This window comes from Nylanderia fulva, unplaced genomic scaffold, assembly GCF_048542155.1.
Source record: "Nylanderia fulva isolate GAGA-0341 unplaced genomic scaffold, ASM4854215v1 Scaffold13, whole genome shotgun sequence".
In the NCBI taxonomy this organism is placed as follows: Eukaryota; Metazoa; Arthropoda; class Insecta; order Hymenoptera; family Formicidae; genus Nylanderia; species Nylanderia fulva.
The window spans coordinates 5,035,720-5,139,152 of NW_028189518.1; the positions used below are offsets into that span (position 1 = coordinate 5,035,720).

The window sequence follows — 103,433 nt, forward strand, 5'->3', positions numbered from 1 at the left end:
TGTTCTTTGAACACGCGAATAAATGCGTTGAAAACAATTTCAATGTTTTTCTGTGTCAGGATTTATTTATAAAATTTATTCTACTTTAACTTCCCGATTAATTAGTATGTTTTCATCCAATTTCACGTAAACATTTTGGAAAACATAGTCATTTTCGGAAATATAATGAATGTAATATGTGCATAATAATCCTGTTAATCCATAGCGCGTATCGCATATACATATAACTTGACCCTTTACCTCTAGTATTCCCTTTACAATATATTAACACGATTTGCTATATCACATTTCGGCGCCGTGGTGCCTACAATGCGGGCTTCTCGCACACAGATTATCGAGTTCTATGCACATTCGACGTATCTTCGTATGTGTTCGAAATTCATGAGAGACAAGTACTCGCACACTACTATAATATTGTACCCTACAACGAGAAAGGCAATTGGCCTTCCACCCGCACCGTTTTCCCTCACTCACACGTGTTACACACGTCCTCCTCTACGAGACGACAATTCACACCGGTCATCATTGTGGGCTACGCACACCGACATATCGTCTCGAGTGGATCGTCTCTAGTGCTCCGTGCATCGCACCACGCGCGGCTAGTTTGCCTCACGCACTCACAGTGCGTGCGACTGTTTTGTCACGCGTGCGGCCGACACGCGTGTGTGCACGTTATACGTCGTCGTCGTCGTATTCGTCAGCTTACCTAAGTTTATTGTTAGAGAGACCGCGTACCACACTGTAGACGGAGCTTGAGGAGATTTAGTGCGTCTCGCATGCTGCTCTGAGTATCACATGTGCCGGCTCCGATCTATCTCGATCGTTCTTCGGTGTTACGTGGATGAAAGACATCTTAGTGATAATGCGTGGAAATGTGTGTTAATTTAGTACGAGTTTAGCTTAATTTAAATATTTGAGAAAAGTAAACTTATTGATTTTTCTATCATTATTACATTGATGAATCTTTGATAAAATTATGAGTGAATTAGTGAATTAGAATAATATGCAGCTGTAATTTAATTGATGTTTAATAGATATGTATTTCATCTTAAACAAATTTTCAAAGTTATAAAAATATAATGATATAAAATGTTAAAAGTTATTCATAATTATGATTTAATTTTATAATTTAGTAAATATGAAAAAAAGATTTATTTTACAATTTAATTTTTTATTAACAGCATAATCTCCGTTTTAGAAAATTTGACATAAATGTTTTAAAAATTATTTATACATATAAAAAAATTATTATTAATATAAAAATTTAGATTAAATTAATGTAACTAAAATATTCAAACTTAATAATAATTACAGTACAAAATAAAAAAAAAAAAATAATAATGGATGGAAATTCAGAGAAAGGTATTTCTATGACGGTAATTAAATCCAAAATAGAATGACATACGACTCATTCTAAATACACAGAAAAGAGGATGGAGCCGGACCAGAATATACCAAAAGCAAATAAAAGTTGTCACAGTACGCACAGCTCCGACCTGTTTACACAGATTCCACAATTCTCTACCATTTTCCGTACTTTTCGTCACAAACCTGGAAATCAAGCGGAACGCAATAGCGAGATTCCGTGGGCATTGCACTATCGGAGAAACGCTCGCTCTACTACCGAGGTAACGGTGGTGTGGCGGAGCGAGGGAGTGAAAAACGAGAAATTAGGATTTCGAGGACAGCGAAGTGCTTGGAACACGAAAAACCAATTGCACGAGAACTCGAGAGGGGTTGGTGGAAAACGCGATAGCTTGATGAGAGTCCGAGAGTGGTGACAAGAGACACATTGTTTATTTTAGAAATAGTGTTATTATAAAATTATTAGACAGGTATATGTCAAATATGATACTAAAGTATCGCTAAACTATTTTTTGATAAATATCTGAACAAATTTAAAATATGTTAGCAAATGCAGTATTATAAAATAGATTAAATGATTAGTATAAAATAGATTAAAGGGGACCATATTTTAAAAAGAATACTAAAATATATCAGACTTAAAGACAATAAAAATTTAAATTGCATATCTATTAATATAGTTTTTTCAAATTATTTAAGTTTCTTGTTTTCTATCTCGGACTCTTCGATTTATAGACGTATATTGGCTTGTTTTTTGCTAAATATAGAGTATCGTCATATTAAAAAAAAAACTGAGTAGCCTTTTTTATCTTATTTCGCATATTATTTTATTTTACATGTGAGCAGGAATGTCAATGTCAATGTATTCGAATAGAATCGTTAAATTTGCAAAAGCGTGTTACAGTCTACCTAGCTAAATATAAACTCAAAACGCTTCTAGAAAAAAAATGTGCAAACCTAAAGCCTGACATTCGGCGGAAATTTCGATACTATAAAGTGAAATAGGCAAACCAATACTGTCGACAACATCGACCTTTCGAACCACAAAGCCGCGCCATTCCCTGACACCGCGAAGAATAAAAAGGCAAACGGATGTCGAAAAAGTTTCGTCCTTTCGCGGAGACGTCACCTGAACCGTCGTTGCTAAAATTACTCCACTAAAACCGCCCGCAAATTGCCGGACCCTTTTTCGTCATCACATTCGCCAGCAGAGACGACCCACGACGCGTTTTAATGTGCGTCGCTTTAAGCTTCATTCTTCTGGAACTAATACATTCTTAAATATGTCGACAATCCCATCTCTCTCTACGATTACGGCATCGTTGCCTCTTTCGTTTTCTCTCTTATCTCTAAAATTTTAATTAACTTTGGTAATTACGTATGTGGAACCGCGACGAAGAAAGAGAAAAGAGAGGAACGTTGTTGGTGTCGTGTATAAGTGTTCTTGGGAACGAATTCGGTATAAAAATAACATATGTAGATGTAAAGGTCACGAAATCGCGCAGTTTCAGTCGTTGTTGAATGATCTTATGAAACTTAGAAGCTCGAAAGAAGATTTATTTGCTTTTAAGATAAGATTAAATAAATTGTTGAACACAAGTAATATTTTTTATTTGGAAAAAAAATTGTAAAATATTTAACGTAATCCAAGTTTGAAAAGATACGGGAGATATTATTGATTTTTCAGTTTTCGTATAATTAAACCTTTTTTGCGACTTGAAAACTAAATCTCGCGCGAGAGACTTTGAGAAAGATTTATTTTCCACTTTCGATTTATTTTTACATGATATATCGTTCCATTTCTACTACGACGGTTCTACTACGTTCTACTACACGCGTCACATTTTATATATCTTTATTTTCTTCTAACTCAAAATTCATTCCTAGTTCTTGAGAAAACTTATTTTTGTTTATTTACGTTACATTTTCAGGAAAATTACTCAATGTTATTTTTCCTCTTTTTTTTTATTTACGTGAGACTTCTCTCGCTTGATGATGTCATATAAGTATTTGAATTTTAATTTGTCTCGTCCTGAAAATTTCGTTATTCCCAGCGTGTTCGTACGCTGCATGTCGTACATTCACGCCATGTTATTGTGTGCGCATACGTAGATACGTACCCTGCACACAGACGTTTTACGTGTTCTCAGTTTTATGTCCCACCCTCTGCACCTGTGCAACACACTCGCTCGCTATCTCCAACCCGCATCTCGCTCCTTCGCTCATTCCCCATCAAGCTCCGTAGCTTAACAAGGGCATTAATTAATAATACCTCCCAGGGATAATTTGCGCCCGCTGTCTTGCATCAGCATTGCCATTGTCCGCGAAGTCGGCATCTATCCTTTGTGTCTGCATCGCGGTGCATCTTAAAATTGACCCGGCGCCATCTCTATATCCAACACACACACACATACACACACACACACACACACACACACACTAAGGACAAACATCGGTTTTCTAGACATGATTTTAGGAGTAAAAATAAGCTCTAGGAGATAGCATATAAAAGCTGATTAAAAAAAGTTATTTATTATAGTTCTAGCTGATATTTGATATATACTATTATACATTTGTGAAAAATGTCTCAATTTGAAACATTCTGATGATTTTATAAAACTATAGATATATATGTATATGAAACTTTGTAAATATATGGAATTTATAGATTTTGTTACAGTGCGAGATGCTAGAATAAGATTAGATATTGTAGTTATGCATGTGTTTGCAATGAAACATTATTTTTACGAATAGCTCGATATTGTAACCGTTTCACTAATTTGCGACGTAAATTTACAAGTTATATGCGGATATGTAAAATTTGCAGTAGTTTATGAATTTTATTTGTTATGCTTTTTTTGGACACACAATTTTACTACAAGAGTAAATATATTATTTACAACAATATTTCTAGATAAAATAAGAGATATATATAAATATATATATATAGTACAAACTATAAAAAAAGAATATTCTTTTATCAATTTCTATACATTAATTTTATTTTTAGAACGTATTTATTACATATGCCCTAATATTAGTTTTATAAATTTTTATTAACACACTGAAAAGAAAAGTTGTTAACTAATTGTAAATTATTCAATTAATTACACGGGTAATTCTGTTAATTGAACATATAGAAGTATTTACATTAAGTACAACATATTAAATCTAACATAACGTATTTGACTTAAATATTTAGTTAAGTTAACAACTTTTTTCTCAATGTATATTTTTTGAGAGCCAAAAATGAAATGTTCACAATGTCAAGTTCAATTTTTAGTTTATATCTATACTTAATTGTTAGATAAACAATTGCAAATAAATTAATAGTTAAAATTATGGATAAAGCTTTATTAAATTACTCAATAGTAAGATTAATTAAAGAAATTAATGTGACATTCGATAATTTTAATACTTGTTTAAATATTGAGCATTGTTCGCGATATGTATATTATGTTTTTTTATTTAAATTCTTTGGAGATTTAGGTGATATGGTTAAAAAACCCTCAGGCGTTCGGATACATCGAGTTTGTTAAACCCATACTCACTACTGCGAGCCCCTGAGGAATTTTATATTTTATCACGATTGCTAACATATATATTATATATATATATATATATATATATATATATATATATATATATAATATTATATGCGTATTTTATTTATCAAAAATCATCTTATAATTGTGCATTATTTTATAAATTGACTGACGTTATACAAATAAAATTTATTTTAATAATGTGATGAAAAGAATAATACAGTGCATTCGTAATCAGCAACAATAATTCAATTCTACTATGTAGATTTCTCATAAATTGGGTTTGCCATTTTATACGGAGTTCGACACATTTCTCATGAAATTACGTCGTGATATTTTCAAACTGTATGCTTTTTGTGGCCGCGTGTCCCCGAATTTTCGATCGAAACAGTAAAAATTAAATGTTACACTTTAGATATTGCAACTCGCAACTCGCAGAATAACATTCTACATTTTTATTGATAAAAAAGTGACTGTTATTTTATCAAAACCATAAATTTAAATCAAATTTTAGATTTTTTTGTTGAACTGACTATTATATATTTTTTCAATTAAAATTTATATTATTTTATGTCCAAATTTCTTTTCATTTGTTGAATATGTCATTTATGAATAATTTTGAAAGAGTAAAATTTTTCTTTTTCTCTCAATGTTTTGTTATAAAAACCTAAAATAAAAATTTTGTTGAAAAAATTCGTGAATTTCTTATCTAAGTTTGTTCGAATCGGAGATGTGAGAATCACGTTTCATAGTGCAAAGTAAATTCTATCGCAATGCATTTTTCCATTGCTATTCTACATGTTTATTTTAACTTGAATTACAAACAAAATATATTTCTTTCCATGGTGTGGCAAATGATTTTTCGAACCCTTCGATATATAAAGACGTCTCGAAGACGCCTAATGATGATGATAACGACGGCATGCCGTTATAAAACCATTTGACACATTAATTAATAGAAAACTTCGTCATTATATTATATTTAACTGTGGTTTAATTCGAACAGGATCAATTTGCTTTTATATAGCGTAACTGTGTTGCTTTTTGTATGCCAGGGATCAATAAGTCTTTGACCAGAAATGTGTTCATTAGCGGAAAATCGAGACTTTTAGATGGAAATTAACGAGGTTGTTTTGAAGCATAGTTAGAGGTGAAACGCGCTGCTTCCACGATCCATCCGCCCCCAATTAACCTACATGCGGATAAAATTCAGTAACGTTGTTACTGAATACAGAAATAGCTACACATTTTAATTAAAATCGAACAAAATTTAATATATAGCAATTTATTATTATGTTAGGATTACAGATGATTGACAATTGATTCTGTTTTAAATTTGATATTATTATGGAAATATTACGTACATCGCAAAGTTATAATCATTTTATAAAAAATATCTGACAATGAGCATATATTACAATACGTATCTTTGTTTGGTACTCACAAGTGCACAATTTATCTCTGAAGCATAATGCATTAGATATCTTTATTGCATAATTAATTATTTAACCGTCACGTTGAAAGTCCATAATAAAGCAACATTTTTTTAGCAATATAGTTTGCATCAGAAAACACACAAAACATATCAATATCACGCAGTAAAAATGATATGATTTTTACTGGAAACAGATGCAACCGGTATTATTAAGTTGATTCAATTAAATTTAGGTAATTTCTCTCACAAATTGAAAACATGCCTTTCTTATTAAAAATTATGTAAACGTGTGAGGATATTTTTAATGAAACAAAAGTCGGTCTCTCTCCGTTTCAACCAGTTTTATTTATATCATAAATTAATTTAGTTATTTAAAATCGTAGATTTTCTCGTGGCGAATAAAATTCTGTTTTAAATAGTTATTAATGTCACACAATTTCTTTGAAGAATAATTTAACATTTTTTAAAGAATTATATAGCTGGTACAGTCTTTGTTATCTACGTAATTATATAAACGAAATAATTGCAAAATTGTTTTTGCATGCGCCGTGTAAATTACACTGTTATCCATTCGTAATAATGGTATGACATAGAAATTAAGATGGCCATTTCACCGTCATTTAACTCCGTGCTGATCCATTTTATTGTGCGGAACGCGAATAATCACGAAAATTAACTGCCAAAATTTATAACAAACGTAATGCATTCGTATGAGCGAGCAGGGGTATAATACATCGCAAATCCGAATCTTATTGTTAGTATCAAATGCCAGGGGCATGCTGAAATCGCATAAATGTATGCCATTTATCATGCTGCCAGATCTTACTATGTTGGATGAGTGACAGCGCGTTAAATTTAGCATTAATGATGCGGTTCGAGGTACTATCACGAGACGGAAGTTCGTTAATTAGTTATCATGAAAAGTGTACCGCTACTTATGCCACGTTCCACACATCGCGTCACACCGACGATAAATTCCAATTCTCTGCCATGACACAAAAGATGCATTCAGAATTCAATCTCGATTTATATTACATTTTAAATGCGCTACGAACTCTTTTGACCGATTATTGATTTCTACAATTGTAAGATTGTCATAATTAAATCAGTACGTGCATATACATCAGCACGTATCTATGGAAATATTGATATATTTTTTCTGACGCAGATAAAAATAATATTTCTAATTAGAAATTGTAGGTTTAAGTGTTTATTTATAGCTGAAACAAAATATATATAATACTCGAAATACATATAATATTAATTTAAGTTAGATTACTTTTATTTTCTTCTTTTTGTTTCATACAGATATCTTTTATTATAAAAATTTGACGGATCTTAATTGCAAACTTTAAATTGCGTGGAGACCCCTCCCCCCAAAATATCCAATTTAAATTTGAATATCAGACAAATTACATATTTATTTATATTAAATATTTTATCAAAGAATTTTTCATCCTTAGATATCCTGCGACTGCAACATAATGGAAAAATAGAGAAGAATTTATTAAAAATTATATATACAATACATTTTTGTATAATCTAAACATAATTACATATGGAACAAAGTGACTTGCATATGAAATAAATGTCTTCTTTGTCGAGAAAAAATTTTGTTAATATATAACTAGATTTATATTTTTACTAAGTGAGAGAATTAGTTTTTGTGATATAATTTTAATTGTGCCAAAAGAGTTCAGTGGATTCATCTACGAGCATAATTTTTCCGTATAAAACGAAATAAAAGTGCTTCAATAACAAACTCTTATGAGCAAAAAAAAAAGATCACGTTGCGTGCATCGTTCGTAAACTCATCATGTGTACAATGCAACTATTCGCCATGCCTGATACAATCGCATCCTATTAATGAATGCAATTCGCATCTGCGGCACGCGCGTTAAAATTGTTACGAAATCTTGCGTCACGTGTGCGAGAATCGAAAGTCAGGCGGAAGGAAGGAATAAGAAAGGAAGGAAGGAAGGAAGGAAGGAAGGAAGAAAGGAAGGAACAGAGAAAGCACGCGTGTTAAGCATTATTAAACTTCTCGCGCTCTAATCCAAGTGTAACCCGCGCGGTTTACGTGGTCGGAACGAAAACTATGCGGCACGATGAAGAGGCCAAGAAGAATCGGTGGTGGCCTACCGAGCGGGAAAAAGCTGGACTACTGCCAGAAGGTGTGTCAAGCTCGAGGAATATTGCTGGTGTACTTGACTATCTGTGCTGCGCTGCCCGGCACTATTTTCACCGGTTAGTATCGATGAATCTTTTTATGACTGCGCGATATTTTATCGTCTTTCGTTTTCGATATTTCAGCGATATGATTAACGCAAACTCTCCTTGTCATATCAATTGCATATTCATGCAGTGATTGATTATTAAAAAAAAAAAATATATAGTTTTCCAAATATTATACATGTATTCCTAAGATTATTAGGAATTCGGAGTATCCCTAAATTAATTTTTTAATAGGCGTAACAAATGCTAATTTTTTCATCAAATATTTTTATAAATATATTTAATATGTATATATTAAATATATTTATTCGATAGTTTATTTTTGATGTTATGATTCTTATTAGATAAAAAAATTCTAACTTATTTCTGAAACTTATATATTTTGTTATAAATAGAATTATAATATACTAAATAATACGTAACTTTTATTTGCTTCAAGAAGCTTATGGTAGAATTTTTGATAATAAATTTTAGCAAACGTTATGGATACTATTTTTTGTCGATCTATCAGAAAAAAAATCTGATATTGTTCGTGAGAAAATAACTCACAAACCATACTATCACGTACCATCGTCAACAATATCGAGCATAATGACAATATGATTTCTACGTCGCTGATGCAGACGTAGAAGTGAAACTTTTCTGCAGTCGTTCTTTAATATAAGGTCTCGCGGTCTCACCTGAGAAATGAAGAGCATAAATCACGGTGCTCATCAAGCCTCGCGTGGTCTCAATTTTGCAAAACTTTTCCCACAAATCTTTGCTGCCCGCCTTGGGCGCTGTCATCTCCATCTTTTAAAGATTAGTTTAATGTCGTTCGTGACGCTTGCCGTACTTCAACTTTATAATGAGAAAGTCACTACGACGGAACGAAATAAGCAATAACACTTGATGTTACATAATGAATACAGAGTATCACATTGAATTCACTTTTATGAAAAACACGTACATTATTCTACCTAAAACGTTATCTAATAATGTGTGATGAAGTGGTAATAATATTATATTTTATCCATAGAATACACACGTATACACTTAATTACATACACCTAAAACTGAGATATAATTATTACTAATTTGTTATATATTTGCAATTAATTGCTGAATTAATAATTGCAATGCTTATAATTGTAATTTTTTTTATGCAAATATTTTAGTAATTATATGACTTTTATATAATTTTATTTTATACGAGATTTGTGTTATAATATATTAAAAGCAATTTGACGATAAATTCTACACATACATACCATACATGTATATAAAAGGTTAACCATCGCATAAATACATTTAGAGCTTCTAAGACAATTCGAGAGCTGGTCCCTATTAAAAATAGACTACTAGATCCGACAGAACTACTAATAGAAATGCGCCGCAAATTCGGTCATCGTAAAATCATAATAAAGCCAATATATTGATTTATAATTTACAGTTTTAACTTTTTTCTCTCAAAATATTTTCATTCTTAGATTTATCATTGTGTTAATCCTGCATATTTTTTAACCCAAGCGCGTGATCTTTTATCCTTTTTTTCAATTTTAATATCTTGTAATATTTCCATTTAAGTATTTCATTTTATATGATTGCATTTTTACATCTTTATATATGCGATAATAAATTTCACAATATATATTTATTTTTTTATTTCAAACTTTTTCTTTGATCTCGTTTTAGATTTGTTATAGATTATAAAAATATATAAGTTCACCCGCTCTCTTCCATTTTAACGTCGAAAGGGCGTGACTGGAAATATAAATTGAGAGAAACGACCCTTATAAAACGCGAGGGTAGTATTAGAGGATGTCCTCAGACGCACTCGAACGCGAATGCAGCTCTATGCGTCGAGATATGCAACCCGTAACGCTTCACAAGCAAAATAGGAACTAATTAAGCACACGAGAGTTTAAACGAGGCGCGGCACCGGCCGTAGTGCAAATTGCAAGTCGTATTAACAATTATCTCGTAATTGTCTACAGTACGCTCAGGATATGTAAAGCTAGAATTAAATTCGCAAGTAACGCTGGCTGGCACTTCGTATCTCGGCTCCGTGTGTTCCTTTCTAGGTGCATATTTCCCAGTCTATTTTCACTCAAATCTTTATCATTGTATTTCTCGCTTTGACATTTTACTCGAATGTAAGGAGAAAAGTGAATTCCGCAGTTCTTTTTAAAAATAAAATATAGCAATTTTGCAGAACGCGAAAAAATTCGCATATCATTCAAATATTTTTTGTATTGCAAGTATATTTATTGTGTGCACCTTCAAACATATATTATGCGTATATACACGTGTAAATAAATGTATGTGTATCAAATATTAAATTATAACACAACATAATAGTAGCTATAAAATATATAGTATTAATTCTATATATGTGCAAGAATGCTATATGATTAAAGATTAAACTAAAATTTCATAAAAATTGATTTGGCTGGAAAAAAACTTTTTTAATCTATATAATCTTATAATGACTTGTGATATAAGAAATTTTAATTCTTTGCAACAAATTTGTTTTAAGTGATGCAACGTTAATTTTGCATTAAAAATAACGATGCGCAAAAAAATAAAATATTGGGATTTGCGACGCCAACGCCTTTTTTTTGTAACGTGTTTTTATGGAGCATTGGCTTTATGACGACCATATGTTACTATAAAAGCATGCATGCACATGTGTTCGCACATTCGTGAAATTCCAACATTTCTAAATGTATGCGACTACGTAAAATTGTGTCAAAGGAAACATGGGTGATAGCTTACGCTTTTATATGCCGCGCTCAGCTTGATCCTCTTGAATATCAAATATTGTCCGTATATTAAAGCTTGAATAAATTAGTTTTCAGGTAATATAATACGTTATAAATTAAATACTTTATAATATTATAAATGAAATATTATATGTTATAAATGAAATTCTTTGATATATATATTGTTTATTATGTAACACAATTTTACACGCGTGTCAAAATAAAAATTTAATTTTGCCTGTGAGAAATCATTCACGCGCGGGAGCACTTTTTTCTATTCTACTACAATATATTTTTCATTCTCGTATTATAAATCTTATTTAGAATGTTAAAGAAGATTTTTTAAAGCCACATTGAAATCCTCAGATGTGAGGTATTGTGCTGAAACATGGTAGATAGTCTTAGTCTTGGTCAAGTACTTGTGCGAAGTTTACTTACCTCTAGGGGAACACGAGCGGCGCATTAATTGGTTTCTTGAACCGAGTGCCACATTTGAAGTTCCCTGCAAACTAAACATCTGGTTTTAGCGGTCTAAACATTCAGGTCCCGTGTTGATTTTCACGCGGGGGAGGACATCAAACCAAGATAATATTTAACTGATATTTGCTAAACGAAATTAATGCTCTAAACTTGAAACAAATTTATTCGCTTTAAAATGATCTTATTGTTAAATAAAATGTCATTTTTTCGACTTGTTTAATATATTTTATTCAACAAACAACCATATTTTTATGAAAAATTCAAATATATATTAAATTTGCCTTCTTTATCTTTTCGTACCCGTATTAAACACTTATATACTTCTGATATATTTACCGATTCAATTTCTATGAAACTATAGCTTCTATGAAGCTTGAAGTAATTTATAAACGATACAGTCTATTAGATAATCGCGCGAATATAGAGTTGCCAGAAATAATAGAACAGCAGCCTCTTCAAAGGGGAGAAGCTGTTTTACATTTACCGTAACAGTGCGGCGGAAAATTCGATTCACTACTGCTCGATTTTCCCCGAGACAATGCTAGCTATCGTATCGCCGAAAGGGAGAACCGAAAACAAACTATCCTCCACTGTATTCTGGCGGAAACGAACCGCGTGTCTATCAATAGAGCGAGCTGCAACTCGATTTGTCTTGCTCGCAGAGAGAGAGAGCAAATATACAGAAAATTGAATGCAACATTAATTCGAATAAAAGTATTGTTCTTTTTCTTATTTCCTTCTGTGTTTACGTCATCTTGCTCGCTTTCAGAAAATAATAATGCGCTGTGATTGATAATAAACAAGATTAACGAGAGAAATAAAATATATTCGTATTATCAATGATATAATATACGATAAAATTAAAGTAAATATTCTTTTGTAAAAAAATACGAGAAGAATGCGACTTTCTGTATTTTGTTTGAAAATTGTGCAGCTTTGCGAGAGACATATGATCTCAAAAAGGACAGATGACTCGCAAAAGTTTGGTAACTGTTGTTCCCGGCAGGGACTATCGAGCGGTCGGTCTGTCGCAAAACGCAGTCACTCGACGTAGAGACTATCCCGAAAACAAAACTCTCGGGTCTCTCTCTCTGTGCCGGAAACGCATCACGCGGTTAGCCATAAAGAGGATCGCGGTGGAATCGTCGCGCAAAGGGGATGCAAGCGAGGAATAGTCCGGGCGCCGGCAGTTACTTACGTTTAGGACGATTTACCTTAATTAATTAACCGGCGTTGTGACGGGGCGCTAATTTATGCTCATAGAATGATTCACCGCCACTTCTGAGCGGATTGCGGTTTAACCTCCTTCTTACTCGGGCTCGACCGCCGACAACGAGCCAGCTTGAAATTCGGCCGTCGCGCTCTGCCTGACGGATGAGCCGCGCTAATTAGAAGTCACCGTGAAGCGTCTCGAATGGCCGTCGAAAACTCGGACATGTCTAGCCCCGGCGACACGTGTCTCGCAAAAGCGTCTCCGTCGACATCAGAGGAAATCTTTTTGTCATTTTTGTTTGTAGAAAAAGTAGGGTGGGCTCAAAGTAATATTCTATCAAGATTAATACACTTCATCGATTAATTAATCGAACAAGTGTTGATTTATTCAATGTAATTTTCTCTCCACTGACAATGGTGTACAATTAGAAATAAATCTTTTTTAAAGACTACCATGTATTCTGTGCCGGAACGAGATTGATATGTATACCTATTTGTATGAAACTATTATGCATAAATGGTTTATAATAATGTGAAAACATCCGTCCTCTTACAGAAAACGAATTTCGCGCATTACATCATAATACCTTCTGATAACAATGAGATGAATGGCGCGCTGCGCACCACGGTCGCAATATTATTTCAGATTTACACGTTAAATTAAACAAGGTAAAGCAACATTGTTGCACTTCCTCACCTTCTGTTATTTTATCTCAGGCCAATCTCGCGGAGCAAATCTTATGGATACATTCCTGGATACTCAAACAGCTTTAGTCTTTGCGTGTATCCGTTATATGTGGGCGAAAGGCATAAGTTGAAGACTCTCTCTAATGCTACCGACTTTATTAACAAAGCCAGATAGAAATATAATGTATGTACACACGTATGCATAGCGTAGTATGCTGACTATATAGAAAGAGGGAGAGCCATTCGTTGACTTGCACGATATTAAAATCACTTGAACGAAATACCGTCATATTAAATTTTCATTTCTGCGCGGAGCAGTTTTTGCTCGGCTCTTTGATTTCCGCTTGCGACTACTTTTTATACACTTGCGTCAGAACTCGTGCATGTTTCTCGATATGCATCGATGCGCTTGCATTGATTTAAATCGATGATACAGTCCGCGATATGACCTAATGTTGTTTTAACAGAGTGATTTATGTAGTCAATTTTCATTAAATGGAAATCAAAATTTAAATATCAAAATAAATTATCAAAATAAATATATATAATATGTATGTATATTAAAAAGGGAGAGAGAGAGAGAAAGAATAAAGGGCGGAGAGATTTTATTAATAATTAGGTTTATAAAAACAAATGTTCAATAAGCAAAGACAAGCAGGACACTCTATATGAAAAGGACTATGCAGTAAATTTTATTAACAAAAGATAGAAACATAAATATTTGCGTTAACTTAAGAACATTAAAGTATAAATATATATTTTGAACATCAAATTTGTCATCGCTGCTAAAACAGGTTTTAAAAAAATATTAACTCAGATATTAACTCATAATTATTCAAACACACAAATGAAACAGTAATACTAATTTGTGTACCTTATCGTTTACCACTTTTCAGTATTTATAATAATACTTTAGCTATAAAAATGAATATTTTGCTTTGAAATGTATAAAAGAACTTTTCAATATCTCTAGTTACATTTTCCGAAATACTAGATTTCTCTAATCGATAAAAGCAAGCTGATTTGCTTTAAATCTATCTTTTCTTCGAAGACGAGGCATTCAAATAAACTTAAAAGAGAGAGGCTATTCGGAGTCACGGCTGTTAATCGTGCCATGAAATCCTGTCGAAGTGTCGATAAAACTAGAACGAATCGCGCGCACTAGACATCGATACAGCGCAGGAAAAAGTGGCTAAGTGAAAAAGAGTGAAGTCCCGCAGTCGATTCATCGGGAACGCGACTTCACATAAACAGGAAAACATTCGTTTGTCGCAACAGATCCGTATCCACGCGCGACACATTCATGCGAGATGCCTCTAAATCACAGTCGTACAGTCGAGTTAACGGGTTACAATTCGTGTATCGGCCTAGTGCTTGCCAGCTTGGCAAGCCCTTTCCCAGGCTCGTCGACCAAGTTTGCTCGAATCCCCATTCCGCCCTTGTGACACCACCATTCCATGCTATTTATAGATTAATTACGGTACGTTAGATCGATGTCTGTGTGCGTGACTCGAATTCGATTGACATAGATGATGGGACTCGTGAATCCTGTATGCTAGAAAGGACGTGTGATGGACATTTTAAGGACGCTTAGTTAGGGAAAACTTTAGTATTGTGGTCAAATCATAATGTTAACGATAAGGAATAGTCGCGGGATAGATTGAGACAGTCGTTAAATACTAACTTGTTACGATCGGTTAATAAAATGGGGAATAAAATAAAATTTTTTAAATTGTTTTTATTGTTTCAAAAAAAAAGAAAAATCATTTTTTATATTTTAAGGATTTTTTGTATTTTAAAACTGATATTTTAAATTGGATAACGTTTTGAGGAATATTTGTAAAATTTTTTCAAAAATAAATTTTAAAATATGCGAGTATATTTTTATTTTGATACTATTTTTACCCTTAAAGCTTGAAATTAATTGTCCTTTTGTTTTTCTTTTCTGTCAAATGGGCCATTAATAATTGAATATTGAATAAAATTAAATATAGAATAAAATTCATTTTACTATCAGAATTGTATTACTTATATTACTTATCAGAATCGTATTACTTATTAGAGAATACGATATAGCTTTTCGTTACTATTCATACGAATGGGTTGTCGAGCGTATATTATGTAGTCTATGCTGACATCGTGCTATAATTTTCCGAGTATTGTTCATGGAATATGTAGTGTTTCAAGCGCGTGTACCATTGAACTGTGTATCGCTGTTGGAATCGTAGAAATGATTAAACCCCTGATTCAATTATTTATAAAACTACAGAGAGAACGTTGTTTGCATGTAAATAATGCAAACAATATAATAACGAAATAAAAATAAATATCTGTAACATTTAAAAAATTTGAGAAATTGATCATTTAAAGTTGATTCATTTGAAGTTGACATACGGAACAATGCGTAAAATAATAAAAAACTAAATAATATTTATTTGCTGAAACTAGATGTTTATTCAAATAAAAACTATATAAAAAATAACAGCTTGAAAATTATGACTATAATTATTATTCTAAAAAAGAACTTGCAAATGACTGAATTTGGTTAATCGTAGTTCATTATTTGAACATCGTCCTTATTGATAATCGTAATTAACGCTATCTGTTTCAAGTTACCCTATGTTTCTTAAAGAAGGTCCTAAAAAGCCCGCGCGGAGCAATAAATCCCTCGATCGATCTATCTATACCTTCATCCCCCGACATCGCGCGCGAGAGTTCGGTCTTTATTTTCGTTTCTTCGACAATTTCAGTCCCGATACGCGCCCGCTGACGGGCCAATGGGTTTCCGGAAAGCATTTGCCATGGTTTCTTCTTCCATCGGCCTGGAGTCGGACGTGTACGTTGCCACGATACGTTTCTTGTTGTCGTTTTATGCATTCGCGCTGCCGTGGGGTTCGTACGAACGTGAAAAATGACTCGGCAAGCGACATTCCAGGCGCAAGGCCCACAGAGTGTGTTTTTCGACCAAGTATTTGCCGAGATCTCCGCATCATTATTTATGTTTAATGACGCGTAATTATGTATGGACGCATTGGAAAAATGCCCGATGAAAAAGTAGATCTTTGACGAACATTCTTGTATAAAATTCTCTTAAATTTTAATTAACACATGTTAAATTGACGATCCCTTTATGTTTAACCCAGATCGTTAATATTAGAAGAATTTACCAATTGTAAGTTAACCGAGTTATTAAAAGAGGATGATTTTACACAAATAAATTTTTTTAATTTTTAACACGGTTAAAAGTTTTGATTTATGGAGAGCATGCTACTAATATATTCGCGCTTGTCAAAAAGTGCTTGACACGTAAGGCGGAATGAATGCGAAGGTTACTGTTGAATATAACACGGCTTCGCGTATATATACAAAGTCGGATATAATTTATTCTGCATGTGAATTTGTCACAGAGCTTTCGCTAGCATGCTGAACTCGGCGCCATGCAGAGCTCTTTTTTCGTTTTGCGACTTCCGCTTTCTGGACTCACACACTACAAAGACTCACAAATAAACCCCGTCGACGCGTTTCGCTTTACGACTAATTTGACATATTATGGTTATGTTTCTGCATCGTAAGCTGCACGATGCAGCATCCTGCGCTGATGTTACGCGTATATTTTTCCAAGGCGACGATCGACATTTACATTTCTGTCGTGACATCCGTTGGAATATTTATTTATCATTCTATCTTTAAAATGTTATTCTCTCCATATTTTTGAGGGTTTTTATTTATCATTTATATTGAGCTCTGACAATTCCACTTTTAGTATATTCGAATTTTCATTTTCCAATTCATCGATTTTAATAATTGCTGAAATAAATAATTAGTAATTATTGTATTATTTTTTGTACTTACACAATTAGTTACTTATAATAAAACGTATGCACTTTAATAATATAAAAATATGAAAGCATTGATCGTACGCGTTTATCACACCTCAATTTGATCACAGAGCATCATAGCCTTGAAATTCATAGTTCACTTTAAGAGAACAATTGTCGTTAATAGCTCTTTGCGTGATATGCATATGTACAACTGTATATATCAATGAGAGATAGCGGTGGAAGTCTCCCCTATGTTCACCAATTGGATCCGCTTGATATCACATGTATTTTATCATCCACGAAATACACTATTGCAATCAAACGTATTTCATAAAAACATAACAAATTACAACTAGAAAAAATATAGATAAAATGCTATTTTTTCATTAAATAGTATGCAAACGGTATTATTGTTTCTCATATTACATGCAAATAGATATTGCTAAATATACAAACAAATAGTTTATTAATTTATTGGTCACAGTAATTAAGTATTCGAAATATATATGCAGACATTCTATATATGTATGTATAATAATAAAAGCGCATAAAACATAAACACAGATTATAATATACCATTTTGATTATAATTGCAAATATCTATATGCATAAATATATTCTCTGTGTTTAGAATGTAAGTTAGTGTTAGTCCAAAATGTATTGGTTAATTTTAATAACAAGACAAACAACAATTAAATAGAATATTATATTATATAGTTGTCCGTATATAATTACACTTAATAATCATTTAAAAAAAAGAAAAAATTCTTTATAATAAATTTAAAAAAGTATAATAAATATTAAGATTACATATATAATAATTCTATCTAATTAGACGGGATTATTTTAATCCGCATTGTAAAAATATCACGAGCTAAGATTCTATATGTTTTTGCTTAATATTAGAAATGATAGAGACGAGAGCGTCAAGAATTTTCACAAGCGGAACGGAGGTGGGATTCAGCTTTCGATTTGTCGCTTCGGTTAGACGCTGCACTCCGAGCGGATTGTGAACTTTGACGCCGTACTCGCGCTGAGCTTTTTCAATAAACCGCCGAAACCGCGGATGAGAGAAAATTGAGGTCGGAGAGCGACGACTCCGGCGAGATGTAATACTTTCTTCGACCATTATCCGTCGCGTCGCCTCGCGCAATTCGAAATTCCGGCGTGTTTCCGCAGAAGTTCGATTCGCACATAACTTCGAAAATTGATGCGTCAAAAAGCGTCGAAAAGGGGTTTCCAGATTCATTGTCGGGAAACCATTTTGACATTCTGCAATCGTGAGATGCGCGAAAGCTGAACTTTATGGCATTTCAAAGCTAATAACGCATTTCAGATCTTTTTCGTTTGATATTTCGCTATTTTAATCAAATATCGACGAAAATTGTGATTTAAAATCTGCAAGAAATAATTAATAAGAATTTGTCGTCATCTACAATTTTAACGCATGATTAATAAAGAATATAACAAATTATACGTTATAAAAGACTACTTCAAAAATCAATAGCAAAACGTAATTAAAAGTTACAATGACAAATGGAAAAGCTATATAGCATCCCTCTCTCTCTCTCTCTCTTTATCTCTTTGTCTTTCTCTCGGGATTGATAAAGAGTTGTTGAAAATTGTTCAATTAACGCGTGGAAAGCGTAATTATGGCGCAATCAAACGATTTAACTTCGCTACCAATAAAGGAAAAATCCTTTTACCTCGTTTCAACTCGCCGTAGACAGCTATCGAGATATCGCGTTACCCGATCTGATTAATAGAAATTTGGACCGCGACTGTGCGCGCACGACTGATTTCTTCTCTTTTGAAACGGCACGTACTGTCAGGGGTACCAGGCTACTGAAAGCTATCCCTCGCCCTTCGTCGCATTTTTCAAGTTGCTCCGCGCGACCCGCTTCACTTTTCTCATCGCACCCTGACGTTGTCGTCTTTTTTCTCACCTTTATCTCGTTTTCTTCCTCCCTGCCTCTTTTGCCCATATCGTCTGTTCTTTCCTCCTTCATTTTTAATGCTCAGGCAAACGTTATCGTAATTTCCTGGCGACCATGCGCGAAACCTGCTCACGGACACAGGCTCTACGTATAGGGGGTCATACGCTTGATTTTATCGCGCGCGATGTAATTCGGAGATTTACTGCGAAGCATATTTTTGCGGGCGAATTGCGCGCTCGGTAGGACCCGCTGGACAATACGGGAAATGTAAGAAGTCATATAGTTAACCGTAAACATATAAACATATTTTATTGTGTGCTTTTATGCTGAGTGAATCGTCATAACTTATCTACGAAATTACGTTTTAAACATTTTTGTGTAAAAAAAAGAATATAATTTTCAGTCTTTTTTAAAAGCTTCTTAAGCTATTTATTATATTGTTTAAATATATTATACCATAATAATTAAATAATAAAAATTTATTTTATAGATTTTTGGATTTTTTACACGTATCTGTAATCGTGATTATTGATATCTTAACTTCAGATATGAATTTTAGATTTTTGTGTTAAATCGGTGTTAAGAAAAGAATTCAACAACCTTTGTTGAATATGAAAGTAAAATATATTTTATTATTTGTAGTTAATTTATATAAATTAAAGAATATTGTTAAATACGAGTCTTAGAAACGTACTCTTCTGATCTGATAAAAATTGCATGTATGTGTACTTTTTATAAGACATATGTTATGTGCCCATACATACGTGCGTAAATGTCACACAAATCTCGTGAGCCAAAAAAAGAGCAAACCCGCAGTGGAATTTCTTTGAAGGATTCTTTACTCTTTTTCCCCTCGTTTTTCTGCCTCTACTTGGAAGTCCTTGTTCCTTCTTTTACCACTTCCGTTTCTTTCCCTATACGTCGCACCTGAAAAGTTGAGAGATCGGCTGCAGTTTTATTAGCAGGTCGAACGTCTTCTTTGCAGCTCTTTCTTTCTCATACATCTTCCTGGAGTCATCCAGGGTCTCTACTTCATGACTTTAAGGCGACACGTCAATCTTATCCCCTTTCCTACACACTCTCACCCTGTATACTTTTTTTTCTTATCTATCTCGGGTTGGTAAATTTTGGCAGACATGGTAGTGAATACAAGAGCTTTTTCCATCTTTTTAAAGTCCATTTATTTTATCCTTCATGCATCACTTCTTGAAATGCGGTACCTTATGTAAAGTCCCTACTTTTATTAATATATTTACCGATTTATATTTAAATTGAGTAAAAATACGCACGCACACACGCACATGACAGAAGAAAGCATAGCGTATTATATTAAGAAATGAATTTTCGGTTGAAATTTATTTTCTCTGCAAAATTCAAAAGGACATTAAGCAGCTCTCAAGAACACGAAATCATCCATCTTGATGAATCAAATAGGAGAAACATTTCCGAGAAATCGTCTTGCTTAGAGAGGAATACCACGTGTTTGGCATGTGTGTTTGCATGCATATACTCTTGGTACACCCGCACGATATCTCTCATTGCACACTGGCTTGTGTTACGGATTATAAACACCGCGTAATTCAGGCAACCTCTGTGTTCCTGCTTGATGAAATGAAATTTCTCGCGTCCGACGAAATTCGCCAGTTTCGCCACATTACTTCGCGTTTGCACGAGTACAAGATTGTTCTTGGCAGGATAATTTGGGTTTCAGTCCTCCTTCCGGATCGTTTCTCTAGTTGACTGTGGTAAATTCTTAAGAGAATTCTTGAGTTGTTCCTCTTTAATCGATTTATAGCGAATTATATTGTAGCAAATATAATTATTATTAAATTAGTTATATATTTATCTATATTCAATGATTACTTATTGAACTAAAAACTCTTGATGTTGAAACATTTGTGATATTAATATTAAATTATTGATATTAAATTAGATGTATGTATTTTGACAATTTCACAATATAGCCTATCAAGTATTATAATAATTCTTATAAAAATTGATTAATGTGGCTGTGGCATGTGTGGCGAAAATTTTAAGCTACTTTTAAATATTATTTATATATGTGGATTTAGTCTACAAAAATTCAAGAATATCTTTTCTCAACCGCATACGGAAGAGCGAAAAAATTCTGTACATTTTTCACGCGGAGCCAATTCAAGATGATAGCGCTATACGCGGAAAAAAAGTGGATTCACGCATTGTGATCTCGACAAATGGGGTCACGCATATCCTTCTCCACGCGTCCCTCGCGCAGTCACCCATGGTTCTCGGGAATATTTGCCATGAGTTTTTATTAGTATTATATCTCATATAAAACTGACAATGCTAAAGCCATTTAGAGATACCAATACGAGATATATTCTGTTTTATAATATTATTGTGAGATTCGTGATTGTCATTGCTTTATTCGTCATTTTTAATATATTAATATGTGAAATATAAATACATTAAATAAATGTTAAAATTTTTTAAATATATCATAAAATATAAAAATGTCGAAATGGCAGGGAGTTTAAATAATTCCGAATGATGTTGGAAGCTAAAGGTAGAATCATATTTTAAAAAGGGGCAATGTCCGCGTTAAACTGTCACAGATAGCAAGAGAAAAAATAAAATAGAACGCATATGTGGAGCACATGGTACTTATTACAGGCCGGAATTTAGTGAACGCAGACATCATACAATCCTGCCATTCAATTCGCAAAAATTTCATCTTTCTTCTCTCATTGTCAGAAACTCGATGCTCAATAGTGGCGTCTATGAAAACGTAAAGTTTTCTCCAATGTCGACACGTCACTGCTTCAAAAGTATTTCCAATTGGATGGCGTTGTATATCTTTTTACATGACACATTGTATTATATACAAGATTGTCAATATTGTATTAACCTTTAATGATATAATCTTAGATGAATTTTTAGAATCTGAGTTTAGAGATGAATCTAAATTGATATCTCTTTGGCGAAAGCTTATTATTCCTCGTAAATTTGCAATCAACTTATTCTCAAAATACAAAACTTAAACTTCGCATGAAATTAAATAGAAAATAGAATTTGCTATTTATTCGTGGTTTGCTTAAAGTTTTTATAGAATTTTCTTTTGTCACGTAGAGCGCGAAGCAAATTCAGGCAAAGTCGACGGCAACCGGAAGTTACCGTCTGTGCAAAAGAACTCTATCTCTAACTGGGGCGGCTTAAGCTCGTAAACGGTTTTCCGAAGTTGCTGGCGTGCCGGCAAGGCAAGAAAAATTATATTCGCCCGCGACATCAAATTGGAAACAGTCTTGAGCCGTCGACGCCTCCGCAATGGAGGCGGAACAGACTTACAGGCGCGTTGAGTACCCGAAGATTTCGAAAAATCCGACTGAGATTATTGCGAAAGAGTCGCAAAACTTTTATATGAAAATCGTCGTCTTCTTACGTCTTGGACGAAATTAACTTTCCATATGCTACCATCTGGTTGGTTTCACACTTCTGCAGATTATTTTAACCCTTTTGCAGTTACTTATGCGTAAAGAATAAGGAAGAAAAATAAATTGTATTAACTAACGCTAAATTAAATATCGATTTAAGAAATATATAAATCGACTAGTTGATTTTTATTCGTAAAATTTAATTTTATTGTAATTTTGGTTTTTCTAAATAGAATCTCTCTCTTCTATTTGAGAACGATAAATTTAAGGCATATTGTGTCCATTTTTCTAATGAAAAGTCACGCTTTAGTTTATATCACGCCGAACGTCGAGTATACTTCCGCTTTAAGCATCGTTATAGCACTTCTGCCGAAATGGTACCTGATAGCGAGCACTATGCGGAGTGCATCCATTACCTCCACGCCTGTTTGAAGTGTCTAAATACGTGTGTCTGTATATGTATAACGTACACGTGTGCAGTTACGCAAATGCAGTTCATGCAACATCTTTTGAAGTCACTTTGTAATACGTGTCATAAAATTAAGTCATTTTTGAATACGCATATTTTAGCAATTTTTATACATATAATTATTTGCATAAACAATTCCAGTAAAATTATAAGAATTAAATTTTATAAATTTAATTTTTTACATGATCAATTATTTAATACGTTTATTGAATGTTTTCTCTGGCTAATAATATTCCATTTAATAAAAATAATTTTAAAAAATTGTATTAATGAAGACAGTGGTAAATAATAATTTTTACATTTCTAGGATTAGGTATATAAAAATAAAAAAATTTGTTTGTAAAGGAAAAAATAATATACGCAAAAATGTTTTCAATTACAATTGATCTGACCATATAATTATTCTTATATATTTCCTCTATCTAATTATTTGCAATTATTTGAAATCGTGTTTTCTTTTTAATTTAGCGCTAGTTAATAAATAATCTATTATTAGAATGATATATGTATGTTTAAGTAAAGTACTTAAATTAACTCATTTTTCTCCCTCGACCCTGTCATCCCTTAACCTCAGTAAAGTTTTGTTCTTCCCCGGAATTTGTCTTTGTCACGCTACATCATAAATTTCGCCGAAACCGAACACTGTCACCGAATTCTCGCAGAGCGGTCCAGCATCATTTCAGCAACGGGCTGCCCGCGAGAAGCTATGAAATAATCTCGTCGTTAATCTCGCGCGTCGTATATCGGGGAAGGAACGAAGAGGGAAGCGCTGCGCAACCCTTGAACCGGGGTTGCCGCGGCCTTTTCTGGTTTTCCTGCTCGAAACAATGAGGACGAAAGTTTACGGTCGCGCTAGACCACCGCGAGGATCATATATTTTCGCCGCAACGCTCGTAAACTGCGGTCATGCTGCCAGTCGCCACATCGTAGGCGGATCTTCGAGTGGCGATGTTGGTGCATGTGGATGGAAGGGCTTGCGTGGCAGTGCGCCACTGTGTCAACGTGTCACTGGATAATTTCGGAGTTACGCAGTTCTCTTGTTTTCCCGTGTCTTTCTCCCTTTTTTTCCGCCGCGGAGATTTGTTCTCCGCCGAGTGCTCCGTTTGCGTATGTGTTTATCTAAGTACATTTTGGATGAAACATGGGAAGGTCGTCCCGCTTACTGCTCGCACTTGCGTTCATCTGGATGTGCGCATTATGATATGGTTGAAATACTAGTATAGTATACTCGCTGGAATGCCCTAAATGTCCGTAAGACAATAGAGGCGAGATATGCAAGTAACATGATTTAAAGTGAGACAAATGGAATGTATTAGTCACGATTTACAAGAAAATGCCAATTACAATTTTATCAATCCCGTTTATTACATTGAAAAGTTCTTCGTCATTAAATATCTATATTGACGTTAATTTGTTTTTTAATGTTTAGTTTTTTTTATTTTGACCAGTTTCAAATTTTTCGAAATTCGGTCTTTAATTTGAAATTGATTTTATAATATTCAATATATTAAAATTAACTTTTCTAGATGCATACATATATATGTGTATATATGCACAAATTTCGTGAACGCAATTATTTTTTAGCCGAATAAAAATTTATTTTTGTTTTGTGCATGCATAAATTTTAAAATGCTACATGTCAAGCGCGTTAAAAGACGCAAGCAGCCCAGAAAAGCGCGTCGGAAAGAAATATGCTAGGGGAAAACCTAGATAATGCTTCCAAGAAATAAAAATGTCGGTCGCTCGAACACGCGAATTAGGAACTTCGTAAGAAAGGTGGGATCTGGAAGGAAGTAGTCCAAGAAGATTTAGTGCGTAGGCAATTTGTGGGACGTTATGTTACTCTTCTATAGTAATTGTGACTTCCCACACGAAAATTTACGAAAATGTCTCTAGAGACAGCTATTCCCTATCTCACACTTATCCCTTAGATAAATGTAAAAGTAATAAAAAATTATATTGATTTTTTTCTATATATGTATGTGCCCCTAAATATTTATTACCACAGTGATTTAGATTTTAAATCAAATAGACAAGATAAATAATTTTATTATAGATACATTTAACAACAAAAATCTTGAACTTAATACGTTATACTGTAAAAGAATTAACTGTCCATATTAAACATAAAAGCACAGAGTACCTATACTTTAATATACGTTTTCATCTATTAAATTAATAGTGTAAAAAGATTTTTATTTGAAATGACGCAATACGTTTTTGCAAATATCTAACCTTATTTATTGCAAATTTAACTGCTAATCATTAAATTATAATATAGTCGTAATTGGAATAAAATATCAAAACGACACACATAAAAACTGCGAACGCATTTAAAGCATTTAATTATATTATAAGAACGTAATGGCGCTTATTTTATGTGAATGTACAATCATCAGTGTGATACGATTCAAGCATAACTAAACATTAAATTCGTTTTTATCATCAATAAAAAACGAATCTAAGGCTTACATATGGGTAGTATTTTTGTCCTTTTAAAGGATTTGTCTATTGGCGTTTTTAGGAAGAAAAATGTCTCTAGCTATAGAAATGACGATGATGATGGCAGGGAGTAATCTTAGTTTACGGCACATTTACGCGCACAGTTTATAATATTACGAAATCTGGGACGAAAAAAGTCCCTTGGGATAAAAAAGTAGTAAGTGACTATTCGCATAGGGGTTGTAAAGACGCTTGTAGAGGTGGCGCCTGCGAGAATTCGCGACGAGTAGAAACGGATGGCTGTAGTCAGACATGAAGGTATTACTGTATCTAACAGAAATATATTTGTAAGAGAGAGTAGTCGAAATTGTTCCGCAAATTTCTTGGCGTGATTCATACCATGCATTCACTTTTAAATGTGTTGGCACCGGCTCCGGATTTGATTTATTTAATATATGCAAGTTGCATATGTAAAGGAAGAATATAGATTTTCGTAAGAAATTATGTAATTTAAGAATATACTGAAATATTATTATTCATTTCAACGTGCAATATCATGTATAATAGTTTCAAAAATGTCTCGAGACGTTGCCTTATTTATTTTCAAAAATATATATTTGTGCGGTATAAAAGTTAATTTATAATGCTTCTGTCTAATTTATGTAATCGGAAAAACGATTGGAAGTGATAGAGGTAACGATAATGACGATGCAGGGTAACTTTCAGGTAATGTACATCATCCTTATTTGTGACGGTAGCTTTTTGTCAATTAATCTAGAGTTATCAGGAAGGGCTTACCTCGTGTTACCAGAGCGAAGGCGTAAAGGGGTGGACTGTTGGTCATTTGTATAACGCTAGTGGAATGGGTATGTATACGGGCGTTATCGCACCACAAGAGAGATGGTGGGAGATAGTGATGGAACCAAACTAATATTTACTTCCGATTCTCGAGTCAAGTAAACGAAAATGTTCATATAAACTAAGTCAATATTAACTTTCGAATTGTAATCTTATTGATGTGTCCGTAATACTTGATGCGTCATGCGTGTTTTATATTTAAAACGTAATTTACAAACTGTCAGAACATTGTGAAATGCATAAATTATTACAACTCTGTGTGTCCAGTGAATTATAATATGTGTATAAACAATTTAGAATTTAATTTAATTTTAAATAGATTAAAAAGTTTTAAACAAATTTACCATATATATATTTGTCATATATATGTATAGTATAAAATATTTTTTATTGTTACATTTTACAAAATTATTTTATGCAAAAGCTTCAAATATAGGTCATCATATATAACAGATAAAGATTACATGACACAGTGAACGAATCATCGTGTTTTTGTCGAGATTGAAAGAGAATACCGCAGGCTTTTGGAGAGAGCATTGTTTATGCGAAACGGTCAGTCCGACGAGTTACGATGTCAGTGGGTTGTTCTGGGCAGATTCGTTTGATAATTCGATACCCATCCGCGTTTCAAGCCCCCGCAATCCTCGTTGCGTTCACCGTGGATTTACTCTCATGCCGCACGCAGGTTTATTCAATTAAATTTATCAGATTGCACGCGCTCGAGGATCAAAAAGAGAACAATGATTGGCAAGTGTCTTTTTGGTCACAATAGAAGAGATTTTTTTTATTCACATTTATTCGGGCATTGCAACGGTACAAAGTGAACAACGGTGATACAATAGAGCGATGGATTGAAATAAATGTTTAGATGCTTCAAATTGAGCAATTTATTATATTTTAAAGCAAGATTTCTTATTTCACAGCCTATGTACGAAATTGATTTCTTGTTACTTTTTTGCAGCATTTGATAATATAATACTAAGATTACTGTATGAATGTCAAGAAAGTTTTGTATATATTGGTGATGACCAGATAGGTTAAAATATAAATTAGACTGCAAGGAATAAAATAAAACAGAAATTAAGTATCCGTTTTCATCATTTGATTTTCTTCCGTGCATTAGCGAATTCGCGCAGTCAACTCGCACAGCTTCTATTACAAACTTTCCTTTCGGATCAATCCTTGTCAACCACCAATAGGTATCGTCGTTCAGTTTGATGATGATTGATGATGATGGAGAATATATTAAGCGTTTCGAAGGTATACTAAGCAAAGAATAATCCGTACAGCTGTTTGATGTTTATTTCGAAAAGTTTTTGCAACACGTGTTTAAGTAGTAGACAAAAATATCAAAAACCCAGATATACTTGTATAATAAGAATTAACCATATAATTTTTCTAAAAAGATTGGATTTATTTGAAATTTTAACTTTTCTTACTACATGTCTTTGTTTTACGTGATATATATATATTTGAAAAAATTCTATGGGTTGCCAGAGAGAAATGCAAATGCGGGAATCAGACTTAAAGAACACTCATTTTTATGTTATAATTTTACCATTATTTTATAAATTGCATTGCAATTTAATTTCAAAGCTTTAATTTCGATATCAATGTGTATATTTTAAATATAAATTTGTATTGCAAAAAACGAAATATATAGAATACATATAAAAGAAGAGTATGTTATAAAATAACTTTTTTTGTATTTGTGAATATATGTAGTTATATTTTCTCTAATCATAGTTGAAATGTAGTTAGAGGTAATCACACACAAACATCCACACAAAGAAGACTCTGATTATAAAAACATGCAAATACGAGTGGTCATGATAAAAATTTGTAATCTAATTTATCAAAACAAGTTTTTACGAACGCCCAAACAATTTCTTTTATTGCAAAGTTAGATCAATCCCATAGGTGAACCAATAAAAATGTGTTATCAATTAAACATAAAACATTTCTAGTTCTCTTTTTCATTACTCGCAATATCCTTTGTCGAAAATTTTGCAAATAAAATTGTTAGCGAGCATTCTCGATGAAATACAGGTCGTTTGTTACAAATCGTGTGATGTCTTTCACCATCATGAAGACGAGCATACAATTGTCGCCAAAGTACGCTAGACTATTCTTTTATAGTCTATAGTATATGACGAAAGGGACAGCGAAGGAAAAGGAGAGGATGGGGGAGTTAAGGAAAGGGTGAGCAGAGTTCTATAGAGGTACAAATGAGCATGTACAATGAAGCAAAGTGCATAGCTATGTTCCATAAGATATTCTACCGAAACGTCGAAGAGCGTATTACGCTTAAGAAATGAGCTGAGTTTGCTCGCTCGGCGCCAGTTCGCTACTTGCCAGTTATAATGCACTTGGATTCTGGTATCTTGTAAGTAGTACATCCAACAGTCGCTCGCAGCAGACTTGGAGTTGCGCTCTCGCGGGAGACGTCGGCAAGAGCATTGGTTTCCTGTCCAGAATTCGCATACAAGTTTCACGGGGAAGATAGAACATATTCCTCATACCTCTTCTGTTCAACATAACGAAACATGTGTGGTTAAGCCTCAAATATGACAAAAATTATTCTTTATTAAATCTGTATCTCACCAAACTTGCGCAAGATTTTATTATTTTTTAATGATATTTTGCTTAACAGAAGTTTTTTTTTATGTAGTATCAATTTATAAATCGTATTGTTGAAAAACAGAATTAAGCGCCGTAATCGGTCTGGATCATGTTTGTCGGATCAGATGTTCATCATGTTTATTTTTTTTTCAGCGCCAGCATACGTACGCGAAACTACATTAAAAGAAGGTACGCAGTGGCATGTAAACGATGCCAATGATGATTTGCAGTTGGAGCAAGACTTGACCTTCTTCGAGCCGACAGCAGCGAACGTCAGTGCGTTTATAGGACATACCGCATATCTACCATGCCGTGTGCGAAATCTGGGCGACAAAGTAGTAAGTCTTTTCTTATTTTACTTATTTTTTCTATAACGCAACAGCGAAGGCACTCTAACATGAGTTCTTTCTAAATTGTCGATTTAATTAAATTGACATAAAAAGTAAGTACAATAATAATGCGTATCAAAAGGTTGAAAGGTCTCCACTTTAATGGAGATACTTCGTATTTCAATAAAAACCATATGTGTATATAAATTATTATGAATTTCCTTTATTGTGCGTGATAGTCAAAATATAAATCATCCCCGAACAATTGACAAAGATCGCGCGATTATATCATTATTAATTGCAAACAAGCACTGATTGGCCCGGCGGCAATTAATCTGAAAATTTACCGGAGACAGCTTCGATTCAAACAGGTTGCTTCCAACACCCTTATCTACACAAGAGAGCCTATGTAATTAATACAGCGGCATGACAAATTGTCGCTTCCGAAATAGCGAACCGCCAATAAATATCGCGGCCACGATTAGGGAGCTCCCTACGTAAATGTAGATACGGGAATGGTCGTCGTCATGCGTATAGGAAATGGCGTGTCTACGACGATCTGTCATGAGGAATCGTGAGGACACAGATATCGTTGTGTTTCCTTTGAAAGCGAAATCTCTCTCTCTAGTGCGTATATCTCGCGGCGACTAAGCGTGGCATATAGATTTAACGAAGATATATGAGCGCCTTAACGGAAGCTTCTCCCTTTGGAGATGTGTCGCTCTTAGCTCTCATCCTATTTCAAGGGTTTGTCAAAGTATTCAATGCTCTGCGCAAATGTATAACGACTGTTGATTGGAGCTTATCAACGTTGATGAAACTTTATAACAGTATGTAGACATAGAGTGACGTAAATCATAAGGGAGGGTACGTTTTAATTTTTTCTCTTTCTCTCTTAATCGGTTTTTTCTCTTTTAAATAAAAAATATCATGTTAATGTCAGAATGATGTTCTCATATTTTCATACAACTCTTGAACTATAATCAAAGTAAAAGGCAAAAGCGAAAACTTGCAAATTTGCAGCGTAGAAAGAATGTAGAAGGAAAACTGGAAATTCCTAAAATGTTTACATCGAAGTACGAACTCTATAACTTATCTATCTAAATTCTTCGCTCCGAGTAACACGCGCAAATAGAATCTTCCCGAAATTCTTGCGTCCGTAGTAAGAGCTGCAGTTGCCGGAGTGCCGAAAACACGGTTTTCGTGGTAATAAGAGCGCAGGAGGAAGATCGACGGAACGACCGGAGCGTGCGTGCGAATTTGCGGACGATTTCAACTGCGATTCACGTAAACGGTGATCGTAATCATTCCGCGAAGAACGCGATTTTCTCTCGGTCGCGTCGCGCCACCGAATTCGCATTCGCGCATTTTGTGTCAGTCGTGCTTTTTCGCAGACACCCGATAGATTAAAGGGCACTTGGCGCCAACCGGGAATCATTCCTAGGGAAGCGAACGTCGCGCTGTTCGCTATTTCGCATTTTTCCGTACGAACGCAATTTTTCGACACGCCCGTTCAATTTTCGCGACCCACTTTTTCGCTTTTTTGAATTTCCTTTCCCGCTTCAGACAGATTTCCTTCTACTTCGGCAACGGGTTTTATTGTTATCGAACGATCGGCAGTAAAGAGCGTATGCAACTGGTGGATGCGGTTTTTGTAGCGGAGCTTCGTCTAGTTTTTATGTCTGTCTCGTAGAAAAAAAATAATTGGAATGGATATACACATGTATTTATGTATGCGCACTTTTCAAATTATGCTTTGATAACATTGACATGATCCACAGCAATTTTTCTCTTTCAATTTTTTCAAGAATATAAAGAATTCTCAATTTAAGACTTGATATTAGAAATTAATAATCATATTTAATGATATAATTAAAATAGATACATGCATCAAAGCGTGTTACGTATCGAATCAGTTTTAGTTTATTTATTTCTTTAGCAATTAATGTGAGACTTGTTTCTACTCGTACTTTATATCATGCACTTTCTTCGCTTTGTATTTTAATTCTTTTACTAATCAATTTTAAATCAATCTGTCAATCTGTAACATTTTAATAATTTAATATCTTTCATATCGTGCAATATTTTAATAATTACGTCTTTTGGAAGTACTATTGATTAACATTTTAAAGAAATCCTTTCAATCAAACCTTCCTTTTCTTACTTTCTGTTATCAATATAGAAACCGCATCCTTTTGCTAAAAGAGAGTTTCATTTCAATGTTGTTACCCACGTAAAAATTTAAACCGAAGATTGATCGTACGAGCAAACATGATTCAATGTCCAATATTTCAAAAGCGTATTTATATCTAACATAGATTTTATTGGGAATGGACGAATATATATAGATTTCTTTAATAGCTAGGATACAAAATTGCTCGGTGCACGTTTTCTCGAAGAGCACGGCCGGATGCATTTTTAGTTCACGTTCACCAGGTTTTTCCCATCTTTTCCACATTTTTCTTCCTTCCACTTATTTGTTTTCTTTTTTTCCAACGATCCCTCTTTAATTAAATATCGATCTACGCGCGGATGGTCAGTGGCGACGCGTCGATTGCGGCAAGTTTTCTCGAGTTAAGTCGGAAAATCAAATGGAGTTTAAGATGAAAATAATTGCGAGAGATTAATCGCATTTTATTCAAACTTGGATTGCATATTAAACAGAAATAGTATTGGGATGAAATTTGTAACGTCTCCGGATTACAATCCGATTATCAGTTAACATTTTTAAGAAATTATGAATGAAACAATCGATTGCTCGAACAAAGTCATTATTTTCTAAACCTTATTAGTTCCGCAAATGCGAGTAAAAATGAGTGTTGAAAAGAGAATACGAGAGAAAAGAGATAAATCGATTATTATCTAGTAAATAGTATTTTAATTTGTTTCAAATTAAGTCGTGGATTAATTTTTTATACAATCTAAAAGTAATATTAATTATAAATAGATATATTGATTAAAAAAATTATAATTAGATAATTATTATGTATATATATAGATATAATCTGTCATAAATTTTCCCTTATCAATATTACAAAAATATTTCTAGTAATGTATTTATTATTTGAATTAAGAATTTCTATAAAGTTGTGCATAATTTTCCATGATACATAAAAAATGACATCAGATTGAATGTTCACTTTTTGGTTTTTTTTCAACCATCAATATCTTTATCGATATTTAATCTAAAGTGAATCGTTAAAAAAAGATACAGTACTATGAAAGAAAGTTATATGTATAAAGACAGAGAGATTGGTCATCCCCTATATGTACCTTCTTCGTTCTGATTGAGAGTGCAATGAAAATGCATAGCTTGATATTGAATCTTAAAGGGTCAATGCATATCTGTTTCTGTTTCCTTCTCTCAAGGGAGAAGATCGGAACTTGATCCTTACGAAATATCAGTTTACGATTCCTTCGAGCTGGAATATCAAAAGAATCGGACGCGAATGTAAGTTAAGTTAGCAGCGAACGACTGTGGCTGTGTGTCTATTGTATTCCTTTTCTATAAGATTTTCCGAGAATCTTACTTATTCTAGTGAAGATGAGTTATGAAAGCTTTGCGATTCTTCTCTGCGTGAAGGAAATCCAAGGAACGTTGAGATAATGCAACGTAAAGTGCCGCCCAAATGCAATAAACCTTGTCTTTGTGCCATCCCTTGTTAAACATTACTCAATTTAGAGTAAAATCTTTTGTGTATTTTCTATTAAGTATTAAGATAATTATCATCTTTTGAAAGATAAATTAACGTTCTTGTTATTAAAGTTTCGTTTTCCTATAATACGATTTTAAGCGAGAAAAATATTTTTTAAAGTGAGAGAACTATGAGAAACAGATTTCTTGTAAAAGAAAAAAAAATCACTTATATATATACGATAAAAACAAAAGTAATATTAAATATAATCGAGAAAATTTTATATAAAAATCCATATTGCAGAAATTTTATTTCAGATTTACTCTAGAAATTTTAATATTTTTTCACTATCAAATTTTTAAATATGTGTATTTAATTAATTTTTATGTAAACTGAATACGTCAATTAAAAAGCGTATGTTTGAAAAGTATGTTAAATATAAAGCGAATTTGTTTAAATAATTATAATTAAATATAAACGTTTCCTATTATATGTATATATATATATATATATATATTTATTTATTTATTTATTTATTTATATATATTTGATTAAATATTGCAAAAATTACAAATTCTATATCAATTTATTATGTTTTTAAAGTTATAATAGATTTTAATAGTATTAATACTTTTGTATTTTATATGTGCTGTTGTTTAAAAATTTTATCCCGTTTTTAATTTTTTTATTGTTTTTATATTTTATAGCAAACAATAACATGGAAAAATATAAAAATTAAACAAAATTTAAGAAGTAAAATATTTACATATTTCTGCAGTATCTCTATTTAAATAGGTTTATAACTTGACTTGACTTTAAGAGTTTTATGAGCCTTACTTCTCATCAGAAATCGTCTGAATTGATGTTTTCGATGTTAATGCTCAGCAGCCTAAAATCAGGGTGTGTGTGAAGCTGGCATATCATGTCATAGAAGATCGTAAATAATTGAGAATTTTAGCTTTATTTTCAATTATTGAAATAATTGAAATAAAATTATTGTAAATAAAGTCAGAACTTTCAGTAATTATTTATGATCTTCCATGAAATGATATGCTTGCTTCACACACACAAAATCAGGTACGTTCTAGCATAGACTCTTCCAAAAGTGTCTCGTAACTCGTTCATCTCTTCGACCAAAACATCCGCGACATGATGGATGGCCGGAAGGGGATTCCTCGGTATTTATGCTGGTCATTAAATTCGACATTTGCGCGCGTCCGCGTTTCGTTGCTTAATATCCACCAAATTCTCACAACAAAAAGTAATAATGCAGAAAATGATTAAATTTCTTATTTTCTGTGACATATATATACATACGTACATAGATATTATATATATATACACGCATTATCTCTTCTGCTAGAAGTTTTAATAAAGATTTTTTCAATGTACATGTTATAAGTAAAAAAACTCGAGAATATATTAAAATAAAATAGAACATTTTTATAGCGCATTTTTTTTCATTTTATAATCCAGCAATTTGCTGCAAAATGTGATTTATTAACGTTACGCACACGTCAAACATCACGTAGCATGATGGATCGAAGAGAAAGAGGCGGGCTCGTTTTAGCGAGATCGATTTTCTATGTGTAAGACTTGAATCCTCGGTGCAACATTTCCACCGCATAAATTGGACAATCGCAAATTCCGGACGTGCATTATTCATGGATTCCGAGATAAGAGAATGCGACCGATTCGAGAAAAACTAGATGCATCATGTATGTGAATGTAATCAGAAAAAAATAAAGCAGTCAGCATATGGTGGTCATTTCGTTCTATTCAGATTTTTTCAAATTACAATCGAAGTAGATTCTTTCCAACGTTGGAAGAGAGAAGAGGAAGATATAATATAGGGAGGACAAATTTTTTAAAAGATTGACTTCGTGTACTTTTCCTTGATATCTTAATAGCTTTTGAAATATTCATAAGTTGGTTTAATTTTTGTAAAATTGAGAAAATTATTTATAAAATTTTATACAATGCATTTTTAAGATATTTTTGCATCATATCATGTTGCCGATTGCAAATGATTTAACAGACAAATTATTTGCATCGCTATCAATTAACGACAATTATTATAAAGAGGAAATTGCGAAAAGGACAATAATGAAATACATAGTGAATGTTATCAACCGTATAAATTAACGCAAAATACAACGTAACATGAATACCGTTATATAGAAGCGCAATAAATTTACATATTTGTGCAAGGTATCGTTTAATATTTTTCCTCCCTGAAATTATAACGCACATATAAAATTGAAAATGTTTCGACGTTTTCATAAAACATTGTTTGAATAAATATAATAGCTTGTATTTTTTTAGATACTATCGGCAGATAAAAGCTGTTGTGCAAGTTTGTGATGTAAGCTTTATTTACAATCAATATGCTATAAATATGAATACTTTATTACATAATGATATTAGTAACATTCGCGTAAAACACTAAGCTACGATAAGCAAAAATTTGCAATTAATTAAAAATAATGCTGGTATCATAATTTCATAGATGACTATCGATCGTGATTGCAATGCATTATCTTTAATAACGTCGTGCAAAAGTAACATAATAATGATTAATAGTTAAACTATTATCTGATAATATATATTATGTATGTACAGATAGGATAGTTAAAATAGCAATTTTCTTTACTGCTACTAATAAGTTCAACATAAGTATATATAATTTTTAAATATATATATTTCTAAATTGTTGGATATTTAAATAATAATTATATCACGTTTTAACAACAATATTAATAAATCATAGTAATGTTAATTTATTACTTTTCTCACGAATGAACTATGCCGTTTATAAAGAGAGAAAGTCTTAAAATTTTGCACAAGGACATGTTTATTATATCGCATCTGAATGACTAATTCTTAAGTTGTCTTAAGAAATTCAGCGGGGATTTTAATTACAAGCAGTCTTTCAAGCGTTCACAAGAAAGAGAGCTTTTTTCATTAAGATTACAGTCGACTGCCAAGGCGTTTTCTGAACAAATGTTCCTTTTTCCATTGTGTCACCGTAGTAAAGAAAAAAAAGAAGAATAGCACAAGGGGGCGAAAAACGCGGAAAATAAAAAAGTAAAACAACTGTAGGTGGGTGGAATGCTACCATGTATTTCAAAGGTTAGACTATTTCTGTGTTTAGAAAAACTTTTACCTTTCACATTAAATATATATCAAATACAATCGAAGAAGAGAAATGCGAGAATAAATCGAGGAGATACTAAAGTTTGTATACGAATATAGATATAATTATTATTATTTAGAACAAGAGAAAAATAATTTTATTACGATGGTATTTATGGTATTGTAATGTACAAGTATCACCGCGAAATTACGCGATTGAATATTAATAGTCGATTATAGAATTTGGTACTTAAGGTAAAATTACTTGGATCAATGATTTGTCCTTAATGTGAGACAATTGAAATTATCGTACAAAAATAGGTATCGTTTGCACATAACATGACATCGATTCACTATGCCTTATTTTACACCGTGCTTTTTATATTAATTTATTTTGATTAAATAAATGCATAATATTAAATATAATTTTATTTTTAATTAGTTTTTCTGTGTGCCTTTATTATTTAAAACAATATATATTTTTGAAAATATGATTATTTTTATTATATTAAGTTTTATGAAGCAAATCAATATTAATTTTATATATAGAAACAAATTTTCATGCTAAAATATTTTTTATTTTTAATATAATATTTACTTTAATTATCTCAAAGTTATAATAAAAAATTATTTCTCATAATTAAAATGCACATCAGCAAAATTGTAGTGTATACAGCATTAAGTTGCAAAATAACAAATATATTCTAATTGTATAAAGTAGTCTGAAATAATTAATATTTACAAAAATCATAATGACGAATAATTTTTCAATTGTCTTAAACAAATATTTAAGAAAAAGAAATATCTAATCTTCAAAAAGAATTTCTTTAAACAAAATGTTTATTAAATATAATTTATAAAAATCTAGGTCTTACATAAATAATTAAAATAATTTGTCCTCTATGTAAATGTTGAGATATTTTATATATATAAATTTATATGAAAATATTAATTATGATTATATTGTATTAAATATTTTTAATATATTTAAATTTATACTTTATTACACGCACATAAAATATAATATAAGTTCGAATTTTATAAATAACAAATTATAAACTATATAAACTGTATTGTTTGTGCAATTGTTCACCTTGCTCCGCTACTTTTCTGGGTCTCTTCTTTTTTCTTTTTTGTTAATCATTTGCTGCTCTTTCACAGCAGTCACTCATGAAAACACTGTTAATTATGATTGCGCGTCTAATTACCGGAATATAACAACACGCGAGTCATTTTGCATGGCACTCGCGGCGTTAATCATATGCGGCAAGCTTTATTATATTGCGACGAGAAAACGAAGTTACACAAAGCGACATCCGTTTCATATTTAAAAACACATAGATAAATTCACGCATTGCGGAGCAATATTAACTCCATTGTTAACGAATAATATAAACTTTTGTTTTAAGGTAATTACTTTGTATTATAACATAAGTATAAAGTATTAATTAAAATTAAGAGAATTGTAGAATAAAATTAAAAATAGCAAAATACTTAAAAATACGTTTCGCTAAAAGAGATTTTAATCTGAAAAATTATATATGTATGTATAAATTATATATATTAATACACGTTTTTATAAAATAACAGATGAATAAATGCCAAATTAATGATACGCAATTGGTAAATATTAGTAAAGTTACCAATTACTACTATACTTATTAAAATATATCGCAATGCCATTCATGTATGATTAACATAAAAAATGCCGCGCAAAGTGTCGTGTAATCGCCCTATTATTAAACGAGCGATTGTAATTAAAAGTGTTTTCGCGAGTGAGTGCTTTGAAAAAACAGAAAAGGAGAAAAAGGTTTAAAACAGCATTTGATGTGGAACAATCATGTGGTGAAAATGATTTATAATTATTGACTTATTTACTTTGTTATTTGTAAATTTAATTATTTATTCATCTCTACAATATATAAACTTGCATTGTTTTTTTTAACATACTATGTATAAGAAATTTAAAATTCTAAAACTTTATTTTAAAGCATTCAGAGCATTTAATAAAATATTTATAGTATTAAATATTTTTATATAAATTTTTATAAAATAAAACATATTTTATATTATTTTATAAAAATGTATTTCTCTAAAGAAACTTTTTTCGAGAGAGTAATTATGTAATTCTTTTTATTAAATATATGTTTAAAGAATGACGGCAGGTAAATTAAATTACGTTTTGAAAAATAAAATTATTTTTGCTATTATTATTTTTTAAAAATATTAATTACATTTAATTGTTTTATATAATTTGCATGTACTTATTTTTTGCAGATCTGTTTTGTATGTTACAATTCCACAATATTGTGCATTATATTGCGGTGTGTTAAAATTTTTTTCATTTATTTCTTTTACTTTTCTTTTTTTCTTGTGTCTAATAGATTAAGTGTGTAGCACTAAAACTTTGCAAAATTATACGCGTAATTTATTATTCCCATATCTTTACTTAAATATAAAGTGAAACATTGCTCCGAAGGATACACAATAGCAAGTTGTTCCTCTTGTTGCGAATGATAGAGAAAGCATTGCAAACTAACGGTTGTAACAACTCCCTAGTATACTAAAGTCGACACCGAAACTGGTGGAAATGCAACGCCGTGAAAATGTGGAGTTCCTTTCCGTTTGCCGACGTCAGACGGCTACGTCGTCGTCGTTTACGAAACTTTTATCACGAATGTGAAACTGTCCGGTTACTGGTGCTTCTGAAAAGAGGTTCTCACCTTCTAGAAACGATCCATGTCAACCTCACTGTGGCCGCGTAAGCACCAAATAAATCTCAAAGACGAGATGATAATTTGTGTGAACGGGCGAGAGTATGCCGATGACAAATAAATAAAATTAATTACATCAAGATTGTAAGGTTGTAAATTAAGTAAATCAAGGTTATAATATTTCACCTGAAAATTAAATTTAAAAATAAAAATAATTTTTGACAGTTTAGCATGGTAAACCATAACTGACAGTTTTATTTGTGATGTTTGTAGCATATCAATTATGATCGTAAATATTAATACATTTTCATAATCATAATGCTTATATTGATTTAATTTCAAAAAATAATATTTTAATCACAAAAATATGCTTCAATATTAGAAAATTTTAATGAAGAATATTATTAATTGAGACTATATTATCATTAAGCAAAGTACGAAATACAAACGAAAAAAGAATTAATCTAAAATTATTTACAATAGGAAAAAGACAGATAAATGTATAAATTGAATTTTATGCGTGTGTTTATTAGAAAATATTATATTAATTTTATAGTGTTCACTACAAACATGAAAAAAGAGGATATTAAAAAATTACAAATTCCTGGCAAATCATTAAATTGCTAGTAAAAGAAATATATATTCCAAGTCAATATATTTCATACTATAAAATATAAATAAAATTTTCATTTTTTAATTAAAACCTGCAGTTTGATTTATTGGATTTTTATTAGTGCAAAACTTGTTTTATGATGTAATTTATTTAACAGAAATAAAGCAAAAATTGACTTGTATTTAAAAAATATATTCAATTATAATTAATTAACGCACAAACTCTGAAATTTGATGAAGATTTGTTGAATAATCAATAAAAGAGAAAACTGATACATATAAAGATCTCAATATATACAGAGATAATCTATTTATTATCGAGATCTCTGGATTTGAAATGGAGAATTTATGTATATCGCTGAGCATCATGAACATCATCTCTTGGTAGAAAGAAAAATACAGTAAAAAATACCGAAATTATGAAAGCAAAATAACGTGTCGGGAAAAGCATGTGCTCACGGATTTTTTTATTTTTTCTTTTTTTACGAGCGGTCATTACGCACAACAGCGTCACCGACAGACAGTCTGCTTCCTACTGTAATTAACGTCCGAAAAACAGACGCAGTGTCGGATTGCGAATAAAAATATGACAACTGTGGCGGGCACGCGCGGCATACGTTTTAAAAGTCGCTTATGAAAATAACGGTTGCGGACAACAAACGCGTTACGTTTAAAATTAAAAACATCCATCGCGAGTTAGTTGGGCGGATGAAAACGCGAGCCCTCACTTCGCGCGAAACGACATCACGTTATCCGTGTTAACAAGTCTCGAATTGTATGGTAACTTTGTATTATCATACTCAGAGAGATTTAATGAATCCACTTAACTATGTTTATAATTTGAAAGCAACTAAAATTTGCGTTTCATGTAATTTATGTTGCGTACGCAAACTTTTTAGAGATATATACATATATATACCTATATTTTATTTTTATCTAACATAATTAAAAATCGACATCCTGTATATATATATATATATATATATATATATATTGATATTCGCGCATAATATATTAAATGCCTAATATATATTATAAATATAGTTCATGTTTAATGTTGATTTATTGTTGTATAATTATGACAGTGATGACATAATACGACAAAATATTTTTTCATAATACTTGACTTTATGTCATTGCAAGTTCAATGTGAATAAATCTATTCACAATATACAATATATATATATATATATATATATATATATGTATTTATACAAATTTTAATACAAATTATACAAATATACTGACACTATATCAATTTATTTTGCTATAATAATAATATTTATATCTTGTTGTTATATATTTTTTAAAATAAAATTATTGTGCATGTATATTTGAAATCTGTCGATACATACATATAGTACATTATATATACATTGAGTTTGTTCAAAATGAATGATATGCCACGACTGAGGATAATTAAATTTATCTCACATTTAAATGTATTTTCGTAGCAATTTTGATAGCTGCGACTTTGCAATTTTCCGTATTTTAACATAAACGCATCTATCGTTTTGGCAATTAGTTTTAAATCCGACGATGCGTATCGACGCTAACATGAAAATTAATTAATTAGGATGAAAACTTCGTTCTGTCATTGCTGATACTATTAAATAAATAAACACATCGCTATTAAACTTGAAGGTTTATATCCAGCGTGAAATGACGTGCAAGGAAAATTAATTAAAATAATCAAATATTAGCTGTCATGATACAAGCATGTAAATGTACATGGGTATTTCTTTAAAATCGTTTTAAAAATTATTATACAATTGTAATATTAAAATATTTATTATTGAAAAATATTTGACTTAAAAAATTTTTTATTTTCTAGTAAAGATATTAAAAATATAAAAATAATATATTGAAATTTTTAGGATACTATAAAAGAGTCATATGTATTATACATAAAAGCATTAATAATGCAATAAAATCAATTTGCGAAATTAAAAACGCGTACTGTACTACTTAAATGAGATAAAAAGAGATACCATTTTTTATCGCAAAGTTGAACCAGATTATATGGATGTAATGTTGAATATAAAATAGCAATATTGTAGAATTATATATTGCTCTCATAAAACAAAAATTGAGACAATTGCGTGATTGCCGTGATACTAGAATAATAAATGTAACAATTTAAGAGGATATTTCGTATAGTTATATCAATATATAGGACTTTCATATTTTCTATATGAAAGATAGCATGAATGGAACATACCACGATTCTTTTTTTTTTTAGCGAATCCGAGAAAATCTTTTCCAGAGTGGAAAATTGTCGAACAAATCTCGATGCTTTTTTCGATGGTGTTCAATGGGACGAAGACTGATTCCAACAACTGGTTCAATGAGAGACAAAGAGAAGAGAATGTATGTAGAAAGAACGAGACGAAAGCTGTAAAGAGTAGAAAGAGTAAAATGGTATAGAAAAATGGGGGATAATATGAGAGGAAATTGGACATGATGTACGCTCTCGAAATGGTTTGCATTTTATCTGCGAACATTGTTAGAGAGTCAATTTACATAAATGCAGAAGTAAGGAGAGGGAAACAGAGAGAGAGAGAATATTCTATTTTTCACATATATTTTAATTTCTCTATTAAATAACATCCTCTATTAATTATTGAGGTATCTTCTTTGTTATAAAATATATTATTTTTTAATTTATTACTATTCAATTATTTTTAGAAATATACTTCATCTTTTTCTCTCTTTGATGCGTTCGCACATGTATCAAAATATATGTATGAAATGATATAAATGTACAAAGGGGTAGTCTCGCGACCAATTAATATACAGCTTATTGTTAGACGTAATTTTCGATCTTACGCGTCCATACCATCTGTCCCGTATCTCACTTCGCTCTGGCACTTTTCTGTAGGAGATGTCGATAAAATCATTCGTCGTAGTCCGGCACCGGCGTCGAGAGGTCATCTAATTGTTTTCTTCCGGAAGTTTTACCGGAGATGTCTCTCACCGTGACAAACGACGCCTTTACCCTCTTCGCCCTTTTCTCTCGCCGTTCGCAAAAAGCATCTGCGATCACGAGCGGAGAAAATGACGCACGATTCCTCTCGATGAACGTCTGTCTGAACGACGACATTCTATCGCGAGCGTAGGCGTCGCAGCTTTTCATAGAATTGATTTAATCCCAGTCAACGTCGTGACATTTAATCGACATTCATTGGAGGGTATTGCTTCAATGTAAATGCTAAGTCGCTTATGGAAAGATAAATAATTTAGCGCGCATTTAGTAAGTTATTGAAAACAAAAAAGAAAATTTTCTATAACAAGAAGCAAGAGATTTTGAGTCTTCAAAATGATCTTCGCGCGATCCGCAAAGCACAACAGTCGGATTGACGAGAACTTAATTAAGAAGTCGGACATCTGGCGTTTTGAAGAGAAAAGGAGAAAAAAGCAGGTGTGATAATAATGACGCGGCCGTTCTAGCTACTGATAATTGATGAGCGAGTGCAGCAGGAGGCGTGCAAGAGGAAACGACGTTACAAACGATGACGCGGTATTATTTCATTATTTATGGTACGAATTTTGCCGCGACCGGTGCGGCGTTGGCCGACGTTTTTCCGATTCCGCGCTGCTAGAAGCGTGGATTAAGTTACCGTCGGTGAGCTGAATTAAAACGCTAATAACGAGCGGTGATATTTATTGGACGGCTTTTGCGGGAGTTAGAACCGAAAGCCTCCCTACCTCAACCCTCTCGCGTATACTTTTCGGTTCTCTTGCGAAGCCTCTTTCCACCGTCGCAACGAACTTTTGCCGATCCATGATAGTCTCTGGTGATGCCACCATTGTTTCCAAAACAGCGGTTCTTACCACTTTTATGAGAGAGATTTCGGGCTTAGCCAGGCAGATAACTCCGCTGCGCTCGTCGCTTAATCACGACCGCCTTTACTGTACCACACACACGCATACATGCATACACACACATCTTTAAGCCTTATTTTTTCGCGTCCTTGGTATCAAGCGATCTCAGGACGAACAAAAGCGGTTTTTAGCCGCGTACGACATTTTTATGAGTCAGGAACACAGAGTTGCGGGACGTATCTTAGTTTACGACACTATAAGAATGCTGTGCTCCAGCGGACGCTGTGCAATAAGTGATTCTGGATTAGTCATGATCCGTCTTGTAAATTTTTTCAATAAATTGTAAAGGAATTCACATTTTTTCTAACCGAAGAGAAGAAATTCATTTTAGTCAACGTTAATAAACTATAATTCATTATACCGTCATCGGTGCTTGCAAAAAGCTCAGTATAGAATTTATTTGTATAGAAATCGGCGCTATAATACCTATTTACGCGTAAGCAGAAACTGGCGTTTGCTGTATTACAAGATATTACCTCCAGATATATTGTATATATATATACACATATCTTTTCGCAGCTTATAACGCTTTTCCCTCGGAGAACCGGCAAACCGTGAAACGTTGAACTGATGTAAGCCGCGTTCAAAACGAGCTTAATCCGCTTTTGAATGCAATGCCGCGCGATCGTAATAGACATGAAACTTTTAACCGGACCTTTCTCGCAGTAAAAACGACACTCTCGATTCCGAAATCTAATACGGATTTAAGTCCGCCATTATAAAGCTCGTTATTATTGCTGATGTCACATGGGACTATATTGAAATTTGTTAGAAACACAGTAAGCATTGTAAGCAACGTCTGGGCATTCGAGAATGAAATTCGAAAAACGAGCTTAAGTTGCTGTCGTAAGTAGCTTATACCAATTTCACGCCTCGTTTCGCGTTTCGCTCGCGTTTGCGCGATAGTAGTTCCCCGAATTTTTCCGCCGAAAAATGTTACTTAACACAACATCGTGAAATCCAACGTGGATTTAGCAATCGTATTCGGAGTATTCTCTCGGATTGTTTCAATTTCAGCGTTCGTAGAACTTTTGTATTAACCGTAAAAAATCGAAGGTCTTTCAATCCTTGTTCGCGTGGCGTTTATAAATAATGAGATTATTGGATATCAAGTTTTATGATTGTCCCTATTCAAGAGTTTACTTTTTTTTTTCCTCGCTGTTAATCGCGCGTGTACTTGTTCGTGTAATTTCGCAGGGATCAATCCCAATAATTGATTCGCCGCTCATATGTATTTTAATTGACAGTCGAGCGTTTTAAAGCGAATAGCAAATTAATAAAGTCAGAGTGGAGCGCGGTCTCTTTTGCAAATCTGCGTATTTTCCGCACGCTCGAGCGAACCGTTTTGCCATCGATCACCGTGGCAAAACAATGCCAACAGTTTGGAGAAACACGCGCATTTCTCTTATAATGATATGCAAATGTATTTAACGACGATTCCACCCGGCGTATGCCTCCCGGACAAACCAAATTCGTTCGCGCGTGCGCGTTATTGCGCCCGAAATTTTATAATCGTCAAAATGGTTATCGCCCATCGTTTTCGAATTCCATAACGAATCGGCCCGTACGACGACTTTAATTTATTCATTGGCATCCTGGATATTTTAAGCGACGAAAGTGCATTCGGGGACTCTTTTTTTTTCGCTGAATATCGAAGCGAATCCACGGCCAACTAACAGAGGAGAGGCCATTGACGCCAGAAGCGGCACGAGGAGGGTGTGAGTTAGTTTCATTTAACCCTTCTCTGCCCCTCGGTCAATCGACTACCGATCGCGATATTCTGGCCGAAAACGCGTGTCCGAAAGCGTGACTCTGACTATCGAACTGTTCTCATCCCCGATTAACTTTAACGCGGACCATACATTCGCTTCATTCCATTGCATGAATCATTCTCCGCGAATGCATAAAAATTTCATCAAACTGATATATTGATGTGCGCTCTACAAAAGCGTTAATGAAAATAACGATTTTCCAATCTCGGCAAAAGCGGCGCGCAATTAAGGACATAAATGCTCATAAATTCGCAGAGTTGTCGAGTTTCGGCTAAATTACGCGATTAAGCGCGTTTGCGAAAAGAAACTCGTGCAAGAAACTCGGGATAATACGTTTTGCGCGAGGATCGTTAAGACTTCGATAAGCTCAATAGAATTGTTGGCATCCGTAAAGCAAAATAATCGATAGTTGGCGTATCGGATTTATTTAAATCTATTGTTCGCAGAACCGATAATAATGTAGGCACCTGAACTTTGTTCTGAAATATACGTTCTTAGTTTAGATCATTTTATAAATTTTAGTATTAATTTTAGATTTCTTTTAAAATGAATTATTTAATATCGGAAAATTGCATTGAATTGTGTACAACAATATATACTTAAATTTGCGATTAAATGACAAAAGTCGAAAAAATAGTTTTATACACTTAATGGAAAAGTGGAATGTAGGACTCTTGAAAAAACAAAGAATGCTAAGAATTTCACAAAGTAGACTATTTTAATCTTTAAATGCATTTCAACATTTAAGCACATTTCCAAATAGATAATTAAAAACAAAAGGATTTAATTCCGACGGAGAACTAATTCATAGAACAATAACGTATAATCGATATTATAATAAAAGAGAGAGAGAGAGAGAGAGAGAGGGAGAGAGATTTATATAAACAATAATAAACGTTACAATTACCTAATTAATACCATACGTTAATGATTATATAAACTCAATGGCGTTTTGAGAAAACATCAAAGTTAATATATAAATATACAAGCTAACAGTTCAATATCATTTCAAATTAATTGAACAATAATCCAAGCTCCATTATGCACTTTGCAAGTCACAGCATTCAATGACTGTTAATTTGCATGTTACAATATTAATTAAGGAAGAACATCCTTCCACACCCTATAGGATCTGACGCTGTCGGCCTCCAGCGTATTTCAGTCTCGGATCTTACCCGAAATTTCAGCAATAAAACACTCCCGGCATTCTCTCCCTTCTTCTCTTGAAACTGAGATTAGTCTACTTACAGTAGTAGGCTTATTGAAGTTGATTATAGGAGTGACGGGAGAGTTGGTGGAGAAAGGCGCATCCACTTGGCGCGATTGGGGGATGAAAGGAGAGGCGGAATTCACCTCATAATCTTCGTAACAAGCACCCTTTCCTCCCACACCCCCATGTCCACCCGCTGTCGTATTCGTGAAGAACCCACTCCAATAAATCACGCGCCTCGAGTCCCCCGTAAACAGGGCCAACTTAATAAATCTAATTATCTGCAGGCAGAAGACTACCGAGAAAAAAAAATGAATTTATCGCCGGAATTTTCGGTCTTGATAACACACCCTATATATATATTGCGCTCGCGGTAGAAAACAAATTGTGAATTTGTGGTCTTTTATCACGATGACAAGCGGAATTTGGCGCATATTTTTCGCTATAACGTTTGAATCGCGTTTCGAAATATTTTTATTTAACACGAATAATGATTTGTTCCACTTAACATGATAGATAGTTTCATGAATTGCATGAATTGCGTGAATTGCGTGAATTTGTATATACAAAATTTGTATAGATTTGAACTCGCGATTGCAAACCGCACGCGATATATTTATTTATTAAAATATTAGAGATTGATGAAGTGACAAGTATATCGTTCGTGTTAATAAAAATAATTCAAACTTGTTATGGGTCGATTTAAAAATTGCAAAATTTGATTTTTTGAAGTTTGAAAAGTTTGTCGAAAAATATAGGATTATATGACAAGCACAAATCATATTTAAATCAGTAAGACAATTTACAAAAATTGTGTGAGAGATATCTCTCTATATTATATTAATATTCTTAAAAATGATGTTATCTAAAATTAATTAATTTAGTGCATTCTTTTCTTCTTCGATATATTTTTATCTTTTTTTGCATTTTTTGTCCAATAGTCGTTTTTTATCTTATTTTTCCGTTCAAGTTATTACATTTTCACAGACTTCTTATTCTTGATTAGGAATTAGATTTGATAATGTCTTTTTATAAAATATTCTAGACGCTCAATATTTAAGAGAATTACGATAAACTGGCTTTAAATTTATTCCTTGCCTTTCTATCGGCGACTTTCCGGATAGCTTCCGCTTCTCTTTTGGGATTAAAATTCTGAAAAAAAGCACTGATTCCAATACGCCGCTTTCCGGTCAGACGAAGAGAAATAAGGACAACGCGCCTGACGTATTATTAGGGACGAAGGCAATCTCGATTGTTATAAATCTCGCAGAGTAATTAACTCTGGCAATAATGACCGAAGAAGGAATTGGTACCGAATTCGCTGTATCGTGAGGAAGACAAGATTGGAGATTTATTGTTTCTTTAATCTGCGGCGATTGTTCTGTTTCCTGTAATTAGTGCGCACACAGTTGCTGAAAACTTCAGCTACATTGCTGGTGAAGGAAACATGAATTTACTTACATAAGAGAAGATCGCGACGTGGAAATATGTTATATTACATAAGGTGGCGCGTCTTCTGACACCATATTCTCACTTTATTATTGCTATATATTATACGCTTTATTACGTATTCTAACGAATTTTGATATATTTTGATATACTCTGAGAATATATTCTAACAAACTCCATTTTAATCTGATGTAATCAGTCTAACATGTCACAACTTTGCCATATAATTGGCTGGTTCTGACAGTGTATGATTTATGACATATTCATAAATGCGACAATAATTATGGCACATAAAATATATTTAATCTTTTTTTTCGTGCGTTATATTTTTTTTCATTTTAATTGTCAATTAAGGTAGTTATATGAACTAGCATTACGCGAGTATTATTAGAAGTTTGTGAATTCTGACGGTTGCTTTTAATATTTTACGTGAAGTCAGGAGTGTAGAGTTCTTAGTGCTCTATATAATACATCTCCTTAAAGAAATTCTTCGCACGTTTCTCTCAGTCACTACGAAATGCAATTCGATTACTTCAAAAAGGTCAAATTCGAAAATGCCAAAAAGAAAATTATAGTTTACCACATAATATTTAATTGATCATTTTTATAGAGTACGTATGTCGATACAAATAATAAAATTAATAATTACAAAATAGTTATATATCATTACATAATATATACATATTATATGATTTATATAGTATATATCAAGAATAGTTTTTCCACAAATGTATGTGTGTATATATGTAATATTTCCTATGTAAAAACCAACCGAGGTCTTTATATCTAAAAGCTATATTCGAAATTATTTTATTAATGGAAATCATATGGCAATCTGTAGCAAATGTTACTATTTTAACACAAATAAATTGTTTTATTTTCACATGAGTCTGATTCTGTCCGTTGAAGAGTCAAAGAAACGAGTGCAATAAAACATGACGCGAATTCGTTCGAGCATTCAATTGAAACTCGAGTACAACGTAGAACAACACGTTCCGGACGAATTCGATGACGAGGAACAAGAAAAGAGGAAAGAAAAAGAGAGAGAGAAGGAGAGAAAAAAAGAATAAGGACACTCGGGATTTTCAAAGCTAACCTACCGCCTTCAATTGCAGATTCCCGTTCTCTTTTTATTTCCTTCCTACAAAGTTCAGCCAGCGGCGCAATGATCCTTTCGTCTTTTTCCATTCTTGAACTTCGAGATTTGAGCCCCTTCCTATGCAGAGCCTGACTGGCTGACTGAATGTCGGACCTCCCGTTGTCTTTATGACATTATATTTTCCTCGCCCCACTAACTTCTCAATTACTTTTATTAGAATGCAACTTTGAGAATTAACGTGGTCGAATCCGCGAACCGGCTGGTTTGCGACGTGACTTTGTATTTTAACGGGAAAACGTCTTTTCAACGCTTTGTTCTTTCGCTGTTAGAGCGCGAAATTTGGTCTTTATAGCGATAATTTGCATTTTCTGTAATTTAAATGATATCGCATATACACACATAACAGTTAAGTTATTTTTTTATTTAGTAAATAATCTTCATAAAGATTTATTTCTATGAAAACTTAAAATCCGATTCTTTAATTTTTTTTTATTATATAATTGTAATTATTAAGATTTGTTTTTTTTTTCTTCATAATAACACTAATGACAGGAAGTAAATTTTCTTGTCTTTAATAAAAGTTTATTATTTTTATTCTCAATTTTTCTTTGGATAATTTCATTAAACTCATTAAGATTAAATTAGCATTTATTAATAATAGAAAATTTGTCATCTTTCTTATCAACTTTCTACTCTTTTTGTGATATATTATTTTTTTCTTATAAAAACATTATTTGAAACTTTTTCGAAAGTTTTTGGGTAACAGACTGTGATTTATGTGACTGCCATTTATTTTATTATAGCTACATATTTAATAATGCTATTTAAAAAAACAATTAGTTTGGGAAAAAATGGCATTATTAGTGAAGTGTATATACGTGTAATAAAAACGCATTGTGAAAAGCAAATTACATATTGAATTTCACAAATGCACTCTCCATGTTTTTCTTTCACCAGAACTTGGTTCATTTATTAAATTACAATCATAGATATTGACGTGATAGTCGACACGATTTATTTGTTTGGTAAGAAGACTGTATATTTTAGCGGAAGCTCTTTTCAATCTTCCATTAACAAAAAGCATCACTTTTATCATTATCCATCAGAATAATATGACTTATATGCCCTTAAATGCAGGATAAATCCTGTCTCTTTTAGTATCACGGTGTTCCCTTTCGTTCTCCCTCTTTTCTTGCCTTCACAAACGCATTTTCACGCGTCTTCATGCCTCATTGATCCTCCAACTTCGATATGCCTGTGACTTTTATGACGTGAATAAATCGTACCGCGTCGCTGCTCGTATCAATTTCGTAACTGAATATATACAAAAGTTTTCGGAAAAAACTGATAAAATTAGAAACTATATGATATCTTATTATATCGCGTATTAATAAAATGACATTAACATTAAATGATTAAGTATTGTAGCTTATAGAAAAAAATGTAACTTAGCTTCTACTTCTAGGGACTCTAGCTTTTACTAATTCTCTACTCGATTTGATTACAATTTTATCATAAAAATCTTTGCATTGTCGAGTTATGAATTGAGTCAATTTATATACTAAGTAACTTCATTATTTTTCCAAAGTTATGAATAATATTTTTTTCAGTAAACGATATATCATGAAAGATGCAGTACAACTCGTGCGTAAAATTGCATCATTTTTTATAAAACAGTATTTTTATAAAATTTCTTTGCTGATTACTTTTTTGACTGCAAGAGCACACATACAAAGTGATTCAATTATGTCAGTGTGTTGTTTTTGACTTGAAACAAAATATGTTTTAAATAATTTCTTTTAAAATGTAAATAATTTAGAAAGAAAAACACAATTAATAATAATAATAAAATCTTAATTGTATATATAAATTCTGATCTTTTTCAAATATTACACATATTATTATATGATTATTATAAAGATATTGAAGAGATATAAAATTATAATATTATATTACTTGTATGAATAGATTATTAAATTTTGGAAATATGTTGCTAAGAAAGAAGCAGTTACTTTTTTGTGTTTTATTATTATAATTCAACAAATTAAAAATAAATGAATGCATTAATTAATGCATGGATAAAATAAGAAAACAACAGCGTGCGAATATTGCAAAATAAATCACGGAAAGATGAAAAAAGGTAAATTTGTGAAAGTACCGAGCGATCATTATACGTTGAGAAAAAATGGTGGCTGGAAAGTTAAAGCGTTTCTAACTGAAATTTTTCTCATTCGAAGGCGAGAGCACGTTTTCAGTCTTCCTCAGGAAAGTTCCCCGCGCTATCTTTATTGCCTCTGCATCTTTCTGACTTCTGCTCCGAAGAATCGCATTACTGCGTTACTTGTCTTAGATTAGTTTCCCACTTCGTCCGGGGTTCCCCTTTTACAGAAAAAATTCTACTAAGGTCTTTTAATCTCTTGGCGGAAGTACTAGGTCGATATTTTTCCTTGCTCGACACTTCCTCCCACTTATGTAGAAGCGTTCGAAAGACGACACTCGAGGAAAATAACTGTCGAAAAGAACTTGACGTTCTAAAGAGCCTCGCGACAGAAATTTTCTTCATTCAAAGACCAATGGCTTGCCCAAGAAGGTCCTTTTTACCATGTTGATCATTTCTTTTCGTACTTTTCTTGTTTGAAGTTCAGGAACTCGTTTCTCAACAGACTGCATGTTGGAAAAGATAGGAAAATTAGGAATAATAAAATATAATGAATTAGATACGAAAGATTCTAAAATAATTTAAAATATTGATAATGTTTTGATTTTTGAGATGTACAATGTATGATAAATTACAAAGTTTATGTCAAATTTTATCAAGCGTTTTTAAAAATATTTTATATACTTATACATATATACCTATATCGTTTACAATTATTAAAAACTTTAACAATTCTATTTCAATGATGCGAGTTAGATCTTTGCTGTTAATCTTCCCTTCATTTTAATAAAATCATCTTTCTTTCAGTATAATAATTGTACAATATACATACATATATCATGTAACAGTACTTAATTTCCGCTCTCTTTAAAACAGCATTTCTTCTCATTTCAAAATGTCGAGCAAACTCGCTGCACTGAAAATGAAGATTTCCGTAGAAGGAAGAGACCGACAATGTAGGGAAATTTGTCTCATTCAAAGACAACGCATTTTTCGTCTTCGATCTGGAGAAACTTTTCTGCGCTCTTTTTATCGTTCCTTGCTCATCTAGTCTGACCTTTGCCATTCTCTTCGAAGTCTTATTATATTACTTATCTTAGATTAATATATCGTACTTTATACTAGCGATTTTCCTTCCCAGCTACTCCGTTCTGGATAATTTGGCGTAATGGAAACGTGGTGGAATTGAGTGGAAAGGCGTTGTAGAAATAATGGCATATCATTCGAGTATACTTATTCATAAAGTGGAAATCTCAGTTCCTCGTAGATTCCTCGACGACCTGCAATAACGCCGAGAGTGATCACACGTAAATCCGCGACTGCCGGTTCTAAGGATAATTATCTTCCGTCGAAAGATAAACTCTTCCAGAGAGTTCTTGAAAGCCGTGTATTACGCCTTTCGTTATAATATGTCGACGAGTTTGTACCTGCTCAAACAACGAAGTAGACGTTTCCACGGAGCCTTGGCAAGGTCTTGTGTACTTAACATTAAATTTATTGGTCGGTTTAGCGCTTTTTAACTCTTTTTCTCTCTCTTTAACGCCGCGGATTATCTTGTAAACACAACGGAGATATTTCGCCTTCCGACGCCTATCTTCTTTCATTCGCCGGCTACTTTTTTTATACGCGTCATCTTTAATCATACTTTTAATCTGCAAAAGCTCTGGTTGTAATATCCCGAAGTGCAACGAAATCGTGATATGTAACGTATCGTGCGCTCTGATTGCGACAACGTTTTTAATCCATATGTACAATTGTTAGAACTTTCGATAGAACAATATTGTTCGCCAATATTTTTTTCCCGCTACAATAAATAGTCACTAGAAAGAAATCTGTTATCAATTGAAAAATTGAAGCTATGATATTTCTTACTTAATTTATGTATACTTGCTTTTTTAAGATTTCCAGGAGTTTCTTTTCGAGAAAAAATACATAGTATTTTCTGAAATAAATCTTGCAACCCAATGTTACGCGAAATATTATGGCAGAGCAGAATGTTACATAACTGAAAGATACGTTATTTTTATACAGTGATTTACTTGTAATTTTGTAGAGCGGGCGCATGTCTGTGTAGTAAATTCAATATTATGACTGGATGATGAATTGCTGAGGGTTGTGCTTTATAAATTTTCGTTCGCCCGAGGGAAACCGCGAGAGCGCGTCGTTGTTTCATGGTTCTCTCTTCTTTTCATAGTTATTTTACTTTCGTATCCGATAAAATAGGAAAGATCACATGTATAAGCTCACTAAGACAGCAAAAAGTATATATACAATATATATATATATACTGTAAGGATTTCTGAAAATTTTATTTTGTGTTTATCTTTTTTACGAAGAAAATTTAATTAAAGTCATGAAAAAGAGTCCTTATATAGATTCTATATAGAAATTGAATTTATTGCGTTCAAACTCGATCGAGCTATGGGCTAATTGGGTTGAAACGAGTTCGAAACATCGAACTAGGAGAACGCACGTAGCAATTTGTCGTCTCGGCGGTATTTAAGCATAATTGCGATGATCGAAGAACTTCGATGGGAAACTGCTCTATCAGCCACAGGCTGCACGATCGTTTCGAATTTTCAGCTATTCGCGGTCTCGCCAAGTGAACAAGCCGTGGCGAACGACATTCCAACATTTAGAAGTGTTCACCTCTTAATGAAGGAAATGTCCACGGAACAAGAAGCTCGTAGCGAAGCGTCATTATGTTCCAATCGATTAATCGACTATGAGAATGACTTTGGGCTTGAATAACTTACTAGAGAAACTGCAAGCAATAGCAAAACTTAATCAATTATGTACGATTTGATCAGCGAAACATTGCAACATACGTTCGCTATTATACGTATGTTATATATACGTATGTTATATAACCTATTATACATATATCTAAATGATATTCTCACGAAAAGAGAATACAAAATAAAATTATCAGGGTTGATTAATTATCGTGGATAACATTTTTTTAAAAAAGTACTTTATGATATACGTTCAACTGATGTGAGAATGTTTTTATGTTTTCTTCCAAGACAAGCTTTTGCTCGTTTGATAAGCAGTAACACTGCGTAACGAAAGAATGTCAAAGTGCAAATTAAATCCGGATCGTATTCGATAAATTTCACATTGGTTTAATCAAATTCCGCGTTTCGATCAACCGGTCCGGCTCGCCGAGTTCGTTCGGTAAAGAGGGTATTGGAAGCAGTGCAACAGCGACAGGCCGATATCTCCCTACCTTCTATTTCGAACCTCTGCGTATGTGATTCGGATACATGAATCGAATCGCAAGTAGGGAGGGGACCTGTTCATCGAACGGAGAAAACGGGCTCGGGTCCGCTTCGTTCGCGTATTGTATCGTATTGTTCTATCGGAATATACGTTCCGGACGCGCGTTTCTCCCCATCCTCAGCAGTCTCCAACAACCCCGCGGAACCACCCTCGTGTTCGATCCTCGACGGCCACCGCGCCATTTCCGCTGCGAGATTGTCGAAAGGACCGGGATAAAGTTATATCGTATTTCCGACTCTCCCTCCGGTTTAGCAATACTCGAACTTTCGGTAATTGACGGACCGTGGAGAGCATATCGACTACTTACTTGTTCGCAAAATTACTCAGACTCTACGTTATTGCGCGTTGCGGTTCGAATGAAGTCAGTAAAAAATCAGTGAGCTGTTAGTGGAAATATTTCTTGCGCGATTCGCCTTGGATTTTTCTTTACTTCAAAATCAACGATTCACCAGTTTTTTTTATGTAATAATAACATTTACTTTGAAAAAGCTGTAAGAAGGAAACGGCAGACACGATTGTGTCCACGAACAAATAAATTCTATAAGAAAAATAAAAATGTTAGTGTCATAATAAATTCGAATATTTGATATATCGCGTATAAATATATGCATGTCATTCTTTATATCACTCGTAATAACAGATATAAATTGTGGAAACAAATTTTACTCTTTCTCTTTGTTTTTTTATGTATAAAAGATCATTTATATAAATTTTACTTCAGATTACATTTCGCTCTCTAATAATTCATTTCGGATATCTTATCTCGAAATGTATAAAAAGTGATGCTTATATCACAGATATCCAATAAAGATGACATTTTTATTGCGGATCAATATTATGTTAGAGGCGAATCGCGACGAAATCGCAACTAAGTTGTCAAGGTGCCTTTTACCAGATTTGGACTACTACGCGGTTTATCATCGGGATGATAGGCGGACGTCATACAGTCGGATTATCCGGATTTTCGGCGATACGAGGCTCGATCCTCATCGCTGTCTCGGAAAATTTGCTGCTGATCCACTTTCAGAAATCACGAAAGCAAAAGCGACAGTCTCGCGAATTGCAGATATGTTTTTACAAGTACATTTTTCGAAACTATGTCAGCCTTATAAATACAGTTGTCTGCCCCCAAGTCATCTAATTTATTAAACGATAAAAATATAATTTTATTTTGTACAGAAGTATTACGTTAAAATCTATATAAATATTAAGAGAACAAGATTAAGCAAGTTTTGAACACAGTAAAAATTTCAAACATATTTATTAATTTGGTGATGAAATGCTTCGATTATTCGTATTTTATTTCGCATTGACATCTATTTATTCGCATTGATTTGCAATGACATTTTTATTCTTCTTAGTACTATATACATATATACAAATATGGTATATATAAATTTGATTTTAGATGTAATTCTCATTTTACATTTTCTTAGCCTCTGTAATATCAGTTATCTCTGCATTTTGTGATGCATTCAATCCGCCAGAAATTGGTTTGCAATCATGACGGATCGTTTTCCAAGTTATTCTCGATTTTCAAGTGACGTTCTCGAATTGGGTTTCGTATATTTTCTGCCATTTCTATGATTTCACAAAAATACTTGATAGTTTTTGCGAAAAGAAGAGCGCTATTTGAATTTGAATAAATAATGTTGGGTATCATACATTATTGAATTGGAGATTCAAAAGAAAATATTTTACGGAATATTGCCATTTAATGAAATTATGATTAATATAATTTATAGACAATAAAATGTTATATATACATTATATATTATATTAATAGGAAGATGAATATTTTTTTTTTTAGAAATAGATAAATATTTAAAAATATTAGCAAACATCTCGCAATATGTATATTACTATTTTAAATATTAAAATTCAATAATTTTTTTTTGCAAAATATTATATGATTAATAGTAATACTTCTCGTATAATTATTGTTGAACTTGATATACATTTAACAAGAAAATTTTGTCAAAAAGCTTATTACAACTTTTACTTTGAACTGTATTCTCTTTTGTACCAAATAGAGAGAGAGGGAAGAAAAATTTGTAAAATCTGTGAAAATCAATTCGTTATAAATACTACAGTCACCGTGAATTGTATTGGTTTTTGGCAACAGAAAAATGCTTTGTGTCGCGAGAATTTTGCAATCGCCAATGTGTCAGAACTAAATCACAATAGCATCTAACTTATACGTTCGCAGATCGGTGCGCATACTGCATTCCATCCGCGCACTCCATCGGCGATCAATTGTGTCGGATGTCTCTTTCGAAGGCACGGCTGTCTGATGGCTCGATTAAAACTTCCTCCGACCTACTCTTCTCTCCCTCGTACATATAGAAATCTCAAAGTTCATCCGGAACGTGCTCTCGCGGTTGGAGGGAGGTCACCGAAAGAATGCGTCGATATAGCTCGCGGTGCCAACTTTTAGTTCCTGCTGCCATCACCGTGACGGAAGTTGAATTTATACCGCAGCACAATTGTGGCACGAGTTATTTACAGAACCGATTTTCTCGTATAGTGTTTTTATTTTTTCGTATAGTTTCTATTTTTTCATTGCTCTCCCGTTTATAAATCACGCGTGAGTATTGTTTAAAGTGTGAAAGAATGTGGAATCGTAATTGCATCTGTCTGGTTTTATTAAACATTTATATATATATATATATATATATATATATAAAATTTAATTATTACATATTAAGTATTAATAATTGACTATCAGTAATTATGCACAAAAGATAAGTTCTTTTAAATAATAAATCATTTTAATAACGTGAACAAATGGAAATTTCATATTATAGTAACAATTTTTATGTTGAACACGACAGAGTTAAGATAAAAAGTAGGCACGCATATAAAATCCAACTGCGCTGGATTTTACCAGCATATTTTTAAAGACATAAAAATATTTTGCAGACATAACAGTCTGTAACATTAAATAAAAAAATGCTGTTATAATATATTACGTATAAAATTACATGATATAAATATAATAGTCACGAATTATACTCACATAAAGTACATTGAAGCGCAACAAACGAGAACGTCATTAATAAGAGTCAAAAAATGCATCGATATATCGTCCAAAATCGACTCTTTTCTTCTTCTTTATCACAATGACAATACAGATAGCGTGGAATTCATGGCTGGGAATTACAGCGCGAATTGACGTGTCAAGACCACCACGCATTCGTATGTAATTGTATTTGTATAACATATACATATACCATACATGTATGTGTGTACGCGTACATGTATGTATATAGTGTAGTGATGGGCTCGATCCAATTATCGATTCGCAATTTTCGATCGTTTGAAATGTCCCGCATAGTATAGATGAACATCAAAATAGATATTGTGTAGCCCGAATGGATCAGATTTCCTGTCTACAATGCTTCTATTCAAAACTTTGTCACAACATCAATTCCATTCAAATTTATATTGCGATAAACAGTTGGGAATAATGGAGTGCGCATTCTGATAACATTTATTCTTTATACTTTATGCTCAGCATTGTAAAGCCAGCTTAAATATTCATATCCAATTATGTATTTAAAATCACATTCGCTATCACTGTTTTTACACTGCAGCTAATCAAAATCTCGAACGTCAAAAATTTTTAAAAACGAAGATTAATTATTCTATCTGTATTATGAGATATGACATAATTTGATCAAAGGGCGTATTATGTGAATATTTCATACGATAATACATATAATTCGTTACATACGAGGTTTAATGCCATTACTGTCTTAGGAATTGCGTCCGTTATATAGCGTCTCCAGGTTCGACTATACGATTAGCTGCACTCCTAATCTTGTGAAGAGAGGTAGTATAGTTTCTCGAGAACGGCTTAGTATTCGTCGAATGCCTCAAGCGTCTCGAGTTATGTCGTATCCGACATTCGCGGGAAGGATGCGAGAACGAGCCGCTCATCTTGAATTTCGCGGCTAATAAACACGATCGGGGTAAACTTGCTGATATTCGCGTTCCTGGAAGCCGCTAAGTCGATCTTGAAGTTCATGAATATCATCTCGATCCAAAAGACGCCTGGACGTGCTATGCACGTTAGAGTTATGAATGGGTTTAAGTTTTTCAACGATCGATAAAAAATCTGGTATTCATTGAGAATCATCTGCATTTCAAACGGATTATTAAATAAAACATGAAACTAGGTTTTAGAAATATATTTTTGCTGCAGACTAAACTTATGGATAATTCAAGGAAACTTTCAAAATATTAGATATTTATTAAGCGATGGAAGAAAGTGGTTTCCCAATGTCGCTATGTGTGAGCTATGCAAAATTTGCTTTGTATCTTATTAGTCTAACTTTGACATTTAGTCAAGTCGTAAACAGCAACATAATGTAAATTCTCACGCAAACAGACACAGATACCGGCAGTACAATCTTCAGCACTAAAAGATCATTAAATACAGAAACGATCTCTCTGCTCTCGCGTTAAATAACCGCGCATTAGCGGAGTTTCTCACCGACGGATTAGAATAGAATATCTTAAATGAGTTTATCACTGGACTAATCAAAATTCGTTAATTAAAACACAATTGAGTAAGTGGAAACTAGATGCAGTCTCTAATTTATATTTGAGAAATTTTATGAACAATTGAAACGAGAGAAAATAGCTTACAAAAAATATGTAAGTCTTACATTTGATAGAAGATAATATTTTATCAGAAAAGATATACATATATAGATATAGATAATAGATATAAATTTTAGAGAAAATTAATCCGTGTCAATCAAATGGTCGAAAAAATTTTATGAATTATATTATTCTAATAAGTTTTAATAAATAATTGGGAGTACTGTGATTAATAATATATACACAATATAATATTGACATTTTTATAGTAGATATATTTTTGGAAGAAAATCATTTCTCAACATTAATTTGATAAAAAAGTAATAATGTAAGAAATTATTTTCTTTAAAAAATATTTTTATTGTAAAATGTTATTATTTTAAATTTAAATAATTTTAAATATTTTATTTTAATCAAATAGTTTATTCTCATAATTTTTTTATAATTTGCTTGGTACAACACAAGTTTAATTACATTTCTTTTTCTCTATAACAGCTGAAAGAAATAATAAATGATGAATAATATGAATCAATATTGTGACAAACACTATAGAATTCACTGTAAAATTGTATATCGATTTTATTGGAAATTTCTATCAATTCTGAAATATAAATTGTAGTTTTTCTTATTCTCTTCTGCTTTAAAATAATGAATATTTTTATATAGTCTCGAGTCACATAAACTGCCACTACTGTATCAATACATACATCTTGAAACAAGAATAACGTTATTCTGTGATTAGTAATAGAAGAAAAGAAAAAATCGTATATATCGTAGACATTATTATTATTTGAATGTTATTAAGAATTAATTATTTCCTTTGTACGAATTTAAAAAAATAATTTAAATATCATTATAAATATTATTATAAAATATTAAATATTTCAAAATAGCGTTCTTTTAAAAAATCAATTTAAAAATATTTTCTGTGCAAAATTACGACTGTATAATAATTCTTAGTTCTCGATTTCTGAAAGTGAAACGCGACAAGCATCGAGTACACATTTAAAGACCAGAAACGCTGAGATGCATGCATATATGTACGAGTAACGTTACAATTCTTGGAAGATCCTGCTTGGAATCGAGAATTTCTTGCAATCTTTGTCGGTCCACCGACCGTGTAGATCTATTCGAAAATGGACCGCGCGCGTAATACGGCGTAAAAATCGGCAATATAAATCGTATAAGCTTTCTTTCGTTTTCCCCATCCCATGATTTTTCCTACAACCGACATTCGTATCATAATATCTTCCACCAGCATTTTAATCGGTATTTATTGCGCATTTAATTGCTTCCATAACTTTTTTCTTTCTATTGTACACGCGCGAAGGTGAAACGAATAAAGAAAATGAAGGATTAAAACTGCTTCCAAGCACATTGTATAGTTCGTTACAAACGTTTCAATTTGAGCCGGAATTTTTAATTGCCTTGGACAACTCGTCGAAATCATCGTGCTTTTTTCATTTCTCTTTTGTTTCTTCGACTTTCAAGAAAAAAACCGTAATGCCAGAGCTCTCAGTTCCATCCATTTTATTTTACGATCTTCCCAGGAAAACTTATCAACGTGGATAATGGTAGTGAAGTGAAAAATTGCGGGTCAAAAAGAGAAATTGGCCAGTATTCCTTCTAACCGCGCACTGTTTTTCTGCTGACTTCTTTTGACGTAAGCCGTCCGTGCAAATAAGTAACCATTGCTGATTTAATTTTTCTTTCGTAAAAATATTATAATAATAAAGTTACTTGTGGTATTATTAAAATATTAGCATTGTAAAAAATGTATTTATAAGAGATATTATAAAATATTTTTAAGATTGATACAGATCCAATTTTTGAAAAATTACATATTTCTATACAGAGATGTTTGCAAATATTTAAAAATCTTTAATGATAGAATAATTAGTAGTATTACTTTCATTTTTTAATATTGTGTATTTTTATTTTGTACTTTTTTAATTTTCAGTAACTATTTTCTATTGGGAAAAATGTTGTCTGTGCACATATCATTCCTTTGACATTTCGACTATCCGCACGTTCGTGCAATAGTCTCAGACCATCGTGGTCAGACATTTAACTTCCTATCTGTTACGTAAGATAAATGTAAGGATTGTGCCATGTGTCAACTTGAAATTTTTCAGAGAAAATAAGACACTAATTTAAGATGAAAATAAATAGATAGCGCAATAAATACACAGTTTTTCTAAATTAAATGTAAATTTAAATCTTATAGAGAAAAAATTCTATTTAAATATTACAGCAGAAATAATATATTTAAAGAATTATGATAAAAAGGAGATTTTGAAAAAAATTTACATCTAAATTATATCTGAAAAATATGGAAGAATACTCGAGAAAAGAAAGCACACAGTTATAGGAATTTATAAATCTTCAAGTTACTTGCACAAGTGTGTAATAACTTGCAATATAAAAGCCACCCGGTATACAGCCTCCAAATCTGATGTTTTCTCTAAATCCCCTCAAGGTCACGCGAAATTCACGATTCCAGGCAGTAAAAGGATCTTTCAGAGATCCCAACGATTCTCCTACATATATGTATATCGTTATGGTAATTTCGATCCTCGACGACGCTCGCATGCGCATCGAATTGTAGGGCGACGCTCCAGGTCGACTGCCTGGAATCTCCAGACAACCCTTTCTTGCTTGCCAAGTAACGGCATATAACAATGAATCGCGTATAACTACTGCGACGCCATCGCTGTCACTGTGGGATAATGTAACGGCAGGAAACTATGGAGTATGATGATCCTTTTGTTGTGCGAGAAGCACGGACTACTTCTGCAAACGAGGAGAAAACGATTCTCAAGTAAATGGATTATAGATGGTACGGGCTTTCAAATTAATTATATCATATTTGCTGTCACGGACGAGAAAAAGTTATAAGTTAATTTATGATTCGTAAAATACATAAATATGTTACACGTTGGCTAAATAAATACGTGTACCATCATTCCTGTGATAGAGCCATTTTGAAGAGTTTGCCTGACAAAAATGAAGAAAATGACCAAACTTATTTTATTAGTTCTTACGCGAGAACTTAAGTAGAATGCCTCAGGTACATCGGCCCGATCGATAGCGTATTGCGCGACGACCGCGCGAAAGGAACGAAGTTATAAACGAAGCCGGTGTGGCTCGAATAAAAATCAGCAGGAGTCTCTGGAACTTCCAGGGGTGGCGACTGACGGCCTTCTTGCCATCGCGATGGAAGAAGCAGGAAGCCGAGGATGAAAACTCGATCAGCAACGTCGGGGTTGTTGCACGTCGAGATGGAGAAGAGATGGCATGACAGTGGAAAAGGGTGCGGACGATGAGTTCGATACTGGACTAGACGGGGATACGGTTGTCCACTACCGAGATTTCTTTCCTCAATATATATATATGTGTATATATATATATATATATATATATATATATATATATATATATACTACGAAGGACGTAGAAGGAAAGGGTCGTGGGTTGATTTCAAATGATCCTCGATTTCTCGAGGGTGAATAAAAAAAGAAGCACCCAGGGAAAGTGAAATGAATTTCTCTCCGGCAGAACTTTTCTTTGTCTTTTGTCCAAGGTATCCCCTTTTTTACGTCCGCATCTTTTTTGGGTTAGCCTTTTTACGTCACAACTTTTTGCTTTCTTAACACATCTTAGAGAATTTTGAAACATACATGTACTTTTGGATCTATATAAACGCAATTATAAAGATTACTACAAAAAATAGGTATTTTCTATACGTGAGTAGCAATAAAAAAATCTTTGTCTTTTGTTCCAAGGTATCCCGTTTTTTACGTCCGCATCTTTTTTGGGTTAGCCTTTTTACGTCACAACTTTTTGCTTTCTTAACACATCTTAGAGAATTTTGAAACATACATGTACTTTTGGATCTATATAAACGCAATTATAAAGATTACTACAAAAAATAGGTATTTTCTATACGTGAGTAGCAATAAAAAAATCTTTAATTAATTTTTAATTGATGGAAGATATTATTGCATTAGAATATTAGCTGTATGCTTATATAATTAAAGTTTGATTTGCGCGCGTTTAAAATCACACGAATGAAGCACTAACCAATTTATGTACTAGTCGATTGTTCGTTAACTGCCGATGAATACCGAACATCTCTAACAAACTTTTTCGTTCATTAAATTTGCCGATGCATGCATCCGCAACTCCGCGGAAGCAATACGTAACGTACGTGAGTTGTTGCCTTAGCGCGAGTGATGCGCGAGTTAGATTTCAAAAGCAACTCGTTTGAAACTTCGGCGCCGAGCAAACGAGCCTCGGGAGAAGTACTTTTATATCAAATATCCCACGTATATAGTACAGTTGCACGCGGGTAAAATTCTTCTCCCGTGACCGGCGAAGGAAAAGGTCGCCGCCCTCGTTGCTACCGCCACGTCGAACGAACGCTTCAAAAGCACGCGCTTTCGACAACTCCAAGAAAAGAGAGTAAGCGCATCAAGCCGCGGAAAAATGCACCTCGCAGGAATGTACCATCTGTGTATCATCTGTGGACAAAGACGAGGTATCCGCCCCAGCATACTCCGTAGTAAATAAAGAGTCGGACACGCCAAGTTTTGTAGATACAGTTTTCATACGAAATCTTCGAGAAATGATATTATATTTTAGAAATGAAATATTTACTCGCGCGCGATATTAAAACACTGTGTCCATTGATCACGCAACAGAAAGGTATATAAAAAACTTGATTTTTTATTTTAACAAATATAATATCAGAATTAAAAGTGCAAAGTCTTCCAAAATTTCCTCAAAAAGTTTATATTGAATAAACTGCTGACATTAAAAAGTTATAAAGCATGATATAATTGGCAAATCCAATTTAGATATTTTCATAAACTATGTAAATGATATATCCTTCAACACGTGTGTGGGTAATGTGTTTTTTTAATTATATATTCCCTGGAGTCAATAGCACGTTAAGCGTTAAAATGGTTGAGCTACTACCAAATTATCAAACAACCCTTTAGACTATGTTAGGTTTCAAGCTTAGCTTTGCTTAAATTTTAAATGCCGAGCAAAGTTACCCTAAGTCAGGTTTACTGGACTTAGTCCGGGAATTTAGACCCAAATAATTAACGTCGCTCTGCGGATCTTGGCTGACACGCCTAAGCATATCACGACGGCAAGGAAGACAAAGTACAATCCACGCGAACATTTATTAAGAGTCAAGGGAATATATCTTTGAAACAATAGGAATGATAGTGTGAAAGAGAGAGAATATATAGCAGGGAATATAAATTATTTCAGAGTGAACAAGAATTAATATATTCTGTTGAACGTAACTGTTACATAGAGAAGCAATGTAGCTGCGAGTAATTTAAAACACATAATGTTTAATTTAGTTGATTAATTCAGATAATTAAAAAATTTCAATATTAATTAATTGGTAATCTTCGAATATCAGGATAAATTAAAATCGTTTATTGATTTTTTAATGCCACAATCCTAGTTAATATTTTTACACTATAATGTACAATTAGTTAATTAATTAATGTTTCAATAGTTTGTATTTTATAAATTTTTTCCCTTATCTTCTATTAATTAAAATTTTTCACTTTACAATTCTCTTATCGAAGCACACAAAAATTGTGATGATACTTTTTATTCCTATTTTAAATCAACCTAACATATTTTTCATAAAAATATTATTTATTTTATATAACTTTGTAATATAAATACATTTATTTCAGAAAATATTAATACTATCTGGACATTTTTTATGCATTTTATTATAAAAACAACCAGTTTGGTGCGGTCGTTGATTACAAAACAAATATCACAAAAGAATTATGATTTATTTTATCGTAAATACTCGAGATACAAACATTCGCAGTCAAGATTTTTTGCAATTTTTAAACTTGATTACGTTAAAAGTATTAACGGCGACAAAGCGCACGAATGTTTCTTCCTCTTTCCAGTCTTTTTTGCGATCACTGTTTTTCCAAACGTAATTGCTATCGCATCGCGCCAGGAGTTGCACGTTACGCGTGATTTTTTTTTAACACGGTGTCACGCATCAACGATATGAAACGCCCGCTCGTTCTTCAATTATTTGGAGCACGTGAAATTTTTCGGCCTCGCATAGTTTTGTCGTTCAATCGGATATCTGACATTAAAAGCATTTATAGATCGTTGGAACCACCGAGCGGTCGATATCCGTTTTTCAAACCAGAAAAAAGTTTTTTTTCCCCTTTTTTGTTTTAATCTACAGTCTACAGTCTCTTTTAAACTACCGACAAACGTGCAAGCTCAACGGCGTCAGAGCGTTTTTTATAGTGATTTGTTCAATTCATGTTGAATAGCATAACGATAATCAATATTAAAACAGTAAGTGTTTTAATGAGAATTTATTTAAAACGCGCGTTTTTTTAAATTATAATTATTTAAGTTGATATATATATATATACATGTAGTATATGGGCAGGGTGATATATATAAAGGAATGTTAATGAAATGTGTTTGTGATCAGAAAAAGAAATTCACATTTAATCTTCATTGCGCGATAATACGGAAAGATGCAATTTTCTAATAAGTGAAATGAGACAGTTTAATTTATCTCAAGTCCGTGCCAATTACATAAATTCGTTAGTATTAATCCAAATACTTTGATAGAAACATTTTACATAATGCATTCGGAATTAGGGAAACAACTCCGACATTAAATCGATACGGGAGGAACACGATTTTAATGAAAATAGATTTGCGTATTTTTCGCAACTCAATAAAAATGTTTCCTTTATAAAAGTAAACCACCACAAAAAGCAAAATAAGCAATGTTGAATTAAATTAAACGAGATAATATAACTGTAATATAATTGTTTGATATATTGTATTATTTTTTTGTGAGTTTTCATTATTTATATCTGCTATATGCAATAATATCTAAATAAATACTTAAAGTAGGTAATGTACGACTTAAAAATTTACTGTGACAATTTATATTTAATATATATATAGAGTTTTATTTTAAAATATAAATAAAACTATGTAACTATTTATATGAAACTAGTATTTTCATAAAAATCTATTTAATATTTCTTAAAACTTTTCTCTCGCTCTTTGATTCTTCGAAGAAAACTTTTTTTTTTTTCTTAAATTGATCTGTCTATATATCATTCACCGAAGTTGAAAGCAGTGATTCTCGAAAGCATAAGTACTTCCGTTGGACAACAATTTATGGCGTTTTAGTCAGGACGTTCCGCGGAGCGTTGACAGGAAGGCAGAGCGCGGGAAGAAATATATCCAAAAGCCGAGGATCTTTGACCTAATGCACGCTTCATCGCTTACGAACTGGCGAGTCCTCCTTCTTTTTCCCGTGAGATAATGGCCCCTGGCAAATTCGGATTTACACGCGGCTGTTCACGAGCGATTGGAAGCGTTCCAACATAGCGCGTGCAACGTTTTATACTCCCGACATTTTTACCTTTATTTTCTACGACTATTCACCTCGATATTTTTACAATCGTAGCTTCGCACAGAGATTACGTAAACAGAGCACACGATTTCTCGCGGACTTGTTTCTGCGTACGAAGAAGAGACGATGTAATAGAATGACTTGAGTTCGCGATAAATCGAAGTTCCTGCACTAATATTTTCTGAATATCTTATTTCTCTTCGTGAAACTGAAAATGTATTTTTCGGAAATGGAATCGAATGTTTATCCTTTATTCAGTTGTGTTTTATGTATAAAAATATCAATCTCTCAATAAAATTCAATTAATAACAAATTATTTGTAAATGTAATTATATAATTATAGTTGCTCGATTATCATCACGTACAATATATATGTCTACAAAATAGAAAGTAGTTGCATGCATCTTAAAATATAGAGAAGATACATCTGTTGATTAAAAAACAATATCTTCTCGCTAAATTTCTCGATTTCTTTAATTATTAATTTGATGAATATTATTTACATAATTATTCCATTTGTTAGGTAGTAGATATACCATTGAACTAAATTAGTGATTATTTCGCTAAGCGAGGACACAATTAATATTCCGAGAAAATTGACATTACTCGCGTTGCCAGCACGTCTTGAGGAAAATGACGGAGCGAGCACAAGCCACGACGTTAGAACCGAAGTCAAAGCGGAACTCGGAAAATGACAAGGAGAAACGAGCGAGAAAGGGGAAACGCGTATCGCGCGCGCGGCCGCGCGCAAGTGCCTCTCATCAGTATGCAAAATGCAGGACCCGCTCCTAGGGGATAGGGTGGTTCCCTCGTGTCCTCCATTTGCCCGACTGGGAATCGTACACCCCGTGCGCGACGCGATCCCTGTTGAACTGAAACCACCCTGCGCTCTGCTTGCTCCATCGTTCTCGTCGCGGTAGCGAACTCTTCGCTTCGCTTTACGCCTCTTTGTGCGCGAGTCGCATCGCAGATGCGATAGCGAAGTGTTATCGTACGCCGAGCACGCGTGTCCCGCGCGTCGCGTCGTCGTGACATGCGTGCTCTCTGGGTGTCTGCACCCTGCCTCTCGCACGTAGCGTAATTATCCCTGTGCACGACGTTCCTCCGCTCATCGTGTTGCTCTCTTTTTCTTTCTCTCTCTCTCTTTCTCTCTGTTTCACCCTTTTCGCTTCTTTCGCAAAACGTCGTCCTCTTTATGTCTCGTAAGAGACGTCTCGAAACTTCTTCGCGCTTCGGTACTTTCCAAGACTACTTTTCTCTAGCGATTTTATCTCGCTTCTTCGCGAATGTCCCGTCCCGATCTCTGGCAATTTGTTTCTTGCGAGTTGTGTTCGCTCGCTTTGTATAAGTTCGTGTGCCCCGGAGTACTGATTGAATTACAAGCGTTTCAACGGAGCACAACAGGTAAATGGGCCGCAATGCAGGCGACAAAATTTAAATCGTCCCGAGGATTGAATTTTTATGTAAAAACCCGGTTTACGCTTTCCTTTCCCCATTTTCTCCTAGTTTGATTACTTTGCGGTTCGCGAGCGCAGTGGAAACGTGCATGCGCGCGGCCAACGAGTCGCACAGAGATCTCTTTCCTCTTGTTTTGATCCCATCTCTCCGCAGCCACCGCTACCATATCTCTCTGGTACTTTGCCCAAACATCTTTGATGTTCTAATGAAGTTAGTTTGCTAAGAAACAACGTCGACCGCCAGAGATTCTTGCCCCACCTCTCGGTCGTGCGCGACCAAAAGGGAGGGTTGTGTCGTTGCGTATTATCCACCAAAGCGGTTTTCGTATCTTCTTTCTTCCCTCTCCACGCAAGCTGCTCTTTCCGGTCTTGTCGCCTGGAGAACCTCGTTGTCTCGTATTTCGTTCGTATTCTCGGATTGCAAGAGCGGAGATAGAGCGAATTTTGTACCCTTTTATACAGTTCGTGATAAACTTTTCTCTTTGCACTAAAAAGATGCCGACCCTTTAAAATGTCGCGAACTCTGTGTTGTCGCTCTTTCGCGAGCGCGCAAATTACAACTTCATTTTTAATCGTTCAATTGTGCATAGCACGTACAGCTGTTTCTTCAAGCATTTTAATAATTTTCAAGAATATGTTTTCTAAGTTGAGTGATTTTATTCTGATTGTTTTTTGTCTACATATTTTTCCGAAAAGAATCAACATTCATGATCCTATGTTTAATTTGTTACAACATTAGCATTATTATTATTATTATTACAATATCTCGCTCATTTCTTCTTCGGTATCGTCGTTAAACATAATCGATATTGTGGTTAACTAAATTACGCATCGTAAATTCTGTCTTGCATTCTCACTATCAGACGAGAGCGCAGTCCCGATACACCGAGATCCAGTTAGTCGGCCATCCTTTTGTATAGTACAATAGGAAATACGACAAAGCCCTCTGACAAATTTCGGTCTTCGTCGACTCTTTTTCCGCGGTTATATATAAGAAGGTAAGCAAACTCTCTCTCTCTCTCTCTCTCTCTAAAGATGTCCGCGAAAAGAAGTAGTATACAGATAATGGTAAAAAATAATTGGACCGGTTCGGGTGTAGATACTTTCAAAAATCCCAGAGATTCTATTGAACAGAAATAGAAAGAAAAATATATCCTTGGCCTACATCTTCGATATATCGAAAATTGCAGATATTTCTGCAGGTGATCAAATATTTTCTTTGAAATCATATTTGTAGATAATTCTAATCATAATATACATGTATGTATATATTTTTTAATTCTTTCCATAATTTATTATATAAAAATTACATATGTTCGGAAGATGTAATATAATTTTATTTATTTATATGTTGATACATTTTATATATTCATAAAATTGATATTTAATCGGAGTATATATACGAAAATATTTTTAAAAAGGATCTAGATTTCAATTTTGCAATAATTCAGTAATGTGAATTTAAAATAAAAGTTGATAATAATGAAAGAAGATATTTTCATATCAATTGATCGGTTTCACGCATTCGGAATTGATCGTGGAGGTGAAGAAGATAAAACATCGAGTTTTTCTTTTTCTCTCTGTGACCTAGTTTTCTTTTACATCTTCAAATTGTCGATTGATCAGAATACACCGAATTTTAATTTACGCGGAGTGTCAGAAACACTCGGATAATCAAATGCCATTATTCCCACGGTCGGCGCAACGTGTAACGCAATAAAGGTAATCGATGAAAGCCCGGCGACCCGAGACTACTGTTGGTTGTCGATTAGTTTAGATTAGTCGAGATCAGAATCGTACGTTTGCGGAATTTATAATGCTGTTACAAAGAAACAATATTCAAAATTTACTTCTCGATTAACGTGTGAAAATTTTCGAAATAAAATGTCCGAAGAATGAATTATTTAATTAAATTATTATATACGTAAATCATGTTAAACAAAGAGTGTAAAATCATACAATAATTTTCAATAAAGATATATAATTGTATCAGCAGATACGTAATGTAAATATTTAATGTGAATTTGTATAGTAATAGATGTGTGAAAAATGGTTTTTATATCAAGATTAATAAAATTTACAAATGCATATCAATCTTTATTCGTTTCTGTATTTTAATAGAAGATAGCAATTTTTAAAAGTAATAATTACTTAATTTATACACATAATTACTATTGAATCTATCCCTCAAATCAAACTTTATTTATGAAAGAACGTTCGGAAAGCAAAGTATTTAATATTTTAAAGTTAAATGCATATTAATGCATGCTAATCAAATTCGATAACGTTTATAGACTTTCAAATTTGTTCGTATTGAAATAAAGAATGTAAAATATATTCACCAACGGCAAATAGGCCAATAGGGTAGATTTAAAATCTAGCATAACTCGAGTCGGATTTTATCGATAATTTGAAATTCAATGATTGTATGTCTTGTGATCCGATATCCGTATTTCTTACACGATTATATTATACTTGTTTATCCACTCTTTTAAATTATTAGAAAAAATATGCTATATTACTTGGAAAATAAGCGTTAAATATTACGAATTATTCGAACCAAAGACAATAGTAAAATAAACGATTTTATTTTTTATTCTGTTAGTTATCAATTAAAAAATTACGTCACACCGAATTTTCGGCCGAGAATAGATGCTAATAGACTTCATAATTTTTCAAAGGGAAGCGCTATATATCTTTGCGTAAAATTTCATACCGCGAAGTTACCTGGTCAAACCCTCCGCCGGCAAACATTACCTTCGTAGTGACATTTTTTTTATCCGCGTAGAAATAGGAAAAATACGCACCGTCCGTTTTTTAATCCGATTTCGTTTATCGGAAAAAGTAGAAACTGTTGGCCGGCGCCAGTGTAAAAATTGTTCCGCCGAGCGGAAATGGCACATGGTCCGAGTGTCGAAGAGGATTACGCAATGCACGGTTGTGGGGGTTCGTAAATTTTTCATCTTTTCGATCATTGAGGAAAACTGTCAAGAAGTTTGTTAAAATACAAATACGTATTGCTGAATTGTTATCAATATATAATGATAAAAGCTTTTGGACTGTGCAAACGTGAACAATACCTATATATATATATATACTAAATTATATATAGGCGAAGATTTATGATTATTTTTAATTCGGTTAGATGAAATGTTTGTTCCCATCTCCGTGAAGTAACGAGATGCGAAGTATTTTCTAGAAAGTTTCATTGTTGCACTAATCGTGCAATTCCTGAGTTTAAATGATAAATTCAACTAGAAAGCAACAAGGGAGGATCACAAAGGTTGCCAATCTCGGTTGCGCTCGCCCGAACAACTTTAACCGAATGTAAATCCGAGAACGCTAAGTCGATTTTATCGAACCCCAAAGGACGAACACACCGTAGTCGTTTACGATGAAAAGACGACGGCCGCGATTCTTATCGATGATGCGAAAGTAGAGGTAAATAATTTACCTGAGAAACACTGACTCGATGGCGCCATCGAGGATTTTCTTTTAGTGCAAGCGCTTTCTCCTGATTCTATCCTCACTGTTCCTTTCGCTCGACTACTCGTGACTTTGTCGATTCAAGCAAGCTAGGAACTCCCTTAATTCATTGTGCCTCCATCGACGAACTTTCGCCACCCCTTTCCACCCAGCACGTCTAACTGAAAGAGCAAAAGCACATCCAGGATGGTCGCATTGTGATTCGTCGGGTAAACGAAAAAGTAAATGATGTTGAACGATCCGGATGTGTGAGAACTGTTCTGACTTGCAACGGCCAGACGACGAATTCTTGCAAGGCGTAGAAGTCTTTATTTAGATAGATTCCCTTATTAAAACTTACTTTCGTCGAATTAGTGAATTATAAAAAATTGCGAGCAAAAATTACTCGTTAATCGAATAATTATATATAGTTTATAGAGAAATCAAAAGAAAATAATATGTGTAAAAGAAATTTTTAAATATATTGTACAATTTTCAATTCAGCGCTTTTAATGTTAGCGAAAATAAAATAATGGAGAAGCAATGTAACTGCAGAATAAGATATAAAATAGACTGTGTGAGCAAAGTACTATGAAAATTATAAAATTTGAACTATGGATGTGATCAAATAAAATTTTTTTATTTTTTAACTATTTAATTAACTTTTTTATGAATAAAACCGGCAAGATTTGGAGATAAAACATTTTTAATTTAAATTCACAGATAAACGATGAAAAATCAAGAATTTATTAAGAGGGAAAATATCGAAAAAGTAATTGCTCTTTGTTTTATACCCCTTCACTAAAATCTTTGCTAAATTAATGAAAAGGCTACAAAGAAGAGAATACCTTTCGCCTAACAAAATATTTTGGTTTCATCCTCATCATTATATAGAATAAGAAATAAATATAAGGGAAACGGCCTTTTTTCTCCGAAATGTCCGATTTCAAGGGAGAAACATTTCGGTCGTTGCTGATGGCGTACAACACGTAATGTATAGAGCAACGAGCAAAGTTCGCACGACGGCGACGGGTTTTCTCTACGGAAGGTAGCCGAATGTGGTGGAACGGCGTGCATAAGGTGCCATCCTGCGGAAAATTCCGGTCGAGCCCGCGGTAGCGGGATGCTCGTAAGGTACGGCGAAATGTTGGAACGACTAGGAGCCGTTGCATTTTTATCCCGGATGGTGCCGACGCAGCAGATGAAAGCGGTTATGTCGGCTCTCTATTGCCGTCCTTTGTCTCCCCCACCTTATCCAGAAGACGTTCCTTAACAGCCGTGCGGCGACTCCGTTTCCCCGACCAATTTTCCCTCTCATCCGCCCAACGCAGTCATCTTTTCCGCTTCTCTTCCTCTTTCTCGACCTCAAAGCCAGTTCTATTTTGGACCATCCGAGGAAGGTATATTCAGGCACACTGGCGTACGACCAAATGCCGTGATACACCACCCACGCCGCAACACGCCGTATAACGTGTTGTGCCGCATGGTGAATCCCTCCACCATTCTAATGTTATTGCCGAAGCAACCGCCATCCCTTTTCTCGCGAAGGCTGCATTATGCGGCGCTGCATTCCACTACAGGCGGATTCCTTCGTGGTTACGAGGTATTTTCTCTCGGAGGAAGTCCAATCGAGATTTACATCGAATTATTATTATTATGGATTATGGCATTCACATTCATTTTCTTATGTGAAAATATGTAGATTTTTTACGAGAGAAGCATCTTTTCAATTTTTACACTTATCAAAGTTTGAGGAACTTGCTCCGAAAAACTATCTCGATCTAGCTCCAATTTTCGAAAATAAAAAAAAAACAAACAGTACATAATTACGAGCTATTTATGAGCTCAGAAATTTTAAGCTCGTCGCATTAAGCAGCAATTTATTACTTTTTGTGAATACTTTTTATACATTTAGATATCTTAACATAACGAGGCTTCAAAAATATTAACGAGCCGGTTATTCTTACATTCTCAAATTTTCTAGTATACAGATATGTATAGGTTTTTTTTTCCTAATTGAATTGAATGAATTTGAATTTTTGGTGTAACAAGCCTTCAAAAATTTCAAACTATTATCGTAATTGAGAATAGAGATAATTCTATCAGAGTGATTTCTAGAAGATCACGCTGCGCAGGTTTATATATCCGCATTCGTATATAGAATTGCATATGCAAAAAAATTCTCATTAGCGCTTTAAATTCTTCTGTACTCAATTTGTCACCAATGTGACGAATTCATAATTTTTGTTTTATTTATTTTTGAAAGATGGAGGGTAACTCAACAGAGATCTCCAGGAATGTAAATATAGAGATAATTATGTTTCATCGCGTGCTTATAAAATGTTAACTCAGTTTTCTCCCCTCTGTACATATAATGGAAAGCCATTACTCTTAATCCTCTTGATACTCTTAATACGATGTTTTATTAATATTGTTATAAAATTATTGACACATCCAAAGTGGATTAGTAATTTGTCACATAATATAATTTTACGTAATTAATCTCGAGCATACAATGTCAAATGTGGAATTGCGCAATGTATATATTTCTCTGAAAGCCTAAAATTTATTTCGTTAATAAGATAAATACGATGCATATTTATTAATGTTGATGCAAAAATCCATAAATTAGCTGTCAACCAGTAGTTGTAATACATGAAAGAAGGATCGTGATCGATTTTTATGCTATTATTTTTAGATGTAATTAATTTTAAACATATTTTCTCTTTTTTACTTTTTCTTTATATAACGCATATAAGATGTATAATCTATATATTGTCTATATACATATACTTATGTGTGTGGCATGTGTGCAGGATCCGAGCAAATCCCCTTTTTGTTTAAAATAATTGTTCAAACTGATGCATATATAATGCATTCGCATGTAATTAAATTCTTAGTAACAATTTCCGTAATAATATACGTCATACAATAGTAGGTTGCGCATGGAGCATATGTAAATCCTGCTCGTTTCATCTTTCGCCGATTCTGCCTTGGTAGAATCATTACGCGTTTGCGTATTCAACATGAGAAACCTTTAGTTAATTATAGATGCGCTCGCTCTCCTTACAACGTCGCTTATGCATAAGCACATTATATTGCAAACACATGTCGTACAATCCGCTGGTTGCTTTGTATTCACAAGAACGGTTGCAATTTAGCTGGAACGTGCTTCTTTACGAACGAAAGCAATTTACAGAAGTGAAGCGTTAGGAGGAGATTATTTAATACACAAATTTTTTTTACTAATTATATCTTTGGCAATATACATATATAACAAATTTGATTTTTCCACCTCTCTGGTTTCTTTGTACTCCAAATAGCTTTCTTCTGTTCTTTCAGATTAGCAATGCAAAGATTTATAATGACGCGGCAAAGGATTTATCGGATTAGGAATAAAACGAGATGTTTTATTAAAACTGAACGGCACCCGATAATCAAATACATCAAACTGCGAATCAGACCGATAAAATCGGGAAAAGCAAGTTGCTAGAAAGAGAGAGGGAGAGAGAGAGAGAGAGAGAGCGTGTATCAGTACACTGCGGTATTCCGCCGTCGATTTAATTACCGATTAATCTAGACTTCTTTTGTTCCCTTTGAATAATGTCTACGTTCGCCCGACCAGAGATCGCTCGTGTATCACCGCGCTTGTTTTAATAACGACGATAAATCTCGAGTCCCACCGCCATGCCGACGGAATATTCGAGACTCCGTTGTCTCTTTTTTTTGTCAACCAGATTATTGGACTCCTCGTAGTCTCGATGTCACGTCGATGGGACATTCTCGATTGTATCTGACGATACTGCTAGTGATGAATCAAAGAAATTCGCACGATTTAATTTCTCAAATATATATATATATATATATATATATATATATATATAATCTCTAAATATAGAAAGATTATATCTGAAATTTTTATTTAAATAATTCCTTATTGGATTAACTTTTTGTACTAAGATTAAGAGATCGCCAATCGTTATGCTTGAGAAAATACAATCGCCTTTTAATATTTAATATAATTATAAACAACGATTATAAAAATACATTTGCATAATAATACACCGCAATATGCATCTGTACATCATTATAAGCATCTTTCAATCTATAAGCGAATCTTATATATATATATATATATATATATATATATAATCTTTAAATATAGAAAGATTATATCTGAAATTTATATTTAAATAATTCCTTATTGGATTAACTTTTTGTACTAAGATTAAGAGATCGCCAATCGTTATGCTTGAGAAAATACAATCGCCTTTTAATATTTAATATAATTATAAACAACGATTATAAAAATACATTTGCATAATAATCCACCGCAATATGCATCTGTACATCATTATATAAGCATCTTTCAATCTATAAGCGAATCTTAACTTCGGAGTAATAAGATTAAACTGAAAATTGGCGCAACGCTTGGAATTCCCGTCACTACTTATGACATTATTAAAACCCATTCTAAGCCGACGTGGCGACGGATGTCTCACGTTTTTGCGGCCGCGAATCGATAACTTTTTCGATACGCCGTAGTGGCAACAAATCATCAAGGGTATCATGTATTCCCAGGCGTTCCTCGACGAAACTAATACACGATGAAACATCTCATGGCATAGCCAATGGCAAAATGGTAACTGGGTATAAACCGGAAATGACTACCAGCCGATAACCGGATATCTAATATCCGACCGTTTGGCCGACCGAGTGCCGAAAAATATGAGAATCGGATAAGCCACGGCACACTGTCCAGTAACCATATTCATCGGATTGCATCTTTTGCTGGAGACGCTGCACTCGCAAAAATTTCTTCCTTGTTTCATCAAATGTCCGCTGAGACTGAACATTTTATTAGAATGGTTTCACGAACTTATTATTAAAGAAGACCGACAAGCAGGAACGATTCAAAACTAAAATTTAATCAAGAAATGGACAATATACAATCATTTAATTGAAATAAATGCAGAAAATAATTATAAAGTTATAGAAAATAATTAGAGATCAAGATTATATATAAATAATTTTTTAAAAGAATATTTTCCCCCCAAAAATATAAGAATGATTAATTATCTTGTGTGTAGTGCGAAATCCTCTACATCAATTTTCGTAGTATCTTTACACTGATGCTCAAGCTCTCTAATTATTTGAATTATTTGTTAATTGCTATACATTGATATTGCGCAATATATGAATGTTAATTGATGAAGCAGGACGGTTGAAATTTATTAGTTTAGTAATGTTTTCGAAGTAGGTTGCTTGCGAGACTTTAGCGTTAATACAACGCAGGGGAAAATACAAGAAAGAGAATGAGTAATCAGAGAGAATTACATAGCACTCGGCTGACTTAAAACGGATATATTGTTTGAGTCTCCTAACTTGTCGCGTTTTGTTTAAAAATTCTTAAAAAAAGAGGACGAAGAGAATTGTATTATAATATTAATAAATTATAGACTTTAGGAATCTCTGTAAAAACAGTTAGTTAAATTATATGTATTATTTATGTAAACAGATAAAATATTTAGAAGAGTGTAATAATTGAAATTAAGATTAATAATCAATAGACGTTTAATGTCTATGCTTTATTCATTAAAACATTTAATTTAGTATTTAAAGTAGAACAGAATTGGAAGATTTAAAATCTCTTAAGTAATGGCATTTATGATATAATAAAAAATTCAAATAATTAGAAAAAAATTTCCTTCCAAATAACAGCATTTGACTATTTCATAAAAAAATATATGTAGATCTCATTTAACATTAATTTTTACCGTAATCGATAGAGAAATGTTTCTAAAGGGAAAGAGAATACTGATTATAGGTAATACGCTATCACTGACACAGTATCGATGATAATTAATAATAATTGCGTGCCGCTCGAGTAATCGAGCATCCATTAGCGCCATTACGCCCATCGTTGCGTTACCATCCTACGCGCCGCATGTTCTCGCTTCCGCTCCATTAACTTTATTATTATCGCGTCGTAATGTATTATTATGTATTACGACGTGTTACGTGTTCGGTCGGGGTCGTGCGCGCCGAACGAGGGAAATAAGTCGTACTGCAAGGAAGAGAGAGGGATGTTGATTTACGCGAGGCGAGTGCACGTTCCGCGCGAGCCTTCTCGGATTTTAAGGAGAACGGTCGTCGCACCGATACGACGGGCGTTTGCGGTCTCACGTATCGGCTAAATGACGCCACTCTGACAAATGCGCGTCATCAACGGTGTCTGGCAACTTTACGTTTCCCGAGTGCCGCTATTATCGAGTACGCGTCCAACCACTACCCCTAGTTCGTGCCGTTACAACGAAAGATCCTGCAGGAAGTACAGTTGCGAACCGCCATATTCGTCTCTTATTTACTCGAGATATTTTCGCACTTAAGTAAAGAGTATCATGTGGTAATGTCGGAAATGCTAGGATTTTTATTTAATTTTTTTAAGCATTCGAAAAGATTGTCTTCGTATTTTTTTTTTTTTTTTTACTTAGATTAATTTGTATAGATTGTTCAGATTATTCACATTTAACAAGTCATAATATTAAGCGACAGGATATGACTTGGTATAGAAAAAGTTGCATTCAATTAAATGCACAATTATTTTGTAATTTACTCTCAAGATTTATATGACATTTTAATTATTTTAATTTTAAATTGTCATTATTATATAATTCTAATCTTGCTTTAAAAAATTTACTTCTATATATATATATATATATTTTCTGTATATAATTATCTATAATAAATAAGATAAAAGGTTCGCAAAAGATTAAAGATACATTTCTTAATTGATACATTTCTAAAATTGTCAAGATTGTTGAATGTTTCCTTATTTCAGTAAATTGCATTTCTGATTTCAGGTTTCCTGGATGAGAAGCAAGGACCTCCATATTCTCACTTCGGGATATTACTCGTTCAGCTCGGATCCACGATTTGGAGTCCAGCATGTGCCAGGCAGCGATGTCTGGACTCTCAGGCTGGATAACGCCAGAGAGACGGATTCTGGCAAGTACGAGTGCCAGGTCAATACGGAACCTAAGATCATGTATGCAGTGCAGCTCTCAGTACGAGGTGATTGTCGTCCCACTTCACATTTCGTGCTTTACGTTTGCTCCTCATACGACAATTTACGATAGCAACTCCACATTTTTATACGAAATCACAATTTTTTATTAAAATTTTCACGAAAATCAAATACAATTGAATATCTTTATAATATGATGTGCAAGCACATAAAATTGGAACGTATTAAAAATATATTTATTGACATATATTCCTTAAATTAATCTCTTGAATTGATAAAATATAAGTTATTTAACACACACAATAGGTTGTATATAATTCAAAAAATTAAAGTAAAAAATATGCTAAAAATTTAACTTGATAAAGATTTAAGATTAAGATTTGTGAATTATTACATTTTGTTTTTTTTTTGCATTTTATAACGATATAATTTTGTCATTAAAAATGTTTGTATTTCTAGATCCGGACCAACCGGAGGGATACGATGAACCATATTCTCAGCAGACGCGTATAAGTAAGTATATATATCGTGAACGTAATGCATATTTCTAGCCTCTGCGTTTCTGACACGCATGAAGCGTGAAATTTCTTTAGTTCCAGTCTCTATCGAATCGCTTGTATATTTAAAGACATGACTGAAAAGCGTGTTCCCATTAACGCTAAACAGACTGTCGGCAATAACGGTAAAAGTGTCAAACGGATAAATTAAATCCTGTTAATTATAAAAACTTTGTATATTGAGATTTCTTATAATAGTTTTATACATTTTTATATTTAAACAAATGTTTCATATTTAAAAAAATTCCTGATTACCAATGCGCGCATCGATAAAAATACAATCTGCTTAATTCAAAGAAAAATTTAAATTTATTTACAGACTTTTATGGATACTACTTGCTTATAATATAATAAATGTAAACTAAATAAAAATGTTACGTATTTATAGCCATATTAATTTTTTATTTTTTAACTAAATTTTTGACTTTATTTGCTACATTTTTAGTACTGCATAAATATTGTATTATTTTTTTTAAATTTGTAAAATCTCATATTATATATGTAAATATAGCTATAACGATTGAAATTAATTATTGAAATTTATATGATCATATATGCATATTTGCATTTTGTTGTGGCTCTTTTACTGACGCTGGACTTATTTTACTGTCTGTGATATCAGTGATAATATTTTGCGCAGACTTGCATAATTAATTTCCTGCGTAATCAGCATTAGCCGAATCGAGTGTGCGCGCTATATATAAAATGGACCGCCTGTATCGTACAGTCTGAAATTATATCATGCAAATTATTTTATGAATTTCTTGATCGGCACAGAAAGTCGGACGAGCGTACAATTATGCAATCAAAACTTTGTTGGAAGTTACGCGCGGATCACGATAATGCGGTCGGTTAAGAAGCTTTATTTTTTCTTTTTTTCAAATCCATCTGTTTCTGCATTTTATCGATATATGTGCCATGGATGATGAGCGTAATTAAATGTGCGTGATGAACATTATCTCGCAATAAAAATTTTCGCTGATATAAATCTGTAAAATGCTCTCTGGTGCAAAGATTGACCTAGTTACCAAGAGGTTTGAAAATATAACTTTCATCGCGCAAGCGACTGGCAATTTCCGCTTTGTTTTACCACTTGGAAAGTAGCGGAACCGAAAGCACTGGTTGAATCGTCGTTAAGATTGCATCAGTTGGAAAAAGCGCGATTAATCAGCCGCGAGGTACAGCGCTAAGCTTACTGATAATTATCGAGCGAAGAAAACGCGCTTTCTTGTAATACAATCGTTACAAATGTAAGGTATCACTGTCGCCATTAATTCTGTTTTTAGTATTTCACCGACACGACATAGGTAACATGATTAATACGGCTATACACTGGAAATTTCTAAAGAAATTATATTTATCGGTTATCAAATTATTCGTCTTTATATTTTATATCTATAAATATAATATAAATAAATTTTGAGTATATATTTTTTGTATTATTTATTTTGATATATGTAATAATTTATTTAGCAAATGTTTGTTCAATCCTTATTTTCACATTAATTTTAATAAATTACAATATATATATATATGTGTGATTTTTATTTTTATTGTGTATTATTACTATACTTGTAATGGCTGAATCTGTTATATCTATTATTCAGTTGTTTTACATTTTTTAAAACTACACTATTTAGGTTTATGGAGATTTAAAAGCATGTCTGTGAAATTGATCGTATTGGAAATTGCTTAAAGCTATGTTGGTCACAACACTCACAACTATATCGGAAATATATAATAAAATCCATAACCTGTATAGGATAGTCAATACTATAAACGCGAGATTAACTTGAACTTTCACGAGTGGTGTTACAACGTATGTTCAAAACTTGCGCGATACCTGTTTACCGCTTTAGATGGCGAACTTTTGAACGAGGAACCAACGTTATTTCTGTTGTTCGCTGTAATACTCTATGAAACTTTAGTGGGAGTATTATATGAAAGTTTATTATCATATTTGCGCATATCACATGTGCGTAAGCAACTAACAATAAGTACTTGGACCGTTTTGAGTCTAATTCTCAATGTTCAGTGATTTGAAAGCAATAGTTTAACGTCCATCTAAATGCAGGGAAAATTATTTCGCTTATTCGTAATTGTGTATTTTCATAAAACAAAAATCATATAAATTATCATCAAAGTTTCGTTTGCAAGAAATATAATAATTGGAAAGTCGATATTAATGACGTATCACATCTTTTATAAATATATCAATAAACTCAGAGGCGCGGCTCTCATCTTAGTACACCGAATACCCTTTAAAAAATCATTAAAAGCCGCTTTTTATTTTTCCTGCAGAACCGAACGACATCAATCACTTAGGATAAGTGCGACACCGTTCTGGCTTTGACGCTCGTGATCCGTCGTCGTCGATTCTTCTTCTTGCGAACTTTCTTCAGTCGCTTCATAATTCTTTTTAAGTAATGTCGTCTTATTTCAGACATATCGTCCTCTCTTTCCTGACGCCTTCGACGTTCTTGAATTTTTGCTTTTTCGTTGATGTTCAAACGACAGATTACGGGATATCACGTTCTCTCATTGGAACATATTCTCTTGGTATCATCTTTCAAAAAATTTGGTTCGGCAAAAATTTGCGAAATTGCCGAAAAATAATACACATATTATTGGACAATACGTTTTTCGACTTCTTTTCAACTCTCTTACATTATTTTTAATTTTCATGCACAGAAATCTAAACACACAATAAAATTATTATATTTCTTCGCATATTGTACTCTGAAATATAGTTGCATCGACTTAATAGCAAAGTTGCAACCAAGAATATTTCTTTTCGTATTACGACGTGTTTCCGCTCAGAACACTCCACGTAGTTTCACTCGACTAATAAATATACTCGCGCCAAGTTTCTTCTCGCTTTTGTTCGCGATATATGCAAGACTTAAAGATGGTCTCAGATCGCTGCCAGCTATATTGTCGAAGTTTCGCGACAGATAAATACAAGGGAAACAAAGCAAAGGAAAATACAACGCGCTCCGCGCGTACACGAATAATAATATGACATAATGGCACAGTAAATTTTTCCTCCATGCAATTTTGCTCGAGATACATATATATGTATATTATTGCACCAATAAAACTATACATTATTACGATAATAAAATATAATTTGTTAGCTTACAATTAACAATGATTTTATTACAATTATAATATTATTAAATTTCTTCTGATATTTAATTTTAAGTAAATATAAATTTTGTTATTTATATATATGTATATTCGGATAATCTTTTTTTTGAAATTATGCACGTACATATATTCGACATATCGACATTTAAGAATTGTTACTCAGAGAGGGAATGTTTGCGGATCACGAGAGAATTTATCCATAAAGTTTTCGGCAAGAAAAAGACAAGCGGGACCGTACTCAGGAAAGAACCGTTGGTGAGCGAGTTTACAGTAATAACAGCATAACATAATATTTCGCTAGAGGGAACGCAGTCGTCACCGGATTCATTTAAGTCTAATAGGATTATCCTTAATCCCGCGGTCCCACCGTGGCTTCTCCGTATCCTTTTCTTCGTCGTCCACCGAGAGTTCAGAGTTCTAAGGGATAGGAACGGTCCGCTAAATGAGTCTCGACCGCAGTTCTCGTGTTGAATAATGTATACGTGCCTCGATATTTTTATACAGGGCACACCGAGAACTCTACTTTCGACCATTTTTTTTTCTTTTCTCTAAAGGTAATGATGAATTATTAATCTATTCGGAGAAAAGTTACAATACATTAGTAGTCAAGATTACTCACGAAAAATATGTACAAACAGTATTGCATTGTACGAAATTATTTCATTATAATTAGATCCACATCATGTAACTATAGACATATCTGTTCCTCATTTACATTATTATTTTACGACGATATAAACATTCTATTTGTATGTAAATTCTTTTTTATAAAAAGGGAGTCACACATATTTTTAGATAAAAATGAGCGGTCTACCGTATATAAACACTCGATGCACTATGAAAGGAAAATGAGACTTTGTTTCGTCAAGCGACCAAAGTTTATAACTGGAAGCTCTCTCGTAATTTATCATATATGTAATGGGGAACCGAAGAGTGGTTTTCAAGGCGAGGTACACTTTATAAAAGCTGATGCACATAGTGATGCGTGGTAGCTCGCGCGTATTAAACGAGTACTTGTCCCTGCTTTCTAAATTAAAATGTACAAGCCTGACAGTACATCTCTACGTATGTGAGAGTGTGTTACTACACATATTTCTTGCTACTTCAGCGTACTCTACTTTGTGCCGCGTCGGCGGAGCACCGGCGTAACGAAAGTGGATATAACCCTGGCATTAATTAAAATCATTGCATAACATTCGTCAAGTGTTCTTGATGGAACGCGCTAAAGCGCCCATCCTCGTATCGCCGGGTTTCTTTTTACCGGAAGAGGAGGAAGAATGTAGACTTAGAATGCGTTAATCCCGCTTGTCGAGATATTAAAATCGAGGACGGATTGCGTCAATTAGAGAGTATTCGCGATACATCACGCTCGCTATGACGCTGTCAATTAAAAAATTGCAAATCCTTTTGCATATGCTGCCGTTTGTTCACCGTTTCGACATCGAACGAATCTCGCTGAGATTTTTTAATAAAAGTCTCTTTACAAATTAGAGAAATATTACATACATATAGGTGTGCAAATATCTTAAAAATAATCTCTTTTGTTTACAAACTTATATTGGTTTTGTGGTGTACAGCAAATATAAATAATAGAACACCGATTAAATTCATGTTGAATATATAATGGATTCTACTACTTGTCATATTTATCGTATTTTTTTAAAATTGCAAAGTATATACAAATTTTTTTCACTTAGTTTAATTTAATCGAAATTATATTATTCTTTGATAACATAATGCATGCATAAAAATATATTAATTAATTATGCAATGCATAAAAATTCAATTAAATCTTTAACAGAAAATTAAAATCAAAAAATTGAATTTTCTACAAGAATACTTGCATCTCCATTAGACTCACGCGTCCGCTACGCTGCGCGTCTCGCGCGCGACTGACCCTCACCACTGTCACCGTTCTGCGCAGTGGTGTCGTCAACCGATGACGAAACAACTTTACAGTCGCAATGACGGGATCAGTCAGCAGTCTCGCGCGAGACGCGCAGCGTGATGGACGTGGGGGGATTTGCAAGTTTAATGGAAATATAAGTAGGTATTTTGATCAAAAGATTCTTGTAGAAAATTCTATTTTTTTATTTACATTTCCTTGTTAAAAATTTAAATATTGAAGTTTATACATTGCATAATTAATTAATATATTTTTATGCATGCATTGCAATAAAAATTTTTTATTTATGCGTTGCTTGTTTTAATGTTTTATTATCAAAGGATAATGTAACTTCGCTTCGCGCGCGTAATTATATTCGATTAGATTAAACAAAATAACGAAAAGAGAAAGATATATTCTATGTATAGTGCACATCTGATGCTGAGTAATCAAATATAAGTTTTTATGCGGAAATATTATGATTTAATGTATTTATAAAATAAATAGTCAATATTATATGTATATATAGACACATCAAAATAATATTTTTGCAAAACTATATTGAGCTTCGTAGAGCTAAAATTCCAAAGAATTTTTACATGAAAATTTATGTGATTGGTTCTTATAAGATCTTGCAGTTTTTAAAGCAGAGTGTCAGTTAAGGAACTCTAATTACATTTCTCCTCGAAGCCAAGATTCCGGGAAACTTCGGATTCGGTTAGGAAATTCGCTGGCGCTCTGCAGCGCATTATGGTTACCCTCAACCATCGGATATGCGCGTAATCTCGTCACGACGCGGTCATTCAATTGCTTCTCACAGCCACCGCATGATATTTGTCCGAACATGACTTCCAGGTTACGAGAGTACAGCTCCGGTGGCGAACATAATAGGACCCCAGGAGCAAAGGGTGCCGTCGGGCTCGACGATCACCCTGAGGTGCGTCATATTGTCGCCGTATCAGACCCGTCCCATCAGGGGTGTACAATGGCTTCGGGATAACAAACTCCTAACATTCCAGGTAATGCAGCCTCAGCTGGATACGCGGGGCCGCACTAATGAAATTTCTGTTTGACGACCGAGAGAATCGGAAGGGGAGAGAGGAAAAAAAGGAGCGATCATATATCATGAACGCCTGACGCGAAGGGATATAGGTCACATGGTCCCCATCGTCGTGTCTTTCACATTTTGTTTGCGTAGTAGCCTGCGTCGGCTGTTTCTTTCAACGCGATACGCGGTGGTTGGAAAGGTTGATCGATTTGACAGTCGATGTGGTTTTGTCGCGATTATCTGGTATATACGTGCTTGTGTGACGCGACGTCTTTAGAAACAGCTGGAATCGATTTTCTTTAGCTGATATTTTTTCTCTCATTATTTACTGCTTGTTATTATTAAAACACATTTCATAAACTTTATTTTTATACGGAAAATTATAATATATATTGGCATATATTTATGAATTTTTTAATAAATTAACTTCTGACGCTTCAAAGTTGCTAATTTGTGTAAAGTACCGTAATGTAAAAATTTTTAAACGACGTCGATAAATCTGATATTACAACTTTATCTTGGATGCACGTACTAAATTTTATTATTCCCTCGAATGCGTGACTCGTAACTTGATGTATTCTCAGAGAGAGAGAGAGAGCTAGTTTATCATATTAAATAATTTTATTTTTATATATTGATTTATAGATGTGTAGTCTGAATAAGTTTATATTTATTCTATTGATTTGAATGATAATATAAGTGCATTTACATTTATTGGCATATATAAAAATATGGATTGGAATTAAAATAACGGAACGTCAATGTATAAATGAAATATGATGAACAATATATAGAAGTATATAGATATAAAACACATATAAAAGCAAACTACTCATATATTTTCCTCTGATTTTTTTAAATACATGGAATTATATATGACAAAACTCTAATCTACAGAAAAATAATTCTATGTATGCAATTTTTAAATAATAGTTCCGGCGAGTAAACATTTTTTAATAATTTTTAAAATTTTTTAATGTCCGATTTCAGCACGACACTCGAGCAAAGGGTGTCGTGCTGAGTATATATCGCAGTTCTAGGAAGAGTTTTGGCTAGTTCTCGTAGAGTTCTATGCTCTGCAATTATTATTAATAATAGTTCCGGCGATTAAACATTTTTTAATAATTTTTAAAATTTTTTAATGTCCGATTTCAGCACGACACTCGAGCAAAGGGTGTCGTGCTGAGTATATATCGCAGTTCTAGGGGGAGTTTTGGCTAGTTCTCGTAGGGTTCTATGCTCTGCAATTATTTTTAAAAATAGTTCCGGCGAGTAAACATTTTTTAATAATTTTTAAAATTTTTTAATGTCCGATTTCAGCACGACACTCGAGCAATAGTATAGTTATCGAGTGTCGTGCTGAAATCGGACATTAAAAAATTTTAAAAATTATTAAAAAATGTTTACTCCCCGGAACTATTATTGAAAATAATTGCAGAGCATAGAATACTACGAGAACTAGCCAAAACTTTCCCTAGAACTGCGATATATACTCAGCACGACACCCTTTGCTCGAGTGTCGTGCTGAAATCGGACATTAAAAAATTTTAAAAATTATTAAAAAATGTTTACTCGCCGAAACTATTTTTAAAAATAATTGCAGAGCATAGAACTCTACGAGAACTAGCCAAAACTCTTCCTAGAACTGCGATATATACTCAGCACGACACCATTTGCTCGAGTGTCGTGCTGAAATCGGACATTAAAAAATTTTAAAAATTATTAAATAATGTTTAATCGCCGGAACTATTATTAATAATAATTGCAGAGCATAAAACTCTACGAGAACTAGCCAAAACTCTTCCTAGAACTGCGATATATACTCAGCACGACACCCTTTGCTCGAGTGACGTGCTGAAATCGGACATTAAAAAATTTTAAAAATTATTAAAAAATGTTTACTCGCCGGAACTATTATTGAAAATAATTGCAGAGCATAGAACTCTACGAGAACTAGCCAAAACTCTCCCTAGAACTGCGATATATACTCAGCACGACACCCTTTGCTCGAGTGTCGTGCTGAAATCGGACATTAAAAAATTTTAAAAATTATTAAAAAATGTTTAATCGCCGGAACTATTATTGAAAATAATTGCAGAGCATAGAACTCTACGAAAACTAGCCAAAACTTTCCCTAGAACTGCGATATATACTCAGCACGACACCCTTTGCTCGAGTGTCGTGCTAAAATCGGACATTAAAAAATTTTAAAAATTAATAAAAAATGTTTAATTGCCGGAACTATTTTTAAAAATAATTGCAGAGCATAGAACTCTACGAGAATTAGCCAAAACTCCCCCTAGAACTGCGATATATATTCAGCACGACACCCTTTGCTCGAGTGTCGTGCTGAAATCGGACATTAAAAAATTTTAAAAATTATTAAAAAATGTTTACTCGCCGGAACTATTATTGAAAATAATTGCAGAGCATAGAACTCTACGAGAACTAGCCAAAACTTTCCCTAGAACTGCGATATATACTCAGCACGACACCCTTTGCTCGAGTGTCGTGCTGAAATCGGACATTATAAAATTTTAAAAATTATTAAAAAATGTTTAATCGCCGGAACTATTTTTAAAAATAATTGCAGAGCATAGAACTCTACGAGAACTAGCCAAAACTCTTCCTAGAACTGCGATATATATTCAGCACGACACCCTTTGCTCGAGTGTCGTGCTGAAATCGGACATTAAAAAATTTTAAAAATTATTAAAAAATGTTTAATCGCCGGAACTATTTTTAAAAATAATTGCAGAGCATAGAACTCTACGAGAACTAGCCAAAACTCCCCCTAGAACTGCGATATATACTCAGCACGACACTCTTTGCTCGAGTGTCGTGCTATAATTATCTTATTAATTATTTAAGTTATTTACTGTTAATCGACAGAACTATTATCGAAAATTATTTTGGAGGTCAGAACTATCCTAGAACTCGTAAAATGCGCCCAGAGAAATAGATATTTCTACCAGCACGACACTCTTCCGCGATGTCGTGCTATAATAGCTTATTAATTAATTAAGTTAATTATGGTTAATCGACAGAACTATTGTCGAACATTATTTTGGAGGTCAGAACTATCCTAGAGCTCGCAAATTGCGCCGTGAGAAATGAATATTTCTATTAGCACAACAAGATAAAATTTTTACAAATATCGTTTAAATTTTGTTTTTTAACTCGTAGAATGCATAGTTCGCCGGAACTATTGTTAAAATCTATCAGGAACTCTAGATCTCGTCGAAAACTATCGAAATACATGAATAAAAAATTTTTTTTGCATAAGTGTCGTGCTACGGGAAGTTAGCACGACATTTTTAAAAAATTCGTTTTTTGACCTTAAATTGACAGAACTATTTGCGAAACCTATCAGGAACTCTAGAACTCTTAAAAGTGCTACTAGAACTCATATGTTTTTTTTGAAAATCGAAAAAAGCCGTGCCAACTTCACAGAGTCCCCTCACCACTGTCACCGTTCTGCGCAGTGGTGTCGTCAACCGATGAGGAAACAACTTTACAGTCGCAATGACGGGATCAGTCAGCAGTCTCGCGCGAGACGCGCAGAGTGATGGACGTGGGGAGATTTGCAAGTTTAATGGAAATATAAGTAGGTATTTTGATCAAAAGATTCTTGTAGAAAATTCTATTTTTTTATTTACATTTCTTGTTAAAAATTTAAATATTGAAGTTTATACATTTCATAATTAATTAATATATTTTTATGCATGCATTGCAATAAAAATTTTTTATTTATGCGTTGCTTGTTTTAATGTTTTATTATCAAAGGATAATGTAACTTCGCTTCGCGCGCGTAATTATATTCGATTAGATTAAACAAAATAACGAAAAGAGAAAGATATATTCTATGTATAGTGCACATCTGATGCTGAGTAATCAAATATAAGTTTTTATGCGGAAATATTATGATTTAATGTATTTATAAAATAAATAGTCAATATTATACAATATGTATATATAGACACATCAAAATAATATTTTTGCAAAACTATATTGAGCTTCGTAGAGCTAAAATTCCAAAGAATTTTTACATGAAAATTTATGTGATTGGTTCTTATAAGATCTTGCAGTTTTTAAAGCAGAGTGTCAGTTAAGGAACTCTAATTACATTTCTCCTCGAAGCCAAGATTCCGGGAAACTTCGGATTCGGTTAGGAAATTCGCTGGCGCTCTGCAGCGCATTATGGTTACCCTCAACCATCGGATATGCGCGTAATCTCGTCACGACGCGGTCATTCAATTGCTTCTCACAGCCACCGCATGATATTTGTCCGAACATGACTTCCAGGTTACGAGAGTACAGCTCCGGTGGCGAACATAATAGGACCCCAGGAGCAAAGGGTGCCGTCGGGCTCGACGATCACCCTGAGGTGCGTCATATTGTCGCCGTATCAGACCCGTCCCATCAGGGGTGTACAATGGCTTCGGGATAACAAACTCCTAACATTCCAGGTAATGCAGCCTCAGCTGGATACGCGGGGCCGCACTAATGAAATTTCTGTTTGACGACCGAGAGAATCGGAAGGGGAGAGAGGAAAAAAAGGAGCGATCATATATCATGAACGCCTGACGCGAAGGGATATAGGTCACATGGTCCCCATCGTCGTGTCTTTCACATTTTTGTTTGCGTAGTAGCCTGCGTCGGCTGTTTCTTTCAACGCGATACGCGGTGGTTGGAAAGGTTGATCGATTTGACAGTCGATGTGGTTTTGTCGCGATTATCTGGTATATACGTGCTTGTGTGACGCGACGTCTTTAGAAACAGCTGGAATCGATTTTCTTTAGCTGATATTTTTTCTCTCATTATTTACTGCTTGTTATTATTAAAACAAATTTCATAAACTTTATTTTTATACGGAAAATTATAATATATATTGGCATATATTTATGAATTTTTTAATAAATTAACTTCTGACGCTTCAAAGTTGCTAATTTGTGTAAAGTACCGTAATGTAAAAATTTTTAAACGACGTCGATAAATCTGATATTACAACTTTATCTTGGATGCACGTACTAAATTTTATTATTCCCTCGAATGCGTGACTCGTAACTTGATGTATTCTCAGAGAGAGAGAGAGAGAGAGCTAGTTTATCATATTAAATAATTTTATTTTTATATATTGATTTATAGATGTGTAGTCTGAATAAGTTTATATTTGTTCTATTGATTTGAATGATAATATAAGTGCATTTACATTTATTGGCATATATAAAAATATGGATTGGAATTAAAATAACGGAACGTCAATGTATAAATGAAATATGATGAACAATATATAGAAATATATAGATATAAAACACATATAAAAGCAAACTACTCATATATTTTCCTCTGAGTTTTTTAAATACATGGAATTATATATGAGAAAACTCTAATCTACAGAAAAATAATTCTATGTATGCAATTTTTAAATAAAACAGTTTTGGCAATTTATCAAAATCTAAATACTTTGAATCTTGTCGTAAGTTTTGGAAAATATGAGTTTTGCTTCTATCTTTCAAGTATTCCAAAAATTTCCCGTTACTTACTTCATTTGTACATTCTTCCTCCCTAGGCAGCGCGCGGAGGAATAAGTGTGGAGACCGAAAAGGGTGCGGCACGTACAGTATCTGTGTTGATTTTGGCGGCGGTGACACAAGATGACATTGGAAACTATTCATGCAGGCCGACGGAGGGTCGATCAGCTACTGTCACTTTGGTCGTTGAGGAAGGTTAGTCACAATCTTTTTCCACTCGCATATCTTAAACCAAGTAGTATCCAAATAATTTATATTTATTAATTAGAAGTATCATTTTTTCCTCTATCTTTTTATATACGGTATTTTTATTTATAACCGCAATTTTCTCTAAAAAAAAAATATTAATTTAAAACAATATTAGACAATGAGAAAGAAATATTTTTTTTTTCCAAATGTAAGTTTCGAGATTAATTTATATATGGAACTTAGCGATCTCAAACCAAGAGATACAGTTCCGAATAATTAATTTTTCGTGCTTTGGCTCTGTTGGCCGATTTCAAAAACATCATATTTATATTAATAACAGACAAGTTAATAAAAATTGAAGATTACACACGAGACACAAAAAATGAAAAAAATATAAAATTATATATAAATATATATTTTGCGGGGCATAATGATGTAATAACAGTACACTTACGCGCGCCTCGCAATCTTCCGGGAAATCTCGCTGTCGCCGGATGTGCCCACGAACGTAGCCGGAAGCCCACCGCGGGCGCACCGATATTCCATTTCCTCCTACGCTTGCGTGTATCCTCGACGGGGTACAACCATGATGTAAAGTCGTGCCTTAGGATTACTCGAAACACTTTAAAGTTTTAAAGAGGCGGCGGTATTTCACGCCGGAGCTATTTGTCTAGCTCAGCCCCTCAGTCGCCGCGACGGGGGATGAAAAGGAACGGAAGAGGGATGGAAAAGACGGAAGACCGCTCGCTCGAGAGTGTGTATACTCCTGCGCGCGAGAGACGAGAAACGGGAATGTCCGAGGAACGAGGAATGAGGAATCGCGGAAGGAGAGAAATTGCGGTTCACAGGTAGAAGGACGGTGACGAAGAGAGAGTGGAGTTTGAGAGAAAGGAAGAAACTCGCGGAAGAGGAAGCGGTATAAGCGGAGATTCTTCCCTTTCTTCTTTCCCCGCGCAAGTTTCTCGTTACACGTTTTACTATTTTGTTTTCTTCTTTTTATCTCTCTCTCGCTCTTTCTCTCTCTATGAAATTGAAAGAGTAAATGTGAAACTAGAAGAAGGGAAGAAAATGAAAGTAAATAGTTTTAAGCACAATCGATAAAGCCGAGAGAAGAAAAAGAAAGAGATTGTTTGTTCTTCCTCTCGTTTTTACGTCGCACATTCTTAACACATTTTCTTAAAGCTAAAATACAGATTTAGATAAACTGATTGTTTCGTCGTTTATTTCCGTCTCGGAAGATTTTTCAATCTTTCTTCGCGCTCACCAAATGCTCTTCTCGTCTAAAGCAATAGACTGAAGAGAAAAATATTGTAATAAAGAAAAGGGTCTGAAAAATTATGAAGACATCAGCAAAAACCGAAAAGTACATAAGAATGTGCCAGGGTGGAAATGGAACGAATGGCACGGAAAGGGATGAAAACCGACGAAGAGAGGAAGCAGACACCGGAGGATCGTAGGGACACTTGCATGCGAAATTCACATGGGTAGTCTCTATTATCGTGAATTTCCCTTCGGAGGTTATTGCGAGGAAGCGCCCGTGGCTCGTCGTGTCGCATTTTTCCTTGAACGAAAAGCGCGTACGTACGCCCATGCCGCTATCTATCCCTTCCGCGTGTCTATTCGCGCGCTAAACGCGCCCCACGTGACTATAAATCAGAACTTAGGCAAACTCGCGGCCTCGTAGATTGCGGATTTACGCGGTTTATATGTCGCGCGGGCGAAGAAAACTATCGCCCGCGCGTAGCTAAGCGAACTGCATCGTCCGATTTTTACGAGCGTATATTGACATAAAAATATCGCGAGATACGTGAAAATGAATATCGCGCGAATCGGGGTGAAGTTTGAGAAAGAAATATGAAACATGGTAGTAATTTAATCAACCAACTCTGGCTATTTAATAATCTTTATTTAATATTCACGACGTTTCGGCCCTTATCAAGTGCTAAAACACAACTTTCTGTATAGAAACTTAATTTCTGATCTTAAAATGTGACATGATATAATGTGAAACAATTAATTATCAATATGAAACGTGAACATGAAATATGAAACGTTTATATTTTCCATTTTTTTGCTCTTGCACAATCATTTTTTTTGAAAATTAATATTTATTAAATTTGCCACGCGTATGTTAGGGGAAAATTTTATATAAAACAACAAAAGTATTCAAAAAAAGGCCAACTTATTGAGCAATATTTAAGATGTTGTATCCAATTGAAATTTATTTCATAAACAAAATATTAAATTTACAAAAAAAACCTTCCATACATATTCTCCTTATGTCATCTTAAATATTGCTCGATAAGTTGGCCTTTTTTTGAATACTTTTGTTGTTTTATACAATACACGAGCGAATAGAAATTTTAATTGATATTTTATATAAAAATTATACAAGAAATAATTTATAAATAATGACATTGTAGATATATTTTTTTAAATGACTGAAGAGAGGGAGAGAAGATTACTTTATAATAAAGAACCTTGACACTTTGACACTTTTTAATAAAGGTAAGTTTAATATATTTTAATACTGCGAATAAATAAAATTATAAATCCAAACAGCGAAAACATAATAATATTATACTTGACATAGACTTACGAAATTTCTTATTATTATTTATACGATTGTAAACACTGTTTAAATACTGTATAATACGACTCCACGTAGAATTCTCATGTTATGTCGGTGTAAATCTCCGAGAGAATATAAAATTAATACCTACGTTGCGCAGAATCGCATGAGCAACACACGTAATAAATTATCCATTTACTCGTTAAGCCAGCCCTTAATTAGTGTAACCAAGAGAAAAAAAGAAACAAGCAATTAAAAATTTATTAGCTTACGACTTGACTTAAATATCCACTATATAAATGCTGCATACAATATATAAGGTTCATTATTATTATTACGTAACTTATAATACGTGAATTTATCGAATCGCGAATGCACTGAATGCATCCCGAAGCGAGAGGACGGAAAAAATAGCGCGCGACGCATAGGAACCGCTTTTAATTCACTCGCACGTATCGCAAAACTGAATTTTCGTCTGATTGTGAGTCACTTTGCAGCAGTCACTTCACTCATGTGTGTATACGTATGCGTACGATACATCAACCGCAGGCACGATACGCGACCGCGCGAGAGCCCGGACGATAAATCAGAAGTCCGGCCACTCGTTTTCCAGTTTTGCAGATTGCGAATTCGCGCAGTTTTTATCGGTACGAACGAGCTGAGTCCGAAGAAAGTGCCATTGCAATGGGATTAAACGGGACAGCGGACATTTTTATGAGAGCGCGCGCCTGCATAAAAATATTTCTGTCGGATGACACGCAAATATCATGTACCTCGGAAAACGATATTAAAATTACAAAAGTTTCTTATTAAAAAAGATTAATAACTGAATTGTGGCAAAATAAAAAAAAATATGGTCGAAACTTTATTCTGATTTTTTTAGTCGCAGATTTATTTCGCCGTATTCAAAATTAAAAGAATTATGAAAGAATTGCGATTATTCAGCATTATTGGAAATACTTGCAATAATTTCCTCGAATCTCATTTTTGGAGCCAATTTAAAAAATGTTTCAAAAGCAGCGCACGCTTTTTCCGTATATATAACAGTGTCTGGTGAGATATCCAAACTTTTATTCTTCTTAATATTCTTATCGAAAAGCCGATGGCGGAGGAAAAGAAACTTTTCTTTTCTATCGTCTAGCGCGAGATTACCGAAGGGATAACCATTAATTGATCATCTTACGATTAATTATTGGCATTTATATCGATAGCCGGAATTAAACTGATAACTATTGTTATCAAGATTAGAAAGTTGAATTAAGATCATTAAAAACCATCGATCGTTAAAGTTCGTACGATGAAACCACGACGGCCGAGGTATTTTATTGAATTTTATTGGGACGGGCGCCGCTGACTCAATTAACAATTTGATGAACGCGCTCCGAAATATGAAAATACCTCGTGGGATTTGTAGGAGGTGAGTTAAAATAAAACACATTGGAATGTTTTCGCACGAGCTCTCGCTCGAGTTTTCGGATCGATCTGAATTTATATCGGTTACTCGAAATAAATGATCTGTGTCTTAATTAAAATACCAGCATCGCTCATGGATAGTTAATTAGTGCGAGATACTGCATTAGAATAAAATTACTTTTCTCCAAATTTAACTTTCTCATTTTCAATTTCGTTTTCTCATAACAAATAAGTAGATCATCATAGAGAAAAAGAGGAAGAGATTAACTCAGATAAAATCAAGATCCGCATGCATCTTTGTACGATCATCTTTCATTAATAATTCATAGATAATTTATATGTTAATGTTTTAATTTATACAGAAAGTATGGCCATTTATTACTCATGATGCTGAATTCGTATATAAGAAGAAAAATGATCCGAGTCAAGCGAATACATTTCTCTTATCAAATATTGTTTTCCTTTCGCTGTAATTGCCTAGTACATCAGATTCCGATCTCTTATTAAATCAGAAGAGGCATTTATGCGACGCAGTCCTTCGTTCTCGCATGCATCATCTCCTCAAGTATCCACGAACGTTTCTACCCACGAACATTCGCACGCGGCAAGAAGTGCCATTTGCGCGCGATTTGTCGAAAGCGGCGCGGGATTTAACGACTTTTGAGGAAGCCAATGCGCCGCGCGCAAAAACCTCTCGAGTGCAGTGCCAGTCCGCGGCTGATGCCGGCTTTTTGCGACGGCTCTTGCCGAGGGATGGGCTTTGGCGGCCGTCTGAGCTAATTCTTATGCGATCGTAAATAATGTCGCGCATATATCAAAACTTACAGCGACTCCCCCTATTCCGGCATCGCGTCGCAGTCGACGTTGCCATCTCCTGCGGCACTCCTACGTGTATCCTACCATCCCCTTATACCTGTATTCTCTTTCTTCGAGTTCCGAACCGCGTTTCCTTAACCAGCTCTCCAGCTTTTTTTTCTCCTTTTTTTTTCTTCGCTCTCCCGTCACTTTCCGCTCGTGCGATAGCGCGGCGTCTATCAACGGCACTTATGGTTGTGGATTTAAGATACAATTTTGCGATTCTATTGTATTAATTAAGAAAGTTAATTACGTCGGAATTCAATTTTCCTAATTGCCACATCGCCGAGTTTTCGCGCTGCTTGCGCGCCCAGAGAAGAGATCTCGCCGGGATCTGCTCATTTGCTATCCGGCTTCGTCCAGAATGACAGGTGGAGAACGCCTGAGGAGAGGGTCGAGAGAGTTTCGTTCAAAGTTCCTCTCTCTCTTTTGACCTCTTTTAATTTCACTATCTCGATTCAAACGCGGCTCTTCCTTCTTCTTGTTTCTCTTTTTTCGCTTGTCTTCGAGCTCTCACCATCTTGCCGCTCGTTCTGCGGACTTTCGATGATGGCATGAAAAAGATTCTAGTATTTAATACGATTCTCGATGTTTGCATTTCTTTTACCGCGATTCTTTCAAACATTCTCTTCGTGCATAAAAAAAATATATTACACAAACGCGAATAAAAAGAATACATTTACGACAGAAGAGAATGACATTTACATTGCAATATTGAGGAGATCGATTAAAATCGTTTACGAAACGACAAGAGAGGTAAACATGCGTTAAGTAGCTTCGTAAATCGGGACGTTCCATTGTAGCGAGTTATGATATCACTTTCCGACATCCTATGAATCCCTGGTGCCTCGGTACGTCGCCGGTTCAGTCTAGACGATTCATGGATACTTCCACGATATTTTAAATATATATCGAGCACGACGGACTGCGGAAGTTTGCAGTGAGTTTAATACCTAACGGCTCCCCAGACTGTCGTTTATACCAGCTCCAAACTCTCTGCTCTTCTGGATCTCTCTTCTCGCTCCTTATCTCGCGCTCCGTACTTCTCGCGGTGTCTCGTGTCCTCTTAACGCATAATATTATTAAATTTCCTATCCAAAATACTCGAACAAAGTGAAACTCATGTGTTTCGAGTCTCTTATACGAATTTTTCCGCACAATATGAGGATTTGTAAATTCCATGGAATTCATTTATTTCATTTGATACAACAATACGCACACTTTAATGGATATATCTTCTGAGCCAGTTAAAGCGCTCGTATTAGTCCAGATACAGTATGGATTATAGCGGCTCGACAAATGGATTTAAACTAAGGCCCTTGATCCTTTAACTTTCTCGTTTATTATGCGAAGAAATCTCTGAAAATATTTTATATTCATTATATTTATCTATCCGAAATTTATATTATATTAGCCGGGTACAAAGTAATTATTTTTAAATATGCAGGCAGAGAATGGCAAAGCGGTAAATCGCGTATATTAACTAAAGATTTCCATTTTTAAACAACTTTGTACTCTTTTCGCCTCGCTTCAGGCATAATTCTGTAAAGCCAGCCAGCAGTTTCCGAGACACTGTCTAAAGGAGTTGCTAAAAGCGGGCGGATGAGCTAAAGTGCAACTTACTTGTGAACTTTCAACGCTCGTAGATCATTATAATTTCGCACGGCTATCATGCACGTTCTCGTACTTAATATATACTGATATTTCATTAAAAAATCGAGTCGGTAATTATATAAACGGCGCATGTAATTTAACGCAGCTTCAATCAGAGCACGGCTACATGTTAATCGCATAATCACACGTATCTTTTAATATTGTATATTGTGTAATTAAATTTTTTTAATTAGTTACGGTCAAGGATAGCGCACACATTGTTTTTTTTCTTTTATATTATCTCTAAATAATTCCGAAAACATTATTGATTCACCAGAAGAATTATGTACTCGAATACTTTGCGATCTGTACCTTGAACTGCTATCTCAGATTGAAAATTAATTTTTAATATCGTTCTCGTTTCCACAGTCTGCTAATCAATTCTTTTATAATAAAGCGTGTGTTATTTTATAATATATTGAGATCAATTTTTAAAATAGAAAGCTTATAAATACTCTGGTATGAAGAGCGACGCTGAATAATAGAAAGTTGCAATATTTGAGAAAACGAAAAAGTTGAAATAGCTGGAGATTAATGGAAAATCACGAGCCAGACTTTTTTTTTAATAAAAAAATGATAATGGAAAAATTCTAATTATTTATCATGAATTAGCCGTAATATTCCAAAGTCGCATCTTGCTTTAAGTTTTAATGAATCGCAGAAGGCAAAAACATTATGCAATCTTAATTGTCAGAACTGCGTTTAACAATTATTTATAATCAAAAGTATCAATTTTTCCGTTCTCGGTTATTTTCAAAGAAATTGAGTTACACTAGTTTTAAGATTTCATTTACAAAATTCTTCATAAAATAAAATAAATGTATGCTAAAATAAATTTTCTTAGATTCGAAATCATGGTTGAAGCCGATGCTTTAAGTTTTAATGAATCGCAAAAAGGCAAAAAGAAATTAAATTACACTAGTTTTAAGATTTCATTTATAAAATTCTTTATAAAATAAAATAAAATAAAATACTCTATTAAATGATGCATGTATAACGAGATTCTTGTATAGAAGAATAAAACGTGTTTCGCTAAAATGAATTTTCTTAGAAACTCGGGGAAACGGTGGTTGAAGCCGATGCAACAACACACTCGGTAATATAATCAAGCACACACGTTTGCGCGTCATTTGCATTCTACACTGTCCATGCGAGAGGTGCTAAGTAGATATCGACTGTCAAATGTTACCGTATATACGCGCACTCGCGCAAACTGCTCGTGATAGATCCTCGTCGCCCTACTGCTGGAGTACGTGTAGATTCATCACACGTGCAAGGATTTTGCTTCCGCTTTAATCGACGCGTACAGTTACGACGCGTATGCGTGCTGCGTGCCGTAGCACGCGTGTCGCATTCCCCGTTACACTAACACGAATGCACGGCGTTCATGGTAGTGATCGCAAGCACGCCTCTATTGAACGCGCAATTCATATACGGTTAATGACGCCGCTGCTTTCGTACAAATACCTGATCGGGCGCATACCCGGCAGTACGCAGACATGCTTCGGCAGCATATTGTCGCCTGGATTCTAGAGATCGCGCTATTGATACAGTACCAGCCGATCATTATCGATTCACATCGAATTCTGCGCCACGCGTACCGGTAATTATCGCTTTATCGCGTAAACTGCGTTTTAACATAACGATGCATGAAATTGTCAACAGATTGTTAGCAGGAAATGTTATTAAATTTTCAAACTATGTAGCTATGGGAGCTGGTAAAAAATTTATGCTCACGGGAGAGAAACGTTAAACTAATATTGTATATTGCAGTATACTGCAGTATACGCATAATGTATATAAGAGTTAAAAGATATATTCTTCGCAGGAAATAAGCAAAATAATAACGAGTTTATACGGCAATCATAGAACTGAATTTATATCTCGTAATATCTTTGTTATTCCGCATATTCATACCACGAAATTAATAATTAATCTGGAATTAGTCGGCACACGTGCATGAATTCAAATATTGGGTTGGAATATTGATGATCACATGCTTATGATGTGATCGATCGTATCGATAACTTCATGTCCTTCTACTAAATGCGCGTGATTCATCGAGAAGAGATCTCGTTGTTACGCTTTGTATGGCTGCCTTGTGCGGACTATTACTACTGCCCATTCTAATCAATTTATCCTACAATTAATTAATAATAATAATTAATTGATTAAAGGGTATCAAAATTGCCTTTAGAATTTAACACTTTGTAATAATTCTTTTATCATAAAACACATTTAAAATTATAAACACTTCCTTTCTTTTGAAGATCACGAAGCAACACGGTGAGTTTGTTCGCGTACCGCGAGATATTCTTACCATTAAAAGATCAACGCTGCGTAATCGGAGAAGAAGTCGTTAAAAGCGTAATTTCAGAAAATAAAGTACCTGTTAGCAGTTTCTCTGTAAAGTTCAGCTCGTTCTCGCCGCGCGTTAATGGTCGTAAAGAACTGTGAGAATGAAGGCGCGATTGGAATCTAAGCTTCAAAGGACCACCGGCGGTTCGAATTAAGGTTTCCTCGTCTCATTAAGACTTTAACTACTTTCTACATCGGCCAGCGACGCGATCGAGTATAGATACATCCCGATGCGTAAATGGAGAACGAAAATGGATTCGTGCTCGAGATCAAAGCGCGAGAAACATTTCTCCTTTATTCCCTCCGCTCTGCTCCGAACGCCACGAAATAATTTATGCTCGCGATGGCAGCTCGATTGAAATATTTACGACTCTTTTGAACTTGCCGGGATGTACGGTCATTCGCCGTCGGCGCCTTCCTGGAAATATTGCGGATTGAATCTTGGCAAAACTAACCGCCCTCGCGTGTAAGCACAGCTGAATGCGTCTACACGTGCTAGGGCGCCATATGTGCGAAGCATGTTCTTTAGCATCGGCTATGTATCATTTACATCGTACATTGTACGGAGAGTTTGTGAACACGTCGTCGATATTTTTGGGGTAATATGCAGATGCCAGATATCAGACCATTTGCAAGTGTTTTGGAGTAAAACTGTCATATGCGGTTTAAACTGACTGCTTTAAATTGGACAAGCAAGTGCTGTTTAATTTATTTCAAAATGTAATAAATTATATCATCTTTTTTGCAATTCAAAATATATTTCGAAAGATTCACATATAAAATAGAAAAATGTGACGTTTCTGTAAAAAAATTTTCGTATTAATTATATTTACAAAATATATGTATATATATATATACTGCGGATGTAATTAAACACTGTTAAATCGATCTTCGCAACACATGTCGAGTTTAAATAGCGAAGAATGAAGAAATAACACGGAAAAATGCGTATCGACATCCCTCAAACAACGCGATAATTAATGGATGCCTTGTAACATGGGGAAACCTATAATCCCATAATCTTGGAGTGACATTGATTTACGAGTGTGGGTAGTGTCATTATTCTCAAAAAGTATCAAGATTTCCAGCGTACGCGCGATATACAGATTCAATATCCTAATACGGCAATTTTTCAATGTCTATTCGTGTGAAACGTTCTTACTGACATGACACTCATTAGATGATATCGCGTAAAACCGCGTTAATTCGATATCGCGCAGTCGTAAATATTCATATCACGATTACGAGGGCGATACGAGGATCGCTGACGAGTGTAGCACTGCTGACGCTCGGTTTTTCTTTTTTACTTTTCTGTTACAGAGGAACGCACGGAAGCCATGCAACGTGACGCCGGATACGTCTCTTCCGGAAGTAACGTCAGGCACTGGCCCGGACTTCTACTTCCGGTTTCGTGGCTTCTAATACTCGCGCGCAACAGCCAAACTTTCTTGCTCTAGCACACATACACACCCGACAGTATTTCACGCTTATTTCTTGCCGTTTCCAATGCTAAAATGTACCTAAAATGTGACCAAGCCGATTTAGATCGTAAGATAGATTTGTAGATCTTAAAAACATATTTATAAATGTGTCGCGATGTGATACATGCGCAAACGTAGCAATTAAATTCGTAAAATAGAGATTACGCACTCCAGAGGGATTGCGATAAAAGCTACTTATATATATTTTATGTAATCGTGGATGAATTTATTAAGCTTGATTTAACTCGGTCAATTTCATAAATATTATTGTATAAATTATCGAAGAGAATTTTGCAATCTCGCGCACGCAGTAATAGAAATTGCAAATGTTTATGGTCAAATTAATAAGTTATATCATGATAGGTAAATTAGATTAGTAATTATAAATAATATAGTTCATTATAGTATATATAATGCGATCGAGGGCTTGAAATATTGTAAAATGATATATGTATGTTACATGAAGAAAAGTCAGTTCTCCTTGTCCTTCAAAGCATCAACTTTTCTTTTGCTAATAAAAGTACAAAAAATGTTGTATATCTTCTCAATTCCTCGATCGCGTGTAAGAAGATGATAAGTAATTTGTGGGAATTTCATACAAATGGTGATGGAAATAAAGACAAAATGTCCTAGCACAACATTCTTCGTATACTGTCTCATAAATTTAGGTTTGCGCAAATAATTCATTTCATTAAATGACTTGCGATATACTCCATTTGATCTCAATGTTCCGGAACGTTCTTTTCGCCCTCGCAATTCACGATATTTCTTTGAGAGCGTTCTTTAAGTCAATGGGATTACAGAGGCCACATAGTGCCAAAGGATGCGGAGGTAATTTGATATCGTGTATCGTGCTACATCCTTTTGTTCGAAGAGACTTTTTCGGAGGATACGTCATGAATTTCAGGAAATTTTAGCAAATAAGTATATACAATGTATTACTTTATTCCGTTAATGTTTTCTGTATATATGTATAAATATTTAAAAACCCTGTTTCTCATCAGATTATCGACTAAAGAAAGTATGTATTGACGAAAAAAGGTATGTATTGATTTTAATGGGTTACTTTGGTCTTTATATTTTTCTTAATTTTCAGAAGAAAAAGTCATATACCGTAAACAAAATTAATTTTATATACACGCGCATATATATTATATATATATATACATGCATGCAATCAATTTTTATTTGGCTTGCGTAGGTATTTTTATTGCGTGGAGTAAATACAGATGACATAATCGCTGTTGAATTATACGTCAGTCTTTCTTATAAATACCAAATAAGATGTTTACTTATTCCTGCTTATTCCGATATGTAAAAGAAAATCATGTCGCGTACTCGAATTTGTCAAATGCAGGAACTTGTATTATAGCGAATGGCAATTTCTCTTGTCACGCGCATCGCGAATTCTGAAGACATAATTCTCCCTAAATTCGCAATTCCACTGCTACGCCGTTAGTACTCTTTGCGGCACGGCTTTGATATGTTATAAATTATAAATAAGATGAGCAAAAAGTCACAATGTGACAGGCAAGATTACATACTTGAGCACAAAGCTGAATGATGTGCACGAAGAAAGAACTATTAAAGAAATAGAACGACGAAAATATATTTAACCATATAATTTTTTAGCGCTCAATTTAACATACATAATATTTTTAGCATATATAATATATAGAGTTGCATTATTTTTTTATACGCGACGTAATATAACTTCACATTTTCTAAACGTTTCATAATTTAGATATGACAAAAATCGCGCACGCAATTAAATATAAATATTTATTGTCGAAAAGTTGAAAAATGAGTTACATTTTACATTTAATCTGATACTAATATCTGTCAATTATATATACAGATAAATGATGTGTTTATGGATGTCATAAAAGAGAAGAACACGACAATTTCGTGCTACTGAATTTCGCGTCTGACTATACGTATCCTTTACTACTGAATGTAGAGACAAATATATCTTTTACTATTGAATATCGCTTGACGTACATTGCAAATTTAATAATGACTAAAAAAATCAATTTTATTATAATTTTAGGATATTATTATAAAAATATCTTCTAATTTGAATATATTGCAAAATAAAAAAAAAATATTAAAATAATCTAATATACGTGAATACATTAAATGACGTAATATTTTCTAAAAATATCTTTTACATGTTTTTTTAAAATGTT

The 103,433-nt window shown here is 33.6% G+C and overlaps 1 protein-coding gene across 2 annotated transcripts; it reads left to right on the top strand.

Annotated features, from left to right (window-relative positions):
- Positions 1–487: 487 nt before the first annotated feature.
- Positions 488–101,882, top strand: LOC114932521 (zwei Ig domain protein zig-8). Of its 2 annotated transcripts, XM_085479836.1 has the most exons (9): positions 488–922; positions 7,809–8,348; positions 8,420–8,592; positions 29,416–29,600; positions 78,386–78,596; positions 79,009–79,062; positions 84,988–85,160; positions 90,762–90,918; positions 101,084–101,882. In XM_085479836.1, the coding sequence occupies exons 2-9, from the start codon at positions 8,212–8,214 to the stop codon at positions 101,218–101,220; spliced, it is 1,227 nt and encodes a 408-aa protein (XP_085335962.1). In that variant the 5' UTR covers positions 488–922; positions 7,809–8,211; the 3' UTR covers positions 101,221–101,882. The 2 variants fall into 2 exon arrangements, with proteins under 2 accessions (XP_085335962.1, XP_085335963.1); XM_085479837.1 differs by lacking the exons at positions 488–922; positions 7,809–8,348 and adding an exon at position 86,234 and having other exon boundaries at positions 8,383–8,592; positions 84,997–85,160; positions 90,766–90,918.
- Positions 101,883–103,433: the final 1,551 nt, after the last annotated feature.

What these genes read in the sequence shown, in the direction of transcription:
- LOC114932521 (XM_085479836.1), top strand. Translation starts at nt 8,212, where the DNA reads ATGAATGCAATTCGCATCTGCGGCACGCGCGTTAAAATTGTTACGAAA. An exon ending in TTCTCAGCAGACGCGTATAA is followed by an intron (nt 79,063 to 84,987) that starts GTAAGTATATAT and finishes TTGTCCGAACAT; the next exon opens with GACTTCCAGGTTACGAGAGT. An exon ending in ACAAACTCCTAACATTCCAG is followed by an intron (nt 85,161 to 90,761) that starts GTAATGCAGCCT and finishes CTTCCTCCCTAG; the next exon opens with GCAGCGCGCGGAGGAATAAG.